The sequence below is a fragment of the Neofelis nebulosa genome, chromosome 10 (genome assembly GCF_028018385.1).
Source record: "Neofelis nebulosa isolate mNeoNeb1 chromosome 10, mNeoNeb1.pri, whole genome shotgun sequence".
In the NCBI taxonomy this organism is placed as follows: Eukaryota; Metazoa; Chordata; class Mammalia; order Carnivora; family Felidae; genus Neofelis; species Neofelis nebulosa.
In genome coordinates this window covers 105,501,082-105,638,791 of record NC_080791.1, presented here as the reverse complement: position 1 = coordinate 105,638,791, position 137,710 = coordinate 105,501,082, and the positions used below count along the sequence as shown (strand labels likewise).

At 57.9% G+C, this 137,710-nt stretch overlaps 3 protein-coding genes and 2 long non-coding RNA genes across 20 annotated transcripts; 2 read left to right on the top strand and 3 right to left on the bottom strand.

The window, feature by feature from the left end:
- Positions 1 to 26,093: 26,093 nt before the first annotated feature.
- Positions 26,094 to 30,310, top strand: LOC131487985 (uncharacterized). 2 transcript variants are annotated; one of them, XR_009250038.1, is made up of 2 exons: positions 26,094 to 26,451; positions 30,048 to 30,310. It is a non-coding gene; the product is annotated as an uncharacterized LOC131487985 (long non-coding RNA). The 2 variants fall into 2 exon arrangements; XR_009250039.1 differs by lacking the exon at positions 26,094 to 26,451 and adding an exon at positions 26,827 to 26,895.
- A 2,241-nt stretch (positions 30,311 to 32,551) lies between these two features.
- SYT7 (synaptotagmin 7) lies at positions 32,552 to 95,772 on the top strand. Of its 8 annotated transcripts, XM_058689239.1 has the most exons (13): positions 32,552 to 33,295; positions 58,193 to 58,296; positions 62,648 to 62,727; positions 66,748 to 66,879; positions 67,786 to 68,010; positions 71,362 to 71,733; positions 75,668 to 75,790; positions 80,658 to 80,793; positions 84,861 to 85,131; positions 88,510 to 88,679; positions 89,129 to 89,243; positions 89,775 to 89,974; positions 92,415 to 95,772. In XM_058689239.1, the coding sequence occupies exons 1-13, from the start codon at positions 33,265 to 33,267 to the stop codon at positions 92,517 to 92,519; spliced, it is 2,064 nt and encodes a 687-aa protein (XP_058545222.1). In that variant the 5' UTR covers positions 32,552 to 33,264; the 3' UTR covers positions 92,520 to 95,772. The 8 variants fall into 8 exon arrangements, with proteins under 8 accessions (XP_058545222.1, XP_058545224.1, XP_058545225.1 ...); XM_058689241.1 differs by lacking the exon at positions 66,748 to 66,879; XM_058689242.1 differs by lacking the exon at positions 67,786 to 68,010.
- On the bottom strand, positions 39,913 to 50,544 carry LOC131487984 (uncharacterized). The gene is made up of 3 exons (XR_009250037.1): positions 50,481 to 50,544; positions 41,276 to 41,503; positions 39,913 to 40,483 (listed from the first exon to the last, which is right to left on the bottom strand). It is a non-coding gene; the product is annotated as an uncharacterized LOC131487984 (long non-coding RNA).
- Positions 95,773 to 98,671: 2,899 nt separating the features above from the next.
- Positions 98,672 to 100,722, bottom strand: LRRC10B (leucine rich repeat containing 10B). 2 transcript variants are annotated; one of them, XM_058689237.1, is made up of 2 exons: positions 99,388 to 100,722; positions 98,672 to 99,139 (listed from the first exon to the last, which is right to left on the bottom strand). In XM_058689237.1, exon 1 carries the CDS (start codon positions 100,707 to 100,709, stop codon positions 99,831 to 99,833), a length of 879 nt encoding a protein of 292 aa, XP_058545220.1. In that variant the 5' UTR covers positions 100,710 to 100,722; the 3' UTR covers positions 98,672 to 99,139; positions 99,388 to 99,830. The 2 variants fall into 2 exon arrangements, with proteins under 2 accessions (XP_058545220.1, XP_058545221.1); XM_058689238.1 differs by having other exon boundaries at positions 99,670 to 100,722.
- Positions 100,723 to 114,478: 13,756 nt separating this feature from the next.
- SAXO4 (stabilizer of axonemal microtubules 4) lies at positions 114,479 to 122,806 on the bottom strand. Of its 7 annotated transcripts, none has more exons than XM_058689231.1 (14): positions 122,671 to 122,802; positions 122,021 to 122,160; positions 121,303 to 121,501; positions 120,942 to 121,095; positions 120,088 to 120,216; positions 119,375 to 119,438; positions 118,809 to 118,921; positions 118,143 to 118,202; positions 117,921 to 118,007; positions 117,251 to 117,364; positions 117,074 to 117,168; positions 115,301 to 115,465; positions 114,751 to 114,832; positions 114,479 to 114,606 (listed from the first exon to the last, which is right to left on the bottom strand). In XM_058689231.1, exons 2-13 carry the CDS (start codon positions 122,127 to 122,129, stop codon positions 114,763 to 114,765), a joined length of 1,359 nt encoding a protein of 452 aa, XP_058545214.1. In that variant the 5' UTR covers positions 122,130 to 122,160; positions 122,671 to 122,802; the 3' UTR covers positions 114,479 to 114,606; positions 114,751 to 114,762. The 7 variants fall into 7 exon arrangements, with proteins under 7 accessions (XP_058545214.1, XP_058545215.1, XP_058545212.1 ...); XM_058689232.1 differs by having other exon boundaries at positions 114,479 to 114,598; XM_058689229.1 differs by having other exon boundaries at positions 114,479 to 114,576; positions 122,671 to 122,801.
- Between the last annotated feature and the right edge of the window lie 14,904 nt (positions 122,807 to 137,710).

Sequence of the window (137,710 nt, the reverse complement as noted above, 5' to 3'; positions counted from 1 at the left end):
AATCACCCATTTGCAAGTATCAAAGCCAGACCTGAATCACCCAATTAAAAAGTGGGCAAGGATGTGAATAAGCATTTCCCCCAAAGAAGATATGCAAACGGCCAAGAAGCACAAGAAAGATGCTAGACATCATTAGTCATCAGGGAAATGCAAATCCCAGCCACCGTGAGATACCTCTTCACACCCACTAGGATGGTTATAATCAAAGGGACAGACAATAACAAGTGCTGACAAGGATGTGAAGAAACCAGAACCCTCGTGCATTGCCGGTGGGAATGCAAAACGGCGCAGCCGCTTTGGAAAACACCTTGACAGTTCCTAGAAAAGTGAAACACATAGTGACCACGTGGCCCGGCGACTCCACCCCTGGGTATGTGACCAGGAGAACTGAAAACATGTGTCCACAAAAACAAGTATAAGGGGTGGGGGGGCGCCTGGGTGGCTCAGTCGGTGGAGCGTCCAGCTTGAGCTCAGGTCATGGTCTCTCGGTTGGCGGGTGTGAGCCCCGTGTCCGGTGGACAGCTCAGAGCCTGGAGCCTGCTTCGGATTCTGCGTCTCCCGCTCTCTCTGTCCCTCCCCCGCTCGTGCTCTGTCGCTCTCTCTCAAAAATAAATAAGCATTAAAATTTTTTTTTAAATCATACACAAATGTTCCTAGCAGCACTCTTCCTAAGAGCCTTTTGTGCAAACAACCTAAACACCCATTGGCTGGTCTATCCATATGATGGAATATTACTCAGCTTTATTAAAGGATGAAATTCTGACACCTGCTACAACATGGATGAAACGTGAAGACGTCATGCTTAGTGAATCATGTGGCCAGACGCTAAAGGCCACATATTCATTTATATGAAGTATCCAGAATAGGCAAATTTATAGAAGCAGAAAGTAGACTAGTGATTTCCAGGGGCTCGGGAGAGGGGACGGTGGGAAGTGACAGCTAATGGGTGCGGGGTTTCATGGAGAGGGGGTGATGGGGATGTTCTGGAATTAGGTGGTCGTAGCGGATGTATAACTTTATAAATACACTGAAACCTGCTGAATTGTTCATTTTAAAAGGGGTGGGCTTGGGGCACCTGGGTGGCTCAGTCGGTTAAGCGGCCGACTTCGGCTCAGGTCATGATCTCGTGGTCCGTGAGTTCGAGCCCCGCGTCGGGCTCTGTGCTGATAGCTCGGAGCCTGGAGCCTGTTTCAGATACTGTGTTTCCCTCTCTCTGACCCTCCCCCGTTCATGCTCGGTCTCTCTCTGTCTCAAAAATAAATAAACGTTAAAAAAAAAATTTTAAAGGGGTGGGCTTTATGGTATATGAATTATATATCAATAAAGCTATTACTTAAAAAAAACAGATCTGCCTCTAATATTTGCAAGAGCACAAAAGGAGACCCACAGACCATATGCCTAAATGTTTAAAAATCAAGCAAACAAGCTGCGGAATAAAATATGTTCCCTTCTCTTACCTTGATAAATATACCTCCATAGTGGCAAAATTGAAAAGTAGGTATAAAGCTATGGTTTTTATATGCTCGAAAGCTGGTATGTTTGGGTGTTCTGTTGAGGGACCGGCTGTGTTTGGACAAGTAGTAAAATAAAGATATACATAATTCATAAATTATTATAGTTTTCTTCCACAAAAATGTTCATGCCTCCGTTTCACCAAAATTACTAACTGGTGTTTTGGTAACAGGCATAATCATAAAAGACTAAAGAAGTAAAATATCAGGGCGGCTGGGTGGTTCAGTAGGTTAAGTGTCCAACGCTTGATTTCAGCTCCACATCGTGAGCTCAAGGTTTGTGTTGACGAGTGGAGCCTGCTTGGGATTTTCTCTCTCTTTCTCTGTCCCTCCCCGGCTCGTGTGCTCGCTGTCTCTCAGAATAAATAAGTAAACATTAAAAAAAAGAAACGAAATATCATTTTCATCAAAAAGATAAATTACCGTAAATGTAAAATGTTTCAAATATTTTTCAAGGAGATATTTTTCTAAAACAGTCAAAATTATTGATTAAAATCAAGAGACAAAATACAGTTATAATCAGTGACATTTCAAATCAAGTCTGGATTTTTTTTTCTTTCGGAAATTTTAATCAAATGTTATTAAATATTTCGAAAATATTTTTCAAAAATAGCATTATTAGGAATTCTAGTCTTCAAAACCCACCTAGTTGGTAATGGGAAGGATCTCAGCATCCCACTCCCTGCACGTTATATCTAAATTTATATACACAAATCTAAAAGTAATATGAATTGTTTAAACATTGCAAGATAAACACTTCTCAGCCACCAGGGAATCACTGTGGGCATTGCATGAATTTCTAAGAGTTGCTGGAACCCAAAGTTAGTACCTGAAGGCAAAAAACGGACCCTTACCTGCCCCGTAGTCTGAGGACAGGACTGGGGGGAAAGGGCAGACCTCTCTTGGTCGCCCAGCCTTGGGGGGGGGGGGGCGGCTAATTCTCACAAACTTCCCTGCAGATGGCAGCCATTTTGCATAGCCCCCCTTTTTTTTTAATACATTTTCAAATGTTATCTATCTATCTATTTATTTATTTATTTATGTTTATTTATTTAATTTTGAGACAGAAAAAACCCCAAGCAGGCTCCACACTGTAAGCACAGAGCCCGACATGGGGCTTGAACCCACAAACCAGGAGATCATGACCGGAGGCTTAACTGACTGCACCGCCTGGGTGCCCCTTTGCACAGCCTCTTAAGCTGTGGCCTCAGGGACTCAGAACACTGCACCCGGGAGAGACCCTTGCTCCAAATGCGAATCCAATGCCTGTCCTCTTCTGGAGTGAGCCATGGGATCTGTGTGGCCGTGGCCCAGCCCTCCACAACCCCCACCCCTCCAGGAGGCTCTTCAAGCCCCAGGGACCCGCCCTCGCTCCCCTCCCAGCCTCCCCTCTCTTCCTCCCCCCCTCCTGTTCAGCTCTGCTGAACCCTCTCCCTGCCAAATGCCAAACCTTCGCCCTTGAGGGGTTCACTCCTTAGAACACTCTTCCCCTTTCTCCTGCTTTGGCTCTCACCTTTCCCTGGCCTTCTTCCTCTGGGGTCGGTGCCCTTCGGTTCACTCTCTCACCTCTCTGGGCTCACCTAGAATCTAAGCAGGCACCTGCCGCCTCTCTCCAGCTCCGTCCCCCTTCCAGAATAGGCTGCCGGAGCAAGGGGATGCCACCATGTAAGGGGTCAGGAGAGGGGGCTTGGCCCGGCTTCCTCTGCTGCCTTTTTCCTCGAGGAACAAGTGGAGTCCTCCCAGAAGAGTCTGAGGAACAGTTGGGGCCAGGGGTTGGCACCTCATGGTCCCCCCACGACCTGGATTGCCAAGACCTCAGGCCCCGGGGACAGACTCCTTGTTACCCTCTAAGTTCCAGCCCTCAGCTCCCCAAGCTCAGCAGAGTTGCACATGACAGCTGAGATTCAGGGAGCCCCGGGGCCACCCCATCCAGCAAGGCCACTCTCCCTCCCTCTTCCATTCTTTGGCCGAAAGACAAAATGATCAAGCTGGTTCTCTTGACCTGAGGGTGTGCAGTGGGGAGAACAGAAATTGTGTCCTGGGGCCCACATACCTGGCTCCAACTCTAGCCTCATGGCCCACCAGCTGCGTGACCCCTTCTGAGCGTCAGTTTTCCTCATCTGTAAAATGGGTGCCGCTCAGCTTCCACTTCTAGTGTTGCCATGGGGGTTAAATGAGATGATGCGTCATATAGAGGGTGTAGGACGTCCTCGATACATGGGGTGATAATACTAACAATAATACGAAGATAGTATTATTGCTATTGACTTATATATCCTTGATCCTTACTATTCAGTCAGCCAGTGGGTCACCAGATACGTAATCGTGTCACTGAGCAAGGTCCTCAATAACCTAAAGTGGCCTACAGTAATGGAGACATCCACAGACAGATACTAATCTGCATCTGGGAGGAATGCCTTTGGTCACAAGTCAAAGCAGACCTAACAACGGTGACTTAAACACTTTCGGGCTTCCTCTTCCCACATAACAAGGAATCTACATGTAAACTGCCTCGGCTGCTTTGCTGGCCTCATGATTTCTTCCACCGTCCTTAGATGTTGGCTTTCAACCTGACGGTACCACAACGGCTGCCACACCTCCAGGCATCACGTCTAGGTTCCTGGCAAGAACAAAAAAGGAAGCTGGAGTCAAAAGGAACACTACCAGCCCGGTGTGCTCCGTATTTGAAAAAATCAAAAACTCTCCTGAAACCCCACACGGTCAACCTCTATTTATGCCTCATCGGTCAGCATTAGACTCAGGGGAAGCTGGGAAATTGGGAAGCATGGTCAGCCAGGACTAGCCCTGATCCATCCATGGGAATGGGGGTCAAGGCAACCCCAAAGGTGGAGTGTGGTTAGCAAAGGGGGTGTGGGCAGTCAGCAGTGTTTGCTGCAATCACACGATGGAGGGGCTTGGGGTTCATTCTCTCTCATTTGTGTATGAGGGCATATTGTGTATCTTGTGTTGTATACCAGGTTTAGACAGGGGAATTGACTCGTCCAAGATCATACAGCAAAAAGGGGGAGGACTGGAACCCAGGCCTCCTGAGGCCACAGATGGAACTTTTTCCACTGCCTCTGCAACATGATATGATTTTTTTAATGTTTATTTTTGAGAGAGAGAGAGAGAGCACATGAACAGGGGAGGTACAGAGAGAGAGAGAGAGAGAGGGAGACACAGAATCCGAAGCAGGCTCCAGGCTCTGAGCTGTCAGCACAGAGCCTGACACGGGGCTCAAACTCACCAGACCACAAGATCATGACCTGAGCCGAAGTCAGAGGCTTAACTGACTGAGCCACCCAGGTGCCCCAACATGGTATGACTTCTTGATTGACTCAGGAGGTGGGGACTCCCCAGGCTCGGGCATCCAGAATTCTTCAGGAGGAAGGGAGACATTGGCCATAGTGGGAGGTGAAGGAGGCCTTCCCTACTGTCACTAACTCCCAGGAGCAGAGCTGACTCTCCTTGGAGTGGCTGGTTGGCAGGCAGCTAATTACCCTCGTCACCCACTCTCTTCTGGGAAAGACAGCCATATAATCTGCATGTCAACCAGGGAGAGGGGCGGCCCCTCTCCTCCACCCCCGGCTGAGGCTGACACTTGGCAGGGAGGATGGCAGGACAGTCGGTGAGGGAAGGGGGATGGGGGGACAGCTGGGAGGGCGAAGGGACAGGTGGGAATCCCAGGGGTCACAGCACCGTCGGGATGGGTAAACTGAGGCAAGACAAGACTGAGGCAAGACTGAGCTAAGGCGCGTAGGGCTTCTCTTGTTGATGGGTCCCCAGGCTCCCTGGGAGGCCCTGGTGGGGTGGGGGGACACCTGACTCCAGGTGGAGGGGGGAGGGCGGGGCAGGGGATGCTCCAAGTGGGAGGAAGAGGAGAAGGGAGAGAAAGGCCTCCCAAGCAGAGGAATAGGGAGCTGCCAGCTTGTCAGGGTCGGTTTTGCTACAATTTCCGGTGGGGAGCCGAGAGGGGCGGGGGGGGGGGGGACACAGGGGGCGGAGGGAGAACCGTCAGGCAAGGCCTGCCTCTACGCAGAAGCTTTGTGCTCTATTTCACGAGCCCGTCCAGCAACCGTGGGGCCCTCTTCCCATTCCCGCTTGACGGGAGAAGGGAGCGAGGCTCAGCAGTGCCCATGAGTGGCAGAGCCCGAGTCTCGCTCAGCTTAGCCTCCCGCCAGGCTGGCCCTGACCGGCTGCTCTGAGTCTCTGCTCCCTGCAGCTGGAAGGGTGCGGAGGCTGCACTTTGAACACAGGAGCCACTGAAGGTCTGACAAGAGGAGGGGGACTTGGTCCCATGTGTGTTTAAAGGGATCGTTAGTTCTCTTTCTAAATGGTCTCCCCCGCCTCCCCATCCCTTATTTTCCTGTCTGCTTCCCTCTTCGGGTCACTGGTTCGGCCTTTGGGATCCAGAGCCAGCCTGCCGGGCTCAGGTTCTCTCCCGGCCATATTCCTGCTGCGTGACCTCTGGCAGGTGATCCGACCTTTCTGATTCAGTTTCCTCATCGGTGAGACAGACGTCACGAGAGGGCCTACTTCATAGCCTTGGTGTGGGGATTAAAACAGCTATATAAAAAGTCTTGTCACCGTGCCAGGCAGGTAGCAAACACCTAATAAAGGGTCCGTTGCTATTTCCAGAGTGCCATGTCTTGTGACTACACATTTATTCGTGAACTTGCTTCACGGGTCTGGTCTCCCCTTGCTGCGCCGCGAGCTCCAGCAGCCCAGGACCGCGACGCTCGTTATCATTCCTTGTACTCATTTCTGCCATAACAACGTCCCACGAGCCAGATGCCCTACAACAAAAACGGATGGTCTCACAGCTCAGGAGGCCACGAGCCTGAAACCAAAGTGTCGGCGGGGCGCGCTCCCTCCGAAACCCGTTGGAGAGAATCCCCCCCCTTGCCTCTTCCAAAGCTTCTGGCACTTGCCGGCAATCTTGGTGTTCTTGGACTTGGAAATCCCTCTCTCCAGTCCCCCCCCACCCACCGCCTCTGTCATCACATGGCACTCTCTTCTCCCGTCTGTGTCTTCCCACGGTCATCTCCCCTCGTCCCATACTGGTCATGTCGGATTAAGGGCCACCCTACTCCAATATGACCGCATCTTCGCTTCATTACAAGTTAGTTACCTACAGTGACCTTATTTCCAAATCAGGTCATATTCTTTTTTTTTTTTTAATGTTTATTTATTTTGAGAGAGAGGGTGAGAGAGAAAGTGTGCGTGAGGGGGGGCAGAGAGAGAAAGGGAGAGAGAATTCCAAGCAGGCTCTGTGCTATTGGGGCAGAGCCCGATGCGGGGCTCAAACTCACGAACCTGGGGGATTATGACCTGAGCCGAAATCAAGAATCGGACACTTAACCGACTGAGCCACCCAGGCGCCCCAAGTCAGGTCATGTTTTTGAGGTACTGGGGGTTAAGACGTCAAAATACCCCCTGGGGGACACGGTTCAACCTGTAACATTCATTGAAGCATCCCTAGCCCAAGAGATACCTGTGGACCGGACAATAAAAATTAGCAAAAGACGTCTTCTGATCGTGAGACTCCAGGGGCATGACTCAGTGTCCCCGGCTCCGTGCTCCTGGGACCCAGGGCAGAGTCTGCTCTCCTGGCGAGTCTGCAGATGGGTTTGAATTTAGATGCATCTTAGGAAATTTGCCCAGCCAGCTGGCTGACCAAGCCACCCGTGACAAGAGTCCTCTGGGACCTGGAAGGGGTGGCGGCAGGCTGGGGAGGGGCTTCCACTCTTCCGAGGGGCACGCCTGACTGCTGAGCCCAGAAAAGCTGACAGCGTGCTCAGCATCCCTGTCAGTCCGCAGAGATGGGGCAATCCCTGGGGAGACGTCACAGACAGCTGGGGGCGACCGATATCTCAATGTCACTGCTCATCTGGGGGCTCAGGCTGCCCGTGAGTCAGACAATGACTCGCGGTGGGGTGGGGGGGGAGGAGATCCCAGCTAGAGGCAGGGGACAGCTGATGCTGAGTCAGGGGACAGTGGGCTCCCCCTGCCCCGGTGAAGAGGAGAGGACAACCTGGTCTCTGCAGGGCCCGCCACCAGAGCTCCCTCCCCAGAGGCCCTCTGGCGCAGACCCCCTCCCCCTCCTGCTGATCTACGAGGCTCCAGCATCTCATGGCCAGCCCGCCGAGCCTGGAGGGCTGGAAGGGGAAGAAGGACCAAGGCAGCAACTGTAAAGGTCAGCGGGCCCTGGGGCCAGGAATATCCATGATGCCAATTTACATGCCCAGAGTGGCCGCTGGCCGACCTGCCTGCCTGCCAGTCCGTATGCCAGCCAGCAGCCTGGGCAGCGCGGGCACAGCAGGTGTCCGGAGCCCTCCCCGGAAGGGATGGGTAACTCTGGGACTCCCCGCTGCTGAGGGCACCTCCCCAAGCAGGGCCCTGAGGTGTGATGGGGGAACGGGCCTCAGCGGAGACCGGGCGGCTTTGCTGTTTATCGGACTCCACCCAGGGCCGATTCCTTTTGATGAGATTTTATTGATCTTCCCGTGCACCTGGGGTGAGGGAAAGGCAGGGGGGAATCATGGAGCCCAGCTATGGGCCGGGGGCTCTCCTGTGAACCTCCGAACAACTGCTACTCTCATCCTGCTGTCCCAGAAGAAGAAACTGAGGTTCAGAGATCGTGTCCTGACCATGCACCCCTAGAATGGCAGAGCCGGGACTCGAACCCTTGTCTCCAGCATGCCCTCCATTGCAGGGAACAGGACTCGAATCTTCACGCAGCCTCGCTGTTCCTGGCCACCTTCCCTCCAATAGCTTAGCCTAGAGGACTTGAGAGATGTCCTCTGCGTCTTGCGCTGGGCACCGAGAGCGTGTGTGTGCGTGCGTGCGTGTGTGTGCACTCACTGTGCAGTACATGGGTAGGTGTGCTGGAGTCCTGCGCTCGGGACCCGATCTCCATCCGGCTTGCCATGCAACCTCGAGACCGTCCCCTAGCCTCTCTGGGCCCCCGACTTAACAGTGACCAAGGGTATGGGTCAGCCGGAGCCCCTCCTGTTCTTCTGTTGTGTCGGGAACCCCAGGACTGGTTCTTCCAGCTCTCACCTGCCCCCCCCCCCCCGGCAGCCAGTAGAGAGCGCGACACCCCATGGGAGCTTGACACAGCTCGTCCTTGTCTGAGTGACAAAGCTGCCATTTGGAGTCCCTGGGGACACCGTCCACAGCCTCCTTAGAAGGCTTCTCAGTGCTCAATCTTCATTTGCAAACTTATTCTCTCTCTCTCCCACATACCCACCCCCCACCAAACACACACACACACACACACACACACACACGCACGCACGCACACACATGCACGCATGCCCTGGCCCTGAGGAGCCCTTCCCCACCGCCCATCACATCACGTCACGTCATACACGGCTTCTGGAGTATCAGAGCCTTTAATCCTATTGACATTCAGTTAACGAGTTTCTGCCACTGTTGACAGAACGTCCCGCCCCACCCCAGCTGGACAGGCTGGGATCAGAGTTCACAGTGGTTGCTGGGCCCGTCTGGAGCCTGGGGGAGGGGAGCAGGGAAAGAAGGCCTCGGAAAAGCAGGCCTCGAAGTCCCCCGGAGAGTGGGATCGGGTGGTGGGGAGGACCTCCAGCCCCTCCTGGCAACTGGAGTGTCCTGAGCCTTCCCCTGGGACAGACGCCGGCCCCGGGAGAGCTGGGAGCACTGGACAGTGAAGGCTGCGGCACTGTGAGGCCCAGGGGAGGCAGAGACACTGGCCCGGGCCACACTGCAGCGAGGTGGACTCCTGAGTCTTGGCTCGGCACCTGCCTCGCCCCACCTGTGGGCCCGGCAGGGGAGAACCCAGAGACACTCACCAGTCGGTGACTGTTTGTGCCAGAGGGAGCCGGGGGCGTGGACTCGGAGAGCAGGGGAACCGGGCCTGAGGGGTCCAGCACCCGATGTCAACGGGCCGCTGGGGCTGTGGGTTACCTGGGGAAGGCAGGGGCTAGAGCTCCGGAAAGGGAGAGGCCTAGGGGCACAGCCTGCGGAAGCTGCTGCCAGGAGACACGTGGCCGAGAGTGTGAGGGCCTGGGTGGTGGCTCTGCCCCCTGGGGACACCGACCTGCCTGGTGCTTAGGACCATGGAGTCCACCTCCTGCTGGGCCTTGATTCTGGGAGGGCAGAGCTGAGGCTCTGAGAGTCCTTCTCAGGGCGGGCACCACCCCCAGCCGGGGCTGTGGGACCAAGCCTGCCCCGTCACCCTCCTGGGAAGCCAGAGCCTCGGGTGGGCCCAGGGCCCCGTTGGGTAGAGGAGGGGGTGGTCTCCCACGTGGGGAATCTTCGGCAGCCCTTCACTGGCAGGCAGCCTGGAATGAGGAAGGAGCACAGGCTCCATGCGGACAGTCGGGGTCCAAACCTCTGCCCTGTGGGACCTCAGGGAAGTAAGTACCTAAGTCCTCAGGGCCTCAGTTTTCTCCTGTATAAAATGGGGCAACTGTTATCGGTTTCCAATGGTTCCACGTGAGAAACGAGTATAATGTTACATGTAACGTGCCTGGCATGACGCCTCGCTGCTCAGTAAACGGCCACTAATATAACTGCCGTTTCAAAACTTCTCACCACACTGACATACCATTATTCAAATATCAGACGGGCAAAGCTTGCAAAGCTCGATAAAACACGGTGCTGGCGAAGCTACGAGAGGACAGGCAAACGCAGACATGGCTAGTGAGGGCGTAGCAACCTCGGCGAGGACCGTGTGACCCCCTCCGCCCCCTCCCAGCTGCACGTGGACACGAGGACACATCTAACCTCGCCGTTCTACTACATTCTACCGACGGGAACCTGTCCTCAGGTTTGCTAGCCTGCGCTTGAAGTAGCCTGCGTTCAAGGTTGTTGACTGCAACGTTTAACGTGATTGCCGAAGACCAGAAGCAAGGTAAATGTGCACCAATAGGAGATTGGTTAAGTAACTTGTGGCCCCTGCATACAACGAAGTAATACACAGCCATGAAATAAGAATGAGGAGCTGCTTTTCAACCGACATAAAACAATAACCGAGATGTATTTTTCAGGGAAGGCGGCCAGATAGAGCACAGCGTGTATATGCATTTTAAAAGGCTGGCGAACGAAAGCAGGAACGAAGGTGATGGTTTAGCCACTGGAATCTCTGGAAGACCGCACGAGGCCGTCACCAATGCTGTCTGGAGGGGGGAAGGGGGGTGGCCAGGCCTCAGTGCAGAAGTGACTTTTCATATTACGTCCTTTTTGAATTTAAAGCATTTTTAATGTTTATTTTGAGACAGAAAGAGAGAGAGAGAGAGAGAGAGAGTGCAGAGAGGGGCAGACAGAGAGGGAGAGAAGGAATCCTCAAGGGGCTCTGAGCTGCCAGCACAGAGCCTGACACGGGGCTCGAACTCAAACCATGAGTCATGACCTGAGCCAAAACCAAGAGTCGGACACGTTTAACCAGCTGAGCCACTCAAGCGCCCCTGTCCTTTTTGACTTTTACCCTCTGAATCATGTGAACGTGTTAGCCATTCAAAATAAAAATGTAAGTTTATTTTTAGAGTGTATATTTGTAAATTATTTTTCGTACGTCCATTTTTCCATTAGACTCTCCTGCGTGAGACTGAGCTTAGGATGAGCTCTTAGCTTTGTGTTTTCTGGTGGGGGGAGGGATGGTGACTTGGGAACCTCGGGAGCTGGGCCCGGCGGTCTGGGTGGCGAGGTGGGACCCCTGCGAGGAGCTGGGAGGGGTCAGGCCTGGGACCAAACCCAGGAGGAAAAGGTTGGGATTGAGAAGCGACCATGGTCCCGAAACTGGTGTGAAATCCCAGAGGGCAGGTCTGCTCTGCTTGTGTTTGCCCACGTTCAGCAGAGACTGGCACGGAGAGGGCAGCAGGGGGGGGGGTCTACAGGTGCAGGACAGTCCGGGGGTGGAGGTCATCCCTGCCCCTCTTGCGAGGAGGGATTGAACATTTATATCCTCCCAACAGCCACTGTCAAATGCCCAGCCGTCCCCTGGGGATTCTGGCCTTGCTGGTACCCGAAGTGTTTGGGCACCCGCGTGTACTCCTCTCTCACAATGGAACAGACCAGGGGCAGCCAGGACCATGGCCTCACCTGCCCAAACGCCCTGCTGGCACCTGCCTCCCGGCAAGAAGGCACCGGGGGCCGGCCGTCTCCAGCGTCCCCGGCTGGACCCCCTCCCTGCCCACTCCCAGGACCTAGTCAGCCCTGATGCTGGAGCGCCTGCGCCCCAGGGCGTGGCAGCATCACAAACACCCGTGCGGGGCGGGCAGTGGGAACTCCGCTGCCAGGAGACCGTCTCCCCGGATTCTGACTCTTCGAGGCGGCAGCAATGTGGAGGAGGGAGGGTGCCGCCCACCCCTTCCCAGAGTGGGAGATGGTTGGTGCTGGGCTCCCAGAGACCGGGGGGGGGGGGGTAGGGGGGGACGCTGGCGCTCTGCCAGGACTGGTCACTGGAGGCTGCCTGATGGACAGAAACTTCTTGCTGGCCCTGTTATTAGTGATGGCACCAAAGCAAAGAGGCACCGAGGGTAAGTGACTTCCTAGGGACAAGGGCCTCGGGCGAAGTCTTTCCCTGCATTGCCAACACCAGAGTCTCCGCTGGGCTTCACGGATGGAGCAGGGGTCTCCCCACGTCTGTCACAACAGGTGGTTATGGACCTTCACACACCTGATGGTTAAACTTCATGAGAAGCTAGGAGGAATATTCCTGTTGCAGAAACCGAGGCTCCGAGAGACGGTGGCTTGTCCTGAAGTCACATACCTGCCCCCAGAGCCCCTACTCTTTTCTGTGGCTGCCCCCGCTGCCCCCTCCCGCCATGCCGCTGAGGGTGTTGTGTGTCCCGCTCAGCTCGGGCACACAGGCCAGGTGGCATTGGAGCCAGGAGACCCCACAGGAACGAGCATTCCCGGAAGAGGGCACAGCCCCCACAAAAGCCCCAGGTGGGACCGTTCTGAAATGAGATGTGAGCTGAGGCTCCACCACGTGGGGGCCAAGGTGAGCATGCGGAATGGAGGGTTCCGGAAGGCTAAGTCAGGAAGGATGGGGTTCAAATACCATGGTGGAAGCCTATTGGGTGAGCACTGGGGCCCCATGGGAGGTTTCTCACCGGGGGACAGGCATGATGAGAAGCGTCTTCCCAGAGGATGACTCCTAAAGGAGACGAATGGAGTGGCAGTGGGGCACCAACCCAGGCAGAGAGGGCCCCGGGGAAGGGGCAGTGACAGGCAGAACTTGGTGGTTGGGAGGGCTCTGGAGTAAGGAGGTGGGACAGAAGCCCAGCTGCTCTGCTCACAAGCTGTGTGACCTTGAGCCCGTTACTTAATCCCCCTGGGCCTAAGTCATCTCATCTAGAAATGGGGATGACAATAGGGTACCTCACAGGGCTGTCATGAAACAAAGCGAATTAAGACATGTCTTGGGGCGCCTGGGTGGCTCAGTCGGTTGAGCGTCCGACTTCAGCTCAGGTCATGATCTCGTGGTCCGGGAGTTCGAGCCCCAAGTCGGGCTCTGTGCTGACAGCTCGGGGCCTGGAGCCTGCTTCAGATTCTGTGTCTCCATCTCTCTCTGCCCCTCCCGCACGCTCTCTCTCTCTCTCTCTCTCAAATAAATAAAACATAAAAAAAAAAAAAAGGCACATCCAGCACTCACCTGGGTGGCTCAGTCGGTTGAGTGTCCAGCTTTGCCTCTGGTCGTGATCTCGTGATTCATGAGTTCGAGCCCCACATCAGGCTCTCTGCTGTCAGCACAGAGCCCACTTCAGATCCTCTGTCCCCCTCTGTCCCCCCCTCTGCCTCTCCCCCTCTCGTTCTCTCTCTCTCTCTCTCTCTCTCTCTCTCTCCCTCTCAAAATCAATAAACTTTAAAAAACCAAACAAACCAAACATGGCCAGCACTTAGAGCAATGCCTGTTAACACATCTTAAGCACTAAGACTCAGTATCTTATTTGTTATTACTGTCACCCTGGTACTCAGTCCTAAGCTATGGGGCACACCAGTTCTGTGTTCCTGCTCTGGGAGGAAGCAGATGGGAAGGAAGAACGGACCTCACTGAAGACCAAGGTGCCCCTGGCCCAGAACTAGGTGGCCCTCACTGTTTTCAGACTCCTGCAGGTGGGTCCCTGCCCCACCCTGTCCTTGCCCCAGCTCCAGGTGGAGGCGCACAGTGGGGGGTTTATGCCAGTTTCCCTGGGCAAAAATGACTGTGCCCCCTTAACAGGTCTCCAGGTTCCGGCTCCAGGGCCCCCCCTGCAAAGCCCAAGAAAAGGGGGAGAGGGGTGATGTCTAGGGAGTGTGAGGCGGGCATGTCTAGGAGGCTCTAATGAGGCATGTGGAGGCTGCAGAAGCTGCCTGGGAGTTGAGGTTGGGGGGAGGGAGGGGACAGGTTGGGGCGACGGGGGCGGGCAAGGCGGGCCGGGGCAGCAATGTGTTGAGTAGCCCTTGCTGGGGCTGGCGGTTGCCCCGGGTGAACAAATGCGCTCCCAATCATTCGGCTATAATGACTCTAATCTGCTCATTACCACTCCCGGGCCGCTGGCCGGTGACTCAGACCTGAGCTGCCAAGGGTCGCTGCCTTTCTCACCCCGACGCCTCTGCCCCTACCCCCAGCTCGCATCTGTGCAGCAGCCGGGCTCCGGGACGACCGCTTCCCGGCAGGCCCGGCACCGTCTGCTCCCCCCGGGGGAGGCAGGCACCGCAGAGGGTGTGCCCAGGGTGGCTGGGGCCCCTGGAAGGGCAGGGTGGGGCTGAGATACACCTGGCCCAGTGTCAGGGTACTCTGAGCCTCACTGCTCCCCACAAATGAGGCAGGGGTCCAGGCCGGGGGTCTCTCCTCGGCCCCGATGGATGTTAACTGACTTGTTTCCCTGACACTTGAACCTCAGTGTTCCCATCTGCGTGCTGGAATGATTGGCTCTCTTCCTGCTTCTCTAGCCAACCAGACACAGAGCATTGAAGGTATTTTTCTCTCACGAGGCCTGTGTGTCTGTGTGTGTTGGGGTGGGGGCGGGGATCCATCAGAGGACAGTTAAACTGCTGACTTCTCGGGGGTGTAGACGGGGTACAGTGAGGAAAGATGAGGGACAGAGACCCTGCCTCCAGCACTCTTTACTTCTACCCAACCCCGGGCTTCCTGCCAATTTGGGGGTTCTTCATCCCCCTCTCCTCCCCTGGCCTGAATCGTGGGACTCTTTTCTCTGTGGCTGCCCCTTCCTAGAACTGGGATCCTCAGGGACGGTAATAACAGCCAGCAAGGCCTATGCAGCCCCCGCCATGCACCCTCGGAAGGCTCCGTGCCAGCTGGTCTCGCAGGTCGGGGGGTTCTCCCCGTCCCCGGTCCACGGATGAGGGACCCAAGGCACAAAAGGACCCGAGGCACAAAAGACCACGTGGCTGGCAAGGGTGAACCACGGTTTGGGTGACTGGGGAGCCTCCCCGCAGAGCCACGGAGCCACACGTGGCCCCAGCGCAGTCTCCGGAAATCAGGGGCTCCCCTTCTAAAGAGGGAACTCATCGAGGCTGGAAGATCCGGCGGTCTCGCCTGCCTTTATACCCAGCTGGCACAGAGTGGGCACTCAGCAGTCGTTCGGTGCATGAGGGACTCGTCAGGCCAACTGCTCAAAGCGGAACTTCTCCGGCTGAAGCAAGGGTGGGGGTCCTGTTGGGAAGCGGCCAACATGCTTCTCTTCCTGTCTCTCACTTTCGGAGGAAGGTTGAAGTCTAGAGAGAGAGAGAGAGAGAGAGAGAGAGAGAGAGAGAGAGAAGAGGCCAATCCAGGGTCACCCACCAAGTTCATGGCAGAGTCAAGACTAAACCCATGGGGCAGGACTGCCCCAGGGAGCGAGGAGCTGGCTCCAGGGGCTCTCTCCCCTCCCAGAGAGGGATGGCCACTCCCCCCCCCCCCATCCCTTTCCTTAGGCTGAGCCAGAGCCTAGGGAAGAGGGCTAGAGCCCCAGCCTGGACTGCATTCTCTGAGCACCTCTGTTAATGGGTATATTGATCTCCAGGGGCTCTGCCAGCCCATGACCGGCATGGTGCTCTAGGGGACCAGCTTGAGCGAAAGCCCACGTGTGTGCAGTTCAATGCCACCTCCTACCCCACTGTTAGCACGCCCGACTCCCTTATTCCATCAGCAAACACTGGGCCAGGAGAGACAGTCTCATTGGCTGGTAGTGTCCTCCTCCGGGTTCCCCTCCTTGCCTGAACAGACAGCTCTGTTTGTCCTGCCTGCCCAGCCACCAGGACCTCACTGTCACCCAGAGCCCTGCCCTGCCTGTAACTCTTTTTTTTTTTTTAACTATTATGCTTATTTATTTTGAGAGAGACAGAGTGTGAGTGGGGGAGAGGTGGAGAGCAAGGGAGACAGAATCCGAAGCAGGCTCCCAGGTTCTGAGCTGTCAGCGCAGAGCCAGATGCGGGACTCGAACTCATGAGTGCGAGATCATGACCTGAGCCGAAGTCGGATGCTCAACAGACTGAGCCACCCGGGCGCCCCGCCCTGTCCGTAACCCTTGCTCCCACAGAATCGCTGTCAGAGCTGGAGAGGCCCACGGAAAACTCACAGGGCAATCCCTAACCACGCACCCAAGCAACACCGCCTCCACTCTCACAGATGAAGCCGTCTGAGAAGGGTGGGCGAGGCCCGAGGTCCCGGAGCAGGAGGGCGGGGCCGGCATGCGACCTTTTCCCGCTGTTGGAGCACCGTCTAGGCAGGAACAGCACCGTGCTGTTCCCTTCGCCAGGAAAGCCCTTCCTCAGTAAAGTCTCAGCCCACTGAATGAATGACAACCTCAATCTGCCCCGCCCCCCACCGCCACGTCATCCCGTGGCTGTCTCCATCACCACCCATAATACCCACTGCCTTCTAGATCCACCTGGTAGCTGCTGAAGGTGGAGACCAGGGCTGATGTATCTCAGGTCTCTCAGCTCCCAGCCCAGGGCGCCCAGATGAGGCCTGGATAAAGGGTTGGCGGGGGTGAGCCGTAACAGATCTTCTCAAACCTGGCCCAGCCGTCTTTGGCCCCCGTGCCTGCTCCCCCGGGGGGCCAGGACGATTCTGGGCGGCCTTTCGGCCCTCCGTCCTCGTTCCAGGATCCCGGTGCGCTTTTCAGACCACCGTCTCCCTTGCCTCCCCATGCCTGGGCCCAGCCTGGGCAGAGCCTTCTCTGGGCTGTTGTGGGTGAGTCACGGGCAGAGTGTAAACAGCCGAGAGCACTGGCTGTACCACCAAGGCCCTGGCACTAGTCCTAGCCGCGCCGGGGGGGATCTAAAAGAAGAACATGGCTAGCTCCCACGCACCCACTATGGAAAGGAGAAGGTGGAAGAGAAACAGGGGAGGCTTCCAGATTTGCATATCAACACGTGCCTATCGGTCTGCAGCGCAGCCCCCAGGAGACACATGGGGGGTGGGGGGCAGGTATTAATCGGGAGGGGACCTGCAGCACGGTACCTGCTGGGAGCGTAAAGGCCACCGATATTTACTGAGCACCTACTATACCACAGGCACTACTCCGGCTGCCGGCAGACCTCACTCCCGGAACAAAACAAAGACCCCGAGCTGTGGAAAACAGGAAAAGCAGAGCAGAGCGGGGAGGCTGTGAAGCAACTGCCTTATTCATCATTTGTAAGATACTGTAGAACCATGGAATCTTGGAGAGCTTTCCAGCTCCTTGACAGATGGGGAAACTGAGGTCCAGGAGGGCTGAGGATCTGTCTGAGATAGAACAGGGAGATGATAGAGGTGGGCCCCCTGCATGTGGGCTCAGAGGTGAGGCTGGGCCCAAGGTGGCCCATGCGGGGCATCCTTTCCATGGTCATGGGGGGAGGGGGGTGCTGAAAGAGGGCAGGACCCCTCTCCTCTGCCCCTTGGGGGAGGGGCACCAGGGCACTCGGCAGCAGCAGAGGCTCACAGGTAAAAACCAGGCTCTGAAATCACTCAGCGGTGGGCTCCCGCAGCCAGCCTCCTCTGTCTCCCCATCTTTAACAGCCTCTCCAGGACCGAGAAAGATGCTTCACTTCCCTGGGTACAGCCAGCTGGGGCCACCAGGATGGCCTGGCATCTGAAAACTCCCCCACCTGCACCGCAGCCCGGGTAGAAAGCTCTAGGAACGCAGGATGACTCCGTTTCCCTCAGCTTCAAAAGCTCCGGCCACTGCAGGGTCAGACCGCGAGCGCTGACATTTCAGAGGCTCACGCTCTGCTAAGTGAACATTAGACGCAGATTACTTAGCCTCTGAAATCTGTGGCTGCCTCCTACATGCTGTTTGATAAGCTTTTATTGTGACCTCCCTCTGGCGCTGCGTCCCCGGGGCCTGGGGCGGGTTGTTTGTCCAGAGCCGGGAGGCTGCCAGGTGGGGGGAGTGGGGCAACGGATGGCACAGAGCCCTGGCGAGGAGCCGCCGCTTGGCTGTGTTACCTTGAGCACGATGCTTGCCCCTTCTGGTCTCACCCGGAAGTGGCTCTCCGTAACATCGTGACCTGGCTTCCCTGTCCAGTGGAAAAGCCAGGAGGGCTTCCTGGAGGAGGCCACGTCTGACCATGACTTGAAGGGTCAGTAGGATGTAGTCAGGTGGAGGAAAGAGTTCTAGGAAGCGGGAACAGCCCAGGCAGAGGTCTGGAGTGCAGAGGAAGCACAGTGAATTCTGGCAACTCTCAATAGTTGGGCTAGCCCCTTTGCTCTTCCTTATTGCCTCCTCTTTCCCATCCCTCTACTAAAAGGAGGGGAGATCATTTCCTTCCCATGGGTGAGCTTTCCAAACACTTACCCATGCCTGAAGAGGACAGAGGACTCCCAGGAGGCCTGACCCCATGCCCCCCTATCTGCCAGTCATTTCTCCATTTTGAGCCTCGGCTGCCTCATCTGTTGAATGGGGTGGGGCACTCAAGCCAACAAGGTTAATATTATGAGAGGCCTGAAGGAAAGGACTAGGGCCTGGGTCTGCAGGGGGGATGGGAGGTGCCCTGGGTGCTGGTGCCCCGCCCCGGTCTGAGCCTAGGTCATAGATCCCTGTGTCTCATCTCAGGAGTCTCTCCTCCAGGGGCCCCCCTCCCTCCCAGCCACTTTGGATGGGGATAAAAAAAGAAAAGAAATGGTCCTCCCACCACCTGGCAGGCGTGCCCACGATGAGACATGCCATTCTGCTGAGCGTGGTCTCTGTGGAGCCCTTGCTACCATCCAGCCCTACCTGTCGTGATCTTCTGGCCGCCCGCCTCGTGTCTTCTCCACCCCAGGACTAGCTGGGGGGAGGAGGTGGAGGAGACATCCCTCGTGGTGGGGCTGGGGACTCAGGGCCTAGGTGTGGGGACAAGGGGGACGGAGGGGTGACAGGGGAGCCCTAGGACCAGTTTGAGACAGGCCATTCTTCCCTTTCTGGTTTATGGGGAGAGCGTGGGGCAGGCATAGAGTTCACGGCCAGCAGACAGGCTGAGCCTGACTCCATTCCCAGAAAGGGCTGGGCCCCCATGAAGGGCTCGACAAGCTTTTAGAATCGGATGGGCAGAGTCAAGGGCACATCAGAAATGGTTTCCTCCAATAAACGTGGAAACTGAGGCCCAGAGAGGGGCTTGGGCTTCCCCAAGGGAACACAAGTTAGAAGAGGCAGAGTCAAGGCGATGGGGATGGAAAACAGGGTCACCTCGAGGACCGTGGCAAAGCCAAGGTCAGGGTCCAAGCCTGATCAAGGCTTGTATTTCTCCCTTATGCTGCAAAGGTTTGTTCATGGATGAGCTGGGCTCCTGTCCTACCAACCAGGGTGCGGCGATGGGGAGAAAAGGAATCCCTGCCTGGATCGTCTGGGTGGACAGACTGCTAGGTCTTTTGACATTTGAAAATTGCAGAAATACTGGAATGAACTTTCCGGATCACCTATGGATGAAGGAACTGAGGCCCAATGAAGGGAAAACTGTCCTAAAGCCCAGACCCCAGGGAGTGGCTAATGCCCACCTTCTGACTCCCGTCCAGTCTCTTCCTGGTTTAACAGGGTGAAGAGATGGGGCTGTGGATGGAGTCTGACATATCTGGGCTCGGATCGCTGCTCTGACACCATAGGACCTCACTTCACTCCCTCGTCTCTCTGAGCCTCAGTTTCTCCACCTGCAAATACTGACCACGTGGGGTGATAAAAGGATTGAATGCAGTACCACGAGCCCCACGAGGGTAGACTTGGCCTCATTGAGCACTGTGCTCCTAGCCCCCAGAACACCGCCTGACACATAGTAGGTGCTCACCAAAAGGAACTGTTTGTTGTCACCCTGTGCCATACTAGTTCTGGCTTGGTGTCCCTGGTAGGAGAAGAAAGGGGTGACTTCTTTAATTCCATAGTCCCCTGAGGGGCAGCCGGAGGGGGGGGGGGTGTCTAGCTGTTGTGGAGGGAGGCAGCTATTGTCCCAGAAAGAATGGCTGTGCATCCTTAGGCACGTCCCAAGCCCTTTCTGTTTGGTTTCTCCTGGCAGTACTGGGAGGGCATTGCTCAGTGGTGACCGAAGTCCCGCAGCTCCAGGAACTGCTCCCGGACCCTGCCTGGCAACACTGACCTTTTCCTTCCGGGGTAGCCGGAGGGAGGAGCTGAGGGGCAGGGCAGGTTATGAGGCACGGGAAGGGGGCAACAGCCAGCTTCTGTGAGGCTGCTGGAGCCAGGGCTCTCTCAGGCTGCCTGCTTGCAGGGCACAGGAGTGATCACGGCAGCCAGGCCTGAGAACCCAGCTGATGGCAGGTGCTGGCTAGCTCATTGAGGGGCTGAAGGGCAGGGTTAGGGCCTCGCTGAGCCCTTCGTCAGCCCCCACCCCCACTCCAGCCTGAATGCCACCTGGCACGTAACAGCTCCCTCCCCACTCCTTCTGCCAGGCATGTGGGTACCACAAGGAACATTGTAGATCTCGTAACAATCCACAGAGCCCACTCTGGCCATTAGCGCTCGCTCCTGGCAGGCCCCGTATAAGGGAGTCTTTATGGCTACCTCCAGGTTGCAGAGGGTGGGGGATGAGTGAGGTTCCAGGAACAAGAGGCCCCAGCTGGTCATGGCAGAGCTGGTGCCCATGCCAGGGCTGTGAGCCCCCTCCTAGGGATGCCAGCTCCCAGCCCACGGTCTTTCCATGGTGTGTTGCCAGCCCACTGGAGGAATACAAGGCAACATTTGCCCCCCATGGATCCTCCTACCCCTACACACACACACACACACACACACACACACACACACTGAATGTCCCCAGCAGAGCCCCTGGAGTCACAGCTTCAGGGAAGGGGCTAGCCAGCAGACTGCTTTCTAGGGGGTCCCAATGGCCCAGATCTGGAAGTTTGCGAGTGCAGAAAGCTCTGGGCTCCGGAAAGAGAAAGCAACATCCTGCCCTAATTCCTTGGAGGAAATGGCCTCCAGGGCCCAGGGAGGAAAACAGGAAGGGCCAGGCTGGGGAGGAAGTCCCGAGGGTGGGGCCGGGGTAAGAGATGCCAACTCCAGCCCTTCCCTCCCTTCCTCCCTGCACCAGGCCTGGCCCTGGGCTGAGTCAGGGACTGTCCTGGGCCGCACTGGTGGGTCTGTCCCCAGTTGGCCACCGCCCACCCGAGAGCTATGTCAGGGTCCCCAGCTACATGGTGGGAGCTGAGCACTGGCGCTGGGGAGACAGAGTCTTCCGTCAGCCAGGACGCAGATCTGATGTTAGCCCTCTTCACCCCACTCCTCAGTGTGCAGGGCCCAGGAGCAAACTCCCTTCCCTTCATCCTCGCCTTCATTCTTCACTTCCCGAGCCCTCATCCGTGCCAGGCAACAGGTGCAAGAGAGCAACAGCACGGAGGGCACGCTCCTACCATTGCCCCCATTTCGCAAATGTGGAAACGGAGGCACGGGGACGTTAAAACACTCACCCAAGGTTACCCAGCAGGTGAGTCGTGGAGAATTCAAACACTGGCTGCCTGCCTGGGAACTGAAATGCTGAGGGAAAGAAGAGGTCCTCTCTCGGGGCAAAAAGAGTGGTGGACACCTAGAACCCGGCGGAGTGGGGGAGCCCTGGGAGCGCAGAAGTTAGGCGGCTGACCCAGTCCTGGGCTGGGGCAGGAAGGCGTTCTGCTGGAGACCCCTTCACGCCCACCACCCTGCTGTCGTGGGTGACCATTTCTCACGATCTCGCCACACCCCCGCCTGCCCCACCCTCGCTCTCAGCGGTTGACCTTGTTTCCTACCCTCCGAACGCAATCCAGTCTCGCAGAAGCGCTTCTGGATCCGCGGGCACACCCACCCCCACCAGCATCTGCGCCCACACGCTCTGCCTCCCCGGCCCTAAGAGCCGTGCTCACCCACGCCGCCACCTCCACTGGACGCCGGGCACGGGCGCCCGAGCCCAGCCCTCTGCTCCGCTCAAGGACACCCCTCCAGCGGGTCTCCCCGAGCTCCCTCGGCCTCCACTGCTTCAGTTCTACCCTCCAGCCCAGCGTTCCCACCAGAGAACCAGCTCACCGCTCTCCCTCCCCGGTTCACTCAAACCTGTCGTGATCCCACCTCCCCAGCAGCTCCCACCCAGTCCCTGTCCTCCTCTGCAGGGACGCTCCTCAGAGCTGTCGCTGCTCCCCTCCTCCTGTTCCGCTGAAACCACTCCAATCCGGCTTTCACCCCCTCCTCCCACACTCCATCAAGATCTCCAGTGGCCTCCCCACCGCGTTTGACACAGTTTGGCACCCCCTCCCCCGTGAACGACTCTTTCCCCTTGGCTCCCAGGCCTCTGGCAGTGCTTACTTGCTTCTCTCCAACCTCTCCGCGCCTTCCTTCGTGGTCTCCTCTGCTGGCCCCTTCTCTTCTCCCAGCCCCCAGCCTGGTCCTCGTCTCTGTCTGTACTCACTACTGGCCATCTCTGGTCTCACTGCTTCAAGTAGAGGCTGTATGCCCATGACGGCCAAACCCATACCTGCAGCCTGGGCCTCGAACACCCAACCGTGGCTTCGACGCCTCCTCCTTGGAGCAGACAGCTCCAACCTGAGCTCCTCTCCTGCAGGCCGCTCGCTGGAACCACGCACCCTCTGCGGGGCCGCCATCGCCCCCGAGGGGGTGAAAATTAGTTCTCGGGGAACGAAAACGTTTCGATGCTGCAACGGTCTGTGACCCTCCAAAGGGCCAAAGCCCATAAACGCATATGCATTATGGCATCATGCTATCACTTGAATTCCGGTGTGAGAATTACATAGGCGATGACCGTTGGGAAAATGTCTAAAAAGGTTCTCTCTGGGTGGGCAATAACGAAAAGAAGACAGAAAGAGTGTTGTTCTAATGCCAGCTGCCCATTCCGGGTGATGGCAATCCTATCCTTCCATTGCTCGGGCCCAAACCTTGGGGGTGAGGTTGCCTCCTCCCTTTTTCTCATGACCCACATCCAATCCATCAGGAAATCCTGTCGGTCCTGCCTTCAAAATAGACCCAGAACCCACCCCCCCCCCCCCCACGGCATCTACCTTGGTCTGAGTTGCCATTGAGTCTCACGTGGATCATTGCGACAGCCTCCTGACTGGTCTCCCTGCGCCTGCTCCCTCAACACACAGCCGGCGTGATCCTTTGAGAGTAGAAGTCAGCTCATGTCCCTCCACCTCACAAGATATTCCAGAAGCTTCCCATCTTCCACAGTTCCTGCGGTGACCTGCTCTCCCCACTCCCCCTTTCTCTCCGGACCTCCTCTCCAATTCCTTACTGCCTCATTCACTCTGCTCCAGCCCCACAAGCCTCCTGGCTGTGCTTCAAGTCCTCTAAGCACAGCTGTACCCCAGGGCCTTTGCACTGACTATTTCCTATCCTATACTGCTTCCCGTGTAGCCACAAGACTAAATCTCTCATTTCCCTCAAGTCTTTGCCCACACGTCACCTCCTCAATCCATCCCCAGCATTCCTGATAACCCTCACTTCTCCCCACCCTCGGTTGGCCCTACCACACTATCTCCTAACGTCGTATGACATTTACTTACCATTGCCTCTCTCCCCCTGCTAGACACCAGCTCCCCGACGAGATCTTTGTTTTGGTCACTGCTGTAGGCCCAGCATGAGGGCAGCGCCTGGCGCACAGTAGGTGTGTCCGATGCCCCGGGAACACCCGCCCCAGTCAGGTTTCGGACTTCTCCCACACCGGGCATCATTACCTCTCCCACCTCTGCACCGGCCCATCCCTCTCTCTGAAATGTGTCCCCAACACCATCCTTTCCCTAGCTCTTTCTCACAGATCACTTCACCTCTCTGGGTAGGTCAAGATGGCCCTGCCTGCCAGACAGGAGAGGAACTTTTCCCCAAGAGCAGTGGGGACCCACTGCTTTGGGCTTCGAGCTGGGCAATGACATGGTCGTACCTGCTTGCACCTGTGCTTTGGTGCACAGGACAGTGGATGGGAGGGGAGCCAGCAGGAGGCAGAGGAGGGGACCCAGGGAGGAAGCTGGTGAGACACAAGAGGACGTGGGTGAGGGCAGGGGTGTTGAGGAGGACTGGAGACATAGCCGGGGAGGGGGAAGGCCAGGCCTGGTCACCAATTACGTGTGCCAGGTAAGGAGAAGAGGGGAGGCAGGGACACGGCCAGGGTGTCTGATTTATAGGAAGGCATAGTAGCCAAGCACGGTGAATGATCAGGAAGCACACAGGCAAGGGGGTAGAGGAGGTTTTTGGCAGATGTTTCTGTCTCCCCTACAACAGTCCCCATCCCTGTTCATGGGGGGCATTTTGTACCCCAACACTCTGGCCATAAAGGGAGAAGCCCGTGAGGCTCTGGAGGAGGCTCGGTCCTGCCCAGGGGAATCCAGACCCTGGACCTGGATGGAGGGGAGGGGCCCACACAGGGGGGCCCACACAGCATGCAGGCCCGCAGCCTCTACCCCAAGATCGACAGGGGGACATTCAGGGCAAAAAGTCCACACTTGTCTCATTTTCTGCATGCCCTTGTTTAACTCGCAAGACAAGACTGGGAGCGGCCTTTGTGACATCATACGGATTCCTGTGCTCAGCCCAGGGTGTGCTGGGCAGGGTAAGACAGAGGGCATCTCCTGGGCAGGCACAGCTGTCCCACAGAGCAACTCCCTGGAGGAGCCAGAGACATTCAGGACCACCTCGTTCCATGGGGAAACTGAGACCCAAAGAGAGAATCAAGCTGTCCTAGGGTACACCTGATTTTCCCAGGGGGATACAGGCTCCCTGGAAAGAATGACTTACTGGTCGGACAGGAATAGACTAATAATGTCAGTGATATATATATACATAGAGAGAGAGATCCTTTCTTCCCAAGAGTTCAGAACACTGCACACTCATGATCTCATTCATCCACAAGACATCCCTCTGGGGTGGGCGGCAAGGCCACTTTCTGCAAGTGTTGTGAAAATGCTCTGTCATTGCCCTTCCCTCCTTGTAACTTTCCTTGTCTTCTTCAGTCTCCGCTATAGCCCCTTCTCCCACCCAGTTAAATTCAGCAAAGATTTAAGAAGCTCCTACTTGGTGCAAGTACTAGGCATTCGAGAAACTTCTAGATTTCCCCAGGGCCAAAGTCACTATTCCGTCTCCTATGATTTCATAGCATTTTGGTCACAGCCATATTTGGACACATATCATATTGTTTCTATGGATCTACAATCCTGGAGGGCAGGGCTTGGTCTTACTCCTGCTTGCATTCCCCCATCGTACCCGGGGCCAGGGCCTGGCATTCAGGAGCCTGAGGAAATGCTTGCCCAGGGCACAGTTATCCCTGAATGTGCCCTGAGCATCCCCCCATCAGTGCCCTTGTCCCACTGTATGCCAGTCACCCAGAGGAGGAGCCCAGAGCAGAGAGATCCTGTACATGCAGTACCTAGCACGTAGTAGCTACTCAGTTCGCTAAATGGATCAGTTTTTCAAAAACGAATGAAGTTGAGAATAGTGATGGACCACCCTTACCTTTAAAGGAGCTCCCAGGCCATTGCATATGTGAGAGAGGTGGGCAGAGAGCAGGATTGGAGAGGTATACAAATACGACTAAAGTGGACAATTTCATCAAAGTAGTGCTGAGGCTGCAGAAAAGGAGAGTTCAAACTCACCTGGGAGAATCAGGGACAGCTCCTTGGAAGAAGTGGCCTTTGAGATAAAGCTCTGAAGGGTGGGACCACATGGCAGAAATTCAGGAATGGTTTTTAATTGAAGCAGGGCATCAGGAGGAGGCAGGGAAGGACAAGGAGGGCAAGGTCCTCATTTTGGGGAGGACTCTGCTTCAGGCAAAGTTTCCTGTACGAGACTCCACAGGCTGAGGGGAGCCATCAAAGGCCTTAGGGGGGAGGGAGGGCTGGCCTGCGGAGAGCTCAGGAGCAAGCAGCATGATGAGGGAGGGAGGTCACTGGGTTGGAATTGAGTGGTCCCAGGGAGGAGCTGCTCTAAGGCAGGTAATGAATTTACTCCATGGGGCAAGGCGTGGGGGGAGGGGAGGGGATGCATCAGGAAGGCAGATGCCAGCATGGGAGGGAGGTCAGGGCCCCAGACATAGAGCCGGGAGTTAGGCTGCAGCGATTAGAGTGGATGAGCTCACACAGGAGAGAGTGTGGGGTGAGAAAGAAGATGACAGCTGAGGACAAAGCCTTGGGGGACGTGCACAGTTGGGCGGGGGGGGGGGGGGCGCTAAAAGAGAGGATCCAGGAGGAAATGGAGCAGCCAGAGAATTGGGGGGGGGGGGTGGTCCCACTCTTTTCCAGTGCTGCCCCACCTCTGCTCCCGCCCTTATCTCCCATGAGCTGGGCCAAACTGGGCTGAAGGGCAGAAGCTGGGGCCTGCCCAGCCTCCAGAAAGCTCCAAGGTGAAAGAAAGTGAGCCTAGTGGTGGAAGGCTTAGACTCTAGAACTGGTCAGAGCCGCGTGGGACTCCCAGCTGCCCCCACCCCTCTGTTTTGTGACCTCAGGCAGGCCATACCCCCTCTGATTCTCAGCCTCTTCACCTTTGGGAGGGGATCACAACCAGACTTCGTCACGGGGCTGCTGTGACTACCAAATGGGGTAATGCTTATTATGCACTTGGCACTTGGGCCTGTCAAGCCCTCAGAGTTCAATAAATGGTGGCTGCCGCTATTATAATGATGACAAGGCCAGGATTGGATTCTGGTGCTTGGTCTGGCCGGCCCCAAAAGCCCGGCAGCCCAAGGGGCCTTTAAGAGGGAGGGAGCCAGGGGACCTGAACTCGCCCAGCTCTCTCCTGTTATCCTCCCAAGTGCAGAGCCAGGCATCCTGGAACAGGAGTGGTCACAGCTCTCTGGGTGCTGAGAAACAGGACCCCACCTCCACTGCAGTCTTCAACTCCAGCTGAGGCGCCGGGTTGGGGCCTCAGTCCAGTGTTGGGGCTCCTTCGGGGCGTGTCATGCCCCCCCCCCCCCCCCCCCCGACCTGGGAGCACCGGCGCCTCCTCCTCTGGGGCGGGGGCAGACGCGTCCTCTCCCGCACTCGGTAATTCACCAGCTCACGCGGGCTCCGCGGCGCCCCCTCCGCGCACGCGCATCTCCGCCCCGGCCCCCGCCCCGCGGGAGACTCCAGGCGCTATGGGTGGGTCCGTCCAAGTTGGCGAGAACAACCGCCGCCGCGCTGGGGGCGCCCGTCTTGGGGCAGTGGCGGCCCTGAACCCAATGCCTCGTCCCCGCCCCGCACGGAGGCTGCAGCTGGGGCCCACGTCAGGGCCTTCTGCTCGGCCCTGCAGGAGCGGGAGCGCGGGGGACAGTGTGACGCTGGCTGTGAAAGGGGGCTTGCAGAGCCGGCGAAGCTCTCGGGTCGGTGGGTGCCGGCTTGTAGGCCTGGACCCGGGACTTCTCAAAGCCTCAGTTTCCCCTTCTCAGCTTCAGGCTAAGGGATCACATTTACTGGACCCTGGAGACAGGTTAATCAATCCCGTGGGTCGCATGCCCTTCTGTGCAAACCAAGTTGGGCGGGAAGAAGAGGCGTGTTTCCCCAGGGTCTGGGAGACCCCTAACTCTGATCCTATCTTACCTGAACCGGGCGAGGGGCCCCTGGGAGGAGCGGGGCTTTACTGAAACGGCCCCTCTACCAGCTGGGCTCAGGTCTGGGGTCTCACAGTTACAGGCGGGAGCCGTCTAGCGCTGGGAGGCCCCTATTAACTAGGCCACCGCTGGGGGTGGGCGGTGGCGGCTGGAGCTGACCGGCTTGGGTCTCCGGGGGAGGTGGCCACAAGGCCCAGGGCTTTGAACAAACCACAGAAGGCTTCTGCAATATCAAAAGAGCTCTTAGTCACTAATATATGGAGGGAGGGGGGCCATTGGTGAGAGCCTCCGCTTGCTTGGTTCCCATCAGCGGAGGATCAAAAAGCATTTGGTCAAAGAACCTTTAAATACCTTGAAAGGCAGGTAGGTGAAGCCTGTTCGGTAGCCTCCAAGAGGTACTGAAAGGACGGTCTGAGCCACTGGCAAGCTGTTTCCAGCCACAGCAAGTGCTGGGGGAGGGGGCCAATGAGACAGGAGGGAGAAATGGTGGGGATAGACCACCAGCCCACCCCCACCGTGACCCAAGAATCACTGTGGGGAGAGGAGCAGGGCAGAGGCCTGGGCACACTGTTGGAATTGGAAGCAACCTTGTAGGCCTCTGAGCCAGAGATTGGAATCTGAAACCTGTAGGACCCCCTCCCGCCCAATTACGGGGGCAAAATGTGTCTATATTTGAATATGCATTTGTCTAGGGAGGAGAGGTCCCTGGAGTTTAGGAGATTCCCAAAGGAGTCCAAGGTGAAATCAAGACGAAAAACCAAACTGCTTGTAATACAGACCGGTAAACTGGGGCTCAGAAGGAGCCCCAGGACACTCAGGAGCCCTGAGTGGCTTGCCCCAGGGCACTCAGCTTGAAATTGGCAAGCCAAGGTGCTTCTACAATGCACCCTGATAAGGGCATCTCTCTGGCTCTCATGGCTCTCAGTCTATATCAAGGGCCCAGCGTTGCCCCAGACCAAGAGAGGTGGGGCGTATCTCAAAACAGAGGCCTAAGGCCAAGATTCTGACTGAGCCTGGGACTATCCCACGCAGCAGCTGGCAAGGAGAAGGGGCACCAGCTTTCATCTTTTGGAGTTTGAGGGGCTGAGCCAAGCACATGGGGGTGGGGGGGGGTGGCAGGGTGACAATGGAGAGAGAGAGAGAGACTTAGGGACAGAATCCAGATGGGGAGGAGGTTTCTGGGAGAAAGGATGTGGGTGGGGTTAGGAGCACAGAAGGGGTTTCTGGCAACATGACCCTGAGGATATGGAATGGGTACTCAGGGCTATGGAAGGTCAGCTTGGGGCAGAGTCCTCGGTGCCTGGGAGGTGTCCGGTGCCTTGCTGCAAGGGAGCCAAGAAAGACACCCAGCCCCTTGCCTTCCTATCTCCCCAGTATATCCTCCATATCCATGTGGTGCATTTATAGCCCCGTTTTATGGATGAGAAAATTGAGGCCCAGAGTGGTCGAGTCACTGGCCAGAGCCAAACACCCAGATGGTGGCAGAGGCAAGTCCAGAGTTGAAGTCTGGGATGCTTCCCTGGATGGTGGATGCCTCCATAGCAGAGGCCCGCAGAAGCGTGACACGTGGGACACAGCCTTGGCTAAGCGTCCGAGATTCCGTGGTTCCCCGGGTCTGGGGACAAGAGGCGACTGCTCAGCGGGCATCGATTCAGTCTCCATTGGGACGAGGTGGCCATAGAAATGGCCAGGGCTGCCTTCTAGGACTCTGTGGCCAGGTCCTTCCCGGGGAAGGCGATGTCTGTGCATTTCGCGCTTCTGCCTTCTCCAGACCCTTGCCCTCGGCGGAGGAGGGAGGGGGAGACACAGCAGGGACAGGGCCGAAGAGCTCGTCCTCGCTGCTGCTCTCTCACATCAGCGGGCTCTGCTTGCTGCCCTTCAAAGCTGCCCGCTGGCTCTGGTCTCAGCCCGTCCGTCCTGAATCAGGCAAATGCCCAGCCCGAGCCTCTCGCCACACGGCTGGTGGTAAGGAGAGAGGTGTGTTTGTTCTGTCATGGGAGCTGTACAAACAGCTTCCTCAGCATTTTTATTAATAATTCAGCCCGTGGCGCAGGGGGTAGGGTAGGGGGGACAGGAGCTGTGGGGAGACAGTGGCAGCGGAGACCGTGTCAGGTAGAGAGACCTGAGGGGAACCCAGGCGCCCTGCCTCCAGCCGCGGCCTAGCAACAAAGCCGGGCGGCCTCGGGGGGGGGGGGGGGGCCCTGTTGAGGAGGGTGTGGGCCTGGTCTCTGCTCCTGAGGGACAGAACGTCCCTCCCGGCTCGGCTCGCGCTGCTCCGGAAGCTGAAGCCGAGGTCGACCCGGGACATCTGGGCCCTAATGACCACACCAGATCGGAAATAGGCCTGAGGGGCCCACTGTACTCAGTGTGGCATTCCTTGGGGGAACCAGGGGCTGCAAGCATTTCCTGCCACGTCACGGAACCCGGGGACAAAGAAGCCGCACAGCACAGCGTCACAGAACGAGAGGCTGTCTCTGGGCCCCCCTCTACTGGGGGGAAGGGGTAGGGGAGAGGCAGAAAACCAGAGGCCCGGGCCCTCACCTTTGAGGGACCTGACCTGAGGGCAGAAGAGGGCTGATTCCCACCCTCTGATCTCTTTTCTCACAGGGCCCGCTCACGCCGCACACTTCATTTCCTGCCTGTGCCCAGTCCTCTGTGAGTGCTCAGGAAACAGGGACTCACAGTTGGCTTGGCTCTGATTCACGCTCCAGCAGGAGAGAGCAGCCTTCAAATGCAGCAGAACGGTTCGAGGTCAGACATCTGGAGGAACTTCCTTGACAGGCAAAACATGGCACTGAGGAGTGTGTTCAATATCTATCAAGAATAAGTTTCTATGTTCCGAGTATCATTTTAAGTGCCTTCCGGGTACCGTTTCATCTTTGTGACAATTGAAGGGTATAGGTGGTGTTTTTCTCTCCGCTGTGTGGATGAGGAAACTGAGGACCAATGAGTGGCGACAGGTAGTCTGCCTCCGGCCACACAGCTATGAATAGCAGGGCCACATAAGTCTGTATTCTTTCTCTTCCCCGTGATTCTGCATGCCCTAGACAGAGCGAATGAGGCCCAGAGAAAGGGTGTCTTCGGAGCTTTCCCTGTGTCAGTGATGCAGGCAGGAAATACAACCCCGCTGAGATTCCCAGTGTCCCAGAGCCTCGGTTTCCACCGCCGTATCTCATGGGATTTATCCAGTATGTCTGAGGGACTGTCCATCTCTGACGTTCTGGAACAGTGGCTGTCTAATACCTCCCGGGAGCGAATGAGATTGGGATTTTTATGTTTGAAAGGGACAGGCTGTAAGCTCTCAGATGGGAGCAAACACTAGGCCTGCTGGTGAATCTCATAGTGGTTGGCAAAAGGCTGGAGCCAGCACCAAGGGTCTCCTCTCGGTTTTCCTGCCAGCTCCCTGGGCTGCTAGCTCTGGGCCCTTGGCTGCCTGGCCAGTTCTTTCCCCCTACAGAGACTTCGTCTCCACCATCTGTCGCCCGAGTGGTGGCCTCTCAGAGGTTCCGTCCCCGCCAACTCTGAAAAGCTCCATGATTCTAAATGCTTACAAAGATCTGGGGAGTTGCAGTGATGAATTCTGCTGTCGCCATCTGGACTCTCAGGTCGATAGGTGGGCAGATTCCTGGGCAGGAACCTTGCTATGTGGTGCCCGTTGACGACGTGAGGTAGGGGTGGGAAGAAGTGGACTATTTGGTCTTTACCAGCTAGAGCGCTGAGAGGGGCACCTGTAGGAGGGGGGTGGGGGAGCAGGAACAAGTCAAGACTGGAGACCCCGGAGTCCCAGCCTGTTGGCTTGGCTTTCTGGGATTTGCCAAAAAGGAGTGTGTGGATATATCCCGGATTCTTGGCTGCATGTAGGTAAGGACGGCTGCAGTGTATATGAAACATAATGGCCCTTGAGCAGGGGACGAGGGCTGAGATTTCCGGCCAGGGACTAATTATGGGCTAAGATCTTCGGATGCCTTTTTTTTTTTTTCCCCTTCCATTTTTAATTAGAACATTCAATCCAAGGAAATCTGTTCTCCACCGGAACACTCCTCATGGAGGTTTGCTTGGGGGAATTTCCTTATCTGTTTCTCAACGGAAAAGCTGTGGGTGGAGGTGAGTGCATGTGTGTATAATAGGCTCCATACAAGTTCAAGGGTACGGGGTGTGTGTGTGTGTGTGTGTGTGTGTGTGTATGTGTGTGTGTTCGAGAGAGTACTGGGGGAGATGGAGACAGGTTTGGCCCTGTGGGTGCTGGCTGCCTACTTGTGCTCTGGGAAGGTGGAGGTGTGGCTAGTTGTGAGCTGTGCAGTATAAAGTCAGTTAAGTGCATTTGTCCGGGTGGGATGAGGAATCTTGATTTTAGCTCACCTTTGAATTTCATTCACAGTGGAAAGGAGGGCAGGATGCTGCAGCTGGGCCAGGGGGAAGGGGGGATGGTTTGCCCTCCTGCCTAACCCCTTCAGTTTAGGGTAGGGGCGGGCCCCTTACTGTGCAATGCTTCAATGTCTGTATCTCCTGTGTTTGTGTGCCTGTGCATGTGTGTGTAGGGGGGAGGCGGTGGTGTGGTTGATTAGGTGTGTATGCGTGTGCAGGAGGTCTCTGTACCTGAAACCACCCAGAGTTCAGTTCCAGGCTTTGAAACTTTGGGGGAGAAGGGCCCCTTCTCCTCTCTGCCCCGGAATCAAACACTTGCCATTCTAGAGTTCACCTGATTCCCACTGGGCTGAACTGACAGAGGAGCTGAGAGAGCCAAGAGAGCCCCCAGGGTTGGAAGGAGGGAATTCTTTCTTGCCTTGAAGTGCTGGGATCCAGGAAAGGGAAAGGGGACCAAGTGAAGGAGCAGCACAGGAGAGGGATGGATGGACGGCTGAAATGTCTGTTTTCTTCTTTTTTTGCGGCTGAGTGAAGAGGGTCACTAGGTCCAGTCTGCCAGTGGGGGTGGCGATTCTGGTCCTTCCTGCCCCAACTGTGTTCAAATTCAGGGGATGGCCAGCGTGGCGGACCCAGGCTCAGCTCTGGCAAGAAAAAAAAAAAAAAAAAATCCACTCCTGGTTTTCGCGCACACCAGCCCGGCTTCCCGGGACCGCCGAGGTGTCGAGTCCCGAGCTGACGCCCTCGAGCCGCCACCAAGCGGAAAACCCGGAGTGGGTTTCCACGCCTTTTGGAACGGAGTCAAAGGGCACCTCGGAGGAGGCGGCCGGGTCCCCCGCCCTGCCGGATTCGAAGCCGCTGCCTTCGGGGGCGCGCCGGCCGGGCTGGTCGCGCCAGTGTGGCGGGTCCCGCAAGCTCGCAGGACCCACCCGAGGGCTCCGCGCCCTCCCCGCGGGGGCCGCGGGCGGGGCGCGCGGGGCGGCCTTGGTGCCCTCGGGGCGGCTCCGGGCGGCGGCGGGCGCGGGCTGCAGTGCGGCGGCGCGGCCGGCAGCGGGCAGCAGCGGGCGCAGGCGGCAGCGGTGGCGGTGGCAGCGGCGCTCGGCAGCAGGCGGGCGGCGCCGGCGGTGCCCGGGGCGCGCTCACACACGCGCTCACACACACACACATACACACGGCCTCGTACACACTCACACACGCTCCGGCGCGCACACGCGGCGCGCGGGCCGGAGGGAGGAGGCTCGGCTCGGCGGCGGCGGCGGCGGCAGCGTGCTCGGCGGGCGGGCGGGAGGGCTGGCGGGCGGCCCCCGCTCCCCGGCTCCGCGGCTCGGTGCAGCCCGCGAGGCCCCCGCCCTCGGACCCGCCCCCGGGGGTCGCCCGGCCCCATGCCCTGCAGCGGCGGCGGAGCAGCGCGCGGCCGCGGGAGGCTCTGAGGAGCCCGGAGGGAGCCGGCGACGAGGGGACCATGTACCGGGACCCGGAGGCGGCCAGCCCAGGTAAGCGCGGCCCCGCGCGGGCTGGGGCGCCCCGCACCGGCAAGCAGGACGGCGGCAGCGCCGGGCGCCGTCTCGGAGCCCCGGCCCGGGAGCCGCACAGACTCCCTCCCCCCCACCCCCCTCCACGGGGTCATCCCAGCCCCGGGGGCGCGGGCTTGAGCTGCAGCGGCTCGGACCCCGGCCCCCGCAGTCCGGGCGCTGCCAGGCTTGATGCCCGGCGCCGGCTTCGCAGTGTCCCCACAAGGACCTCCCCCCCCCCCACCCCCCAGCAGCCCAAGGACAACGTGTGTGGCGGAGCGAGGAGCCACTGCCCCCGCGGGAACCGGGCAGTACCCTCAAGAGGCACCCCCGGGTCCCCAGCACCAGTGCCCCCCGGGTGCCGGGGCTGGGAGACCCCAGGAGGAGGATCCCAGGCAGCTTTGGGCCAAGGTTGTGGGCACCGAGGAGCAGACTGACATCGGCGGTGCCAACTGTGAATTGAGAGGGTGCCAGAGGGCAAGTGGGAATCTGGTGCAGCAACAGGGGAGGGGGGCTTCGGAGAGGGAGGGTGGGGAACCGCAGGAGCGTGGAGGAAGGAGATAGGAGTACCTGAAGGGAAAGAGAGCAGAGATTGGTGAGATTGGGGGTGCCAGGGGAATGTGCTCCAGAGCTTGGGGGGGGGGGGGTAAGCAAAGAACCCCAAACTCACTCCGGTCCTGTCGGGGGAGGGAGGGAGAGAGGCCGGCTCCTTTGCCTTTCTCCCGAGGGAGCCCGGGGAGTGGCCTGGGAGCCCACGTCTGCTTGGCATCCTCAAAGCCAAGCCGAGGAATCTTTCCTCCCTCCTGGGGAAATTGCTCTGCCGTTTCCTCCTTGGCTCCTGACGCCTCCTCACACGGTGCCCACCTGTAGGCAGGTCCCCTGCAGCTCCTGCCCAGGCTGTCTCAGCGCCCACCTGGGGTGCCTCACCCCAGACCCAGCACCCCACCAGTCTGCCAGCTCTGGCAGCGGGAGGCAGTGGCGGCGGCGGGGGGACGGGGTGGGGGGGGGGGGTCTCTGCTTCTGGGTTTCTCTGTGATGCTAAAAGCCAGACATCCGAGCCCGAGGACTTGCTCCCAAATGAGGAGCCTCCAGGCTTACTGTGCTGACCTCCCAGAGTTGGGGGTCCTGGGGGAAGGGACAGCTCTAAGGCCCTCTGCAGAAGGGGCCCAGAGCCCCAAGGCTTTTGAAGGCAGCCCAGTGGACACTAGCTTTGTCCACTCTTGTCCCAGCCCCACATTTGTTCTCCCTCTAGGGGCAGCCTCAGCCTGTCCCTGCCTCCTGAGGACTCAGGCTCTCACCACCATCAGATCACTGCAGCCCAGTGGGTCCTCTGAGCAGGACCTACTGGGTGCCAGGCATTGCACTCACTCAGCACTTGGGTGTAAGGGTGAGAGAGACTCAGTCTCCCTCTCTGGAACCTCATGCCCATCTATGAGTGTCCTCGAGGTGATGGCTGAAGGGACATGGCCTTTGGAGACCCTTCCCTTCATCTGTCTGAACCCAGGTCACCGACCCTGGCATCTTCCCCCAAGAGGCTGCCAGCTTCCAGCACTTGGACCAAGGGCAGAGGCATTCTCTTGCCTGGATCACCCTCGAAGGAACCAGTAGCTTAGTTCAGAGGCCAGCTCTAGAGTATGAGAATGGAAGGAGTGGGTACAGTGAAGACACTCCCTTCCCCCTCACTCTGCCATGCTGGCGGCCTCCCCTTTCCTGGAAGGAACCCAATGGCCTGGGTCTGTGCCCTCATCCCCTGTCCCTCCTCCCTCTTTCCACCCACGCCTGGGCACCATGACATCACCACTCCCCAAGTACCTCTATCCCCTCCATGGAGGCCAGCTTGACGTGCTTGGCATCTTCTGGGCGAAGGGCCTGGATCCCAGCGCTGCCCCTGGCACGCTGGCAGCCCCCAGGCCTCTCCCTCTTCCCCCTCCTCAAACAGGCCTCCCCCCCGGGGGGTGGAGACCTGTGGTGCCCAGATGCAGGTTCAGGACCCTCCAGTGCCTGGGGCGGGGATAGCACTGACTGGGAAACAGGCTGGGTTGAGGTTCACACCTCTCTGGTGTGGCTGCTGGTCTGATGGGGCCAGAAATGGGCTGGAGAGGGCAGAGTCTGCCTATGATCCTGGTCCCCTGGGGCTCTCTGAGGGGCCCGAGTCATCAGTCTAGCCTTTGTACCCCCTGGCATCCCTGCCCACCTCCTAGAATCCCTACACCTCCTGCCAGACTACATCTCCCCTCTACCCCCAGCTTCCCTCAGGCCCCTCCAGACTCTGCTCCCCCAGGGAGGGCTCTGGGTCCCCCATTTCTGTCCCCCACCTCCCCTTTGGCTGGCACCTGGTAGGAATGAGATATGCAAATTAATTCCTGTGTGACTCAGGCCCCTCCTTCTCGTGCCCCAGGGGCCAGTACCTTGTCTGTCCGATCCCCTCTTCCCACTCCCAGGAACACCTGTGGCCCAACCTTTTTACAATTTTCAGTCTCCTATGTTCTCCCACTTCCCAGGCGGGTTCCAGAGTGTCCCCGAGGTACCCCCTCCCTTAGCCAACTCACTCTGGTCTCCACAGGATTCACCCTGCCACTGAGACCCTTCCCGGAGTTCCCTACCTACTTGGGCCCAGGGCCCCAGGCACTTCTGGGATCTGTCTCTGCAGAAGCAAGGGACTGTGGGAAAAAGCCAGAGCCCAGTGAAGAACGAAGACCAGCCCCCTTCCCACACATCCCATGGGCTTCTGCTCCAAACTCTGTCCACCCTCCCCCAGCCGTGCCTGCAACCTCCTCTCTGTCCCCTCTCTGTGCCCTCCCCAAGGCATGCGGCCCTCTCCCTGCCCTCAACCATCATCCTGTGTTCATCCCGAAGCTGGCCTGGTCTGGCCTCCCTGTGTCCCTTGGACCCAGGCCCCAGGCCGGGCAGGGCCTCAGCAGGCCTGCAGGGGTCAGCGTTGCAGTGGGCAGGCCAGGCGGCTTCAGGGAGGGAGGAAGGGAGGGAGAGGTGACCTTGCAGTGAGTGAGCGCACAAGGCCAGAGAGGGAAAGTCTGGGCCAGTGCAGCAGGGCTGGGAGAGAAGTCCGATCCTGAGGCTGCCTGCCCTTCGAGCTTGTCCCTGGGGGTAGCAGTACTCCAAGTCTTGTCTGGCCCACCTGTTAGTAGGCCCTGGCCTCCACAGCAACTCTGCCACAAAGGTCATTCTTAGGGAGTGTAGGGGACACAATGCATGGGGCAGTGGGCCTTGGCATGGTGGGTATCCTCTCTCAAGGCAGAAGGATCCATGAGATTGTCCAGGCCAACCCTCCACCCACTGGGCACAAGTTAAGGGCAGAGGCCATTGGGTGATTCATGGGGCAGGAGTTAGGGTTATAGCTGAAAGGGCCACCAGGATTAGGGACCAGGGTTGGGGTGTGGGAAGGTCCGATGAGGCCTGACTCTGACCATTTTGCTGTCAAACTCTAGCCCCACCCCTATCTACCCCTCCACCCCTCCACACCACACCACCCTCCCCCCCCCCCCCCCACCAGCCCCATCTGCACAGGCCCAGACCGCCCTGGCTTGTGTGTCAAGCTTGGGCCCCAGGCTAGGACTAAAGAGCAAATGATCTCCCAAGAGGCCATGGCCGGGAGTGGGGGCCTGGGGCTGGGCAGATCTGAAACCCTGGGTGAGTGGGATGGCTTCTGTGGGCCTAGTGCCCCCAAAATGTGTGTTACTATGGAGACAGGACCCTCCTGGGCCTTGGGTCATGCTGTCTGATGGCCCTGTGGGAATAGCTTGACCAACGGGGCTGGGTACTCAAAAACTGGGGGCTGGTGGGGAGGGAGATAGTTACAAAGCCCCTCCCGGTTGGGGAAGAGAGGCTACAGCAGGCTGGATTGGGATGGGAACACACAGGCCAGCAGGTGACAGGTGAGGGACAGCTGGAAGGCAGGGGATCAGGTGGGTGTCAGGCCCTAGGAACCTGGGCCCTGCCCCTTGCCAACACCGAGCTTGGGCCCAAGGCGCACGGAAGGCAATATAGAGGACCAGGGAAGGGCTGTCCTCCTCCGCACCCCCTCCAGCCCAGCCCAGCCCAGCAGGAGGCCTTGAGGGAAAGGCAGGGGAGGAGTGGGCGGTTCCTTCCCTGTGGCACCCCTCCTTTTCTCCCACCCCCACTGCCCGCCCACTCTCTATTCTCTGAGGGACTTTGAATCCTTATTGAATCTGATGGACCGTTTTCAATAACTGCTTCCCCCAGGGGAGTGAGCAGGGAGAGGAGCAGTGAGGGGGGCCTCGTGGGGGGCAGGAGGCCCAGTCCTGAGCCAGGGACTCTTGGCTGGAAGGGAGTCTTTGGGACCGTCTCCTCAGAGGCACCAGTGCATCCCAGGTGGGGGTGGGCAGCTCTGCTCCATGGGCAGCACCCAGCAGGTGGCACATGAGGCCGGTGAGGTCAGCTCTCTCTGTCGTGGCGGTCACTGGTCTGGCCAGGTGCCGGAGCCAGCCCGTGCCAGGTCCGGCCCGGGTGCCCGCCTGCCTTGCAAGGGAACCCCAGCCGGTGGTGCCAGTTCCACGGACACGGAGGTGCCTGACCGTCCAGGCAGTAGGGGGCAGCCTTGCTGGGCCCCTGTCCAACTCATGTCTGGAGGGCATGGCTTTGGTCTCACCCAGCAGAATTCCCCAAGGGTTGGAACGGAGTTGGCAGACAGCTTGGGACCTGTGGAAGGGGCTGGATGGTGCCCAGAGCGTGCGCCTGGAATCCTGGACCCCGTTGGTTTGGGAGGTGGGCTGGCAGTCGTCGGGCCTGCTCTGGGGGGGCTCTGTAACAGCTCCCACCTGGAGGGCCCCCTAGGAAGGGGTGCGTCCCCTGTGGGGCTGGGCGGGGCGCTTGGATCAGGAGCCGGGATGTTTGGGGAATTGATGTATTCTTGTCATTGAACGTGTGGGGCCACAGCGCGGGTGGAAAGCGAGGGCGGGGCCAGCGGGGGAAAGCACTGTGCCGTGTGTACCTACGTGCGGGTGCGGGTGCCAGCTGGACTGGGTAATAGCTGCGCTCGCTCGTCTGAGTGCCGGGCGGGCTGTAAACAGCAGCTAATGAGTGTATTTGTAGTTAGGTGCCTTGAGGTGCACGGGGAGTTGTGACAGAGAGCGCTGGGGAGGGCGCCTCCCTTGGCCCTATATATACCCAGGCAGGCAGGGCCTGTGCCCTCCAGGGGCCCCGCCTGCCCCCTGCCACACCCTTCCACCTGCTGGCTCTGAGGCTTCCAACTCCTGGGAGCAGGGAGGGAGTCACCTGGCTGTGCGACGTGCATCGGTGTGGGGTGTTGGAGCTTTGGTGGGTACAGATACGAGCATTTTCACGACAGCATGCGGGTCTGTCCAAGGGCACGTGCGCGCACGCGCACCTGTGTGTACTACATCCGATTCTCTGCATGTGTACGCGCCCCTCCTTCTGAGCCCTGAGAGGAGGCTGCCCCCACCCCCATCTTGGTAGTGGTCCTGGCTCCTTTGATGCCCTTCTTGGAAGCCACAGGAAGCTGGCAGCTCTTGGGCAGGCTTGGGGGGACAGGGGGTGACCTGTTGTATCCATCAGAGGAAACAGGAGGGAGAGGTCTGAGCCCCAGCCCCAGGGGGCTCCCACAGTTGCTACTTGCATCAGAGAAAGGGGAGACCTTGGGGCTTACAGAGAGCCCAGCCAACTCTCTGGTTCCAGAACCCTCAGGAGCCCCAGGAATGAGAGAGCAGGTGTGCCGCCGGGCGGGGGCGGGGGCAGCGGCGGGGGGGGGGGGGGGGTCAGCCCTAGTAGGTAGGGGTCTCACAGTGCTGGTTGATGAAGTGTGAAGCCTGCCCCCAGCCAGGATGGGGTGGTGTGGGGTATGGGAGACCACAAGGGGTGCCTGCGTGAGGCCCCGCATGGGGGGGAGCAGAGAAGAGAGCTCTGTGGCTAATGTGTCCAATTAAATTACTTCAAACCCTGCCGCGGCAGCTGCTCCCGGCGGGGCCCTGGGTACAAATTGGATCCGTCTCATTACCACGGGTGGTGTCAGCGGGGCCAGAGAGCGGTGGCCAGCTCAGCCAGCACTCGGCAGGCCTTCTCCCCCTCGCTCCGCCTGGGCCCCCGACAGCCCCCTTGAGCCTTTGCTCAATCCAGTACCCCCTCGGGTTTCCCAGGTCGTGCACACCTCCTCGCCATCCTGACCCCCGTCCCTGGCAGCCCAAGGGCCCCTCTGAGCCCTCACTTTCTTTCTCCAGGTATGGGGTTTCATGCTTTATAGGGGGTCCAGCGTAAGGAAGCCCCTCTCAGGTCACCCAGCACGTCCTGCGCCCTCCCTTGATAATAACAATAGCACGATAATAACAGCAGGAGCGCCTAGTATTTGCTAGGCACTCTGCACGTGCAGCAGGGGGTGGCTTGCTTAAGCGAGGTCTCTGGGGTCAAACAGCTATCTCTGAATCCTGGCAGAGACACTTGCTGCGCTGTCCCTGGAGCCCGTTACTCCACTATTCTGGCTTCAGTTTCTTTCTCTGTTAAATGGGTATGATGATGATTCTTATTTCCCAGAGGGTTGGAGGGTGAGGCTAGGTAAGGCGGGAAACATCTTTCGCAGAGAGCTCAGCACATAGTAAACACTCAGCCAATGACAGCTGTTATCTTGTCATTATCCTGCACCAAGTGATTGATGTCTGGGATGGGGGTTCCGGAAGCTCCAGGGAGGACATGCCTGCTTCAGCCCTGGTGGAGGAGGAGTCGGGGGGCGGGGGTTCCACTGAAGCAGTGCCAGTCAGCTACCTTCAGAACAGCAAAGATGTGTTGAGTGATCACTACGGGCCAGGTGCCGTTCTAAGAACATGACCTGTGTTAGCTCTTCTATCCACAGATGACTCTGGAAAGGGGGAGCTTGCAGTGAGAAGTTGGCTTGGGGTTCCAGCAAACACCAGCAGACCCAAAGAGCATGAGCTTTAGTCCGGGGCCTTGGGTTTTGGAGAAAGGCTAAGAGCTTGCCACGTGAGCAGTAGGGGTGAGGTGTTCGGTGTGGCGGGGGACAGCACATGCAGTGGCCCGGAAGTGGGGTCTCGTTCAGTTGAAGCAGCACTGAGTGCTTGGACGTGGCCAGAAGGGAAGCTGTTAGGGGACACTAGCCGGAGTTGAGGCTTGGGAAAGGTAGGTTGGGCCAGATTGTGAAGGTCCTGGCATTCTGAAATAGGAAAACTGGATTTTTTTTTTTTTTTTTTTTTTAATTAGGGCAATGGAGAGCCATGGACGACTTTCAAGCAGATCTCTATTAAAGAACTTTTAACTCTGCAGCAGTGTGGAGGGTAGGAGGCCTGGAGCCAGGCAGGTGTATGGAGCCAGAGTCGCAGGTTAACATATCTGTTCCCACCTTTGCCCGGCCCCTCCTGGGTCCCTCCCCTGCACAGGGCTGAGTCTGAGGCACCACACCAGGAGGTCTGCAGCGTTCAGCTGGCCTGGGACCCTACCCTTGGAAAGCTTGTGGCAGGTAATGGGCCGTCAAGGGAGACACCAGGTGACAACAGATGCAGATGGACACTGCCAGGGGACTTCCCTAGGGATCTGGGGCATCAGAAAAAGCTTTCCAGAGAGGGACATAGAGCCAAGGTGGGCCAGTCCAGGGTCCAGGGGACATGGCAAGTGCTCCTGGCGGTTGGATGTGAGCCTCTGGGCCGGGCCCTGGGAGAGCCGCACAGCTCACGCTGCCAGGCCTGAGCTCCAGAGCCCCACCAGAGCCAACCTATCTCCACGGCAACTAGGCAGGCACCTCCCTCTCCGTGCCCACGGCCCCTGGCACAGGGGCCCATTCACAGCAGGACTTGGGTACGCCTTCCCACTTCCCTGGGGCCTCGTCCCAGGGCAAACGCCCTCACAGCCAGCACTGAGTGGCACACGCGTGTTGGTATTTGGGTCCATGTGCACACAAGATGTGTAACGTGCCCCCTACAGCAGGAAGCAGGGAGGCGGGGATGGTCTACACTGCCTACCCACCTTAGCTGGGGACTTGTTCCCTGGGGGTGAGGGTCAGATGGGCACCGAAGAGCATGATGCCAGGATGATCCCTCAGGGGCCACGGCGAGGAAGGCAGCCCAGAGGAGTGGTTGGGCGGGGCTGCAGGTCGGGGAAGGTGGTGAGACAGAATCTCCCAGCAGGGCCTGGCGGGTCCACAGACCCCCTCGTTCTCCACGTTCAGCCTTGCATTTCTTCTTCACAGCAGTCCTGCGAGGGAGACAGCATTGCCACTGTTGTCCAGATGAGGACGCTGAGGCCCAGAGAGGTCCCACCGGGGACCTGAAGTGTCCCACAAGGTCACTCAGTAGAGCAGGGGTGTCAGCTTCACGCCAAAGGCTGGGTCTTGACCACCAGGCTGCACTGCCCGGTGCCCCCCTAATCCCACTAGGATCCAAGCCAGCCCGTCTCTCGACCCATCACTTGGAAGGGAGTGCTGGGAACTGGTGTTGGGACACAGAGGGGTCCCCAGTGCCTCCTTCAGTGCTTGTGGCATCCCCTAAAGCCTTTGTTCTCAGGTCCCTGGAGTGGGGCGCAGCTCCCTTCCCACCCTGTCTCCTCTCCCTCTCGGCAGGCTCAGTGGAAGGTTCCTCTCAGTCAAGGGGAGGCTCTGAGGAGAAAGGGAGGAACCCCTCACTCGCTGCTTGGCACCTGCCAACCCTGGAGGAGCCTGATGAATCGGCTGTGTGTGGCCCCCCCCCCCCCGCCGGCCCCATTCCTCCCTCTCCAGCCCCCGCCTGGTTGGGGAGGTGCGAAGGAAGCGATTTCACAGCCTGTCAGCTGAGACCTAAAAATACCCAGAACTCCGAGATGCTTGGGCAGGGGGAGGAGAGAGCAGGGACCAGGCTGGGGTGCTGGGGGGGTGCAACAATGCTAACTTGGCCAGAGCAGCCCTCACGGCTCGAGAGCCCTAGTCAGACGTGATGGGCAGGGATGCCCTACATCCCCCACCTGACCCCATTTCTGGGTCTTGAGAGCTCCGGCCCTCAGACCCAAGGGAGGGCTTAGTCTCAGACAGGAACCGTGGCACCCAGGCCCTTCAGAGCCTCTGGTCGATGGCTCTTTCTCCCTCTCCACCCCTGAGTTGGCTGGCATCTTTAGGCCGTGGGAGCCAGGCTGGGCCTGTGCCTGCTTCCTTCCTGGAGAAGGTGCCTGCTTCTGTTAGGGGAGAGGCGTGAGGAGGGCAGCGTGGATGGGGGTGCTGGCAGGCGTGCAGTGTGATGTGCGAGCCACCCAGGCACTGGAGGGGGGCAGAGGAGAAGGGGTGTGGCGGCCCGCGTCACTGCCACGTGGCTGTGTGCGAAAGCCTGGCACAGGCCCCCCCTCCCCCACCGCCACGAGGCAGCCAGTGCCCGGAAAGGGGGGCACGTGTGTGTGCACGCGTGGGGGCCCGCTGGAGCTGGCCTGATCTAGGTCCCAAAAAGCTCATGGACACGTATGACCGGGCGGATGTAGCGAGTCCAGACAGAAACTGGGCGAAAGCTCAGGTGCAGGTGGAGAAGCATCAGCAAACACGTGTTGCATCCGGCAGACACATGAGGGTGTGTGTGCTTCCCGTGTGGAAACATGATGGCATGTATGCCCGGGCACAGGAACATGGGAAGACCTCTCTGGGGCCCTAGGCAGGAGCTGGGAGACTCATCAGGGAAATAATGGGGTCCATGGGGTGCCTGTGTGGCTCGATAGAGCACGCAGCTCTTGATCTTGGGGTCGTGAGTTCAAGCCCCACGTTGGGAGGTTGGAGGTTATGAATAATGCATACATTAATTAATTAAAAGAAATTGTAAGTAATGGGGTTCAAATCCCAGTTCTGCCATGTACTGGTTGGCTGTGTGACCTTGGGCAAGTCACTTAACCTTTCAGTGCTTCATTTCTCCGTCTGTAGAGTGGAGGTGATAACAGCACCTACTTCAGAGGGCTGTTGGGAGGATATGATGAGTTGATGTATATAAACTGGCTGGAACTGTGCCTGTCACCGAGTCAGCACCATGAACATACTAGCTCTTATTATCGGGTTCTCCCCTTCAGTGACACAGGTGGGAGCGCCAAGTCCAGAGAGGGCAAGTGACCTGCCCAAAGTCACACAGTAAGTGAGTGGCAGAGCCAGGGTTAGAACCCAGACTCCAGTGCCTTAGGACGGGGCTTGTTCAAATTTAACTTCATGAGACCGCCCCCGCTTTGGACCGCAAGAAGTCCCTACAACACAGAACTGTAACCACATTGGCATCTGGGGCCTAGATTCTGCCAGAGCTGGGCTGGATCATGGGAACTTGGGGATCTGAGCATCTTCAGATAATGCCAGGGTGGATGGGTCCTCAGGGCAGTGGTTAGACGCCTGATTTAGAAACATGCCTCTGATTAGCCTGTGGACTTGGCCAATTACTCAGCCTTCCCGAGTCTCAGTTTCTTCCCTATAATGGAATAACAGTAATACATACTTTATGGGGTTATTGTGGGAAGAAAATGAGATCCTGCATGCAATGCTTTAAGTGACTGGAACATTGTGCCTAACAAATGCTCGGTAATGTTAGCTGCAATTATAACCCATGCAGAATGCTCCCACCCAGTGCTCCATAGATGGTGACTTCCTGGGACGCCCGGCTGGCTCCGTCGGTTAAGTGGCTGACTCTTGATTTCGGCCCAGGTCATAATCTCATGGTTTAAGCCCAGTTCGGGCTTCACGCTGACAGCACAGAGCCTGCTTGGGATTCTCTCTTTCCCTCTCTGCCCCCGCCCCGCTTGTGTTCGCTTGCTCACTTGCTCAGTCTCTCAAAATAAATAAACTCCTAAAAAATGGTGGAAAATTGCTTCTCTCTCAGCCTCTGACTACCCTTACTCCCTTCCATACTTCACAGGGCTTAGACTGCTCAGGGGCAGTTTGCAAGCAGCCAAGACCCGTCTCTGCCTCCCGTTACTGGTTTTGCCCAGAAAGGAACAGGACCCACCACTGACACTTAGCCCCTGAGCCCTCTACATCTGGCCTCATCACCCACTTGGTATATGAACTTGGATAAGCACCATTTCCTCTCGGGTCCTGGCTTTTTCCTTCTGTAAATTAGAAAGCCTGGACCCCATAGTCCCAGATCCTCCTGGTCATGTTGCTGTGTGACCCAGGAGAGTCCCTGGCTCAGCTCACTGGAGGGGGTGGCAGGTTGACAGGAAGAGAGGTCGGCTGGCTTCCCTGAGTGAGCGGAGCATCTGGGGCCTGAGCCGACTGGTGGCCTGCCATCATGCCAGCCCGCACCTGTGGCTGCGTAGGAGGGCATGTGGGCCCGACTGGCTGGGCACTGACATTGGGAAGGCTCAAGGACGATGACTAGAGAGAGCCCTTCTTGGGGCCCTGGGAGCTGCCACTCCAGCCGTCCTCCCCCGCTCTCCTCCCTGTCTCCCCCGGGCTTTCCTTCAGCAATTCCTCCTTCCTCCCTGTCCTTCCTCTCTCCTTCTCCTTCCTGGAGTCTCCCAGTATCTCCTTCTCTCTTTCCTCCTCCAATTTAGTAATTTTGACCATTTTCCAGGGTGCCTCCTTCCTCCCTCTCCCTCTGCAGAGGGGAGATCTCTCCCCCTCCTCTGTCTCTCAGTTTCCTGAGATTCCTCCTTTTTCCTTCCTACAACATGGAAGAAATGTCCCTGTTTCTCTCGATCTTCCTGGCTGCCCCTGCTGCTCCTGAGCCTAGGTCTCTCTCTTACTCTGCAGGGGCATGTCTAGGCCCCTTCATTTCTTGTCCCCTGGCTCTCTCCCACTTCACAGTCCCTCCTTCCCCAGTGTCCCCACCTCTGCCTCCATTCTTCCAGTTCCTTGGTGCTCCTTACTCCTCCACCATCTCCCCTGCCCTCAAAAGTTTCCCAGCCTCCTTCAGATGATGGGGCTGATGGGGCTGAGCCAGGCAGTTTCTGTGGCTGGTGCTGCTATTCAGTACCTCAATAACCCCCCACCCCTGTGAGTTCAGAAAGGGGGTCAGCCCAGGGCCCAGGGACTGGCAGCCTTGCCTCCTAATTAGTAGGAAGTAATTGCCTGGAAAAAAAAAATTTCATTTAGAATGAGACTCTGAGATTCCAATGTAAAGCAGAGCCAACTGATGGCCCCTGGGGACCAGGAGGAGAGAAGCAGCCGAGGTCAGGGTCTCGGGAAGCCCCCGGATCCCTTCCCTGGCTTGCCCCCAGGACCCCAGCCTTGCAGAAATAGGGAGAGAGCCCTGGGCTGGGAGTACCACCATTGTCATCTGAGTTTGGTTCCACTACTCCTTGTGTGACTGAGGGCAAGTCACTTATTTCTTTGTGCCTTAGTTTTCTGTCCTGTAAAATCAGAAAAACGCCTCGGTATCATGAGGGTTGATTCGGACAATGGCTATGAAAGCACTTCACGGGCTGTAAAGTGCTGTGGGAGTGTGAGGCGTTACTGTGTTCCTCCAGTCTGCCCTCATAGGAGATGTGAGGATGTGGAGGGGTGGAGCAGTGAGGCTTCCAGAACATGGAAGGATGGCGAGGTGGATCCTGTGGAGCTGAAAGATTAAGGGCAGACAATGGGGTGTTCTATGGCAGTCTCAACACACGCCAGCTGCACCACCCTGAGTGGTCACCTCACCTCTCTGGACCCCACTTTCCTCATCTGTAGTATGCTGATCATCATGCTTCCTCCCGGGGAGGGGTTGTAGTTTTAAAGGAGATGAAGTCTGCAGAGCTCTTAGCAGTTCTTGGCCTATAGTAAGTGCTCAATAAATTATATTATCTGTATCTACTGTAACTGAAGACTGTTATCTTTACTCCCTACCTGGACCCAGAGAAGCTGTGATTTGGGGTATTGTCTTAGGGTGGTTTTATTTGTTTTGCTGTTTGTTTTTGGAAAGAGGGGAATTTCTACACCCAGTGGGGCTAAAATAAAGCAGTCCCTAGAAACACCAAGCAGATCTGCTTATCAAAGAGGCCCAACCTGTGGCGTAGGGAACAGGAGTGGGGTGAAGCTGTGGCCTTCTTCCCTGACTCCCACTTTCTCCTAGAGAAGGGCTTTAGGCAAGTTTCTCATCTGGGTGGGTGTGAGGTAGGGAGCCTTTGCCCTCAGGAAAGCCTATTACAACCCTTTGTGTTCCTTTTGGTAGGTTTGGCTCTACTGCAGGGAGGAAAAGTGTTTGTTTAAACTGATCTACCCCACCTTTCTGGAAGAGGGAGCAGGAAGTTTAGCTTGGTCCAGGTTGACCACTGGGTTGAGTCTTTGCTATGAACCAGGCAGTATGGTGCCCCAAGGCGGCCAAAACGCGGTCGGACTGCCTGGAACGTGCAGGTTATTAGGCAGCGCTGCAAGCACAGAGCGCCATATTTTCCCGGAATGGCTGAGGGGACGGCGACGGGGACTGTCTGCCACTCCTTCACCCGCCCAGTGCCACCGCGGGGGACATTCTGTTTCTGCTCTAAGCGCAGTACCCGCACCAGCCGCCAGGAGGCAGTTTGGCGGGCCCCACTTGAGGGAATGGGGTATGGCATTTACCTTACCGGGGAGGCTTTTTTTTTTTTTTTTTTTGGTCATGAGTCGGACTGCTAGCTGGGTTCTCAGTATCTGAGGACCTCACTGGGGAAAGGGAGCTCTTGAAGTCGCCTGGTCGCTTCCGTGGCTTCAGCTCATGGCTGATCGGGAGCGATTGGCAGAGGAAAGTGGAATCACTATGCTGCAGTCCTGGAAACAGCTCCGGTTCTTTGGATCCTGCTCGTTAGGGGCAATGCAAAGGGCAGCCTGGAGGAGGGAGCAGTCAAAGGACCGAGACGGGTTTCAGCACCAAGGACAGGAGTGCTGCGACCCGCCCCTGCTTCAGCACCGTGGACAGATCCCAGGGCGGCGCACCCAGTGGCTCCTTCCTAATATTTGTGGTGCAAATGATAGCCCAGAATATGGCAGAATGGCACCTCCCAGAGGGAATCTCAGTCACCCTATGTTCTAACGAGAAGACTTAGGACCAGAGAGTTGAGTTAGTTGCCTAAGGCCACACACCCACATCGACACAGTGGGTGGCAGAACTGGATCCAGAGCCCCAGTGGTCTCTCTCCAACCATTTCTCCCCACCTGGATTTCCACTAGATCTCTCCCTCCTTCCTAAACATCCCCGGGAGCAGCTTCACATTCGGTTCTATCCTTAAGAACCCTTGAGCTGGCAACTATTAAGTGTGCCCTTTCCCCCACCAAAACCCCAATCAAGAATCTGAATCCCAGGATGGAAGATTCCTAGCCCCTGAGGTTTTCATGGCTCCCAGCATCAGGTGGAAGGGTGTCAGGGCAGGACAGGTGCCCTGGCCTGTAAGGAAGGCTGAGACTTGGAGAGCTGGAGTTGAGTCATCAGCGAGAGGAACTCTTAAGTGCTCTGAGATCCTCAAATAAAATAGAGCGCACCATTCCAACCTCAGCTTCTTTGCAGCCGTGTATTATTAATAACAATAAGATGCTGACTTAGGCCAAGGCACAACAATGCATTATTCATAGGAGTAACTAGTGGTCAGGGCCTGCACTTAATCATCACACGTCCCTGATCCTGCCCCTGCTCCACACTCCTGGTGGAGAAGCCCTCCACCTGAGCTCCTCCTTTGTTGGGCTTCTGCTACACTGATGGACATGATCATTTTCACGGCTGCCCAGGTGGCTCTTCGGCTTTGGGATCAGGGTGGGTGGGGAGGGTGACTGATTCTAGGCTAACTCAGAGCTGGCACCTGGTCATGTTCATCCTGAATGGCTTTGACCCTGATGACTTCCAGACTCAGCAGCTCTCTGGAGTCTGCAGATGGTCTTTCTCCCCCTCCCCATCTTTTGAGGCTGAAGACTGAAGCCAGATACACCAGGCTTCCATAAGCCAGGAATTGTGGGAGGTGGGGGTGACTGAGGGGAGGGGTCACCAGGCAGAGGATACCCCATCACCACTAAATATGGCAAGAGATGTGACCCCCTAGGTAAACTCTGGAGCACTTTGTAAACTCTTCTGCACTGAAGAAATGGGAGACATTATTACCAAAGCCATGTTCTCTGCTGGAAGAGAGAACCAAGGTAGAGAAGGCATAGAGAATGCATGGATGAGGCCTTTGTAGCTCACCAGGCCCTGCTCCCTTGATGAGGAGTCAAAGTGCTTGTGGATCCTGACATGTCCCCGTCCAATTTCTTGCTGGAATGGCTCCTGGCCCATCCGGACAATCCTTCATTCGCTGTTTACTCACTTGGCATCTCCTCTGAATTCTAAACCGTCTGCATCCAGCCGGCCTCTGCGGCCCCTGCCAGCGCTCTCTCCCTAGCTCACTCACGCATTATCTGTTTTTATTACAGTCAAGGTTGAGGAGGCTTGCTCGTGCTAAGCCCCTATTTTCAGCTACTTGTAACTTTCCAAAACAATTCCCCTTGGGCCTCCTCTTTCACCAGCCTTGCTCTGGCCCCAGGTGAAGCCTGAGGGGTTGTGGGCGTCTCCTTGGATTTCTGAAGGACACTCAGGGAGACTGTCCGGAGGGCATGGGGGTAGGGTGGAGGACAAGCTTTCCTGGGAAATGAATGCCAGACTCTCTTTCTCCTCCTTTTTCTTTCTTCCTTTTACCTACCCATCTTGTTTTCTTTTTCCCAAGGTGGGTAGCCTGGAGGGGGAGCTTTAGAGTAGAGAGAGGGCAGAAAATTTGGCATGACAGGCAGCCCGGAGCCTGGCAGTTTAAGGTTCAGAATTTTGCTCACTGGTTTTCTGTTGCTTTCTGCCTAACTCTGCCTTCTTCTGACTGTGTGTGTGTGTGTGTGTGTGTGTGTGTGTGTGTGTGTGTTGGGTCGGGAGGAGGAAAGGAAGGTGGGAAAGGTACTGAAAATGTCCCCCCTTCCCGTGCCCAAATGTCCCTAGGGATGGCAGGCTCTGCACTTGTAAATGCCCCCCCCTCCTCACCTTCCCCCATCTCTATGTGCTCAGTAGGCACGTGGAAGGGTGCTTCCTTTGAAAACCTGTGACTCCAGTTTTCACTGCTTTCCACCTCTAACGTCATCACGCAGCCACCAAAGGATAGGAGGGAGGCGCCGGGGCATGGTGTGTCGGAAGTAGTGCAGAATCAGGTGGGAGGAGGCAGGATTAGGATAGGAAGGCGCAGGCAGATGTAGCCCCAACCACCCCCAACATCACTCGGCTTTATCTCGGGAATAGTGGTTGCGCCCTAGGCAGTATCAGAGACCCGGCTGGGCACGTCCTGGGCTACCCCACCCTTCTCTGTTTCCTGCCCACCTGTGTCTAACCCCAGGGGCCCACCCCCCAGACTGTTTGGGGACGTTTAGGGGGACTGAACCTCTCTCTAATGAGGGTGCTTTACTAAGGCTGCGGGCTGGGCCAATGGAGGGAAAAAGGGTCCCCGGGAAGGGTGTGTGTGAAGTGAGTCTCTGAAGCACCAGGAGGAGTAACTCAGGCAGGGCTCTCTTTGGTAAAACTCTGGGGGGAAATTCCTCTCCCTGACGGCTTTTTTATTTTGTGTTCACTCAATTTCTTTCTTCTCTTGGCTCTGTCCTCAGAGTGGCTAGATTCAAGGCTCAGCTCCCCTCGGGTGGAACAAGAGAGAGAACGAGCTGTAGGGTTTGAGGTTTACAGACTCTAGGTGCATCCCTGGCTTTACCTCTCTGCTGCTCTGTGCCCTTGGGCAAGTATTTAACCCTCTGAGCCTCAGTTTCTCTCTTTGTGAGGCGAGCATGAGAGTATTTACCTCCAGAGGGGTGCTAAAGACTGTAAACATGATTCAGTGTTGAGCACACATCGGTGCTGTGATGAAAGGTATTTGGTCAGGAGAGCAAGGGCCTGGGATCTGGGGATCCCCAAAGAGGGAAGCAGTCTAGGTTGGGAGGGTGTGGGGACAATGCCGGAAGGCCTGGATATGGAGAGTGTGCGTGTCACCAGCCAAGAATGCAAGAGCAAGCAAAGTGTGGGGGAAAGAGTCTGTGTGCACAGATTTCAGCATGTCCAGCAGCTTCCCTGTGTCATATCCTGCCTGGGCCGAGGGCTGTGGGAGACCCCAAGCGATGGGGAGACACGATCTTACCCCATTGGCTCCAACCCCCAAGGAAAGAGCATTGGACAGAAGATCAGTTAATTCAAGCTTGGAAAATGACGAGACTGCTGTGAATCCCTGGCCATAAGGAAGGGCTTCCCGGAAGAGGCTGGCTTACCTGGGACCTTGAATAACTTCATGCATTTGTTTGTCACTTACTTACCCAGCCTCTCCCAGGTACCAAACCTCAGGCTACAGAGATGAGTGGTGGGGGTGGGGGTGGGGGGGTCTCAGCCCTCCAGGTGTTCCCAGTTGGGGGTGGGGGTGGGGTGGAGACCAAGTGCTAATTATTAACCCACAATGACGAATTGTCATGGTTATAGGGGAGGCAGAAAGGCATGTGGGAGGGAACGAAGACCATCTTGGTCTAGGGATATTAATGGTAGAAGATGGAAGGAAGGTATTCTAGGCAGAGCAAAGAGCTCGTGCCACAAAGCCTCAAGAGTGAAAGAGGTTAGCCTTCTTGAAGGAAGCAGAAAAGTTAGGTGTGGCTAGGTCACGCTGTAGCCCCTTGTGGGAGGCTGTCACACCCTTGCGCTCAGAGGGCAGTCTCTGCAGCTGCGGTAAAGAGCAGGCTCACATTGCCTTAGTTCTCCATACCTGTTTCTTCCTCTGTGACATGGGGCCAACAATGGTACCAGGTTGTGGAGATGACGTGGGATGGCATGTGTGGCATGTGTGGCAAGCTTCCTGTCTGCCACAAAAGGTGCATGCCCAATTCACGTGAGCTGTTATTTTATGTCGACAGGACCCCAGCATGAGAAGGCAGGTACTGTTCTCATCGCTTGAAGGTGAACCTCTGAGGTCCCAAAATGGGCTTTACCTGAGGTCCCAAAAATGGCTCTGAGCTCAGGGGCAAAGGTGTGACTTGAATCCAGGTCATCTGCCTCCAGGTCTATTCCCTGTCCTGCTGCTCTGCCTCAGGACAGACGCGGGGGGATGGCTCCGTCAGTGAAGCCTCCAACTTCAGCTCAGGTCACGATCTCATGGTCCATGAACTGGAGCCCTGTGTCGGGCTCTGTGCTGCCAGCTTGGAGCCTGGAGCCTGCTTCGGATTCTGTGTCTCTCCCTCTCTCTGCCCCTCCCCTGCTCACGCTCTGTCTCTCTCTCTCTCTCTCTCAAAAATAAACATTAAAAAAAATTTTTTTTAAAACAAAAGGACAGACGGAATTTGAGTAGACGAATAATGGGCAGGGGAGAGAATCGCAGGCCAGAGGAAGTGCATGAACACCTAGGCCACATGATGGCAGAGTGGGCTGGACATCTGCTTGTGGCCAGGCCATTGGTGTGTGTGAGCGTGAGCACAGGTGTCCATGCAAGGGGTGAGTCTCACAGCTAGTGCATGTGTGTGTATTTGTGTGTACATGGGTATCCGTGCACAGGTGTGTATTTTTGCACGTGTGTGAATGAGCACGGGTATCTGTGCAAGGGGTGAGCCTCTGTGGCTTCTGTGTGTGTGCACACGTGCGCAACTGCATGCACATGTGTGAGGTGTGGGCTGCACGGCTGTCTGTGTCAAGAGTGTCTCTGAGGCGTGTGCATGTGTGTGTACGAGCTGTGGGTGTCCATGTCTGTGACCTGTGTGGGTGTGTACCTCCTCCCCCTCTGGGTCCCCTCCTGTTCTCCCCACCCCCCCGGGCAGCTGGGGAGCATGCCCTCAGAAGTCCATTCCCTCTCCGGCAGCTCCCCAGGGCATCCCAGCAGCCAGCAGTCCTGTTTGATTCTGTTCATCCATAAATTATGGCTTACTGAGGAGATGAGAAGGAGTTGGGAGTGGGGGCAGAGCTCTGGCAAGAGACGGGCTCAGGTCTGCAGTTCATACCTGAAACCCAGCCTGGCTCCCAGCTGTTGCCCCACCCCCCCACCCCCCACTGGCCTCCGCCCTCCCCCTTCCTGCCATAGGGATTCACTGATGCTCTTGGTCGTGGTCGAGCCCTGGGGCAGGGATTGGGGTGCCCAGAATTGAGTAAGACGTGACCCCTGGCCTCTGCTGTCCTGTGGGGAAAAACTAGATGTGTATCTAGTTCAGTATTTTATTCAACACTCGTTGAGCGCCAGCTCCGTGGCCCAGACGTCTCGAATACAGGGCCGACGTGGTAATGCTATGGTAATAGCTAGCATTTATTGCCTACTTATTTTGTGTCCGGCACTGTGCTAAGCGCATCATATGTGCTAATTCCTTTAAACCTCACAATTGTCCTATGAGGCCCGTACTGTTATTAGCCCCCATTTACAGATGGGGACACAAAGGCACGCGAAGTTTAGGTCACACGTCGCGGAAGAATAAGAGCCAGGAGTTGAACCCAGAGAGTCTGGCTCCAGAGCGCTGGTGCTTAATCGCTGCACCCGAAAAGAAGGGCGCAGGCGCAGGATGATGGGAGCTCAGAGGCAGGAGAAATTAATTCCCACTGGGGATATTATGGAAGGCTTCCTGGAAGAGGTGCTTTACATCTGGGTATAGAAAAAGCACGAACTGTCAGGCAAAGGTGGCATGGAGGAAGAATGAAGGAGGTCCTGGTGTGTGTGTGTGCGTGTGTGTGTGTGTGTGTGTGTGTGTGTGTGTAAAAGAGAGAGGCTCAAACTCTGTCCTGCAGTCTCTCCCATCTCTTCCTTCCCATCTTGTGTGGGTGACAAGCGGGATACCATGCAAGCACTGAACATTTAACAATATTTACTGAGTACTTCCCATATGTTAGCCTGTCACAGAATATCCGGAATGAGCAGAGCAGATACAGCCCTTGCCTTTGTGGACCCTGTAGTCCAGGACAGAGTGGGTGCTTAATAAATGGTAGCCTCTGTAATTATTATTCTTAGAGGCCTGAGGTTCTTACTCACCCATTCTTTGAACAAGCATTTGCCAAGCACCTGCTGTAGGCCCGGCTCCCTCCTTGGTTCTGGGAAGACAGTAGCGAACAGAGAGCAAGCCCTACCCTCAAGGAGCTGACATTCTAGAGGGAAGACCGCGCATGAGCGTCTCGTCCACGCTCAGAGGCGGGCTGCCTTCTCGAGCACACAGGCTTTACCCTGAGAGCTCCTTGGCTGGTGGCATGGCCAGGAACACAGGCCCCATCCACAGGACCCCGCCGGATCATCTTTAGTTCTGAGCTCTAGTCAGCTGACGTGCCCGCCACAGGCCTGGGCAGAGAGGCAGCAACAAACCTGAGCTTACACCTCACTCCCAAGACACCTCGGGGATCGGACCCGGGAAGCCTGGCTCACCCTGCCGCCCGGGCTTCCTGATGTCATCTGTCTGCCCTTGTCTGTGTCTCAGCCCCGGGACCCAGGATGTCTCCTCTGTCCAAGGGTAGGTTGTGGAACTCGGCCCTGTCAAAGGCTGACGAGGGCTGCAATATTTTCTTTCCCCAAATGTTAATATGCTGACGCTAAGGGGACTTGAAACCATGTATGTCATCGGAGGAAGGGTTAGAAGGGCCAGAGCGGCTTTGCCTGGAGAAGACCGGAAGGGGACATGAGAGCTGTCGGCAAGGATTTGGAGGCCTGTCATGTGGCAGAGGGAGCCGGCTGGTTCCCAGCAGCTCCGGAGGGCAAGCTGGGGAGCGAGGGGGGCCTGGTGGGGAGTTCTGGGGAGACAGATTCTGCTCAGCATGAGACACAGCAACCCTCCCTAATGATGCCTGTTGGTGGAGGGCCTGCCTCCTTCCTGTCACCCACAGGGCTGCCCAGAGGGTTTGCGCATTGCGGGGGGCCAGACTCCACAGAGGCCCCTTCCAGCCCCCAACAGAGTGGCTCCATGCTGTGGGAATGGGTTCGCTCCGGCTGGCAGGCAAGAACCCACGCCAGCACCCCTTGATGGCAATGTCACTTGCTGGCTGAGGACACCATGTCACTTTCGGTCACAGCATCAATGCAATTTGCAGTGACATGCATTTGTTCCACCCTGACTCCAAGGGCTCTCTGGGGGAAGCTGGGGGCCTGGGCGGGGGAGGGGTCAGACTCGTTGCCTGTAAGATGACAGCATCCACCCTGTGCTGTCGAGGATCCTAGGCTCCCCGATCTAGGGGGGTCAACTTTTCCTTAGCAACCCATCTCTTTCTTCAAATGGAACTTTCTACAAAAACCCAAGATGTGAACCAGGGAGATGGTGCTGCCTTGTTGAAGAGAGCTTGAGAGACCATGGCCTCATCGGCTCAGCATCCGCCTCCGTAGCCCCAGAGAACCCTAAGGAACCCTGAGAAATTCCTGAGAACCTAAGAGTTCCAAGGGGCACCCAAAGCAAAGAGAGTAGCCTTTGAACTGGGCTGCCTGGGTTTGAATCCTGGGTCCCCGACCTGCTATCAGAATGACCTCGGACAAGGTTCTTGACCCTCTTGTGTCTCAGTTTCCCCATCTGCAAAATGGGGACAACCGTAATGTTTACTAAAGTTGTTTGAAGGGCTGAGCTGTTACCCCGCGGGGAGCACCTAGGACACCTGGCTCATCATCAGAGGAAGGGGCAGCTCTTTCACAGATGAAGGCATTGACATCCGAGAGGTTGATGGCCTTGCTCATGGCCACATCTGGTTAGTGGCCAGAACGGCCTCAGGCTCGTTTTCCTAGACTCCAAGCCCAGTGCTCATTCTGCATGCCCCCAGAATGCTAATTGTTTAAGACAGGCCCTCCCTGGGTCTCTGGGGACTGTTCCAAGTGTGTGCCCCCTGGCTTCTGGGATTGATAGGCTTTGTCCTCAGGGGCCCTCTTCCTACAGCAGGGGTTGAGAAACAGTTTTGAGACAGCCCTTTTTTGGCAGAGAGAGGAGGTAGGCGCCTTTGAGAATCGCCCCATGGCCAAGATGTATGGAGGGGGGGCGGGGTGCATGAAGAGCGTGTTAGAGCAGAGGAACCCAGCTGGAACGGGCCTCCTACCACAGCACCACAGCTGCCAGAGCAAGAGCTTGCTAACACCCCCTCTGATCCTGCTCAAAAACCTTCCATGGCTCCCATGGCCTGCGAAACACAGCAGGCCCCTCAGCCTGACAGACAAGCCCCTTCCCCATCAGGCCCCACTGACCTAGTCCAGTTCCTCATACAACGTGCTCGACTCCTCTTTATCCCTTCTCCCCTTGGCTCTTGCTGCCTCCTATGCCTGGAATATCCTACCTCACCTCACAGCCATCCGCCAGACCACACCAAATACCCCTTCTCGCAGAAGCCTCCCCGGACAGCTCCCTAGTCCAGCGGTCACCTCCTCATTTGTGCTCCCAGAGCCCTCTGTTTACACCGGAGAGAAAACAAACACCATCAACCTTAATAATAATACCTATCTGTTGAGTGCTAACAATAACCCCACGGGTGGGCACCATTTTATCTTTACTTGAAGACACTGAGTGCTTAAGACCCTCGTCCAAGGCCGCTCAGCTATTAAGAGGCAGAAGCTTCACTCACACTTGGGTCTTTTCTTGGGTACTTTGGAGTCTGGAGCCCCAGGCTGTCTGTTCTGCCACTCACTGGTTCTGGGGCACCTGACATGCTAAGAAATAATTAGCTGAATTCTTTTTTTTTTTTTTAAGTTTATTTATTTTGAGAGGGGTGGGGAAGGGCAGAGAGAGAGAGAGAGAGAGAGAGGGAGAAACCCAAGCAGGCTCTGCACTGTCAGCACAGAGCCCGATTCAGGGCTGGAACTCATGATCTGTGAGATCATGACCTGAGCCAAAACCAAGAGTCTGATGCTCAACTGATTGAGCCACCCAGGCGCCCCGCCCCTCATGATAGATTCTTAATGGATAGTGGCTGAAGAAAGCTCAGTCCAAGAATGGAATTTATCTTATTTAAAAGCGAGTTCAGGGGCACCTGGGTGGCTCAGTCAGTTGAGCGTCCGACTCCGGCTCAGGTCATGATCTCGCAGTTCGTGAGTTCGAGCCCCGCGTCGGGCTCTGTGCTGACAGCTCGGAGCCTGGAGCCTGCTTTGGGTCTCCCTCTCTCTGCCCCTTCCCCGCTCATGCTCTGTCTCTCTCTGTCTCTCAAAGATGAATAAACGTTAAAAAATTTTTTTTTCAAGAAAAATAAAAGCAAGTTCAGCAGAGGAAGGTATAAGGTCACCTGCTTTCCCAGACCCTTCCAGCAGGGCAGGGGAAGTTCCTATGGAGCTGGGGAAAGTGCAGGCCCCTTTCCTGGGACTTCGGTGGCAAGACCTATGGTTACTATGGCTACCACTGTCCCCACTTGTCTTGCCCCCCTTCCCTCAGAAGCCTGGAGGTTAAAGACGGAGGCCTGCCATTTGGCCTGAGAACTTTGGCAGATGTGACCCCTCCAGTCTGGCAGAGCTGTGTTCCTCCACCCCGGGCTGGGAAGGGCAGGACCAGTTCCTTGGTGCCTGCTGGTTGTCCAGGTCAGAGCTCCTGGGTACTGTGTGCCCTGAGGTTGACAGTGAACTGGATGCAGGGACTTCCTGGGGGCCGAGCCTGTGGACCCCCGGACAGGAGGAAGCTTAGTTGGCCTGGCAGGTGGACAGGTGGGGACGAGATCAAGGTGGCCTTTTCCCACAGCTGGGAGGCTCAGGAAGTTGAGAAGGGAGAGGCAGGACCCAAGCAGGATTCTAGGGAGACCAAGTGCTAAACTGGCTGCCTAGAGCACTAGAGTGGTGGCAGGAGGGAGCCCCGAGGCCCCTGAGAGCCAGGGGAACCGCTGGGCCCTTCTCCACGAGGCCCCACAGCCAAGCAAGAGAGACTGGGAGCCCAGAAGTTAAAACCGCAGGAAGCAGGACCAGACAGATACCGTCAACTCTTAATTACCACCATCGCTGGCACCGAAAAGCCCACGCAGGCTCCTCTGTAAATAAACAGTGTCTACTTGTCTTTAGGACGCATCCTAGTGCACACATATTTACAGTGCACGTGTGATCTATGCTGCTCTCTTTCGACTCACTCCCCCACATGAGAATTTCTGGTGAAATTTTGCTTTCCTTGCATTTGGTTTGGGCTCGTGTTTGCAACCACCTGGGAGAAGGCAGGGAGGAGGTTTAATCCACATTTCCACAGGAGAAAACTCAGTGGTTATGCGACTCGTCCAAAGCCACAGCTAGCAAGTGGTGGGATTTGCACAGAAACCTGGGATCTTCCTCCCAGGGCAGGTGTATCACCGTTGCCACTCCTGAAGTATGAGACCCCTGAGCTCTTGGAATGGAAGCTGCCGGGTGGCCCCTGTGAGCATTTAAGACAGGAGCCTGTCTTAGGTGGGACTGGAACCTACAGGGTAGGACCTGGGGCTGAGGCTTGGTCAGGGTGTACAGAGGCCACTTGGGTGGGCTTCCAGCCCAAGGAAAGCTGAGCTAAAGGGAGTGAGGGCTGGTCTGAGAATTCCAGAAATTCCCTCTTTGACTACACATGTCGCTGTTGAGTTTGGGCCAGATACTTCTGAGGGTCTGTTAGTGCCCGTGGGGCAGGTGGCCTGAGAGAGACTGTAGGAACTAGTCATCGTCCTTTGGGCAAAGTCGGCTGGCATTGTGGCTCAGTGTTGGAGGGGATGGAAGAGTGCTGGGCAGGAAGGTTGTGCAGAGGCAGTGGCTTTTTTAGGGGGGTTGGAAGTGTCCACTGAGGCCTGGCTGGGTTGGGGGGCACACTTGGCCTCTCCCTTTGAGATGTCAAGTTTGGGGGATGGTGTGGATCCTCTGGACTCAGCAGAGCCCATGCAGGGAGGGCCTGGGAGGAACGTCAACGTGCACAATTCCCCCATTTTACAGATGAGGAAACTGAGGCACAGAGAAAAGAAGGAACTTCCTAAGGTCAGTCAGCAAGGTCTCGCTGGGAATAGAACTTGAGACTCAGAACTCCCAGTGGGGGGACAAATGGAAGGACCGGGTGATTGTTCTGGGGGGCTCTGAGCCAAGGGAGGGTGGCTGGCCCTGGCCAATGAGGGTCTGACCTGTGTGTGTCCTCCCCAGGGGCGCCCACCCGCGATGTCCTGCTGGTCTCTGCCATCATCACCGTCAGCCTTAGCGTCACTGTCGTCCTCTGCGGCCTCTGCCACTGGTGTCAGCGCAAACTGGTGAGGCTCTTGAGGGCCCGGGGCTTGGGGCCTGGCCCTGCACCCCACCCCCTACAACTACTGGCTCGTGAACCCGCCCAAGGGCGCGCGCAGATGATCCACTTGCCCACGTCGTCAGGCACGTTTCCGCAGAATTTCACACGCATGCACGCACTGCGTTTGCCTGGATGTTGGCCCCATCTGTCTGGGTGTACACCCAGAACCACACACCTAGGGACACGTTTGTGGACAGACGTGGGTCTCAGGCGTTCCACACGCTCGCAACTACACGCACACACGCCCCACCTGCGGCATAAAGAACCTTACGCTTCCGCGCAGACGGAGAATCTAGGCCCCCTCCAACCCCAGCGCCTCCCGCCCCACTCCCTGCCGCCCACTGCCCCACCTCCCCAGGGCTGGGCGTGGCCAAGCCCTGTCTCCTGGCCAATGAGGAGGCGCTTCCCGCCCCGCCCCACCCCCAGCTCCCGCACATCCATCCTGGTTCTTGGGGTTTGTACAAGCACAAACGGCTTCTTTTCATTTTTAACGAGGGCTGGGGAATTAACGAGCAGGATTAGGCCATCAATAAGTAACGAGACCATCAGGAGGGACATTCATCACCCGAAGGCCCCGGGAGGGGGAGCCGGGCTGAGCCGTCTACCCGCCTGCAGCCACCAGTTCCCCAGAAGTGGCTGCAAGGCTAGACGCCCCCCTCACCACCACCCTGCTTCCCCTCCTCCTCCCCTACCCCAGTCCTGCTGTCCCAACCCAGAAGTGCAGTGGGGACTTTGGGGGGGGGGGGGTGCGGTGGGGCACTCCTAAAGGTGGACCCGGAGGTGTCCCAGATGTGGGGACTTTCCTGGGCTTAGGTGAGGAAGGGTCCCTGGCAGGTACCTCCATTTCCTAGATTGTGCACGGTGGGAGTGGGGGCTAGGTGTCACTGCCTGGTCACAGAGGGGCCTTAAGGACGAGGCGAGGAGGGCTGTGGCCATGGGCACTGTGTAGGTAGGGGCTTCAAGCCCCAATCCTATGGAAGGAAAGGGGGCAGATACCTCTGGGAAGGACCCGAGAGGCCCATAACCCAGCAGGTCTCCTTCAGGAAAGGCACAATCAGGAACTGGGAACAAGGCTCTCCATCCTGGGATATTCAGCTTCAGGTGGCTCCTTCCTCTGGGGAGGAGCCCTGGAGAAGGCCCCCTTGTGCCCCAAGTATGAGCATATGCGTAACCTGGGCCCACTCTGGGTGTGGGAGCGCAGGTATGTGGAGACAGGCTGGCTGCCTGCATTGTCCCTGGATCTTCTGTGTCTGCATCTGGGGAGGTGGAGGAGGGGGCTTGGCCACGTGCCTACATATGCGAGTGTCCTCAGAGGCCGTGGGAGTGGCTGAGCACGCACACACTGCAGCCCTGTGCGTTTTGTTGCGGGGCCTGTCGGCCTGTTGGGCTGTCCATCTGTCTGTATGTGTTTGAAGGCAGAGGAAAGTGTATGAGCAGGCCCTGCGGGTGACCTTGAGTGGGGGGCTTTGTGCTGAGTGCATCGACTTTGAGGGTATTGGTGCAGTGTGTGTGTGTGTGTGTGTGTGTTCACCTCTGCATGATGGGATGTGCTTCTCATCAGATCCCCACCGGAGTGAGCTGAAGCTTGCTTCGTCCCCACTGTCCCGGCCTCTTGTGGTAAGTGCTGCAGTGTGTGTGTGTGTGTGTGTGTGTGTGTGTGTGTGTGCGCGCGCGCGCTGTGGTAAGAGCCTCACCCCCACCCCACTCACCTGGGGACCAGCATCTGAAGATGACAGCTTTTTGTAGCAGATGGGGGGCTGTTAGTGCGGGAAGCCCCTCAGGCATCTTACAGCCCCAGCCCCTCCTCCCAGCCTCCAGCCAGGAACTTCTCCAGGGGTCCAAGCCACAGTCTGTCTGTCCCTTTTGACTTTCTCCCCCAAGCTGCCCAGCCCCCAACCCTGCCACAACCCCTCCCATGGCCCCCCACATCAGAGGGACCTGGGGGCTTTCTGCCTGGACTGTCTCTGTGCTTTATGGAAGGGGCTTTAAAACACTCCCTGCACAGTTACTGGGCTCTCCTTGCCCGCCTGTCCCCCCAGCAGCAGTGATGTGATACCCTGACAGCCCAGATCCCATTTCCAAACATTAATAACTTCCTTAATCTCCAGCTGGCTTTTTCCAGATCAGCCTGGCCAACCCCCTCCCTGAGAAGCAGGCTGATGGTATTGGGTTCCTCTGGAGCCACCCAGTGTCTCCTGGACGCTGCCTGGGTTTCCTATCGTTGCCCCATTAACATCCCCCTGCCCCCCAAGTCAAGTCCTGCCCACGTTCCTGTCCCCCATAGTCCCACGGCTCCTGCTGCAGAGTGATCATTGCAGCCAGAGGGGAAAGTTCTCTGAGCTGTGGGAGAAAGAGGGGCAGGCCCTGGATGAACTGGGGACAGCCCACCCCAGCCAGGCCTGGCCTGGGGGAGGGGCAGCTGGCCAGCCTTAGAAGCAGGTGCTGACTGAGGCAGGTTCTCCAGCCGAGGCCAGGGAGAGGCAGGAGAGGGAGTGAGGGGTGGGGTTGGAGGGTCCTCCCTGGGCCACACTGCCTGAAGTGTGGGGGAATGCTGGGGATGGGGCTCTTCCCTGTGTCCTGCCCAGAGAAGGGCCCTTGGCCAGCATGGAACAACCCCAGGCCCTGATCTTCCCAGTCCAGACTGGGCATTGTTCGGGATTTGAACTTCTGGGTAATGATGGGACAGAGCAGAGCTGGAGCTGAGAGAGGGCAGCTTTTGTAGACTCAGAGGATCCAATACCTCTGGTTTTTTTAACTCTTAAAGTTTTGGCTCAGAGGCAACAGCTGGGGCTGAGTCCCCAGGGCAGGTGGGGCACTGCAGGGGTTGGGGGGGGCGCTCCCATGTGATCATTTTTTTTGAGAACTGCTGGGTACCAGCTTCGATACCGAGTACTAGAGACCAAACAGTCCCTGCCATTTGGGGCTGTGTTCCCCCGGGGTGGGAGCTAAAGTAAAGCCAGGAGAGAAGTAGTAATTTCTGCGATGAGAACCTGGAAGGATGAGGGACCCGGGGCTCATCTGGAGACAGCACACCTTTTCAGAAAGGAGGAAAAGGAGGTTAGAGAGGGCAAGGAGCTTCAACCGGGGTGACTTGGGGAAGGTGTGGCATTGCTGGGACCAGGACCGAGTCGCCCCTGAGACCTGGGGGCGCTGGAGATGGAATGAGGACCCACCCCCTTCCCCACACCATTCTGGGGGGTTCTGCTACCTCTGCCCAGCTCCCCAAATGGGCGGCTCCCGTGCCCTGGCAGGGGCTGCGGCTGGCAGGAGTGTCGGGGGAGCACGGGGAGCACCGTGGTGTGGCTTTCATTTTGCTTTAGGGCGGGCGGAGTCATCGAGTGTTGTGGCTGTGGTGTCGGTGCACATGTGGGATGTTGGGGAAACGTGTGTGCACGTGTCAGTGTGTGTGTGTGTGTGTGTGTGTGTGTGTGTGCTGCCACCCCACTGCCCGCATCAGCCCTGGGCCCGCCCCAGGCCCATGGCCCATTGGTGCACGTGAGGACGCTTGGTGACAGTCAGGAATGTTAATGGTGCTGGACGCTGCATGAGCTAAATTTAGAAACCCAAACCGAGAAGGTGAATGGCACTCACCTTCCCGGCAGCAGGCCCAGTCCCCAGCTCAGCCATGGCCCTTCCTGGAGCCAGGGGACCCAGAGCGCCTGGACGGCAGGCCATGCCCTTCCCCCCCCACCTCTGCTCAGGCAGGCGTGAGGAACTCTGGGGTGCTGGTCGGCTGCCCCAGCCTCAGAGCTGGGGGGCAGCCTTTCTTCCCAAAGCTGCCTTCCTATAAAGGAGAGCGCTCCAGCCCCACTCTGCCTTACTGCCTGAGGCAGGAGGACCCCAGGGAGCCCCCAGACAGTGCTGGGCACTGTCCTGGGCACGACTGGGCACGAGGCCCTCTCCCCGCCCCCGCCGTTCACGTCACTGGCCACTGCCAACCTTGCCCTGCAGGATGCCACCCCCACCATCTGGGAGCGGTGACGTGGCCAGGCGCCTGAGAGCCGTCTGTCCGTGGCAGAGGGAGATGTGTTTCTGGGAGCCGGGCCAGAGCCCCAGGAGACAGGCAGACAGGAGGGGCCCCATCCCTGGGGGTCAGGGATGGGGTGCCAGTCAAGGAGCGGAGTCGGTCCTAGAGCCTTATGGGGCCAAGGAGTTACCAACCAGGGAACAGGTACCGTGGTGACGCCTTCACACCTTGGCCTCAGATCTTGTTGCCGAGGCCGGGCCCAGCCCACTCCCCTCCCCAGGCCCGTTCTGGGGAGGCAGGGAGGGTGCAGTCCTGTCTCCCAGGAGTGACCCTGGTGCTGTCTCCACAGGGCAAACGCTACAAGAACTCCTTGGAGACCGTGGGCACGCCAGACTCAGGGCGTGGGCGCAGTGAGAAGAAGGCCATCAAGTAGGTGCCAGGCTTCGAGTTTGGGGTGGGAGCACCCAGGCAGCCCAAGTGGGAGGAGCCTCCCCCCTCCCCAGAGCTGGCCACATGCATTCAGTTTCCCCCTCACGCCTTGGGGCCATTCTCTTTCCCTGCCCCCCCCCCCCGCCGGCCCCCACACACTTCCAGCACCTCAGGGGTGGCCCCAGGGCTCCACCCTTTCTGCCTGTGTCCCTCAGACCCTCACAGCGTTCCAAGGACCCCAGCCCCATCTTCCGGCTGCTCTCACTCCCAGCACTGTCTGCCTCTTCCCTCAACCCTGGTTGCTGGTTCCTCCACATCACACACCATCCCCACCCCCCTCCTAGCTCCCCTGCATATCCGAGCTCCTCCCGCAGCCCCTGGGCTGGGATCCCCTCTCCTGGGGTGCTCAGGCTCTCATTGAAGACCTCAGCAGTACCCTGAGGGTGACTTGGAAGGTGGGCAGACCTCAGTGCCGGGCCACTTGGGGAAGTGGAGCAATGGGGACTCTTCCCTTCTCTGTCACTCCTGGCCCCCAAGGCCTGTCTTGCTGCCTCTGAAGCACCCAGACTTCCCGCTCTGAGATCCCTCTTCAAGTAGGCAGGCTTGCCTTCCCCGGACCGCCTTGGCCACGGTTGCTGGGATGCAAAAAGGGAAGCCCCCCGCCAACCTCCCCACCTGGCCAGAGGCTCGGAGCGGGAGGGTTCTCTCGAGAGCCTTCTCTGCTGAACGCAGGCCTTCACTGGGGGGGGGGGGGGGGGGTGCTGTCAGGCTGAGGGAGGGCTGGGTGCCCCTCCATTCTAGCCTGGCGAGGGCCGAGCCTGCCAGCAAGGGGCTTGGCCTGAAGGAGAGCCGCCCCACCCTGCCTCCCTTTAACTCAGAGCCCCCACCAGCCCTGCCCCACACCTTCTCTCCTGCCCCCTTCCCACTGCCTAGTCTGTCCCCCTTCCTGTCCATCCTTCTCCCTTCTTCTCTTCCCACTCCCTTCTCCCTCTCCCCTGCTCCTGAGGGCTCCCTCCCTGTTCCTCCTCTGTTTTCATCTCTAGCTCTGACCCTGTTTGGGGCCTTCACAGAAGCTTCCGGTGGGTGTGTGTCTGTGGCGGTTGGGGGGGCGGGGGAGGTGGGCAAGTGGCGGGGTGGGTCTGCCGAGGTTGGGGGTGGGAGGAGGCTCGGGAGGAGGCCTCGGGGAGCCTTTGAAGCTGGGTCTGGTTGCGCACTCTCCAGTCTTCAAAGCCAAGAGCTGGCAGGTCTCAAGGGCTGTGGCAGAGCCCAGGCCCCAGGCTTCCCGAAGGCAGAGAGGGACCACGTGGGGCCAGCCCAGCACCTCCGCCGCCTCCAGACCAGGCCCCTAACCCAGTTTGCAGCTGGGCCAGGGGGTCTGTCTCTGCCAGGTGACCGTAACCTGGGGTTGTATGTGTTCTGGATAGTCGTGGAAAGGGCCTGTGAGAGGAGACGGGATGCCCAGCAAGGAGGAGGGCAGGCAGCAGGCTCCGCAGGCTGGGACAGCATCCATGAGTGCTCTAAGACCAAGCGGGGGCAGCAGTGGGTCCCCCACTTCTCTGTAGCCCTGCAGCCCCTGCCCCCTCCCACCCTGCTGAGCTGTCACAGCCTCTGCCTCAGAACCACCACTGGTTCATGTCTATATGCCCTTAGGTTCCTACGCCTTTACCTCTTGCCAGGGCCCAAAGCCAGTACAGTGGCAGGAAGTGAGGCTCACCCACTGCACGATCTCCTCCTGGGCTTAGGACCTCTTCCGAAGGGATCTTTGGTCAAGGATCCCGGGAAGTTGCATTCTTCAGCAGTGCTTCCCAAACTGTGTTCCTCAAAGCACTCCGTCAATGATTAATAGTCACTCTATGAATCATTGAGGTTTCATGGGTTCCATGACCAACTAAGTTTGGGAAACACTGCACACTGTATCTCCCTCTTGGAGATACTGGTATTCATTGACACATTAAAGGCTCTGAGAAGTCCTGCAGTAGAGGAACCTGTGTTTCCCAAACTTTTAAAATTAAAGATCCTCTTTTCCAGTATCGCAACAGACAACATGAGGGACCCTGAAGCTCCTTGGAACAGAGGGTGGGAGACCAGCCTTGCAGTGATGACCCTGGTGGCTCTTTCTCTCCAGGACCTAGGATTGGATGGCCCTCGATTTTGGAGATCTGGAGGGGGCAGGGGGAGGGAGGCCTTCCAACTGTTCCATCTCTGTTATGCTGGAGGAGGGGGACCAAAGGATGTCTCTGGCAGGGAAAGGGTCTTCTGCTGAGGGATCCTCCCCAGGGAGGGGCCTCCCAGTGCTGAGGTCTGTCCTGCCTCTCCCACCCTAGCCTCCACTGCCCTACTCACAAACTGGCTCAGGACTTTGGCTTTGAACCCTGTGTAGGCAGTCCTTGTGAGACATTTCCAGGGTGCACTCTGGACAGACATGTGCTGTCCACACCCCCCTTGGGCCGGGACCACCATCTCCTCTGGGCCTGTGGTGGCAGCTCAGCTTCTCTCCTTTGTTCCCAAGTCTAAGGCTGAGAACCAAGGTCAAGGTCAAGGTGAAGCTCCAGCGGTTGGGGGGGGAGAAGCAGGCCCCCCCAAGAACAAGTTTGCTCCATCTCCAGGGGGTGTGCCTCCCCTGCAGTGCCCTCCCCCGCTCCCAGCAGGGCCCTTGCCTTGGACTTGAGCAATGGCACAGCCCCAACACAAGCCGGGCCCATGCCCCACAGCCCTCCCTGGGGCCCCTTCCCCTAGACGCACTTCTGAGGTCTCAGGCATGGCTCCCTTCTGGAATGTTCCTCTGGCCTGTTTCTTCTGCCTTTCCTCTCCCTGTGCTCCCAGGCCTGCTCCTCGGGGCCCCAGGAGCCTGACAGACAAGCTGATGGAGCCCCTTGTCCTTGGCTCCTGGGATCTCCAGGCTGTGCCTTCTGACGGCTGAGGTTTCTGCAGCCCGCCCCCAACGGAAGTCCCCACATTCTCTGTGCTTCCAGCATATCTGCTTCGTTGGTATGACTTGTCTCGGAGCAGGAGGGGGTGGGAAGACTGGGGCCGAGGGTCCCTTCCAGACTCCACCTTGGAAAGGGACAGGGGCACAGGGAGAGGCTGCCGTGGCTGGCAGGTCAGGTACGTGTCAAGGGCCCGAGGTCGAGCGTGCCCATCAGCCCCCACAGAGAAGGGCAGGCTCCCCGCCACCACGGGCCCCAAAACATTGGACCTGAAGGGCTCCTGGTGACTTTGGTCACACCCTCAGCAAGGTCAGGGGCCTGGAGGTGCTTCTCGTTTCTGGGGGCGGAGGGGGCGACCCAACCACCACGTCTGCAGTGAGTGCAAAGTGCAGCTCCACCGAGACCCCACCAATGTCACGGAAAGGCCGTCTCCTAGGACGGGAGAGAGCAGAGGAGGCTGGGGGACCTCAGGCCAATGGGAGGAGGAGAAAGACGGGGCCGGGCGCCCGGCCTGCCCCAGGAGCGGCTCAGTGGAGGTGGATGGAAGAGGGGAGAACCTCAGGTCTCCCCTGGGAGAGCTGACAGCCCAGCGGTTACAGCCAGCCTTCTGGGTTTGGCAGGCAGGGAGGCCGAGGCCAGGCGGGGGGCAGGGAGGGGGGCCACCCAGCCAGTTGGCGGCAGGGTCTGATCTACCTTTCCGCTCTTTCCAGCCAGAAACCGGTACCCTCTCCTTCTCCCGCTGCCCTCGCCATCCCGCCCCAGGCCTGTCCCCCGCCCGCTCTCCTCCCCTCCTCTCTCAACATCTTTCTCTCTCCCACCAGCTTCCCGGGTGCGAGGCTCCAGTGGTGCCTGCCTGCAGCTCGCCTCCTTTCCGCGCGGCTTCTCCCGGCCCTCGAGTGTGTGCGCGTGTGCGGGCGCGTGCGTGTGTGTGCCGGCCGCCTCTCTTCCTCCCGCAGGAGCAGACCCTGGCCCCCTCCGCTCTGTGTGCGCCCGGCCCCCGGGGCCCCGGTCCCCCCTCTGCCCCCGCAGGACTTGCAGCTCTTGTTTCTTCTTGTATCTCCCTGTTTTCTCCCCTCTCTCTCTGCCCCTCCAGCGATCTAGACAGAGACTTTTGGAATAACAATGAGAGCACAGTGCAGCAGAAATGGAGCTCCTATCCTCCCAAGGAGTTTATTCTAAACATTTCACCCTACGCCCCTTATGGCGACCCACGACTGTCCCTCAAGTGAGTGACTTTACCTGGTTTGATCATATGTACCGAGTATCCGCGCACGCCCTCCTCCCCCTCCCGGCCCTCACCGCCCCTCCTGCTCCTCTCCCCAGACTTCCCCACCCACGCACCCATGGGCAGGCTGACCATGGAGACGAGCAACCCCTCCTGCCTCCCCTCGCCCGCCTGCCCCTCTCCCGTCCCCTCCCCCAGGGCCAGCCACGCAGGAGAGCCCCTCCGCAGCACCCCCCCCGGGGCCCCCCACCCCACCCCTCTGTGCAGTCAGGATGGGGTTGCCCGTTCGGTCCCTCCCTCTCGGTGTGGCTCGCTTTCTCCTCCCCGCTGTGTGCTGCTGCCCTGGCTGCTCGGTGGTCGGTGGTCGGTGGTCGGTGGTCGGTGGTCGTGGTCGTGGTGGCGGTGGCGGTGATGGCGGTGACGGTGGTGGTGGTGATGAACTCTGACTAACACGGCTTTCTCTTTCTCCCTGCCTTGGGGCCTCCTGGCCTGGACAGCCCGCTCTTCCTCCGTCGTTAACCCTTCGTTGTCCTGTGGGATAGACTTGGAGGTGGCTGCCCTCCCCCCACCCCCGCCGCCCCTGCCCCAGGCGGTGGGGAGGGGCCCCCCCTCCGTTGTCGTGGTGCGTTGTTCTCCGACCCCCCGCCCGCCCGGTCCCCTCTCTCCTCTCTGCAGGCTCTGCTGTTAACCCATTTGCAGTGCTGATGTCTCTCTCTCTCTCTCTGTCTGTCTCTTGTCCGTCTGTCTCTCTCTCCTCCTCTCTCGCTGTCTCTCTCTTCCTTTTATCTGTCGTTGTTTTTCTTCCTCTTCCACCCCACCCCCCCACCCCCACGTGTGGCCTGCCCTCTCTCCCCCACCGCCACCCCCGGTGCCCCTCTGGCCCGGCTGCCTCCTGCGTGCCTCCAGTGGCACCCTCCTGTCGGGCGCCAAAGTGGCCGCTGCGGCGGGGCTGGCGGTGGAGCGGGAAGGCCGGCTGGGGGAGAAGCCGGCACCGGCGCCGCCACCCGGAGAGGACGCCTTGAGAAGCGGCGGGGCCGCCCCCAGCGAGCCGGGCAGCGGCGGCAAGGCGGGGAGAGGCCGCTGGCGGACGGTGCAGAGCCACCTGGCCGCAGGGAAGCTCAACTTGTCCAAGTGAGTGATGGCCCCATGGCCGCCGGAGCCGTGAGCTCGGGCCTGCCCCCGTCCAGGGTGGACAGCGGGACCCCCTGGCACGCCCGCTGCTGCCCCCAGAGGTGCCGTCCTCGGCCCCTGGCTCATTCCATCCCTTCATGAGACTCCCGTCATCCTTGCCATCGGGCGCAACTAACAGCCACACCGTGTCGCATCTCGGCCTCCGGCTGCTGCCGCCCTCATTGGTCTCTTTCCTTGCCAGTGACCAAGTCATTCCATTTCCTGCCCCCACGGCAGCTTCATTTCAATCCTGGGGTCATCCCATCCTCTTTGACCGGCCGCCCCATCTCAGCCGTCAGTTCATCCCTCTGCGGGCCACCGCGGTTGCTCAGCCATCGGACCATCCCATCCCCCGGGGAGCTGGCCCACTCTCAGCCTGTGTATGCCGCTCATCTGCCACCGCGCCTTCCCTCTTGCAGCCAGCAGATGGCTCTAGACCCAGCGGCTGAGCCATTCCATTTTTGACCGTCCGGCGCCTCCATCGGCTTGCCCCACTCTTGCTTGCACCATGACACCATCCGTCCTGCGAGGCCACCACGAGCAGCGGGGCCATCGCTATCGGTTCATCCTCACCTCGGCCATCCCCACTGGCTGTCCCAGTCTTGGGCAGCGAGCCGTCCCACTGTCAGCGGTTGGGTTGTGTGTTCCTGGCGGTTGGGTTGCTGAGCCCCAGCGAGCTTCTCTTTTCTGACGAGGGCGGTCTGGACGTCGGACAGAGGGCCGTTTCCTTTTGAAGAGCTCTCTGAGCTTGCCGAGCGAGACAGTGCCTCTCGTGGGCCATGGACGTAGGGCTGCCCACCCCCCCCCCCCAAGTTCTCAGCAGAGGGTGGTCTCTCCTCCTCCACCATGGGGCAGCCTTATTCTCATCTGGGCTTGTAGAACCTTCCATTTCCCCAGAGCTGAGCCCTTTCAGGCTCTAAATCCTTTGAACTGTGACCCTTCTCATCCACTGGGACTCAGGTTCCCTTTTCGGCTGTTACAATTGCCTCCTTCCCAGCTAAAGGGAGCAGCCTCTCACTTAGAAGACCAGCAGCCCTGACCCTTCCGTAGCTGTGGGCTGTCCTGTTCCCTCCAATCAGGCTCCTCCTGGTTCTCTTCAGCAGGCCTGTGATTCCCGCCTTTGGGACCACTGACAGCCCCCGTGTTGAGACCATATTTTCTTGTCGGCCTGAGGGGACACAGGTGGATTTCTGCCCTGACGTGGAGCCTCGGGAAGGTCTCCGAGGGAGGCCCCCCCCCCCCAGAGATCCAGGCCCAGCGCCCCGCCCTCCCCAGCCTGCTCCGGCCACAGACTCCAGGCCGGCTGAAGCCTTCGTGCCATCCGCTGGCTCCGGGCCTGGAGGCACCAAGTTTAGTTTCCTGTGACTGAGAGGTTGTAAATTGGACTAATTTTGGATGTGATAGGAAATCAAAATGAGGCCAGCAAGGAGGAGGAGGAGGCCGTCCAAGGATCGTCCTCCCCTGCCTCAGCCTGACCCCAGGGAGCTGCGGGCCTACCTGGCCGGCCAGGCCTGGGCCTGTCCCTGGTGGTGGCCCCCACTCCAGACCTGAGCCAGGCAAGACTGCTGCCCTCTCCAGGACCCCAGCCAAAGCTATGTTTTGCCTCTCTCTCTCTCTCTCTCTCTCTCTCTCTCTCTTTCCCTTTCTCTCTCGTTCTCTCTCTCAGCCCATAGGGGCAGCCTAACTATTGTGCTTTGGTTCCCAGGATAGGCTCGGGATGAGCAAAGCTGAGGTCTGGCTGCAGTGGTGAAAGTGGTTCCAAGGCCCTGGGGCCCCTCCCTCAGGCAGCACCCCCCCCCCCGCCTCCCCCAAGGGGACACAGCTGCCCTGTGGTCCTAGACCAGGAGTCGGCAAGCTTTCTCTGTAAAGGGCCAGATAGGAAATACTTAGGCTTTGCAAGTCACATAGTGCCTTTTAGGACTACTCAAGCCTGTCACAGCCATAGACAGGATGTGAATTAATGACAACGCGTTCCAGTAAAACTTTATTTACAAAGACAGGTGGTGGACCGGATGCGGCCCCCAGGCTATAGTTTGCCAACCCCTGCCCTAGACCACTGGTTTGGGAAATGGAGGGAGAAGACAGAGAAGGAGGTTGGGACCTCTGAGCTCTGGCCCTGCCGGTCGGAGGTGCTGAAATCTCTGGCCTGGGGACCAAGGAGACAGGTTGCCTGGGGAGGCTGGTGGCGGTGTGTGTCTCTAACCCTTCTTACCCCCATCTCCTGCGATGTTTGCGGGTGCCACTGGCACGGGGAGCATTAGCTAATACGCATGTCCGTGGGCCAGACCTCGTCAGGTCCTCGTGGCAACCCTGGGGCAGAGGCAGCTCAAGGATTACTTTTCACCTGGGTTTTATGAAGAAACTGAGAGGTGGGCTCACTTTTCCAAAGTCCCACGGTCAGGAAGCAGCAGAGATGGGGCTTGAACCCGGGTCACTCTGACCTCATACTACCTCTAATCAGCCGGGTCCTGTTCCCTGTCTGTCCTCGCCCCCTTACTGGCACTTTTCAGGGATGCCGGTGGGCCCGTTAGGAGGGTGGCCTCTTGCAAATGCACGGTCACCCAGTTTTCCATCAGAACAGTGGCCGGAGAAGTGGTTCCTGGGGCTCCCGGCTCATCTGCTCCTTTCCTGGGTCCCCTCCTCTGCCTGGGAGGCATTCCCAAGATATCAGGAAAGGATGCTGAACCTAGAAACGAGGAGGTCTGGAAGGAGGGCAAAGAACTGCACCGATGGCCCTGGCCGTAACGCGGAGGTCTGGGAGTCCGGGGACAGTCCCCAGCCTCCATGGACCAAACATACAAATTGCTGGCTCTCCCAGACTCACCCCACTTTACTAGGCCAGCCCTGTGCCGGCCTGGATTTCCTCATGCCTCCAAAGGCCAGCCGTGCTTAGATCACAGAGGCAGACTTTCCTGGGGTCCCCCAGCGAGACCGCAGCAGCTCCCTCCTACACGGCAGGCACAGGGCCCTGGGGCCGCCTTCACCACGCGGCCTCCAGCCTCCACAGCTCCCGCGGCCACTCAGACAAGGAGGTGTTCGGGGCGCCAGCCGAGCCGAGGCCAGAGGGTGGGCTGGGCCGGGCGACCTGGGCACCTCAGGGCGGGCTCGGGGTTTGGTGCCCCCCCCCCCCAACCCCGGGTGAGGCGGCGGCGGCAACGGCAGCGGCGACCACCGTGACGGAGGCCTGGCGAGGCCTGGCAGCGCGCGCGCCCCGCACCGGGGCCTCCTAGTCCTGACCCTCGGCTTCTCTCTCCTCCACTGTGATCCCTTCACCTGCTTCTCCTTTCTCTCCTCTCCTCCGCCCGCCCCAAGTTTCGAGGACTCCACCCTGTCCACGGCCACTACCCTTGAGTCTATCCCCAGCTCCACGGGAGAGCCGAAATGCCAGCGACCCCGCACCCTGATGCGGCAGCAGAGCCTACAGCAGCCGCTAAGCCAGCACCAGCGGGGCCGGCAGCCCAGCCAGCCCAGCACCAGCCAGAGCCTGGGCCAGCTGCAGGCCCACACGGGCTCGGCGCCGGGCCCCAACCCCCGGGCCTACGGCAGGGGCCAGGCCCGGCAGGGCGCCTCGGCCGGCTCCAAGTACCGGGCGGCCGGCGGCGGCCGCAGCCGCTCCAACCCGGGCAGCTGGGACCACGTGGTGGGGCAGATTCGAAACCGAGGCTTGGACATGAAATCCTTCCTGTAAGTGCCCCCCCTGAGCGGGCCGGCCCCCACCTCCCGACCCAGCCTCTTTCCCCTCGTCTCCTTGGGAGCGGCTGGTCCCTCGCGACTCTGGCCCTCCACGGCCAGGGTTGCGGGAGCAGACTCGGCTGACCCCTCCCCAGCCTCTTGTGGCTGGAGGCTCCTGCCCGAACCACCCCCACCCCACCCCCGGCCCCCCACCGCCCCCCATCCCCGTGGAAGGATTCTTATCTGAGCCACCCCTCTGGAGGCCGCAGCTCCCCCCACGACTTCGTTCCCTTCCCGGGGCTTGGAGAAGGTCCCCCCACCCCCACTAAAAGTCAGTGGGGACACTAGACAATGCCACCAGGTCGGCCTCCTCTTCCCGCTAGTCCCAGGCTGCTCCTGGCCTCCCTGCCAGCCTCCTCCCCTCCCCCCAAACCTGGGCACCGGCCCTGCCTCCAACCCTCCAGATCACCTCCTCCCTGTAACCCGACTCCGCTCACCTTCCCGCCCCACACTTCCTCCCTCCCTCTCACTTCCTCTGTCCCTGCCATCAGCCCTGTCCTCTGCCTCTCTGACCTTCTACAGCCACCTGTCCTCCAGCTCCCAGAGTGACCCATCCCCTGAGGACAAACCTCAGATGTTCCCCCCAAAGCTTTGGAAACCATACTTTCTCAATCAGAGCCTTTCAAGTGTACGGGTCTGGGAAGTAACCACACACCGTGGGTATCTTAGCCATCCCTCATTCCCGCCAACCACGCGCTGCCCCGAAACCCCCTCACAGGTAGGGCCCCCACCCAGGGCACCCTCTCTCTGCCACCACTCTGGGCATCTGGACTCTCAGAGCCCGGGGCAGACCTGGGCTTCTGTCCCTGGTATCAGTCGCCTCCTCCGGCCTAACATGACCTTCCTTCCAGGCTCTGGGGATTATTCCCATCACCCAGGCCTTCCTGGGAGCACTTTTCATGGAGCAAGAGGCCAGCACTAAGCCTGGGAGAGGAGAAAGGGAGGAGGAAAGGGAAGGCCAAGGTCAAAGCCCAGCTCATTGGCAAGATGTGGGGATTCTGAAGACAAGCAGGGCAGGTCCCTCCAAGCATCCTGCCTCTCCAGCTGAGACTCCAGGCCTCCAGGGCAGACAGGAGTGCTGGCCGTGGCAGAGGCACCCCGATGGAAGAGGCCCTGCCTCGCCAGCTTCCCATATCCGTGCAAGTGGCCTGTGGCCCTGGCCCGGGAGCACGTGCTGCCTGTGACTCTACTCGGCAAATCCAGGCAGTGCCTCTGCTGGGGCTCTCCCCTGTCCAAGGACCCTTGGGGATCCAGCTGGTGCCTGCAGGCGACAAGATGCCCAGCAGAGCCTCCTGGCTTCCAGGTGGTGGTTTGTTTCTGGACGGATGCGGTGGCACTGGTGTGAATTAGGAGAGTGGAGGGAATTGGTTCCGCTGTGGCTTGAACAGAACCGGGAGCCCGCGGGCCCCGCACCCCTCGGCTCCTCCTGAGCTCAGACTGCTCTTTGCACAGCCATTACCCTGCCTCCTGTTCTAGCAGCCATCACACCGGAGCAGGGGCCGTCCCCAGGCCCTGGGAAGAAAGGACCCGGCTGCAGGAAAGCCTCTGTGTACCAACTCTTCCCTGCCCTCTGAGCCCCCCGCCAACTGGGATTTGATGAGCCGGAGCTCAGACACCAGCATCCTTTGTCCACACTCCTCTGCCCGCCTCTGGCTTTATGGGCCCCTCTCCTGCCACCTCTGGAGCTCACCCAGCTCCCCACCTCTGCCTCTTGTCATTCCTCACAGCAGGGGTCGGCAAATTTTTTTCTGTAAAGGGCCAGAGTATAAATATTTTAGGCTTTGTGGGACACGTGGTCTCGATCACATTTTTTAAAGCAACACTTTAAACACGCACAAGCCATTCTTAGCTTGTGGGCTGTAGGAAGACAGGCCACCAGCTGTCCTTTGCCCACCTCTGACCCCTGCCTTCCAGTTTCGCTGGTGTGCTTCTGAGGCCCTTTTCTTGCCCCAAATGCTGCCATCCAGGTAGAGAGTCAGGGCGGGAGGGCTGGCCAGGCCTCCCAGGACCCCACCCCCTCTCGCAGGGAGGGTGGCCATTCCTCCTGCTTAATGGGTGTGCACTCCCCTCCCCAGTAACACCACCTTCTCCCCAGACCCTCCTCTTGTCCCTCGTTCTCACCCTTGCAGCCTGTGTTGCTGGAGAGAATGACAAATTGGGAATTTATGCAGAGGAGCCGTTTTGTTTTTAAGAAGAGCGAAAAGGAGTATCTGAAAAATGCATTAACCGGGGAAAAACATGTTGTTTTTGCTGGGTTCTCCTTCCCCCAGCTCCACCAGCTCCCGAGCAGCCAAATGGAATTTTACCAACTCTGAAACAGTACCGGTGGGCAGAGAAGAAAAGGAGGATTTGTCCTGAGGGAAGTGGAGTTGTTCCCCGAAAGTTAGATGCCGGCACGAGGGTCAGCCTTGGAGTGACAGGCCCAGGACAAAGATGCCTGATGTGGAAGGACAGTGCAACCACGTAGCTCCCCTCCCTCCCTCGGCCCTCACAGCCATCTCCCACCCACCCCCCCACCCCGAAGGGCCACCCCTCTCCTACTCCAGTTCCCTTTCTGACCACCCTCTGGGAAATAACCACAGCTGGCCCTTCTTATCTAAACCTTGCCCTCTCCGACTGTGGTTGAAGGGGCAGACTTCCTGACCCAGGATCCCCCTCCCCCTTCCAGACCATTCCATCAGGCTTACCAGCTTCCCCTTGGCCCTTCCTGAGACATGCTTTCCTGCCTGCCCCATCCGAGATTCCCCTCTTTCTTTGTTTGGATGAGAGACCCAGCGCTGGATGAACTACAGAACATGCCCGTGAACTCCGATGGCTTTGAGGGGCAACAGGTCATTTTTTTGGCCCTGGAAATTGCAGGGTGACCCCACAGTTACCCAGGGGTTCTCTGAGAGTGCCCCATACAAAACTTGTCACATCTTGACCACTGGCCCCATGCTGCTGTCCACATAGCAGCTCCTTGTCTGCCTGGACTGAGCCTCCCTCAAAGCAGGATGGTCACAGCCTCTTCCAGACCTTCCTCCCGATACACACGAGTCTGCAGGACTTCTCCAGACCTTGCCAGGTTCCTGCACGTTCCCTCTCTCCACCTTTGTTTTTTGGTGACTTCTGGACTGCTTCTCCAGGGAAAGGCCCCAGAACTGGACCCAAAAGACTTGGTGGTTATTCCCCGCATCTCCAGGAAGGGGGGTACTCAAGAGAAGGCCCGTGATGGCCAGCGCACCATATGCCAGAAGGGACCTCCATTCTCCTCTGATGGGCCGTGTGTCCAGGGACCCTTCCCAGTATCAAGGACATCTGGCTGACCATGACCCAGAGATGTCTTTATGAGGGGCTTCCCTAAGTACAGGGTGCAGTGCCCATTGGATTTCCAAGCTTTCTAAGAACCTCTCACCTGGGAGCCTAAACCTGCCTGCACAGTCTCAAAGCAAGATGGAAATGGAGCCCCTCCCTCTTCTCCCAGGGGCCCAGATGGTCAGAGCAAGTAGCCTCTGACCTTTGTTCCACTGGTGATGAATTAACCTTGGCTGTCTGCGTGCCCCCAGGGCCTGTGCTCTCCTCCCCTAGCCTTCCAGCAGGCCTCTGCCCGGCCCCTTCCCCGATTCTCTCCAGAGAACCTTGCTACGCTCCCAAGGCAGGCTGGGTCTGGGGGCTGCGGACACCTCCCCTCATCCCCTCCCTCCCTCCCTGACTCCCCCCGACTCTGCTCTACAACTGTTGACAGTGCTAAAGTGTGGTTTCTCTCCTGCAGGGCCAGTTTCTTACGCTTTTTTCTTCTCTCTCTTTGTCTCTGTCTCTGTCTCTGTCTCTCTCTTTCCCCCTCCCCGCCCCCACCCACGGGGCCTCCTCGTTTCCTCCCGGCCGGTGGGCTGCCCACCTCGGGCAGGGAAGGCAGGATGGTGGTGCTATCCTTGGTCTTAGGGCTTTCGGAACAGGATGACTTTGCCAATATCCCTGACCTGCAAAACCCAGGAACCCAGCAGAACCAGAACGCTCAGGGGGACAAGAGGTACGAGCACAGGCAAGGGCCTGCGGCGGCAGCGGCAAAGATGGAGGCGTGGAGAGGCCACCTGCCTCCACCAGCCCTGGCCCGGCTGCTGGACGAGGCGGTGGCACCCTCAGCGATCCTGGAGCGGGAGGACTGCCCTCTCCCCAGCTGGTGCCCTCACACGCACCCCCCCCCCCCCCACCGGGTGTCCCTTGGGTCCAAGGCCAGTGTGGCTGTCCTGGGACCATTCTGGATCAAGCCTGCTCCCTGGGCACGCTTGCCCTCGCCCGGAGCAAGCCAGCCTTTCTGCCCCATCTCCCTGCTTGCCTCCCCTCATCCTTCATCTCTGCCCTACCCCCTACCCCGAAATCCCCGTTTCTCTGGTGGTTGGGGGGCGGGGGGGATGCAGGGAAGGGGCACCAGCCTGTTCTCCCTCATCCCCGCCACCCCAACCCCCCTCTTGCCTGGAGATCCCGCTGGGGTGTCGGTAGCACCCCACCCCCCGCCTTGCCGCAGGGGTGCTACAGAGGTGTGGCCGAGCTGCTTGGCTGAATGAAGAGAAGCCCCTGGTGGGGAGGGTCTGGGGCATGGGAGAGGCCTGGTGACCAGAAAGAACTGGAAAGGCAGCCCTGAACCTGAGGGAGCAGGAGGAGGGAATGGGCTGAGGGGCCGAGAGCAGCCAGCAGGCGCCGGTCAGGCTCCGTGTTACCAGGTACCCAGCCGCTGGTCCCCAGGAGTTGCCCGTATGGCCACCGCACAGGCCGAGCAGAGGGCTGAGCCTCTAGCCGTCCACAGTCTTGGCCATCAGGAGCTCAGGGAAGCATCTCGTGGTGCCTGCTGTCTCACGGGGCACTCGTGGGGAAGGAGACGGGGTTCAGAGGTCCCGGGGCTCGGGCAGCGTCACAACGGCGGGGTGATCCTGCACCTGGTCTGGCTGCCTCCTATCACCTGGCCTTGGGCTGGGCCAGCCCCACACCTGCAGTCGTGAAGGGAGGGCTCATCACCTTGGTCAGGTCCGCTTCTCGTCAGACCAAAGGCCTGCAGGACAGTGTGCGGGCTGACCGCCAGCATGCCGGCCCTTCTGGCTCTGGTGGTGCCAGAGCCTTGCTCTGCAAACTTGGGCAAGTCGCTGCCCCTGTCTGAGCCTCTGCTTCCTCGTCTGTTGAATAAAGGAGCGGATAGGGTGACCCCTTCCAGCTTGGACATGCTAAGCTTCTAACAAGGGAACAGACCTTCGGATTGGGGGTGGGGGGAGGGCACCCGTCTGATCCTGTCAACCAGACAGGGATCCTGACGGTCCTGGAGGCCCTTAGGGCAGGAAAGACCTATCCCCGGCTCCCACCAGGGGGCCTGTGGGTTACAGAAGGGTAGGCCAAGTGTTAGACAGCTGACTGCCTGTCCCTCCGGTGACTTCTGGAGACCAGCCCTCTCATTTCATTTTTTCCTGTTGCATGTCTATGGTGGACACAGCCAGAAACCCCCAGAGAGTGGGAGGGGAGAGCGGGACCGGTTCTTTCCCTCGGTGGCACAGATGGTGTCAACCCTCGAGCCCATGTCCTGGGGAGCGGGAGGAACAGAGCCTGCCACCTGGCGCCACAGAAGTCCTGGGCTGGGCCGCGGGCAGGCCAGAGTGCCAAGGGGAGAGGGCCAGGGGGCACGGATGAGAGGCCGCAGGAGGGGGGCTGGAAGCCTGCGGCGAACCGAGCTCCTTGCTGGGGAAAGGTGTGAAGCGTGAGGGAGCAGACGCAGGCTGGAAACGAGATTTCACATCACCCATGCGTTCATTAGCTGCCTCCATTTCCACCCACAGCCTATTTTTACCTCTTTGCCATGTAGGTCTAACACGCCCATCCCTTCTGATCATTGTATCAGCTGTCCCTGCCTTCCTGGGAAAGGTGCGTGTAGAGGTGGAGGCCCTGGGCCCTCGCCCCCACCCTGCCTGACTTTCCGGGTGGACACGGGCCATTCCCACCTGGTCACACCCACCCCTTCCATCTCACGGCCTCCGGGGGGGGGGGGGCGTTTCCCGGGTGATTGGGCCCCGCCAGGGTATCCAGAACGGAGCGCTACCTTCCCGGCACTCTCCCCGTCCCCAAGCTTGGCATTGGCATTGGCACCACCCATGGGCCACCCAGCGCCTTAGGGCTCCACTCGTCTGGATTCCCGGCCCTTTGGACCTTGGAATGGGAGGCTCAGGTCAGCTGCCTCTTCCTCTTCAGCTTCTGCCTCCAGACCCAGAGTCTGCCCCTCTGCCCCCGACCCTTCCCTTCCCCACTCAGCTGACCCCTTGGCTGGATGTCTGGGGTGAAGGGTGGGTCTGTCAGCAGTGGGTTCCTGGGAGGCAGAGGGGCCCCGGCAGGAGGCGCAGCCATTCCAAGTCCCTTGAAGCAAGGTAGGGGCGCATCTAGCAAGCGACACGGAGATGGGAAGGTTGGTCACTACCTCCCTCCCAGGATCCTTGGTGGCCTGGAAGCCCCCCATTCAGGATCTCCCAGTCTCCGGGCCTCAGCACCGTGGGTCCCAAGAACAGAATGCTCTTGGCAGCCCGGAGGGAGGGAAGGAAGGAGGCCAGGACCACCCCAGGCTCCCATGCCCTGCCGCCTTCACCCATCCTTCCCTGCATCCATCCCATCATGCTCTCTGCCACCCCTTCCACTGCTCCTCGGGATCCAAATGGTTTCCACCGTGGCCCCACCCCCACCTGAGTGGGGCGCGGGGCTGGGCGGGGACTCGGCCACCCCCATTGCTCTCCTCGCCCCCAAACCACCATGTTTCCTCTGTCCCGGTGTGTGTCCCCCGCCTCCTCTCTGCCTCTCCTCTCGGCCGCCTCGCTCGTCCCCTCGTCCACCCTGCAGCCTTCTTCACTAGTCTCCGACTAACCTTTCTTGGCCTCTCTGTCTCTCTGTCTCTCTCTCTCTCTCTCTCTCTCTCCTCTCCTTCCTCCCATCTGCTCCTCACAGGGATGTCCCTGGGCCGGTGACGGGCCCCTCCGCCTCTCCCTCTGCCTCTCTGTGCACTTGTCTGTCTCTCTCTGTCCTGTGACCTCCGAGAGCTTCCGTGGCGCTGACCATCTACCCAGGCTGCTTTGCAGCTGTGCTGATGCTGTGGTGTGGCCAGAATAACTCCGACTTTCTCATACCTTCAGCAGTCAATCTGGCGCTCTCCTCCTGTCCCACTCTATTTTTAACCTGACTTTACCTCTCCAGCTATTTCAGTGTCCTCTTCCTCCCCGCGCCTGTCTGCGTGCGCACGTGTCCGCGAGTGTGTGTCCCTGTGTGCACGCGCGCACGTGCGTGGCTACGGCCGCACCTCTGGGAGGGACCCCGGGGTGCGGCCCCGGGCGTGGCGGGGGTGTTTCATGCCGTCGAGGCGAGGCCGGGTTCTCCCAGCTGGTGCGTGTGCGCCTGATCCTCGGGGTGTCTATCCCCGAAACGGCTCCCTGCTTTTTCTGTTTCAGTTTGTCCCAATTCACACGCACACCTTGGCATGCCTTGGTCTCCCCGAATGTTTCCTCTCGGGATCTAAGTGTGCACATTGCTGCTGTGTGTGGCATCTCATGGCTCTGGTTGACCTGCCTTGTTGCTGTGCCATTCTCTCCCTGGTCCCCTGGGTGTCCGTGGGGCTTGTGTGCGCTCATGTGTGTGTATATGTGTGCGTGTGTGTGTGTGTGTGTGTGTGTGCACGCACGTGCACACCTTGCTGTTGGGTCCGGGTATCTTCCCTCCGGGGCCTGGCATATTCTGTGCATGTCTGTCTGCCCGTCGTGGCCAACTATGTGCTGACAGCTGGTTCATACCAAGGGTGTGCGTGTCTAGCCCGTGTGTCTGTGGCTCTGGGACTCTCCGAGCTGTTCTATCGTAGCCTGTCCTGAGCCCTACGCCGCCAGTCTTTCCGTCTTTCCCTCGCTGCCTGCCCCACCTCTCCTCCTCATGAGGTGTTCCAGCCTGGTCCCTGGGCAGGCTTTTAGTGTCCCCTTTCTGAGCCCCAGCTGGATGGGGCCTGGGCTCACTACCCAGCTTTCCGGGATCAGCATGGAGTCGGGGTTGCACACAGGGCCTCCCGCAGAGTGGTACGATCCGGGGCTTCCTGGTGGTGCCCCGTCTCTCTCTGACCCTGGGTGAGAGCCTTCTCCCCTGCACAGTCCTCAGAGCGAGAGAGGAGTGGGGACTGGGGAGCAAGGGGGTGTAGACTCGCCCTATCCACCAGGTGGCTGTTTAAATCTAAATTAGTTTGAGCCGAACAAAGCTGAACATTCTGTTCGCAGTCGCACTGGCCACTTCCAATGCTCGGTAGCCACATATGGACAGTGCAGAAATAGAACACTGCTGTCATCGTAGAAGGTTCTGCTGGCCAGAGCTGTGTGGACAGTGGGCTTGACCTCACCTGGTCAGTCTGAAGGGCACCTGTGTTCTCAGCCCGAACAAACACAGGTGGGGCCTCTGGGAGCCAGCACTCTGGGCGTGTTTGCAGAGGGTAGTGACGCAGAGGGGTAACATGGATGTGCCACCAGGGGAGCCTCCCCTGCTGGGTTGGAGCCAGCAGGGACGACAGGGGCCTCTGGGGAGGGGCGCACGCTCAGATACCACCATGCAAGCAGTGCCCGGATGGGGGGGGGGATTTTCGGGGGGAGCGGGAAGAGTGGGAATACCCACCAAAACAGCACCCACAGGGCCAGCCACGCCGAATTACGCTGAGGCGAGGGGAATGGGCCCTGAGCGCTGGTTTAGGGGGAAACCAGGGCTCCCCATGGACAAGAGCCTAACTCTTGCTGACCCACAGGAGTGGCAGCTGCTTGGGTCTCAGAGAAGGTCCCGCCGCCACCCAGGCCAAGGTGCCCAGCCCAGCCCACCTCCCGACCCGTGCTCATTCGGATTCCCCCCACCCCCAGGTTGCCTGCAGGAGGGAAGGCGGTGAACACAGCCCCAGTGCCCGGCCAGACACCCCACGATGAGTCTGACCGCCGGACCGAGCCACGCTCCTCCGTCTCGGACCTCGTCAACTCCCTCACCAGTGAGATGCTCATGGTGAGAAGGGCAGGAGGCCTGGGCCCCAGGCAGGAGCTGGATTGGGGGGGGGGGGGGCGGGGCAGGGGAGGGGACGCGTGTGGCAATTGGTGACGGCATGGGAGTTGTCCACTCAGGAAGGGAAACCGGCGTGGTGACTGAGTGAGTGAGGCTTGGGTTCTTTTCTGAGCTCTTTCATCAAAACAGACTCTCTGTGCCTCAGTTTACTCATTGGTCAAATGAGAATAAGAACGCCCGTCTTTCTCCGGTCTCTTTCTGAGTTGAGTGGGGGCCTAAGAAAACCTACTCATGTGAGATATTTTTATGATCGTCCGAGGAAAGGCTTGGGGCAGAATGCGTCCCCTCTCTTGGACTGGCGCCCCACTGAGTGGAGGTGTGAGGCAGAGCTTCCAATGGGGTGGGTCTCATACGCCCATTCTTGGGACCCTCCCCCCCCCCGCCCTCATTGCTGGGGGCCAGCTGAGGCCCCAAGATAACAGGAGAGTAGGAGCCCCCCTGATCATGATTCCTACGAAGGAACAACTGTGGTGAGGGCCTTCTGTGCACACCCCACTCCACCGGGATCCCAGCCCTGTGGTTCCGGGGCATTTTCACCAAGACGGAGGTTGCAGCTCCACGTTGCGCCCCCTGGTGGCGGCAGCAGCAAGGCACAGCCATCTGCCCCACTTGTGCTCCCCAAAGCGCCCAGGAGGGCCGCCACAGGGCCGGGACACTATGACACGGCAGCCAGAGGTTTGCAGGTGGCAGTCGAAGTTTGGCAGCTCCGAAATCCCAAGGAGGCTTAGGGCATCAAGTTGGGAAGCCGGTGCCTGCTGTGTTCCTACTGGACCTGACCTGGGACAAGTCATTCCCGTTCCCCAGACCTGAGTCCCCTCCCCGATCCCTCCTGTAGAGAGAGAGAAGCGGGTGTGCAGGCTCTCAAGCCCTTGCCAGTGCTGACACCATCCAGTTCAGAGTTCCCTTGCCCGTGGCCTGGTGCCACAGCTGCCACCTGCCTGAGGCCCCAGAGCCCCAGGCCCCACCCTTCGCCCCCATAGCACTCCAGCCAGCTCTAACCATCCACCCCCAGTGCCCCTTTCTAGCCCGGGAGCTTCTCACTTTGTAACATGCACACGAATCGCTGGGAGATCTTGCGAAAATGCGGATTCCCGCAGGTGCGCCTCACTGGCTCAGGCAGAAGAGCGTGCGACTCTTGATCTCAGGGTCATGAGTTCGAGCCCCATGTTGGGTGTAGAGATTACTTCGATAAACAAAACTTAAAAAAATACTGACTCCCGGTCAGCAGGCCTGAGGTGGAGCCTAGAGTCTGCGTTTCTCTTGGATCTAGATTAGGGCATCAGATTTTCTCTGCTCCAGATTTGGTCTCCCTTGGGCCTCGACACCTAGGCCCCTGCACGCCTGGCCCTCCTCTGCTCTCTTGTCCGTCTTCCCCACCCAAATGGATGGGCCCAGCCATACTGACCCCTGGGTGGGCCCTGCCCCGGCCCATCCTGCCTCCCTGCACAGCCCCCTAATGGGTTACAGCTTCCTGGCAGTCAGGATCCCAGAAGGGACTGGCCGGTTCCCAGCCAGCTCGCTGCCTGCTGCTTGCTGCCCCCAGGGAGGAGCTGACAGCATCAGGCCGAGGAAGACAGTGCAGGCCCGAGGGCCCTCTCACGGGGCAGGCTCTAGCCTAGCCCAAAGCAGGGTCATGGTCATTAATGATGAAGATAAGCAGGCCCCTGGCTGGCAGAAGCTTGGGGTCAGGAGTTAGGCCCCCACTGCTGGCCCAAGGAAGGGACTGAGGGAAAAGGGTTAGAGGGCACGCCAGGCCACACCCCTGTCTGAGTCACCCCGGCTCTGGCATGCTTTTTGATGCTTGTTTCTACTGGGGCAGGGGCTCAGGCAACATCTCCCCTAGGGCCACAGCAGGGGTGGCCAGTCTGGTTGCCGTGGAAACAGCTCCTCGGGCTGCCCCGGCTGGTTAATTAGGGCTTAGGACTGTAGTTTTGAAAAGCCGGCAGTGGGCATGGAGTGAGGCCCAGCCTGGGCCTCCCACCCCCTATTTGGGAACCAAGAGCCAAGTGACCAGAGGGACCTCAGTTGGGGCTGGGGCCACCTGGGCTCCGGTCACCAGGGACTCCACCCAAACTACAGAAGGAACAGGAGGGGCAAGAGGTCTTTGCTGGCCCTGCCTACTCACGTGAGGCCCTGGGCGAGGCTGGCAGCGGCCAGGGCCAGACCGCAGAGTAGGACGGGAACCCACCCAACCCTCCCAGGAGCCCCGCGGGATACATGCTATGGTCCCATTCTGCAGATGCAGAATCTAAGGTTCACGGGCAGTGAGGCTGGTACCGGCACAGGGAGGGAGTGCAGGGGCACACCGGACCTGGGGAGGGAAGCCACGTTCTCAGTGGGCCTGCGGGGGCCCTGGATCCGGCCAACGGGTAGGAGCTGGAGGGACCCTCTTCCACGGCGAGGAGGAGCAGGGGAGGCCGCTCAGCCCGCCTTCCAGCTCCAGACGGGACCAGGGTGCGGCCGATGAGGCCCCGGATTCTGGATCTGAGTGTCAGAGTGAGGGGAGCCAGGACACCCGTGATGGCTGGGTGCTGACCTGGCTTTGGGTTTCAACTCCCTGTTGACTCAGGGGTGACTTGAGGCACGCTGATCACCTCTCTGCGCCCCAAACCGACCTGGTACATGCTAGTGCCTGCCTCACTCAGAGGTCGCAGGGAGTAAATGAGTACAGGGCAGAGAGCACAGGGCGAGTTACTGTTCTTCGTGTGATTCAAATCTTCTCACCTGGGGCGGGTGAGTCCTCATGGGCTTGAAGGGGGAGGGGTGGTTCTCGAAATTGCCCTGGGACGTGAGGCTGCCTTGGTGGAAAGAGTGGGCTTTGAGGTCAGAGAGGGTCCATACTGCTGTGCAATCTTGGCCGTGTGACTTAACCTCTCTGAGCCGGTCTCCTCAGCTAGAGAGTGGTGATAAGTGCCTCGCCCGACTGTTGGCAGGATTCAGTAAGAAGGTGATGTAAGAGTCTTCTGCCATGGTAGGTACACACTATATATATTCTTATTATCTGTATTATTTGGTATCTCAGAGCCTGGAGGAAGGACAGGGCACACGGAAGACTTCTGCAGGGGAAGTGGGGAGTGCAAATGGGCCAGCAGTTTTGGCCTAAAATGTGGTACCATGAGCACCGACTCTGGCTCTCCTCCAGTCACCGGAAGAGCTTTCAGAGAGAGGGATGCCTGGGCCCCTTGGACCCCTGGGTCTGGAGTGAGACCCGGGGAGCTGGGAAACCTCCCCACGTATTCCCAGTGAGCAGCCACAGCCGAGAAGACTTGGCTGGGAGACCCTCCCCCAAATTACTTCCTAGGTTTTCAACATCAGCATGGGAAGGGGACACCCACGCCACCCTCCACGTGTATGTCTGTTGCGGGCCCCACCCCCAGAGTGGGACCGAATGCAGGTGGAGCCCTTCCTTCCAGTGGCCCTCAGCCCCGGGGTGCGGTACAGACAGCTGAGGAGCTTTTAAAACAATTCTGCCGCCCGGGCCCTCGCCAGCCCCATCAAATCGGGCTCTCTGGGGACGGGGCCTGGGAACCTGTATTTTTAGCATCTCTATGTGAATTTATGCCTTACACAGATTAGACGTGGCTCCTGAAAACTCGCCTGTCTCGTTGCGTAAATCACGTCACTCTCAGAACCCCAGAGAGTCACCTTCCAAAGAAATAGCTTGGCCAACTCTTTTGAGATGGGAGCGGCCTCCCTGATCTGTTCTGTGGGCCCCGCAGAGCTGTGGAAGGGCAGAAGGCGGGAAGGGGACGCTCGGGGGACCCAGGGCTTCCAGGGGAGGCCAGGGGGTGGGGTGCGCACTGCTCTGGGGTTCCGGGGGACGGGGGCTGTCCCGGCTCTGCGCCCCCCCCCCTTGCGGGACCGGAGCATCCTGGCCCAGATGTGAACGTGAGATAGATCACCACCAGCCCCACATTGTGCCCAGAGGGAGAGCCAGCTCTCGGCAGCGGGGACGTGGCCTCAGGCACAGGGAGACTTCCTAACCCCGCCGCCCTCTCCCCCACCCCCAGCTGTCCCCAGGCTCCGAGGAGGACGAGGCCCACGAGGGCTGCAGCCGGGAGAACCTGGGCCGGATCCAGTTCAGTGTCGGCTACAACTTCCAGGAGTCCACACTCACTGTGAAGATCATGAAGGCCCAGGAACTGCCAGCCAAGGACTTCAGCGGCACCAGCGACCCCTTTGTCAAGATCTACCTGCTGCCGGACAAGAAGCACAAGCTGGAGACCAAGGTGAAGCGGAAGAACCTGAACCCCCACTGGAATGAGACCTTCCTCTTTGAAGGTGAGGCTGGGGCCGCACCCCACCCCCACCCAGAGTCCCCTCTTCCCCGCCACCACGGCCCCGCTCAGCTGCACGGGTACAGACGGGCGCACCCACGCGCTCATCCACACCTGCGTGCACCCGCCCACGCAGGCACGTGTTTGAGCCCAGTGAACCTGCCGCATTTCGCGTCTAGCTGGGATCAGGTTACCGGGGCCGTGGGAGCCGCACCACGGCCAGAGGCCCGGAACCGAACTAGACCACCTCCTGGGCTTTCAGCTCAGACACAGGGCTCACCCTGAGTGAGGAGGGCAGGCAGGCAGGGAGGCGTCCACAGGACCCAGGGGCGGAGCACCGGGAGCAGTCATAGGTTAGCGGTTGAGAGCACGAGTTCCTGCACCCCCCCCCCGCCCCCCCCCCCCCCCCCCCCCCGCCGGCTGTCTGTTCGAAACCCAGCTCGGCCACTTCCTAGCCGTGTGACCGGGGGCACGTTCCTGAACGTCTCTGTGTCGTGGTTTCTTCGTCTCTAAGACAAAGATAATCCCAGTGAGGGTTGGAGACAAATCCGTGAATTGCGAAGGCAGGCACGATATCCAGAGAACCCATGAGCGCAGTTTGTTAAATACACTCTGTCCGCTCCCCTTCTCTGAGCCCTTCCCCTGTACTTCCTCCCGCCCCCACCGCATCCAGATACACGGGAACAACAGCTCTGAACCATGTCCCTGGCTCCTAGAGAGCACTGAGACAAATGTCTCTCCTGCAGACTCTCTCTGAAGGCCGCCTTTATCTCTTATCTCTGAGGATGCAAGGTAACCAGGAAGCTGGGTGCGAGATCAGGGAGTGATTTCCGTCCCAGCCCTTTTTTGGTGCCTGGGCTCCACTTAGAGAAGCCATTGCCCTTTCCTGACACGGCTCAACCAGTGAGAATAGATCCCTACAACTGCCAGGTGCCTTGGCGCTCTGGAATTTTCAGTGTGTGTCCCGAGGAATCTTCCCTGCCTGGTGTCCCAGCCATTTGACACCCCACCCATTCCGCAAGGTGGCAGCCAGCTCGCCTCAGATAAATCGTCGAGGGTGAGCTAGTGGGTGCTTGTGTGTTTCCGGACCCTTCTCCTCCCCAGTGCGGTGTGGGGGCCGGGGAGAGGCTCCGCTCTGCAGGTGCGTGTAGCCAGCTGACGGGGCGAGGTTTATGAGCATATCTTCGATCCACTGGTCTCTTCTGCAACATTTATCTAGACTCAGCGATGGGCTGGGCGCTGTTCTCGGCACTGGGGGGTGCAGAAAAGGGCAAGGCACCATTGGCCCTCAAGGCGTTCCTGATCTAATGGAAGACACAGACGTGTAGATAATGAAGGCATACGCTGCAGGGCAGATGCTGTAGGAACCCACTACGAGCTCCCCTTGGTAGTGTTGGAAGACATTCCCCAGAGTGGGAGCCATTCAGGATGGGTTTTGATGGATGAATAGGAGTTTGCCCAATAAGAGTCTTCCTCCTCTGCTGTTGAAGAGGCTGACTCCGGTGCGGCGACCTCCTGGAGCCGCCACCGTTTCTAGAACACTTATCCTCATGCGTTTCACCTGGATAGATGCCAAAGGTCCCCTGAGCAGGTCCCTGGCGGGGGGGAGTGCGGAGGGGGGACTCCCAGATGAGCAAGACAGAGCCCCCTTCGGTCTGAGGAGGAAGCCCTGAAGAAATTCAGAGGCTGGGGATTTGGGGAACATAGGATTTCCCCTTCCAGCACACCGCTCCTCTCAGTGGCATTTCTGCTTCTAGCGTCTGGCCGAACGTGCCAGAATCCTCCAGAGCTCTTTCTTTCCCTTCATCTTCTCCACCAGTTGGGCTGAGGTGTTAAGTGTCCTCTCTCCTTCCTGCTCACACCCCAGTTCAGGCCCTCACCATCTCAGGCCTCCAGGCTGACCTAGACCCCCTGCGCCTCCCAGGCCGGCCCCTCCTCTGACCAAGCCTCCCCGGTCCAATGACTCCGGCTTCAGCCCTTCCCCAAGGCCTCCTACCATCCATTTCCATCCCACTCAGGCTCCCTCCCCTGGCTCTCCCTCTGGTCTTATCTCCCGCTGCACCCCGGCACACTCCAGCAGCTCGGTCAGGCCATTTCGCTGGCATTCATTCATTCTTCCAATTATTGATCCACTTAAACAAATACTTATCGAGTGCCTACTATGTGCCAGAAACAGCGTTAGATGCTGGGATCCGGTGGTTGAGGGCAGCGATGCCTTCCTGGAAATCCTCGCCTAGTGGGAGTCAGACTCAAGGAAACAGATACATCTCTGTGACAGCCCCGGGGTGTGTGACGTGAAAAGAAATCGTTGGAACGTAGAGCAGGGGATCCGACCCCGTCTGGGATGTCAGGAAGGAAAGCGGTGACCTGTTCAGGAAGAGGAAAGGCCAGGGTGGGTCATGGAGGCGCCACCAGGCAGGAGAAGCCGGGTGCCGAAAAGCCGGGAAGGAGGCTGGTGCGGTGAGAGCCCATCGCCGGCCAAGAGTGCTCACAAGAGGGGCAGAGAGAGGTCAGCGGGCCAGGCTGTACAGAAGGACTTGAAGCCAAGGCAGGGCACGCAGCTTTTACTCTAAGTGCCCTGGGAGCCACTGAAAGGCTTTAAGCGAGGGAGTGTCATGATGTGATTTCTATTTTTAAGGGATCGCTCTGCTGTGTTGACAATGGACGGTAGGAGAAGGCGTGCAAGTAGGGAGGGCGGTTTGGAAACTCTCGCGGCTCTCTAGGCAAAATGTGCCAGCGGCGGGGATGAGGGAGGAGAAGGGGACGGCCGCAGGATCTGTTGAGGAACAGTGAAGGACAGGCCGATGCCCTGGAAGGAAGCAGGGGGGAAGCGCGAGTCCTAGGACAAGCATCCACTCCTGTCTCTCTGTGTCTTTGCCGCTTCCTCCACCTCGAGTCCTCCTGGGGCTTGGCTTCTGGTGGCCGTGGCCACCTCCGACAGGGCCACCTCCCCAGGCTTGTCTCGGGATGATCGGCAGTGGCAGGGCTTCCCAGAGAGAAAGGGGCCGCTGCCCGGCCACCAAGACAGCCATGTGACAAACGAGTGGGTCAGTGGTCCCCGTTCTGCTCTCTATCAGCTGGGAGACTTGGGGCAAGTAATTTAAGCCATCCGCGGCTCAGTCTCCTCTTCTGTGAAACGTACGAGATGCCATCCACCTTGGAGAACTGTCAAGAGAGACAGATGTGACGGGGACAGTTCTTGCTAATGCTGCGGGAAGGTCTGAATTCGGCTGCTGCCTGCTGTGCCTCAGTGGGGCGGCAGCGGGACCGCACGGGGGCCGGCCCTCTTCCTCCCGGGGCCTCCCTGCCCTGGAGCATCACCCTGCCCAGGCCCTGTGTGGCCCCTCTGTCTCACTCTTCACCCAGGCTGTCTGTCCCCCAGGTTTTCCCTACGAGAAGGTGGTGCAGAGGGTCCTCTACCTCCAGGTCCTGGACTATGACCGCTTTAGCCGCAATGACCCCATTGGAGAGGTGTCCATCCCTCTCAACAAGGTGGACCTGACCCAGATGCAGACCTTCTGGAAGGATCTGAAGCCATGCAGCGATGGGAGTGTAAGGCCCCACTTGTGGGTCCCTGGCTTGGGGGCTGGCAGGTCAGGGCTGGCAGATCTGGTCCTGGTCCCCTGGCGTGTCAGGAGGGTGGGGGGGGGAGGTGCAGCCAGTGCACAGGGCAGCGGAGTTCCCGCCCTGGGTCTCAGAGCTGGTGCACCGCGCTGGGGAGAATTGCCTGAGCTGTGACAAGGAACCTGGACTCTGCTCAGGGAGTGGGGGCTCATGGGGGGTGGGGGTGGCGCCCAGAACTGCCAGATGAGGGGACACCAGGTGTGACAGAGGTGACAGATGGGGCCGGGTAAGCACCCCAGCCAGCCAGAGTTCTCTAACTGTCCCCTCTCCCCTAGTCCCCAAGCCCTCCTGTTCTCCCTCCCAGAGGAGCTGAGGCAAGGCTGGGGGACAACCCTCTCCAAAGCCCAGGCTCACCCCGCCTACCTTATCCCTCCCAGGGGAGCCGAGGGGAGCTGCTCTTGTCTCTCTGCTACAACCCCTCTGCCAACTCCATCATCGTGAACATCATCAAAGCCCGGAACCTCAAAGCCATGGACATCGGGGGCACATCAGGTGCTGGGGCCTGTCATCACAGAGGGTGGATGGACTGGGGAGTTGTGGGGACGTGAGGGTCATGCTGGATGTGGAAAGCAGGGTCTGAGCTGTGGCACTCACCCCTGACCGTCCTACCCCACCTCTGGTCTCAACTCCTCTACCCTAGAGCCCTAGGTGGCCCCCTCTGGAGCACCCCTGGGGTCAGCATCATCTTGGACTCTCCCCTTACCAGAATCAGAGAGAAGGGGAGCACTGTGGTGGGAGACCTGGGCTCCAGCCTCAGCTCGGACACTACTGTGGGGCTCGGCCTCTGTGGGGTTGGGTTTCCTCCTTTCTGTTCACAATAGGGCCCTGGGTGATGGCTGAAGTCCCTTCCAGTTCACCCATCCACTGGTCCCCAGATCCCTCTCCTTGTTGCTTAGGGCTTTCCTCACCTTCTGGGGAAAGCTTACAGTCCCTCCTGGCCCAGTTTCCACACTTGGAGAAGGAGGGGGATCCTGGGGAGCCCCCCACACTGCCCATCTGACCCTTCTCCTACCCATCTGCCAGACCCCTACGTGAAGGTGTGGCTGATGTACAAGGACAAGCGGGTAGAGAAGAAGAAGACAGTGACGATGAAGAGGAACCTAAACCCCATCTTCAATGAGTCTTTTGCCTTTGATATCCCCACTGAGAAACTGAGGGAGACAACCATCATCATCACTGTCATGGACAAGGACAAGCTTAGCCGCAATGACGTTATTGGCAAGGTAGGGGCCTCGTGGGAGGGGTAACGCACCTGTCCTCACAAGAAGGAGCAGGGGTAGTAGGTGAGCTCAGGGCTGAGCAGCAGGAGAGACAAGGGCCAGTCTTTTCCCCTCTCTGGGCCTCCATTTCATCTGAAAATGAGAGGCTAGGACAAAATCTCCCTTAAGTGTCCTCCTGTGGGATCAGCAGCTCAGGACAGACCACTGGGAGGGCAGGGAAAGGAGGAAGTGGGAGAAAGAAGCGCCCTGGATCCCCAAAAGAGGATTTGCTGGACAGGACCCTCGGGCAAGGTAAGGACCTCCGAGCAATGTCACCCAGGTCCCATCTTCAGAGGGCAAGCTATGCGGGCCAATGTCAAGAGCTGCAGCGAGACTCCAAATACCTGGCTTCAGTTGCCACCTCATCTGCTACTAAAAGCTGTGTGACCTTGGGCAAGTCACTTGTCTCTCTTTACCTGCGGTGTCCTCATTTTTTAAAAAAAGTGTATTGATTTATTTGGAGAGAGACAGAGACAGTGCAAGTGGGGGAGAAGCAGACAGAGACGGAGAGAGAGAGAGGGAGAGGACTCCGGGCTGCCAGAGCAGTGCCCGATGTGGGGCTCGAACTCAAAAAAACATGAGATCATGACCTGAGCTAAAACCAAGAGTCAGACGCTCAACAGGACTGAGCCACCCAGGCGCCCGAAGTGTCCTCATTTGTAAAACGGACCTAATAGTACCAACCCTATAGCACTTCACCCAATGGTGTGAGAATTGCCTGAGATATGTGGGTATCCTCCTTGTAGAAAGTGGCCTCTTCTCATCATCTACTAACCAAAAAATCCATGCCAGGCCTTCGGTTTTTCCAGGATGTGATTCTGTGACACAAACCCTTCTGTTTCTCTACTTTGAAATGTCTGTCCCTGTGTTCATTTATGGTTTTAGTGTTGAGAGGTTGGGCTTGGGAATCAGACCTCCTGGGCCCAGCCCCCCTCTCGACAGCCATGACCTTTCTGCGCCCCATCTCGTCCTCTCACGATGAGAGTAAGACAGTCCTAACCTCACAGGCGACACCCCTAGTACAGTGCTTAGAAGGTATGTGTTAGCTGCCATTATAATAAAAGTTATTTTTGAAACATTCCTACTAAGGGCATGTTTGTGCATCTGGGCGCGGAGCTTTGACCAGGAGCAGTGCAGGAAGCCAGTGATCAGGGCAGGCCAGGTGAAGGACAGATGCCAGACGCCCGTGAGGAGAGACTATGGATCACCTGGTCTTACCCCTGGCGCGACCCAGGGGTAAATGGGGGTAAATGGGAAAGGATGGCCTGGGCCCCCGCAGGGAAGGGGGCCAAGGTGGAGGCAAGCCTCAGACAGATGGGGTTGAAGAACTTAGCTCCTGGGGCTAAAGGAAGCAGGGGGCCTCAAAGAGGATACCTGAGTCCTGCCCCCCACCTGGTATGGCCCAGGGAGCATGACTGGCCAGCCTGTGGTCACAGGTGGGACAGTTTCTCAGGGTGGCGTCACCCATACCCCAGCAGGACCATGTGTTCCGAGCAGGCCTGAGGCCTGCTAAGCCCCCTCCTTGACCAGCTGGGGCCAAGGGCCACATAGCCACATCTACTTCTAAGCTTTTCTGAAGCTTAGCCTTTTCGAGTTGGGTGTCCTTTAGATACAAATTATAGCTGCTTTTGAAACCATCCTATCTTCTGTTGACCGAACCAAGGTGAAGGAGGATTGGTTCTCACTTTGGCCTGGGTAGCTCAGGGAGCCCTATGCTTCTAACCGGCCACCGGTCACAAGGCTGGGGTCAGCTGGAGGACCACGTGCACGGCGCCACGAGGCCGCCCCTAACGCAGAAGGCTGCAGGATTAGGCTGATAGTGCAGAGCCAGAAGGACCTAGATTTAAATTCCTCCGCACCACTTACAAATTCCGTGACTGTGGGTGAGTTTCTTCACTCTCCACGCCTTTGTTTCTCCATCTGTAAAATGGGGATCCTATACCTGCCGCACAGGTAAGGATAGGATGATCTGTGTGTAGAAAGCCCCGAACCCGGGGCTCAGTGTGCAGTAAGTGGTGAGGAGGTAGGAGGACTCGTAAGGCAGGAGAGATTGACAGCAGCCAACAGGTAGGGCAGGGAAGGGCGTGGGAACAGACCGTCTCCACCCCCACCTTCGACCCCCATCCCCCACTGCAAAGCAGGTCAGGAGTCTTAACTGGGAAGGGCCAGGCATGCCCAGGCTCCCGGAGGGAAGTGCCACTAGGAAAGTAGGTCATTGCTGGCAGGGAGGAGGCCGGAGGGAGCCTCTGAGGGGAGGTTGTCTCTGTGGGCGGAGGTCCCTTGGTCCCCAAGATCTTGATCTCGGGGTGTCATTGAGGAGATGGAGTGTCACCCCCGGCGGGGGCAGGGGCCGATGCCTCCTCCGAGAGTGTCACTGAGACCGTGCTCTTCCCTTTCTCCCCAGATCTACCTGTCCTGGAAGAGCGGGCCCGGGGAGGTGAAGCACTGGAAGGACATGATTGCCCGTCCCCGGCAGCCGGTGGCCCAGTGGCACCAGCTGAAGGCCTAAGTGGGGCCAAGGGAGGCCCAGGGGGCCGAGGGCCCGGGTCCCCATCATGCCCTCACCACTTTATGCACAATGCCCGGCCTGGCCCCCCGCCGTAGGTGAGGGGAGGACCCTGAGGGCTTGGCCATGGAGGGGTCCCAGGAGTCAGTTGGGCCCCGTTTCTAGGAAGTTCCAGCCTCATCCTCCACTTGTCCAGCTCTGGGGGAGGGGCTCTGGGAGCCATTTTCCTGCTTTGCCCCTTTCCTTCCTGACTTGCTGATACTAAAGAAGTGAGGGAGAGTGTGAAGGCCAGACAGGCAGACGGGCAGATCCCTCCAGAGGCCCGCCAGGTGGGCACGGTCCCCCGTTTTCTTTAAGGCAGTGCCTGGAGTGGAGAGAAGCTGCCTCCTCCCCAGCTCCCGATGCGGGCCCAGGAGAGGGGAGGCCGGGGCGTTTGGCCCCGGCCTGGCCAGGAAAGGCCCACTCCCCGGGCAGTTTCAGGTGCCGACTGGGCCCTGAATGCCAAGGATAGTATATAGCCCGCTCCGGGGTCCTGGAGCTGCAGCCTGTGTCCTTGCGTCGTGTCCACTGTGTGCGCGCACGTGTGTGTGTGTGTGTGTGTGTGTGTGTGTACGGGGGTGGGGGCACTCTTACCCTGTCCCCACCCCCGGGGCCGGCAGTGCAGAGAGGGCAGGGTTTCATAAAGTGAGGCAGGGCAGGAGGCTGAGAGAGGTCTACGCACAGAGCCAGGGGGTGGGCTAGGAGAGGCAGGTGAAGGGGGGACTGGGGAAAGGTGGGGGGGGGGAGAGGGGCAGACAGTGGAGCCGGGCTGAGAACGTGGCTGCCTCCTGCCGCCTCCACCCCGAGCCCCTCTCTGCTCAGTGTTCTCCAGTAGCTCCCTGCCTATCGATTTCATCTCTTGCACATCATTTCACACCTTTTAGGCACCTACTGTATGCATCACATTCCACCAGGACTCACCTCCCTTCCTTCTCAGGGCCCAAGCCCCCCCCCCCACTAGCTCTCTTCTCCGGCACCATCCTGCAGACACCCTCAGCCTTCCGGGATCTCATATCCCAGCCAAGCTGGCAATATTCTCCATGCTTCCCAGTTTCCTTCTCCTTCCCTATCTCTACCCCGGTGCCCACCCCCCCAACGCTGTTGGAACCTCTGCATCCTCCCCCTCTCCCTTGTTCACAGACCCTCCCTTCCATTCGCAGTCAGGAGTCTCTGGCCCCACCTTCTTTCCCCAGCAGCCGCTTCTGCCCCTCAGGTCAGGCAGGAAACCAGGAAAAGTCCAGGATGCTGCAGGTTCTGAGGTTGCCCCACACAAGCTGTGGTTTCTCTGCCTCAGCGGCTGCAGAGACTAAAACTGGCTTCCCCTTGGAGACAGCAGATTCCGAGATGATCCCTGCTTAAGCCTGCTCATCCCCACCAGGGTCCTGATACTGATACAAGGCAGCTGGCGACTGTCTCAAGTCCAGGGGTCCGCGAGCCTGGGCCTGACATTTCTGACACACGCCACCAGGTGGCGCCCGGACACCACATCTGTGGCTGCTATCTGGGACCACAGTTCTACACCCCATCTCCCCTGCCCCCCCCCGCCTCCCCTGAGCTGGGCCTGACCCCAGGGGAGACTCTGGAGAAGGTTAGGGTCCCCACCTGCGGAGCACGGCAAAAGCATGGGAATTGGGGAACCATTTTCCTTCAATAGGCTTCCCCTTGAGCTGCCCACATGTATTACACTGAATCTCACACCCTGGCCCCATTCCCCTCCCACTAGGATCTGGAGGAATATCACACAGAGTAAGTGAATCATTTTGTAGATTGAGGAGTACTTATGTGAAGCAAATAGTCACCCACATTTCTTGTAAATCCCAATTTTTCTGTGTTGTAGCTTTGCTTAGAATGAGGGCCGGCCCCAACTGCAGGGTTCTTTTTGGGCGGGCTGGGGACCAGCCCCCACGCTGGGAGGGCAGCAACTCCGAGGGCTGTGTGGACGTGACCCGAGGGTGCTGTGGAAAGCCTTGAGAGGCGAGGGGTCTGTCATCCTCCACCCCTCCCTCAGATCCCGTGCCCCTCCACCTCTCGGTGCCAGCCCCCGCCCCCATGTCCCCTGGCCTGTTGGAGCCTTCAGGGATTGAACCAACCTGCAATGAGTGGGCGGGGCAACTGCATCCCTTTTTTCCCCAGCCCCACCCATGGAGCTATTAACCAATCACATGCAGAGAGCATCTTTGGGCGGAGTCTGTTCCCAATCGGACCCACCTGGGTTTCCCCTACCCCCAAACACGCAGCCCAGAGGCGGGGGCGGGGTGGCAAGTGGTGGGCCCAGGGGCCGGTGGGCTGACACAGGAGGAGGCGGGTGGTATGGGATGAGGAGGGGGTGGGCTAGGCCTATAGGAGAACAGGGAATAGGGGAACTTGAGGATGGGTGGAGGGCACTGGAGCCCTGCCACCATCCCAGGACCTTGGGCAGATCACCCACACTCCCGGGGCCTCAGTTTCCCCATCTGTAAAATGATGGTCATAATACTTCACCTACCTCATAGGGGAGGTTGTGAGGCCGCCGTCACCTGACCTGGGGGTTGAGGCAGGAGGACTGTGAAGGTGCTACCAGAGAGCAAAGTATTATTACTGTAGCCTGAGAGCGAGGCCCCCCTGCCCCTCCCCCTGCAGAGTCTCCAGGGATAGCTGAGGCTGGCCTGGGCCCATCTATCTCTTCTCCACTGTGTCCCAGGTCCCTTTATGAACGTCATCTGCCGTCTTTGTGGGCACCCTAGATTTGGTTGTTATCTTGTTCAGGTATCCTTTCTTGTGACCATCTCCCTACGTAACTGCTGTACAAATTCCACCTGCCACAGGACCCCGCACCTGCCCACTGGCGCCAGACGCCAGGGAAGGGACAAGGAAAACAGCCACAATAAAAGCCAAGGGGGGGGGGGCCAGAGCCCCCAGCCCGGCTGGGACCCCAGGGGTGGGGTTGGTGGCCGCTGTTTGTATTGTGTTTGAGTCCTTGAGTGCAAGTGTTTTATTTAAAAAAAAAAAAAAAAAAAAAGACAAAACCCACTATCACAAAAAAAAAAAATTGCAGTGAAGAGAAAATGAAGAAAAACTGAAGAAAAAAAAGGAAAAAAGAACCATACAAAAAATTTTCCACCACACGCACCCTCTAAGCCAGCAAGATTTCCTCTTTACAAAATCATATTTTTGTGGGAATGGGCCCTGCTTTTTGTGGCAGGGCCCGTTCTGATTAATAAAGGATCGTGACAAAGTAGGGCCTCGGCTCTTTCCTCCGTGGGTCCCAGCCCTACCTCACCTCCCAGGGGAAGAGGCAGCGGGGTGAGGGGGATGGGGAGCCTGGGACTGAGTCTCCCCTTATCACCTTCGGGATTTGGCTTCACTGGTGATGAGATCCTCCCTGAGCTTCCAGCTCGTCCTCGGATCTAGAATCTGAACCCACCAGCTGCCCAGCAAGCAGGAGAGCAGCCATATTTCCCAATCAGGCCTGAAGCAAGGCTTGTCGGGAGTAGAGTCTCCCTGAGGTCCTCTAAAGCACACGGCCTCCCTCAGTCCCCAGGGGACCATCACCCCCCTCCAAGGCAGGTCAGACAATCTGAAGCGGGGCCCTCCACCTGCCCTACTGTCCCCTGATGCCAGCTGGGCCATTGTGGTTTCAGACCAGTGTCTCCTTCCCGGTCCTCGCTGGGACAAGGAAAGGGATCCAGGTCTGTGTTGGCTGGATCTTTGTCTTCTCGCCATCCTTTTCTGGTTTAATCCTTTAGGATTAGAAAAGTCTCTCCCACTCAAAAGAGGCCATGGCCAGTCCCGGTCTGAGGACACTGGGCCCCAGTGTCTTCTTTCTCTAGTCACTGTGGTCCCAGGCAAGTTATTTCCTTCCCCAAGGCCAGGGTCTTTAGTTCACAAAAAAAGCAATAACCATCCCCACCCCTTCCCTCCCCTCCCCACACACAGCCTGGGGGAAGCTGAGGCCTGGCAGCTCTCAGGGTACTTTAGAAGGAAGGTGCTACATGTGTCGCAGACACAAAAGGGGCAAGTGCACCTGTTACCATGTGTCCACCTGCTGGCCGTCGTGCCCCTGCTCCCCAGCACCTGGGGTGGGCAGCTAGCTGCTTCCTTTCGTGGCACTGAGTACCCCCACCTGAAGCTGCCCACCTTCTCCCCTTCCGCCCCGTCGATTTCTTACAACCCGGCTTAAGTGTCCCATTAAAAGGTGGATTTTTTTTTTCCTTTTGGCTTCTGATCTCTGTCCCAGAGATTAGAGGGAGCCCTAGGGTCAGGTAAGTAGCCTCAAGAGCACCCCTTGCCAGAACTTCTGCTCAGGATCTCTCTGGAACAATGGCTCTGGAAAGCTGGGCCGGGAAGCAGGGACAGCTCAGCCTGGCAGACGGGACAGCCCCTCGCCCTGGGATCAGGGGCTCCTCCTGGACTTTTTGCCTTCTCCTGCCTTCACTCTGTTGGCTCTCTCTTCATCCATGCCTTCACCAAGAAATTTGCCCCTCCCTCCCTGGGCCTGGGACCACTGTCCTCTGGTGTTCTCTTCCTCATGCAAGTCCCTCCTGGATGCTACTGCTTTCTGGAAGGCCATCCCGGGCCACGTCCTGCTCTCCTCTCCCTCCCCCACCAAAGACAACGGAAGGACAACGCTTGAACATGCTGTATGCCCCAGCCTGTGGCTCCCCCTGACCATTCGTGTCCCTTGAAGATGCCCCGGTCCCTGTGTCTGTGTCCCGCGTGTGTGTGTGTATGTGTGTGTGTTGTGTTTTGTTTAGATTGTAAGCCCCCCCACCCCGGGCAGAGATCCCTGTCTGAATACATGTTCTGTGTGGTGCACCCAGGTGTGCTAATAAATGTCCATCCTCAGAACAAGAGTGCCGGGTGTCTTAAGGAAACTTTGGGACAGGTGGCTGAACAAGCTAATGTGGTGGCATTGGAAGCAGGGAGGGGCTCCTGGGCAGGGTTCCCTGTTCCCAAACACCGTGTTCTGCTTTCCTGAGCCCCTGAGGATGGGTGGGAAGCAGGGCATGACTGTAGCAAAGTTAAGAAAAGGGTCCACATGCACACATACCCCACCCTTTGCTGCTCTGCCGACCAGGTCTGGCCGTGGGGAGGCTCTGGGAGAGAGCAAGAGCACGTCCCACCCATTCCACACCGAGACCTTGACCATCAGCCGAGGACAGAGGGGATCTCCCGTGGTGTGGATTGAGCCCTGGGGTAGGAGGCCTGAAACTCACGGATGAACAAGTCCCTTCCCTGGCTGGGCCTGTTCCTAGCCCTGCCACTGCCTCTGCTCCTTTGTCGTTACTGTCCCCACTGCCTGCCTTCTTGCTCTTATCCCCGTCTCCCTGATACACAGACAGCTCCTGCACAGCTTCCCTGCCATGCTCCCCCAAGGCCCACCCGCCGCTGACCGCCTCGGACCACGTGGGGCACTGTAGACATGGCCCACCCCCCACCCCCGGCCTTTCAAGGCCCTTCTCTTTCACCCCAAGCCTCCTCCTAACCCGGGCCCAGTCCAGTGACCAACAGAGCTGCTGGGCCAGACCTGACCTTTGGGCCTTGTATGACATCAGCCCCGTTGCCATGGTGATGGTGACCTGGCTTCTCACGGGAGATGAGCCTCTAGGCTTGAGGTTTTAGGATCTTTTTTTCTCTAAATCTTCTTTTTCCCCGTGAACAATGAGGGGAGAAAGAAATACCGTGACTGAGAAAAAAAAAAAAAAAAGATACAGAGGGGGAGACTGAGAAAAAGGAAAATGGAGCGAGGGAGAGAGAAGAATAGAACCACAGCGGGGCGGGGCGGGGGTTAGTACCAGCGGGAGATGAAAGGTCAGCCCAGCTTGAGGGAGATTCAAATTATATTGAGAGTCAGGAACCTAAGAATTAAGCCGGAGAGGGCAGAGAACGGTGCCTGGCAGGCAGAGTAAGTTAGAGCGAGACAAGAGACCAGCCTTGAGCAGCCAGAGCTATTTGTAACCGAGGACAAGCACTTGTTCCCCAGACAGGACACAACTGTTGGCCAGAGCCAATCTGACGCAGAGCTGGGGCACATGGACAAGAGGGCAGTGCCGGAGGGAGCCCAGGTTCCCCACAGCGATGGGACCCGGTGCTCCCTCCCAGGGCTTATAAATAAACAGGCATGTGGGAAACGCACATTCTTTCTCCAAGAAATATAATTTATGTTTACAGCCAGGTTTTTTTTTTCTTCCTAAAGAAAGCACTACCACATGGGGCCACTGCCCCTGACAGTGTCCCTGAGTGTCCCTGACCCTGGCCCCCTCCTCCCATTATTGCTTGGATGGGAAAGATCCGGCCCTGGGAATTGCAGAGCGATACCCCACTCCTCACCCCGAGGCTGTCCCTGGTGACGGAGCGGAGCCACACAGTGCTTGTCCCTTGCCCCACACCGTGCCAGCTACCCTGTCTGTGCCCATTTAAGGGAATGGAGAGTACAGGCAGTCGGAGAGGTTCTGGAGCAGCCTCCCAGGGCAGAGGACCTCTCTCTTCCGCGCAGGAGGCCCTAGAGGCACAGTGGCTTCTTTTCAAACTCGACAGCTGGAAGGCTCAGGCTGTGGGGAAAGGAGAGAGAGCTCTCTTCTCCCAGCAAGATTCCGGGCCCATGCCTAGAGAACAGAACAGAATCAAAGGTGGGGGTGGAGACCCTGCCCTCTAAGCGCCCCCCTTCCCCCATGCAAATTTAAGAGGGCTTGGGGAGGGAGGGATGTGCAGAAGACCCCCAGCGGAGGGGTAAGGGCAGCTCCGGTGTTAGGGCCCCCATCCCAGTTTCCAGGACTTCTGTCCTGGGCCCCGGCCCCAATCCCAAGCCCCCGCCCGTGGCCCAGGCCCTTCTCCCAGGGCAGTTGTGTCTCACACAGGCGTGTGGTCCACCCCAGAGGTAGCGGCTCCTGCACCAGAAAGGGTAGGGTCTAGGAGATCCAAACTCCAGGAGGAGGGGGGTTGGAGCGGCAGCCTGGGCATCCAGACTCAGCCAGCAGCGAGCGGTGACCCTGGTTCCAGGAGGAAGCCAGCATCTCTACTGTGCGGTCAGTGACTCTGATGTCAGAGACCCGACAGAGCCATAGGGAACTTGACTGAGTCCGGACTTCTCGGTCCGAGGACTGCCCAGAGATCAGCCAGGCGGCAGTCTCCTTACCAAACAGGAATACTTGAAGATGGCCCCCAGGCGTGCCCGTCCCCTACAGATTGCCCAAAGCGGTCCCTCCGCTGCCCCAAGGTAGGGGACCACCGTTCCCACAGTCCTTCCCGGAGCCCCTCCTCCCAGAACGGCCGAAGTCCATCACCCAGAGCACAGGCTCAGGTGCCCAGTCCTGGGGCGGCTTCCAGGGCGGGGAGGCTGCCCCCGGGGGGCCCCAGAGCCCGGGAGCTCCCGCCCCCTATGAGTAGGTCTTCTTCCTCCTCATCCTCAAAAGCCCGAGCTGGGCGCCGGGGCGGCGGCCGGGGCGTGGGCTCGTCACGCTCGGCCATGCGCTCGACCGCGCCCTCGCCCACGAGGAAGACGGTGTCGGCGACGCGCGGGGGCCCAGTGACCGGGTTGTGGTCGTAGGAGAAGACGCGCAGGGCGCGCAGCGGGTGCAGGTCGGGGAAGCCGCCCAGGCGGTTGCGGTCCAGGTCGAGGATGTGCAGGCGGCCCATGCGCAGCAGCGCGGGCGGGAACTCCTCGAAGCGGTTGCCGTAGAGCCAGAGGCCGCGCAGGCCCGTCATGCGCGGCAGCTCGGCGGGCAGCGCGCGCAGCCGGTTGTCGCCCATCTGCAGCGACTGCAGCGCCACCAGGCGCAGCAGCGGCCGCGGGAAGCGCCGCAGGAAGTTGCCCTCGATCCAGAGGCAGCGCAGGCTCTGCAGCTGCGCGAAGTCGGCGGGCAGCGCCAGCAGCCGGTTGCCGCCCAGGTAGAGGCGCGTGAGGCGCGGCAGGCGACACAGGCCGTCGGGCAAGCGCTCGAGTTTGTTGAAGTCGAGCGCCAGGATGCGCAGCTCGCGCAGCTCCTCGATCTCCTCGGGCAGCTCGCGCAGCCCCGTGCCGCTCACGTACAGCTTCTGCAGGCGGCTCAGCGCGCACACGGCGCCGGGCAGCCGCCGCAGCCGCCTCCCGCTCAGCTCCAGCTGCTGCTCGCCGCTGCGCAGCTGCTCCTCAGCGTCCGACGGCAGCTCGTCCGGCGTGGACTCGGCGATGCCCATGGTCACGGGCCCCGGCTGGGGCCGCCTCCGCCGCCGCCGCCGCCTCCTCCCGGCATCGCCCCCTCCCCGGCCGCTCCCGGGCCTCCCCGACGGGGCCGAGGCCGGCGCGGGCTCCGGGGGGGCCCCCCGCCCCGGCCTGCCTCTGCGCCGGGAGGGGGGGCCGGGCCGGGCCGGGAGGAGGCGCCCGCTCGGGGCCCCCGCCGCCGCGCGCCGCGCCCCGCCGCCCGCCCTCGGGCCTCCCCCGCTCCCTCCGCCGGAGGCCGACTGGCTCGCGTTCGCGCTTCCTCGCGGCTCCGCGACCCGTCGCCCTGGCAACCCCCGACGCGTGTGCGGCTGCCAATGAGGCGGCGAGGGGGCGGGGCCGGGCGGGGCCAAGGTGCCGCCTAAGTAGGGTCCGGGCGCCCGGGCCCGCCCCCCGCGCCGGCCCTGGAGACCCGCCCGGAATCCGGCGCACGCCCAGGGAACCCGAGGTCCGTGCAGCGAAAGCCTGGCGCTGTGCTAACACAGACCCGACGTCCGACGCTGTCTACACCTTCGGCCCGGCGAGCCTTTGGGCGTGCGGTGGTGTGGAACCCAGAGCGGCAAGTAAGAAGGAACCGAGGACCTAGGAAACGCGGCCCGCGACCAGGACTCTGGCCAAGTGGCTCTCGGGGAGGGACTGAGGGGCCCGGTCATGCCGGCTTGCTCCCATTCTCCCCGCTGGGGTCACTTTAGGATAGTAACTCGCAACAGTGTCACTTTCTGGCCCTTTTCGGGGTGGGTCACAGCTGAGGATTTGTGGGGACTTGGCTCCGCCCCCATTCCCCGCCCTCGTTGCCCAACAGGTTCCTTGTTCGCGTACTCGTGTACTCACTCCAGTCTCCTGCCGCATCCCTCCAGCTGTGTTCAAGGTCTGTGCGTGGCTGCGGTGGGCAGAGGACTGGAACACGTGAGCCCCTCCGAGCGCCACCAAGGATGACCACTCCTTCTGTAACTCTCTTGCGCATGCTCCCACCAACAGCGGTGTGCCCCTGCCTTCTTCCCTTCGGTTCAGATCTTGGCAGAAACACCGGCTCCCATTTACTGCGAGCCTGCCATGTGCCCTGCGCTGTACTGAGGGCATTGTACTGAATCCTTGCAACACGTCTGAGGTGGTAGGTACCCTCAATACCCCAGTTGCAAAGGAGAGAAACTGAGGCTCTGAGAATTTGACTTGAGCTGGGGAACTTGCCCAAGGTCACCCCGCTCCTGAGTGGCTGGGATTTGTGCTCTTAATCATATATCACACCAATAAATAGAAAAGAATGACGGGGCGCCTGAGTGGCTCAGTCGGTTGAGTGTCCGACTTCCACTCAGGTCATGATTTCACGGTCTGTGAGTTCGAACCCTGCCTTGGGCTCCGTGCTCACAGCTTTGAGCCTGGAGCCTGCATCAGATTCTGTGCCTCCCTTTCTCTCTGCCCCTCCCCTGCTCATGCTCCGTCTCTCTCTCACAAATAAATAAACATGAAAAAAAAAAAACCCCAGAAACAATGATGATCCCCACCTCTGGCAATGAGTTTTCTCACAAGGGAGCCTCTAACTCTTCCCTTGAACCTGGCTGGTGGGACTATGTAAGTGACTATGTCCAGGCAGCAACCTCTCCTTCGACCCACCGGGGTTTCCATCCCCACTGCAAGCAGTGGGGGAGGCCAGCCCAGGGCCAGAGAGCAGTGGCCAAGGCAAGGCAAGGATAAGAACCACTTGTAAGCTGCAATGTAAGCTTCCCCGGTGGCAGACAAGTGCACAGGTGCCTGGCACACAGTAAGTATTCAATGAAAACTTTTAACTTTTTAAAAACGTTTATTTATTTATTTTTGAGAGAGAGCGAGAGAGGGAGACAGAGAGTCCCAAGCAGGCTCCGTGCTTTCAGCACAGAGCCCGACACAGGGCTTGAACTCATGAACCGTGAGATCATGACCTGAGCCGAAATCTAGCATCAGACGGTTAACGGACTGAGCCACCCAGTTGCCCCAAACTTTGTAACATTTTTTTTTTAGTGGAGACAAAATTTACGGAGAGTGAAATGCATTGATGGTGAGTGTCCAGTTTGATGAGTTTTGACAAATGTAAACACCCATGTAATATTCCCATCACTCCGAGTTTCCCTGTGCCTCTCTCAGTCAATCCCCCCCCACCCAAGGACCACCATGAGTCCGACCTTTATCACCAACTCTCTCTCTTCTCCTTTGGGAGAACTCTGTGGAAGAGGTGATACCTCAGAGGCTAGAAAGCTGAGGAAAAAGAACCCAGCCAAGATGCAGGGGAAGAGGCTGAGCACCTCCCCCCTCCCCCACCCCCCAAGCAGTCCCCCTCCCCCAACCCAGGAACATTCGATGTGGAGGAGGAAGCCCAGCCAGCCCCCACCCCTCCGCACGTGGCTCAGAGCTGGCACTCCAGCACCAGGCAGCCCTCGTGGGCTGTGCCGGCATGGGCAGGAGTCACAGGAGCTCCCGCACCCCAGCCCCAGCCTGGCAGAGCTTCCTGGGGTCAAGGGCACAGGGGACCAGCCCTCTTTTTGCTCCGAGTCTTTTTCTTGCTCTGAGTAGATCATGTACCTTCACCTCCCACCGGGCCCTTCTCAGTGGGTAAAGGTAAAATGTGCTGGCGTTCCAGGCCCACGCAGGCTGGCAGCGGGGCAATCATGTTGATGAATCACGCTGGCACTGCAGGCGCCCAGTCCTTGTCGAGAGCGTCACTAATGAATTAGCTTCACCCCCAGCACGGGGCCTCTCAGCCTGTCCCTGCTCCCCAGGAAGGCAGGAAACTGAGACCTGGGAAGGGGGAGCAGGGAGGGCGGGAGAGAGGGCTCAGACCCTGGCTGTCCCCTCTGCATGCGCGGGGGCGCGCGCGCGCGCGCGCGCGCGCGCACACACACACACACCACACACACACACACACACACACACACACACACGGCCTCTCTATGCCTAATCACAAGCTATAACTGCCCTGCCCACCTCCAAATCTGTGGGGTTTTTTAAAATAAATTTTTGAAACGCAGAAAAAGTACAAAGCTCTCTGTGATAAACACGCCTGTGCCCAGTATCCAGCATTGACAATTGTTCACATTTTGTCACACTTGGTATACATCTATTTTCTTTCATATAAAGAGAAGAAAAGCAGTATATGTAACCCAGAAGTCTCCCTCCCGTGCTCCCACCCACGGGCACCCCTTCCCCACCAGGCTGACCTTGCCAAGGCCCCCTCTTTGGGGCCAGAACCCCTGTGGCTGCTGAGACTAGAATGAGATCATGGAGTGTAGGTATCGTGGGTTCTTAGAAAGCAAGGATTTGAGCCTATTGAATCCAAACCATGAAACAGTGGAGCAGGGACGGTGCTTAGCTCTGTTAAATGTCTGCAGGAAGTTAGTGATCCTTACCCTAGAAAAATGTGTGGAGGCAGGAACTCACCATTGATGTGCACAATTCCCACGGGCTCATGGTCTCCTGGGCTCTGGTCCAACTCCCTCATTTGGAGAAAAAGGAAATTGACGACGTCCTTCATGCCAGGCTCACTCCTCTGGTCTGCAGCCCTCCCCAACTTGAGTCCTTGCCTCCACTCAGGTATTCATTCAACAAACATGAAGCCCCTATGTGTATGTCTAGGCACTGGGGATGTCTGTGAATGTGAACATTATAGACAAAAACCCCTGACTTTGGGGGCACCTGGGTGGCTCAGTCAGTTAACATGTCCAACTTCGACTCAAGTCATGATCTCACAGTTGGTGGGTTAGAGCCCTGCATCGGGCTGTAAGCTGACAGACCCTCTGTCTCCCTCCCCTGCTCGCTCCCTCTCTCTCTGAAAAATAAACATTTTTTTAAAAATTAAAAAAAAAACCAACACAACCCTGACGTCGTAGAACTTATATCCCTGTAAGTGGAGATAGTCAACAAGCTGCATTCAGGCCACGGTCAGGCCGTGGAGGAGATAAAGCCAGAAAGAGACGGAAGGAGGATCGAGGGCCCCATTTTAAGTAGAGTGGTCAGGGAGACCTCATTGACCGGATGGTCTTGGAGAAAAGATGGGAAGGAGAGGAAGTAGACCACGCAGACAGATGTCAAGGGGAAATGCATCCTGGGCAGAGGGCGTGGCTGTGCCAAGACCCTGGGGCAGGAGTGCGCTGGGGCATTCTGGAGCAGCAGGGAGCCCGGGGACGGGGAACAAGGGGGAACGTGGTTACAGATGAGTTCAGAGACAGCTAGTGAGGAGGGGGCGGACCTCACTGGGTCCGTAGCCTTTGTGAAGGCTTTGACTCTGAATGGGAGGTCACTGGGGGGTTTCTTTGAGCAGAGAAGTGCCCTCGTCAATCTGACACATATTTTAACAGGATCCCTTTGGCTGCAGCTGCAAGGAAGGTGTGGGGAGGGGGGGAGGGAAGGAGTTTGTGCAACTGATGCACCTCTCACCTGGGTTCTCTTCCACAAGAGAATGATGGTTATCACTTACTGGCACCTGTAGGCTATCTCATTGATCTTTCACTGCAATTTTGCCAGGCAAGCACCCCTTCTTTGACTGCTGAGGAAATGCATTCAGCGAAGTAACTTGATCAAGGTTATGCAGCCGGGAAGGGGCAAAGCCAGTCCATCCTATTGCAAAGTCTGGACATCTCCTGCTGTGTCTCATGGTCTCCCTTGGTTGGGGGAAATTAGAGAAACCACCCAGCGTTGCCCAAATGACTGCTCCCATCCTCCAAACAGCAAAACGGCTGCCGGGACTGCCCTACTTGGAGACTTTGATCCATGGCCCCAGGGTTCCGTGTGTTTGAGCAGCTAGGGGCACCCTGGAAGCCACAGGACAAACCTAGGAACCTCAACCAATTTCAAGAGGGCAGAGCAAAGAAGTCCTCAAGTGCAGGGGTGGTGATCTGGGCTCAGGATTTGCCTATTAGCAAATTCCAGGTAGTCTCTGACCCATTATTAGACCAGAGCCCTTCCCTGGGTAGCCAAACACATGAGGCTAACTCAGCCTGCTCCCCAGACCTTCTAGAAACTAGAGGCTAGACATGATCTGAGGATCACATTCCCCTGGAACTTGAGCTCTGAGAGTGAGCTGCCTGGTCTGTTGAAAGGCGAGAGTTCTCTCCTTTCCCTTCTAGGGACGCCAGAGCTGGAGCAAAAGAGGCCAAGAGAGTGAAGGCCACACCTCCATGCCATGGACGGGAACCTGACCATCCTAAGGGGTTCTGGGCATGACAGCTTCTTCTCCAGGAAGAGGCCACAGTGGTCATGGCTAGCAGCTGCCCTTGCATTAATACATTCCTATGGGACGCCTGGATGACTCAGTCAGTTAAGCTTCCAACTTCGGCTCAAGTCATGATCTCACAGTTTGTGAGTTCGAGCCCCGCATCGGGCCCTGTGCTAACAAGTGCGGAGCCTGCTGGGGATTCTCTCTCTCCCTCTCTCTCTCTCTCTCTCTCTCTGCCTCTCCACCCCCTCAAAAAAATAAATATTTAAAAAAATGCATTTCTGGATCCGTGATCAAGGGCAAGCTGGGTCTTCTGCTCTAAGACTATAGATGACAGTCTCGAGCATGACCACCAAATACTTGCCCGGCCTGGCCCCCTTCCCTGTGGCAGAGGCTGCTGAGGGTCACGACTTCTGTTTTCCTCCTCTTCTCGCTGGGCGGCTAGCCCGCTACTTCTCCCAGGCCGATGGGGTGGGGCCCTGGATGGAGCACCGGGCCCGTGGAAATGGGCAGAAGTGATACATACCACATCCAGACACAACCCTCTATTCTTTGGGTTTCTGCAGTATTAAAGGTGGAAAGACCTGGATCCCCAACCCGCCACTTGGAGATGAGTGACCCATGTTAAACTGTGAGGCAAATGAGAAATACGGTTTCTTTAAGTTTATTTACTTAGAGAGAGAAAGAGACGGGGCATGCACACGAGTAGGGGAGGGGCAAGAGAGAGGGAGACAGAGAATCCCAAGCAGGCTCAGCGCTGTCAGCACCGACTCCAACACGGGGCTCGAACCCACGAACCGTGAGATCATGACCTGAGCCGCAATCCGGAGTCAGACGCTTAGCCAACTGAGCCAGCCAGGCGCCCTGAGAAACGCATTTTTAATATGTGTAGCCATTTGGACTTAGGGGCTGTTTGTTACAGAATCAGCCCGAACTGACTTGCATACTCCCTCTCAGTGTCCCACACACGCCAGCTTCTTTCCACCCCAGGATCTCTACACATGCTGGCTTCTCTTCTTCCTTCTCTATTTGGCTCACGTTCCTCATCTTTAAGGTTTCAGCTCCAACTTTCCTTGCTTGGAGAGTACTTCCAGGACCCTCCAGAGCCCGTCAAGCCTCCATCCTGTAGATTCTTGAGCTCCTACGTGTCTCCTTCAAAGTACTTGTCCCGATTGTAATTAAATAATCAGCTGCGGGTTACTTGATTGGAAAGTGTTTCCCCTGTTACCAGATACAAACTCTGTGAGGACAGGGACCTTATCCACTGATACGCCACACACTCAGCCCGGTGCCTGCGGCATTGTGCCTGCACGGCCAGCACGTGTGAGGCCCTCTCTTCCGCCTGAGCCACTCACCACCTCTGAACCTCGATGTTCACATCTGGAGGAGGAAGCCCAGGGCTAGGGCGAGGTGAGCAAGGCACAAAATTGAAGGGGGTGCCAAAGAAAACCTCAGTAATCCACATAAATAATAGTTCAATGCGATGGTTCTTGGTCCGAAATTAATGCAGAGAATCTACAATGAACAAAACCTTACAGTTTCAAATGAAGATAGGATCAGTATCATTGCCGTGATGAACCCCATTGGAGCCTTTGGCAAGAGGAAAAATCCATAGGTCTTGACCTGTCTTAAAGTGTTGGTATTTTGTTCACTGTGATTTTTTTTGCATTCACTTTTATTTTTTCAGCGACTGCACTACACTATTATTTATCTGGATTGCAGAGGTTTTTTTTGTTTGTTTGTTTGTTTTGACACTTTTCTAAATTCTGTGCCTGGGAGGACGTCTCCCTCACCTCACCCTACTCCCGGCCTTGGAATGGGCGCAGTCACCCCCTCTTGAAGAATTATCATGAAGCATCGGTGAGTAATATGAGACCTGGGGTTCGTCATTCTGAGATATTAACCAATGCTCCCCTGTAGACAATTTGCACACACCCATTCCCATCTGTCAGATACTAAATTGGCTTCCTATATTCCCTGCTCTCGCGCGCTCTCGGAGGGAAACTCAGAACAAAGAATCAAATCCTTGCCTTTGAGTTGCAAAAGACGCTTTGAAACCCGAGTTCAGACTATAGCCTTACGGGAGCTGGGTTTTCAGACAGAAATCTTTTGTGTAGGTCCAAAAGCTTGGCTTTGAACTTGGAGAGCGGGGAGTTGATGCCAGAAGCCCTGGAGTGGGCCAGCATGTGTCATCACAGGGGCCAAGATCCCACCCAAAAAGAGAGAAGGGCTCAACCAGTATGTGGGAGAGAAGGGGCAGAGTTGCCCCCCTACAGATGGATGGGTACATCGCGCAAAAGTGCTCAGGCTTCACTTGCTCTGGGCTAAGGCAGAGGGTGGCATGAAAACCATTCCAGGAACACTTAGGGGACACCAGGGCAGGGGGAATCCACAATTTCCTTACCAAGTGTGGCCTAAGAATGTATCAGGCTTCCCACAAGTGCCCCTGTCTGGATGGAGAAGGCTCAGGAGAGTCAAAATTGAGGTGAGCTCGCCCCTCCCCTGAACCCTCTACCCTTGAACTGCTGTCTCGTGAGAGAGAGCATCTAGAAGTTTCTGCACCTCTGAGATAGACTTGGCGTGCTGACAGCAGCTGATAGACCTCGAGGGGCTGCATGTGCGGCCCCGCTGGAGGCTGGTTCACAGAACCCTGGCAACCAGAGCTCAGAAGGTCCCAGCTGCTTCGGGGCAGGTGCGGGGGGGACACGTGTGGATTGACCAAAACCCACAAAGATCACAGTGGAGGGTCCACATCTCCGGGAGAGTCCACGTAGGTGGCTGCCTGCCCCCCAAGAGCAAGCTCCACACGCTGCTAAAGAGGACAGGAAAGGGAGGAGGGGCAGATTGGATTTGAGTCCCGAATGGACAGAGTTTAAATTCAGAGGGGTTGAGGAAGCTGGCCTGGAGGCCACCGATGGACGTCTTCGCTAAGTTCAGTTACAGACACACCACGGTGCGTTTCCGAGCTCCTGACTAGGTGTCTGTGAGGTCCACACCCGCCGTGCAGATGGAGCCACGTACAGTGGAACCCCGGCCCAGGGGGCGCCTTTGCATCAGCGACCTCGCAGGTTGGTAGACCAGTAGGGAAGTTGAGGGAGGGGATCTGTCTGTTCCCCATGTCTCCCAGAGTGTCCTTGAAGGCAAGCAGCATCCCTGCGCAGTGCCTAAGGCATTGCACAAACGCTCGCTTCCTTCTCGTTGGTAACCCGGATGTGAAGGATATTTGAAATCCCCGGACCCCTCAGCATTCTTCTTCGTCGGACGATCCCAACTGACTCAGGAAACAGAACCCGTTGCCTCCTGTGGAAGGTGAAAATGCCGGAAACGAACTCACTGTCCCAGCTTCCTTGGCAAGCTGGGTGCAGGCATGGGACCTCGGAGCCACCCAGCAGAAACGCGCCCACCCTTGATCTGGAATCGGAAATCTGAGCTGCGGAGCAGAATCCCTTCTGAGGCTCGGCGGGGGCATCGGCAATGGGGGAGGCAGGCTGTCGCCGGGCGCCCGGGCTCCGGGGACGATTTTGACCCCCGTTCTTGGCTGGGTAGCGTCCACGCTTTGTTCTCCAGTCTACCTAAAGATTCCGGGAGCTCGGAAATCCTTGTAGTAAGCTCGTCTTCTGCTTCCATTAGCTGAAGTCGGTTTCTGTTACTTGCAGTGTGGAGCACTAAGGGGACCACACGGTCACAGTGGAGGGTCCGCTGTCCCACACTCCAGGGTTTTCACTGCGGTACCCAGGAGTGGCCACACTGCCAGATGCCTTGGATACGCTCAGGAGTCCGTTTGCCCGTGTTCTTTAAAGCCTCCTGCCCCTGGTGCCAGAGCCCTCCAGGACAACGTGTTTCTGCGGCAAGGGTCTTGCCACAGGGACCACCCCTTGTCACTGGGGCCACAGTAGGCATGCTGGGGCCCAGAGTCCCATAAAGTCTTGCCTGGACACAGCTCCTTCAGCACCACCCAGTGTCTCTCTGAGGATAGCTGGGCTAGGCCGATGTCCTTCTGACCTGTCCCTTTAACCTGGGGACCTCTGAGGACATACGCACGCTAACACACACTCCTACTCACACGTTCCCCCTTCAGCCAAAGAAAACCAAGCCCCACGCCTTGCTGGCTGCCAAGGAGATGCCCGGTTCTCCTAGGAAGCTTCCAGGCCCCGACTTCAGCCCACTTAAGGGCCCCAGGTCAGTGATACCATGGGGAAGGCCTTGTGTTCAGAGCGCAGAGACCCGAGTGTGTGCTCACCAAGCTGCGTGGCTTGGGAGGCTGTCTCGTCTGTCTGGCCCAGGTTAACTGTTATGACAAAGGTCTTTCCAGGAGTGAAGCTTTACGATTCCAAGAACGTTCTTGGCAGAGCAGCCTCGTGAGAAGCAAGGAGTGTCCAAAGGCCTGAAAGACCGGCAGGCTCTCCTCTGACCTTGAACGGAAGCCCCCAGGTGGGGGAAGGGGGGTGGGATCCTGGGTCCCGCTCCTCCTCTGCCCTTGTGTATTTGACAGTTGGGAAAATTTCCTCGAGAATGGGTGGCCCTCCAGATGGTCCGAGAGGAAAGTGGGGATCGGATTCTGAGTTTCAGGCCCTCCATCTGTCTGGGTTTAGCAAACCCACGGTCCTTCCCACGCAGGCTTCCTCCTAACCCCCTCCCCCACCCCCCCGGGGGCCTCTAGTTCCCACAGACAGGTGCCTTTTCCCAGCTGGCCAGCTGTCAAGCTTGTGAGCTGGTGGCTCTTCCTGTCACCACGTGACCCGGCCAGATGGTACCTGTCAACATCAGCTGCCACAGTGCCATGATGGGCAGCGGCCTCACACACGTCCCCGTGCGTCAGGAGTGGGGCCCGATGGCGTGACATCCAGCGTTCCTCCCAATCCTGCCGTCCCATCAGCCCTCGGGCCTCCACACCCCCACACCGCGGCTGTCAGCACAGCACCCACCTGCACCCCCAAACTACCCCCCCCCGAGGGAGGCCCCTCCGTGTTCTTGCTGAGAAAATGAAGGCCCACGGAATATTCCCAGCACCCAGCAGGCTGTGGGGGCTTAATAAAGTTAATCATCATCATTGTACACCTCAGAACGGCTTCTAGAATATCCGCGGGGAGGGGAAGGAAGCTTCTGGTAGCAGCTACAATCAGCACCCACTAAGAGTGACTCACCTCAACACCCAAGCCCTGGTTTCCAGGTGAGGGAAGAGGCAGGCCGCTTGCCAGAGAGCCTGGCAGGAGTTGGCCTTGGGGACACGACAGGAGCGGCCTAGGCCTCCTGGCTGTGCAGGTGGATTATGCACCCAAGAGGGGGCTGCTCCTGGACAAGGGTCCTGAGGGCGCCTGTCCCGGGCCACGCGGGACGAGACGACGGCCAGACCCCGTGAGTGTCCCAAGTCCCCACTCCTATGTGGGCCTCTGGTTCCTCTGCTCCAGCATCAAGCCAGCTACTGTTCGCCAGCCAAGCACTCGATACCTGTCATTTGTTTAGCCTACGACGTGGGTAATGCTATTAACTGCAGCTGAGAATGGTCAAGTGGCCTCCCCGGCGGGTGGCAGGCTGTGGAGAGCTGGGTACGAACCCAGGCCGTCTCCAGAGCTCATGTCAGGACAGCTTTGCTCCGCTGCCTGCCTGGGCCCAGGGAGAAGAAAGGGCTCTGGGCTGAGGCCGGCTGCGGCTGGGCCAAAGACTCACGTCTCGGAGGGCAAGGGGACGGGGCCTCCCCAAACGAAGCCACGTTATCCGCGCCCGCACTCACCTGAGAGCACGGAGCAGGTGTGCTGTGGCAAAGGCCAGCACTTCAGTGGGGTTTCAGTAACCTGAGTGGCCACGGCGGGGAAAGTATCTACTCCTCCTCCCCTGGGGACACAGAGAGGTTTGCACCGACCGGATCCTGGTCTTGGGGCCAGTGGCGGGGGGGCACGGGGGGGGGGGTCAAGATTAGAATGTGAGGCCCTCAGGACAGGACAGGGGAGTTTGGTTGGGGTTGGTCAGAGGGTGGGCACGGTTGAGGGGAGGGCAAGGGGGCACATACAAAGAGAAGAGGCAGCCCGGAGCCTTAAAACTCAGAGGTCCTGCAAGGTCACAGCTGTGGCATCTGTGCAAGGGGTGGGGGGTAGGCACAGCAGGGTCTCAGCTGCTGGCCTGTACATACGCAGGAAGCCTGGATGACTGACATCCTGGGACTAGGGCAAGTGACACCCAGAAGCTCAAATCTGGTGCTCCGCTGACAGGCAGTGTTCATTCACTCGGTCGTTCATTCATTCATTCATTCTCTAATACTTCCTGAACACCTGCAAATGTGCCAGGCACTGTCCTGGGCTTTGGAGTCTCCACTGTGAACAAGACAGACGTCCTCTGTGGCTTTGTTGAGCCCCATCATTGAGGAGGAGGTCAAAGAAGGGCTCCCTAGCCTTGAGCTGGCCCCTGCACTGTGCCCTTGCCCACGGCCTTGCCCCTTACAGCGCCCACAACTGGCCGTGCTGCCCGTTTAATTCACGGTCCGGCTCACACACCCTCCCCCACGGGGCCTGCTCTGAGAAACCTAGCGGGGTGGGCAGAGGCCAGGAAGGCGGGTGTGATTCGGAGGCGACTCACACCCCCACCAGGCTGCTGCCACTCCGGGCTCCGCCCTCCCGCACTTACCAGCAGGCCCCCACCCACAGATCTTGCTGCTGCGCGACCCGTGGCCGATGGCGCCGCCTCTGTGTCTGTCTCCTCATCTAGAAGATGGGGACATCCGTGCCCTGTACCAGGCAGGACTTCTGGAAACATCTAGGCTAGGCGTTGGGTCCTCTTGCACCCGCTTTCTGCCACCGCATGCCCTGGGTCACCCCGCCCTCACACAGCCTCTTGGGTTGGGGTCCAGGATCCAAACGGAGAGGTCAGGATGGGGCTCCTGGAGAGAAGCCACAGGGGGCGAAGGCAGGAGCTAAGGGGAGCAGAGGGGCGCTGCTCAGCCCCCTCTCTGGGGTGGAGTCCTTAGCTCCCAGCTCAGGAAACAGCGTGGGGTGGCCCCAGCTCACCCGGCCTGGAAACTGGGTGCCGGACAATGGGAGGGGGAGGCCGTGGAGAGAGCGCGTCATCAGTCTCCAATGTCCCTGACACCATATCCCTTACTGAGTCAGACAGAGGAGGGGTGAGCAGGAAACCTGAGCTGTAAAAGGACACTGGAGGGGAAGAAAGAAATGGAGATGTGAAGCGGGGTGTGTGTGTGTGTGTGTGTGTGTGTGTGTGTGAGACCGTGGGCTGGAGGGGCTGGTTGATCTCTTTCCCACCCCCGACCTCACCGTGGCCAGGCCACAACGGACACCCAGCCCAGTTGGCCAACCCCTGATTTGGTAACTTGCCCCCAGTACCGGAGGCCATGGACCCGCAGGACGCACCCACAGTCTGGGCGGCTGTCACTGGGTCCTGAGTCTGGCTGGGTTTGTAGCTGAGAGACTCTCTGTCCCCAGTCCCCTCCTCCAGTGCTGGAGCCAGCTGGAGCCACCCACATCCCACATGGAGCCCCAGCCAGGCCGAGTGAGGACAGCCCCCCGGGGCCTACCACTCAAGACTGCTGGTACACCCAGGCCTGGGGGGGCCAGCAGTGCGGCTCACAGATACCCACTGAGGGGTGGGGGAGGGGGCAGCCGCTAGACCACTGAGTCTGCCCCTCTGCACGCAGGCCAGCCTGAAAGGTGCAGGGGACAGCCAAGCCTGGGGCTGCTGCTGCCTCTCTACCCTGGGGACCTCAAGCCACTCGTGCACTCTTTCTGGGGCCAGAGTCCCCTTAATATAAGGAGGAGATGGTGCTGGTGGGGCCACAGCATACAGTTGTATAGTTGTGCACTGTGCAAATGCACCTGGCGGAGGGGACAGGCACTGAGAGGCAGCACAGGTTCTGCCTTGCCGGCCCCGGTGTTAGGCTACAGCTTCTGGAGGAAGGAAGGCGTTTACTTCCCAAGAGAAGTTCCCTCTTGAGGAGCGGTGGGCGGAGCGGGGGGTGGGGGACACTCGTTTTAATTCTCACAAAAGGGCTGCCCTGAGGCACCAGGTTTTTCAACCAGCCTCCACTCCTTCCTGTGTCACTGTCCAGGTGTCCATCCAGTTGCAGACCTCTCTCCATCCGTCTCTGGGGAGAGATCTCTATGACTGCCTTCCCCTCGGTCCTCCCTTCTCTTTTAAACCAACCAGTGTGGGACTCAGAAGGACCCTGGAAGTCCTGCTCAGATTCCCCTGCCCCATTTTATAAACATATTCTTCCTAGACCTGTCTCTGTCCCCACTCTGCCTCCCCCTACTCTGTCCCACCTGCTCCCTCCTGAGGCTTCCTCCCCCCCCCCCCCCCCCCCCCCCCGCCAACACTGACTGAGCCCTCAGCACAGGCTATAGGAGACCCCTTGACCGAAGAGGAAACTGTGTCTGGGTCCATAGCATCACAGTGAGTCCAACACGACCTCCCTGACTCCTCCCTGACTCCAGAGTTGGCCCTGCCGCCCGCCCCCCCTCTCCCCCCCACCACCACCGCCCCGGCCACCCAACTGCAGCACTCTGGCCGCGCCCTCCCCAATCCTTCCCCAGCTCCCCTGGCAGGGACTAGACGTGCTGACCCGCTTCAAGGCTCTTTATTTCATTAGGAAAGTAGCCAGGGGAGTCCCAGCAGGGGAAGGGATGGGAATCCGCTCCTGTCCAGCTGGGTTGGCAAACCTGTGGGGAGCGGAGATGCCCCCTGAGGGGCTGCAGGGTGGCTCTGGGCACTCCTCCACCCTGAGAGGTCCCCAGTCTCCCACCCCCCCCCCAACTCTGGGACAGGGTCTCCATCAGGGCTTGCTTGTCCCAGGGCAGGGGAAGTGGGGCCGGCCCCGCAGGGGAGCCCCTTACCCAGACTCAGGCTCAGCTGGATGTGGCAAAGTGGCTGCTGGGAGGCACAGCTCGGTAGAAGGGGTCCTCCGAGATCAGGGTTCTGCAGGGGAGGGGGGAGCGGTGCTGGGTGGGACCTTCTGCTCTGCCTGCCCCTCCCCTGGGGCAGCCTTCAGCCCGGTTGGCCAAGCCACAAACGCTCTTTGCCCGCCAACTCTGGGCCACTGTCTTACAAATGTAATTTGGGGGAAACTGAACTGAGCCGAAAGGAGTCAGAGTGAGGCTGAACCACAGTCCATTCAGCTTTGTCCCCACCCCCCACGCAGCCAGGCAGGGAGCAGGTGCTGGCCTCCAGGATGGGGATAGGAACAAGGAGGGTGGAGGGCAGCCCCCACAGAGGGAGGGGTCACTGGGGAGAGGGGGGTAGCAGGAAAAGCAGTGAACAAACCTGAGAGAGGAAAGGGGCCTCTCAGACAGACAGACGGATGGAGGGAGGGAGTGAGGGAGGGCAGAAGCTGGGGAAAGGCCTGGATTCAGCAAAGGGCAAAGCGGGGGAGAGAGGGCCAGCTACCTTCCCACGTGGGGGTGCAGGCGCCGTAGGCTCTCCGTGGGGGTGGGGGTGGCCTCCATGCGGGTGACCAGCTGGTTGAGGGCGTAGCCTCCAGGCTTCTGGGGCTGGATGCCACCTCGGGTCCAGCCTTCCCGGTCCAGACCCTTAGGGATGTTCTCAAAGTACCTGCAGCACAGGGAGGGGGTTCTTGGCTATAAGTCGGCCTCTGCCCACCTCTGCGGCCTCTCTGCCCTTCCGGGATGGGAATCTTGAATCCAGCAGGGCAGACTGCCTCCGATCCCTCCAGCTTCTTTACCTTTGCCCACGCTGTGCCCTCTGCCGGGCACTCCCTGAGCCCCTGCCGTGAGCTGGATGGCCCTCCTTTGTGCAGCCCCCCATGCCAAGCCAGCACTTGGGAACATAAAGGACCCTTTAAGTGCGCCTCCCTCCCCGGCCTGTGAACACCTCAGGGGTGGGGAGTGGAGACCCCCTCCTTCGTTCCTCTCCAGGGGATCCACTTGGCTTCCGTTTTGCTACTATTCACTGAGCACTGGGCCAGGCTCTGAAAGTGCCCGGAGTATGATGTGGGCCCCGCCCTGGGGCTTACAAAGTAGGGGTGCAGACAGGTAAGTGGGAAAATCAGTGGTTACCACCCCTGGGGAAGGGCAGCGTGCCTGACAACGGGCAGGAGCTCAGGAAAGCCGAGGCGGGGGGGGGGGGGGGGGGGGGCGGTGGGAGAAGGACCCCACAGAGCTGGCTGGGGCAGAGGTTCTGCCAGAGCAGCCACAGGACGAGGGCATTTGCAGGGACACTGTTGTCCCCCAAAACCCAGAGTGAGTCTCAGCCCCTCCCCCTCGCCCTCCGTGGGACCTGGAGCAGATCACGGCTCTGCCGTGTGGCTTCGGCGTCACTTCCCCCCTCTGAGCTTCAAAGTCCACATCCCAAAGAGGGGAGTTAGCCCGAGGATGGGAGGCATCTTGGGAGACCAAGGAATTGGGGGGCAGTGTGCACACAGGCGGACACACAGAGGGCAGATGTTGTGCTAGGAGGCTTTTGTCCAGAAAATTACACCTCCTTGATCCCACCCCTGTAATGCCCTCCCCATCCAGTCCTGGCCCCAGGAGCCCTTCCCAACGGCTCTGGGGCCACTTCCTCCTGGAAGCCCTCCCTGATGCTCGGCACAGAGCTTACTTTCTGGGGAGCACAGAGCCCGCCTGCCATGGACTGGATGTAGGATCTTAGCAGATGGGATATTGTCCCACCCAGGCTCCCTTGAGCCCCCTTGTTCTCCCCCCGCCCACCAGCCTGGGCATCGATGGCCTGCATTGCATCAGAGAGCAGTGCAGAGGAAGGCGTCCCAGAGGCTGCTACAGCTCCCTTTGCCTGAGCAAGGAGGTACCGGGGATTCTTAGTATGGTCCCTGGGGACAGCCCTTAACTAACGACCGATAGGTGTGGAGGTATCAGCCCCCTAGCTCTCTCCCCGCTTGGCTGGGATGATCCCGGGTTGTGTGTCTGCACCGTTTTCTGGAGTCTTCCCGCGGGATATCTGGCTGATACCACACTCGCTCGGGGCTGCCTTCCTCTCCCCATACCACTTTCCCACTCCCCCACACTCCCCAGTAAGAGGCTGGCACTCAAATCCTTGGCTGCGGGGCTGCTTCTGGGGGAACCCACATTGATTCAGTGTTGGTCTACCTCACAGACTTGTGAGCTCGTGACTTGTCTCAGTGTCTGTCTACAAACTGCACGTCAGCGTCACGGCCGTCGATTTGCACAGGGAAGGGGGGCTTACCCTTGGTTGTAGGTGGTCAGGTACTGATTATCCATGTCTGGGTCATAGGGGCTCCGGATGTAGCTGGGGTTGTTAAGGCTGAACCCTGTGGGCTCCTGCACAAGAGGTATAGAGGGGACGTGTCAGGCCGGGGATGGGGTGGAGATTCGGGAGTGGGGCTGGGCACCCCGGCCTCACCTTGTTTCCCACAGTCTCCCTGCCAAGCAGGGCAACGTTGGTCTGTTGCACCCGCTGGGGGGGCTGGAATTGCCCGTGGCTCACGCTGCTAGGCCGTGGGCCGGGTGGGGGCACCTGCAGAGGACAGAGCCACAAGAAAGGTGGCCGGGTGGCCAGGGCGAGGCAGCAAGGATAGAGGGAGCGTAGGCAGATGTGGCCCTGGGGCCTCGCCCTTCCCCCTCCTGACAAACCAAATTCCTGGTTTGAAAGACACCCCTCGGGATGCCTGGGTGGCTCAGTCGGTTGAACGTCCGACTCTTGGTTCCGGCTCACGAGCCATGAGTTCGAGCCTTGCGTCGGGCTCTGCACTGGTAGTGCGGAGCGTACTTGGGACTCTCTCTCTCTCTGTCTCTGCTTCTCCCCTGCTCATGCTCTCCCTCTCTCCCCCTCTCTGTTCCTCTCTCTCTCTCTCTCTCTCTCTTTCAAAATAAACAAAAACAAAAACAAAGACACGCCTCACTTTCCAGCTTCCTAGGCCTTTACTCCTCCACCAGGACGTCCAAAACATTCTTCCCATTCTTTAGTGCCCAAATGCCACTGCACCCAAGAGACCTCCCTGTCTCCTCCCGTAGAGTGCTCCTGCTCTGAGGGAGCACCACCACCCCCACCCCCCCCGCAGAAGGCCACTCACTCTGGGGTTCAGCAACCTCTCATTCACTCGGCTGTAGCCTGTTTCCCGCTCGGAGCCTCTGGCCAGCACAGGCAGGAACTCATCCCCCTGTGGCAGGAATGCAGCCACTGGTACATGGCGTGCCTGCTCCCCCCACACCCTTCCAGGTAGTGTCCTAATGGCCCCACAGAAGGACCCCAGGCTGTGGGTCAGACAGCCCTCACCCCCACCAGCTCAGCTTACACGAATGTGGGTCATGGGGAGAAAGTCGGACCTGGTGACGCTCCGGCCAGGGTGGAGGACCTGGAAAGAGGCCCCCAGAGGAACATAAGCAGCGGCCCCTTGTCCTGCGTGCAGGGGAGGGCTCACAAGTGGGTATCATTGGGGCAACTGAGAAAAGGGAAGAGTTTGGGGAGAACAATGCTGAACGGGAATCAGCAGGCCAGGGCTCTGGTCTGAACTCGTGTCCAAACATTGGCTCTCTGCCCCTTCTCCTCTTTGGACCTCAGTCTCCTCATCCATAAAATGGGGCTGTGGGGGAGGGGGCTGGACCAAAGCGGTGGTTTTTACCCACACTCGTTCGTCTTGTGTTTGAACAAAGGGTTCCGCAGCTCACACTTTTATTTTTTTTAATTTAAAAAAATTTTTTTTTAACATTTATTTATCTTTGAGACAGAGCATGAACGGGGGAGGGGCAGAGAGAGAGGGAGACACAGAATCAGAAGCAGGCTCCAGGCTCCGAGCTGTCAGCACAGAGCCCGACGCGGGGCTTGAACTCACGGACCGTGAGATCGTGACCTGAGCTGAAGTCGGACGCTTAACCGACTGAGCCACCCAGGCGCCCCAACTCACACTTTTAAAGAAGCTAGAAGTCACCCTGAGGTCCTAGTGGGCAGCAGCCTGACTTACCGGGTCCCCAGGGACGGTCTGGGAGGGTGGCTGGAAGCCAATGGGGTTATTGGTAGACTCTTCGGTGAAGCCAGTCTCCTCTTTGGAGCCAATTGATATCTTCTGCAAGAGATCTGCAAAAGACATCCCCCCTGTGCTGTCCCCAGCCCCACTCCAGCCACCTGGCCCTGCCCACATGGCCTCCAGAGGCTCAGTGTCCCAGCCAGTGGGCACAGAGCTGGCTCCAAGGGTCTGGAGGCCCAAGCTACAGGATCGTGGGCATCTGGAAGACTTCAGAGTCCAAGATAGACAGCGAGAGGGGAGAGGAGAAGAGGAGAAGGAAGGGCAGGGCTGATGGGCCAGGAGGCGTCTATGGTCAGGTTCAACAGCCCTCCTAAGCGTGTGAGGTGTCCTTGGGGGATTGGCACTAAGGCACGTCTCCCCCTAGCTGCCTGTGTGTCCTTTTTTCTCCCGCTGGTGCCTTCTTTGTCCTGTGCCAGCTCATCCGGGTCCCCTGGCGTCTCTCCTAGGGCTCAGGTGTAGGGTAATATAGTGGGAGAGAGGCGTGAGCTCAGACGTGTGCCTACCTGGCTGGTTTGAAGTCTCCTTGAGATACTTGGAATTGTACTCAGAAGTCATGAAGCGCGGGCCCTGGAACACAGAAGGTGAGCCGGGGGGGGGGGGGGGGGGGCGTAAGAGAGAACAGGGCCCACGAGGCGGCTGGTGGCAGTGGTGGCTCTTCAGTTATCTGTGCTCTGAGTAGACCTGTGTGGCCTGTTCTGAGCAGGGAGGGCCAGCACAGCGCTCCTGACCCAAATCTGTCTCTTATGGGGCATCCGAGCCCCATATATTCCACCATGAGAACACGGTTCCCCTGTGGCAGTGCCAACTGTGACATCCCACACTGGACTCCCAGGAATGAACAGGGGGCCCAGAGCCCTGGGACCCAGACTAGGAGGGGGCCCAAAGCAAGGAGAGAGGCTGAGGGAAGAAAAATGGGTGCTTACTTCACAATTCACCGCCCAAGGCTGAACAGGTCTGCATGGGAGAGGGGAGGGAAGGGGCCCCTGGGGTTAAATCCCAAGACACGAGTAAGGAAGCCTGGGAGGACCGCTCTGATGCAGTCTTGGAAATAACAAATGACCTTGGCTCTCCCCACTGTTTCTAGGTATGCTGAGTCCACCTTTATTTAGCTGGCTTTCAGGGTGAGTCAGAGCGGGTACGGGTCTCCGGGAGGGGAAGGGGGTGGGTCTGGCCCCTCTGCCCAGGGCACAGCCCTTACTGGGGGCTGCCCACTCACATGCCGGGAGTTCTCCCACTCCAGCGAGCCCTTGCCCTGCTGCTGGTGAAGCAGGGGCATGTCCCTGGGTTCCAGCCCTATGATGGCCTGCGGCCCATAGTCCTGGGTGTCGAAATGGACCTTCCTAACCTGGGAGGGAGAAGCGGCCAGTCACTCTCCAGGTGAGGCGATGGCAGTCACTTCTCGACTCTGATTCTGCCCTTGACCCCTATGGAGTATCTGTAGCCCGAGAGGCCCCTTCATAATGAAGTTGGGTCACGTCCCTCCTTTGCTCAGAGCCCTGCAATCTTCCCACTGCACTGGGAATAGAATCCCATGGCCTGACAGCCACCCGCGAGGACCTCGGCTCCTCACTTGGCTGCAGCCATCTGCCTCCCTGCTGTTCTTTGTCACATCACACACTCGCACCGCAGGGCCTTTGCACGTGCTGTCTGCGCTGCCTGGAACTCTCTCTCTCTCACAGCGCTGCATTTAGAGGCACACTAACCTCCCTTGACTCTTTGACTCACGTCCCCATAGCAAGCTCTTTTCCGACCCTCCTGCTTTGCCGTTGCAACCCCTTCACTTCTGCTGCACCCCCTGCCTTCCCCCCCCCCCCAGCACTTGCACCTTCATATATAGAAGAGACGTTCAGAACAATCTGGTTGAATGAATGAAGGTGGTAAAGGTGATTCGACTCCCAGCCCCCACGTGGCTCCCCTGTGCCCAGTCATCTCAGCCTTGACCAACCCTTGGTGGTGCAGTTCGCCCTGCCGGAGGGATCTTCACCCTTTCTTCCCTTCGGCTCTTCCTCTACCCCAGCCTTGGGCTCCCCCTCTCCCCCCACCGGGGGTTGCCCCTAGCCCAGCACTGACCTCTTTAGTGGGGGTCGCCTCGCTGGGCTTCTCCCGAGAATAGCCAGAGATGGTCTGGTGTATGTTCCAGGGCAGTGGGTATGTGCCATCAGGCACCTCCAGGGGGCGGTAACTCTGACTGGTCACTGACTGGAAATTGGGGCGGACTTGTTCCCTGAGGGTGGGGCAGGTAATCGGGAGGGATTACCACCAGGGCCACGTGGAAGCTGCTGTGCTTATCTCTAGAAGCTTCCCACTCCCCTCGAACCTCCCGCAGGAGTCCACCTGCCTTTGGGCCCCAGGCTGGGCGCTGCGCCCCGAGTGCCCCAGGGTCCCAGACCTAGGCCGGGCAAGGGTCAGGGCGTCTGTGCACGGAGCTTACAGTGGGTCTGATGAGCTTCGATGGCCCTGAGAGCTAAGGCTCAGCGGAGCAGGGGGTGAGAAGGGATTGTACGGACCGTGCCCCATGGCCGGGTTGTCCAGGGCATCAAGATTGGCCTGGTATGAGACCACAGGACGGTAATTTGATTTGTAGCCTGTGCCTTCATGACTGCCCATGCGGGGCCTGAACTCCTCCTGACCTGTCAGAGGGGGAGCGAGAAGACAGGACCAAGGGTCATCGGAGTGGAAAAGCAGTGAGCAGGGCCTCCCAGCAACCCTCCCCCCTCCACACACACACACACACACACACACACACACACAGGGGCCCAGGCCCCTTGGGATGGAGAAGGCATAGAGCCAGGGGCTGGAACAAGTGTGACAGGAGCCATGAAAGCTTGGCCCTTCGAGACCGTGGCAGCAGGAAATAGAAACGACGAGGTGGGGACAAGGTCAGTGTGGCAGAATCACAGGATGGAATGGGGGGGGAGGGGGACGGGGACAGCAGGGCAAAGCCAGCCCAACAGTACAGGTGTGGACACAGTCCTTGGGAGGCTCACGGTCCTTGGGAGGTTCCTTGGGGGACCTCGGCGTGCTGGAGTCGCTCCGAGTGGTGACAGTCTGGACAGGCTGCTCCTCTCCCAGTGGGAGGGCCTCCTCCCATCCTGCCTCGGGTCCGGGAAGGGGGGGTGGGGGGGGCTCCTGCCCAAAGGGGTCCTCACCATAGGCTGTGCAGTAGGTGGTGGCGTGGAATTTCAGGGGATCCGTGCAGCCTCCTGAACTCATCTTTACGTAAGGGGACACAACCCCCAAGGGGAGTTTCCCCATCATGATGCTGTGGGGCAGGGCCCCGAGGGGGGGGGCACCTAGGAAGGACACACAAGGAGCCCCATCAGGTCAGCAGCGCAAAGGGCCCGAGCCTGGCTCAGGCCCGGACTGCGGAGACCATGGAGGTGAAGCTCGAGCCCCACCCAGCCAGTGCCTTCCCCTTCGGCCTGTCCCTCTCCACCGACACCCGACACCCGCACCCCAAAGAAAAGAGTCCTCGTTGTCAACCCTTCACTCGTATGCACTCGTTTCGCCTTCCCCACACCTTGTTGTCGTCTCCCCAGGGTATAGCCGGGAAACCGAGCTTCCAGAAGATGAAGAATTCGCTCATAATAGGTGGCCGACTGCCAGCTCCTGATCTCAATCCCCTCATGGCCTCCTCTGCGGACTGAATGGACAGACACCCTCCCACCTGGGGATTCCTGGCCCCCCGGGCTCCAGAGCTCACTCCCAGCCCCGGGCTCGTCTCTCCCCCAGCTCCTGGGCCTTGCTGGAGGAAGTTGGCTCAGCCCTCCTGGGGCCCAACCACAGCTGGCCCCACCCTCACCTGCCCTCTGCTGTGGCTCTGAGGTCTGGCGAGAGAGGCTTCGGGAGGCAGGAGCTGCTCCAGAGAAGCCCAGGCCCTCTGGGAGGTGGCCAGGCCAGGAGAAACAGTGTGTTGCCTAGCAACCGGTGCCTAGCAACAGCGTCCCCACGCCTCGGAAGCCCTTCTAGAGCCCCGGGCCCACTGAGAGGCTGACCTGGCCAGGATGGGGGGTGGGGGGCGCTGCCCAGGCAAGGTCCTGCCTCCTTTGGTCCCCACCCCCCACCACCGGCTTCCCTGGGCAGAGCTGGGCAGAGTTGCTGTCTGAGTGACAAGAAATTAAAGATAATCTCAAACAACCACTCACGCTTATTGGGTATGCACTCCTCGGCAGATGCTTTACATCCTTTATCTCCAGTGCTCTGAGTGGCTCTTCAAGGTAGCTATTATTATCCCTCTTTTCACATGGGGAATATGAGGCCGAGACAGCAGTGCCTGGACTGGCCAGAGATCTCGGGAACCCAAGAATTGAGACTCGAACGTGGGCGGGTCCAGATCCCACCCGTAAGCCTCTCGGTGAATTACTTGAGCCAGATCAGTGCCAAGCTCTTTTACACACGTCACCTCAGATAATCCCCCCCCCCCCAAACCACCCTGTGAACTGGGCACCACGATCACAGGGCCAATAGGCCACAGCCCCTGAGAGTGGAGCTCAAACCGGACGTGTCAGCTTTAGTGAGGTGCCCATCCTCTTAATGTATTCAGCTCCCGGAAGACAGTTGATGCTCAATTTTTCAAAGCTGCTATTCTCAGCCTATTTTTAAAGGTTTCTTTTTTGAGAGACACAGAGAAAGAGAGAGAATGAGCGGAGGAGAGGGAGGGAGACACAGAATCCAAAGCGGGCTCCAGGCTCTGAGCCATCAGCACAGAGCCCAACGCGGGGCTCGAAATCACAAACTGTGAGATCATGACCTGAGCTGAAGTTGGACGCTTAACCGACTGAGCCACCCAGGCCCCCCTCAGCCTATTTTGCAGATGGGAAAGGTGAGGCCCAGGGACATTGGCCAGGCCTCAGAGTTGGCGAAGGATTAAGACGGGCGTCAGCCAACTCCGAAGTCCCTGCTCCCTCTGGGCCGGCCCATCTGCCCCACAGGTGCTTTCAGGCTTGCAAATGTTTAACAACTTGATTTCTGGGGGTGTGCTGGGGGGTGGGGAGCCCTGATGTGTAGCATTTGCCCATTTCTGCTTTCAAACTGCCAGGACCATGTCACTAAGCAGGGAAATGGGAAGTCATACTCAACCCCCTACACAGCCCCCACTATACAGACCTTGCACATCCAGAGCCAGTAGACCGAAGTAGCCTCCAGACCATGAATGGCAGACAAATGTAGGAACGTAATAAGGAGGGGATGACGTCGAATATGTATTGCTTCGTTTTTAATGTAATTGATTCGATTGTAAGTTTCTATCATTGGATTTTTAACAGTGGCCGAGTTCGGCAATCAGCTCACAAATTTCCTAAAGGTTTTTGCCTTCTGCTCTCTCACGAGTTGGGGTGCGTTGGCTCTAGAACACCCCGACAGCTAGGGGAAAGCGAGGTGTGAATGAAGACAATGCCGAGGGAAAGGGGGCCGCCCCACCCGGGAGGTGCCCTGGCTGCCCTCAGCCTCAAGTGACTGGACCTGCCAGCTTGTGACCACACCTGACCCCCACAGAGAGGCCCTGGACCCAGAGGTGCCCCGGGACCAAGGGGAGACCCACCAGAGGAACAACTCTGTTCAGGGATCAGAAGCTGCGAGGCCAGAAGCGAAAGCGCACAGCCCTGCTCTCCCAGTCTGATGACGGAGGCTGGGGTGAGCTCCACCCATGAACCACAAAGGAGAGTAAGACCGCCATGCGTCGTCAGGATGGAGGGATGCAGTGGCCCTCCCCAAAGTGTGCATAGAAAAGTGGTTACAAGGAAGAGCTCGGACCCTGAAGCCTGATGGCATAAGCCCTTGGCTCTATCACATAATAACTAAGATTCCATGCGTGTTACTTGTGCCTCAGTTTCCCCTTCTGGAAAATGGTACCTGCCTGTGGGGTTGTGGTACATTGTAAAGCACTTGAGATACTCTAGGCGCAGTGTCTAGCAGGCGGTAGGTGGAGAGGAGGGAGGGCTCGCCACCCGGATGGCCCTGCGAGAGCGAGGGTGGGTAGCACTGGCATGCTCAGAGCCGCGATGGGTCCCCGGTGGCCGGAGCACTGTGTGGGGAGGAAGCACTCGGCCGGGAGAGGCTGTGCCAGGTTTTCCTTTTAGCAGCTGGCGGGGGCAGAGGAGGTGGCGAGAGGTTTGAAATAGTGGGGAGCGCTGCGAGGGAAACTCTAGAGCTGCCGGAGACAGCCCGAGCTGGAGCCCACAGAGGATGCGGAGGAATTCAGGGAGGTGTCTGCTCCCAGACCCAACTCCCCTTAGGTCTGGGCGCCCGCGACCTGTTTTTTTGTTTTTGTTTTTGTTTCTTTGCTGTGTGGCGACACCCAGCGGCTGCCAGAGGGAACTGCAAGATGTGCAGCAGGTGCCGCCTTCATAGGGCTGGGGGGCTCCTGGAGCGCCCTGAGGAGGGTGCAGGGCCCCCATCGCCCCGGCCACACACCACCCTGCCTCCCCTGCCCTCCAGAACAGACGGGGCCGACCTGGCAAGGAGCGCTCGGGGAGGGCAAGGGCCGGAGCCTAGAAGGAGCAGGAACCTCCGGGCAGTTTACCAGGTGCCGCTCCCCAGTGGTAACCGAATTGCTGTGTGACTTTCGGACCTCTCAGCGGGCGTCCTCCGTATTTCTTTTCTTTTCTTTTTTAAGTTTCTTTATTTATTTTGAGAGACAGAGAGAGAGTATGCGCAGGGGAGGGGCAGAGAGAGAAAGAGAGAGAGAGAGCGCGTCCCAAGGAGGCTCCCCCCTTTCAGCGCAGAGCCCCACGCAGGGCTCGATCCCACCAACCACGAGATCACGACCACAGCCGAAATCAAGTGTTCACCGCTTTAAGAAACTGAGGCACTCAGGCACCCCACGCCTTCATCTTTCTATCTGTAAGAGGAAGCAACGGACTAAAGGATCCTTCCAGATTTAAAGTGGGAAAAATCCAGGGCCTGCCTCAGCCCATCTTCCCAATGCTGTTCCCATTTATCGAGCATTTTCTGTGCAGGTGGAGAGCTGGGTTGTCTCTTCACTCTTCAGTCCGGCCCCAGAAGACAGGAACTGTTATTATTATCCCCACTTTATAGGCAGGAAGGCGTAGAGCCAGCTTTGATCCCAGAATCCGCACCAAGCCGGCTGGAATGTGCTGGAAATTCTCTGTCAGGTGCTGGGACTATAGCAGTGGGCTCTCACACCATTTGGCTGAGCTCTGTGATCTCCCAAAGGGACAGACCGCCCCGGCCAGATGGGCCACCTCTTTCTCCTTTCTAGGCCTGCCTGGTCCTGAGCAGCAAGATTCAGCCCTGTTTCCCTCCTTCAAGGAGGCAGAGCTACAGACACACTGGGGCTGGCCCTGGACACCAGCAGCTGCCTCCCCTCTGAAGCCTGGAAGGTTGAGGCTCAGGAACCAGTTAGAGGACATTTTGGGGCCCTGGCACACGGAACTCCTTAGCTGGGACCAATGAGGGGAAGGCCCTGAATGGGGACAGACATCTGCACACTGCGCTCTGGGCTGCGTGGGCTTTGGGTCCCCAAAGGAAGATCAACTCAGGCGAACGAGGCAGCACAGCACCAAGCAGGTGTCATTTGTCTTTGATTGACATGTGTCTTTTTTTTTTTAAGTTTATTTATTTTGAGAGACAGAGAGAGAGAGCACTCGAGAAGGGGGAGGGACAGAGAGAGGGAGAGAGAGAAGCCCAAGCGGGGTCCGCACTGTCAGCACAGAGCCCGACGCGGGTCTCGATCTCATGAACCGTGAGATCATGACCTGAGCAGAAATCAAGAGTTGGGCGCTTAACTGACTGAGCCACCCAGGCGCCCCGGATTGACGTGTGTCTTTTTTTTTTTTTTAATTTTTTTTTTCAACGTTTTTTATTTATTTTTGGGACAGAGAGAGACAGAGCATGAACGGGGAAGGGGCAGAGAGAGAGGGAGACACAGAATCGGAAACAGGCTCCAGGCTCCGAGCCATCAACCCAGAGCCTGACGCGGGGCTCGAACTCACGGACCGCGAGATCGTGACCTGGTTGAAGTCGGACGCTTAACCGACTGCGCCACCCAGGCGCCCCTGACGTGTGTCTTTATGACAGGTCTCAGAGGGCAGGACCAGGGCTTTTATCAGGAGGAGAAGTTCAAGGAGGGAAAAACTTCCTGACACACCCAACCTTCTAATGGGGGAACAGGTAGTCCTGGTGGGGAGTGAGTTCTCCATCCCAGAAGGCATTCAAGTTTGAATTCACCTGAATCTGGATGACAATAATAGCAAACTCTCTTTCAGGCTTTATTTGGTACCAGGCAGTGTTCTAAGTGCTTCGCATGTATGAACACATTCGAACCCCGCCACGCTGAGATGTGCTCCTGGGTGGGAGTCATAGCATCAGCACCTGCATTTTATAAATGAAGAAACTGAGGCCCAGAGAGCCTGTGTGACTTGTCCGGGGTCCCACAGCTAATGGGGGGAAGAGTTACTGTTTGAATCCAGACAGCCTGGCTCTGAGGGGCATGCTGGCGGCTGCTTTGCTCTTGCCTCATGGGTTGAACTGGAAGGTTCTCCAAGCTGTTGTCAAAATCTGAAAATGGGTTTTCAGGTTTGATGATGGTTTTTCTCCTCTGAGGCGCGTGCCTCCCCTGCCCTCTCTCTCATTCAGCTCCTTGGCCTGTGCTAGATGCCTCGGGGTGAAAATCTGCAGAAGAAAGGCTTAAAATCATCCAAATTGGCCACGGTGACCGAGAAGTGGGAAGCAGGGCTCCGGGGTGCAGCGGAGCAGGGGGCTGGGGGTGGCAGGGAGAGGGGACTTTGTTCTCCTTTTGAAAAAACTGTGCTAAGGGGCGCCTGGGTGGCTCAGTCGGTTAAGCCTCCGACTTTTGATTTCGGCTCAGGTCCATGATCTCACAGTCCGTGAGTTCGAGCCTTTGGGTTTTGCACCGACAGGGCGAAGATAAAAAGGTTCTGAAGATGGGTGGTGGGGAGAGTTGTGCGATATTATGATGTATTTAAATGCCATTTCTTTACATGTTTATTTCATTTACTTTTTGAGAGAGAGAGATTGACAGAGTGTGAGCGGGGGAGGGGCAGAGAGAGAGAGAGAGGGAGGCACAGAATCCGAAGCGGGCTCCAGGCTCCGAGCTGTCGGCACAGAGCCCGACGCGGGGCTCGACCCCACGCACCGCGAGATCACGACCTGGGCTGAACTCGGGCGCTCAACCGACTGAGCCACCCAGGCGCCCCTAAACTGTGCACTTTAAAATGGTTGTGATGGGAAATTTTATGTTATGTATATTTTACCACAATTTTTAAATGTTTTAGCTTTTGAATTTTTTTTTTTTTTTTTTTTTTTTTTTTGAGAGAGAGAGAGACAGAGAGAGAGCATGCGTGCATGCATTCAAGCAGGCAAGGGGCAGAGACAGAAGGAGAGAGAATCCCAAGCCTGACGTGGGCTCCACCCCAGGAACTGTGACATCATGACCGGCTCTCAAAGTCCCTGTGCTAGAGGCTGGGGTGGCCCCAAAGGGATTGTTGCCTGGCCTCGGGCTGGCACTAAAACCAGGGGGTGGTGGGGGAGGAGGGATCGGATCAGTGTTGCCCCCAGGGAAGGCCTGGGCTGAGCCCTTCAGGTGGGAGAGGACGGGGCAGGAAGGCTGATGTCTTGGGTGAGACCAGGTCGCATCCCTGCTCCTTTCTGAGCCTCTTCCAGAACTTGGGTTTGATGCCCAGCTGTGGCACAAATAGTGCTGTGTGACTTTCCTTAGTTCATCACCCTCTCTGGTCTTGCCGCCTGTGAATCGAAGGGCGCTGGGCCAGAACAGATTTGCTTGTTTAAGTTTGAGATGTGTTGTTTCTTTGGCTTCAGGGCCTCAGAACTCGTTCTTCAAACAGACGTGGAAATGACAGCTACCTCCGCACCTCCTCCTCCAGGCCCTCCCCTGTGTGATAGCAGCACCCCAGCCCATTCTCTTTCAAGGTCCTTCTGCTTGTTCCAGGGGAGGGCGGTGGGGGCTCCGCCTCGGCTCCGCCCACACTCCCGCTTTGGGACCAGCTGGACCCCCTACTGGCCATGTCTCCTGGCCCAGACCCTGAGATGTGGCCACAGAGGCCACGGGGTCTGTGGCACCGAGCTCCCCAAAGCCCTCATTCTGCCGACAGGAACACTGCTTCTGAATCAGGATGCTTCTGAGCCCACCTGACACACCCCACCCAGGCCAGGTGCCTCCCACTGTGGGATCACTGGGATCTCAGTGACCTGGGGTAGAGTAATTTGAAGCTGGAGACACGGCATAAAGAGGATCATGGCAGGAAGGGCTGATGGGGGCAATGGCCAAGCCCACAGGGCCCGCTTGTCCACAGGATGGGGGTAGCAGGGTGGCTGGTGGGGGCCGTCCCGCTCAAGGGCTCCGCAGCCCCGAGGATGGCCCAGGCTGGGGATCAGAGGCTACTAGGTCTGACTTAGGGGCCTCACCCACCTGCACTCAGATCTTAGCTCAGTCAAGGTCAGTGTCCTTGGGCCTCACTTTCCTCTCTATGACAGCAGGATGCTAGCTGTTCCCTGGGCCATTTTGAGAATGACCCGAGGGCGGTAAGAAGGGGGCACAGCGTGGCACCCACACAGTGGGCACAGCGAGAGATGGGGCTGTGATGATCGTGGGTACAAAGACTGGGTTCAGGCAGAGAGCCAGCGGGCAGGCCAGGGGGCCCCAGCTTCCACTATTTGCCTGTTTCCAGCTTCTCTGCGCTGTGACTGGGGCCTCTAGGAAGGAGAACTGCCCTGGGGACACGGGAGGGCTGCCGGGGACAGGGTCCTGAAACCCTCCCCTTTAAGAAGTGCTCTAGAGTATTCTGCTCACTACGCAGTCACCACCAGGAACTGAAATGGCCCGAGTCTGATGGCCTAAGTCTGCTCGCGCTCTCTCTCTCTCTCTCTCTCTCTCTTTCCTAAAAGGCAACAATTCCCTTGGCGACCTGAGCATTCTCTCTCCAGCTCGTGCTCATTTGATGGCTGTTCTGGTTCTGCCTGTTCTGTTCTTTTACTGTCTCCTCTGGGTGCACTGGTTGATCTTGCACAAAATTTAAAAATTCATGACTCCCGGGAAAGATGAAATGAGACGGAGCAGAAAATAAGAACCCAGTCCCAGTCGTCCAATGAGATGAAGATATTCTCGGCAGCGATCAGCAAGAGACTCGGGGCAGGGGTCGAGAGCAGGCGGTCTGGATACACGGAGATCCGGCTTCAAATCTGCAGCCCTGTCTTTACGAGGGCTGTGCTGTCAGATGCCCTTAACTTCTCGAAGGGCAGAAGTTTCCTTAGCTGGAGTGATGAGGTCACAGTGGTGAGGTCACACAGCAGAAGTCATACAGCGAGGCTGAGGGTTCAGAAAAGACCACAGTTGGGGCGCCTGGGTGGCTCAGTCCATTAAGCGTCTGACTTCGGCTCAGGTCATGATCTCGTGTTCATGAGTTCGAGCCCCACGAGGGGCTCTGTGCTGACAGCTCGGAGCCTGGAGCCTGCTTCGGATTCTGTGTCTCCCTCTCTCTCTCTGCCCCCCCCCCCCACTCACGTGCTGTCTCTCTCTGTCTCTCAAAAGTAAATAAATGTTTAAAAAATTAAAACAATAAAAAGGGTCCAATACTTGGTTTTGGCTCAGGTCGTGATCTCCTGGTTCGTGAGATAGAGCCCCACGTCCCTGCTTGGGATTCTCTCTCTCTCTCTCTCTCTCTCTCTCTGCTCCTCCCCCACTCTCTCTCTCTCAAAATAAATATATATATATATTTTTTAAAATCTGCCTTCCTCCTTTCCAGGCCTCATCACTAACCCCAGCAATGTGTGGAGACCACAGGGCAGGGCCTGGATCACCCAGTCACCCCCTGCAGACACTGCCCCATTCACGCTGGACTTGGCCCAAGTGAGAAATAAACCTCGCTTTGTTAAAGCTGCTGCGATTTGGAGGTTTATTTATTATCATAGTCTAACCGCCCAGGTGCCCCGTGCTTCCAGCCTCAAACAAGAGCCGTTTCCAGACTCTCCAAACATGCCCCGCCCTCTGCCAGCTCCTTCCTTCGCCCATGCAGTTCCCTCTGCCTGGAATGCTTTTCCCTGCCACAGTGCTCTACCTAAAGCACAGATCTGAACAGGGCTGTCCGCCTGGCGGCAGAGAGACCGGGGTGCTGTGGCCGCTGCGCCCCCCACAGTGGCTTCCGGGAGGTGCTTAGCAAGATCCAGGCGGCGGGCACCCAAGGGACAGTGTAGAGTTCCCAAAGGGGACACTCCCCGATGGTGCACACAGGTTTTTAACAATTTATAAACCGAAATTACCGAGGGACAGGAACGGCCAGTACAGGCAGCACGCCAAGCCCTGTTCTTACGAGAAGGCAAAACCGCAGAGGGGTGAGGAGGTCCGGCGTGGAACCGGGCTGCCCGGCTTTACGCGCCACATCTCCCGGTCCCCGGCGGAGCCGCCCTGGCCAAGCGGCTCGGCTTTTCTGCACCTCTGATCCCCAGGTAGAGCGGGATGGCCCGAGAGCCTCCACCTCTCTCTAGAAGTGAGCTGCCCCAGAGGCGCGCCTCACACGGTTACATCTCGCTGTCGTTAGTCTCAGGAGAAAGCTACAAGATGTGTGGTCTTGGCTGTCCCCCTGACACTGGCCGGGACACCGACCACGCGGCCACGTGCCCCTCCTGCCACGTGGTCAACGGGCCTCGTAGGCGATGGCGATCGCCGGTGTGGGCTTTCCGGCGCTGGATTTACACACGTGTCACCACAGCAAACGCTCCTGGACGTGGACAGCCATTTTTTATGCGACAAACCAAGAAACAAGTGCATCACAAAAGACAGTTAAAAGCTTCTGCTCTCTCCACCTACATACATATGGGCTGTTGGCATTCTCGAAGCTGGTTAACATCACGGTTTAAAAGGAGAATTACAGGGGCGCCTGGGTGGCGCAGTCGGTTGGGCGTCCGACTTCAGCCAGGTCGCGATCTCGCGGTCCGTGAGTTCGAGCCCCGCGTCGGGCTCTGGGCTGATGGCTCGGAGCCTGGAGCCTGTTTCCGGTTCTGTGTCTCCCTCTCTCTCTGCCCCTCCCCCGTTCATGCTATGTCTCTCCCTGTCCCAAAAATAAAAAAAAAAAAAAAAAAAAAAAAAAAAAAAAAAAAAAAAAAAAAATAAAAGGAGAATTACTGAGGCGCCTGGGTGGCTCGGTCGGTTAAGCGTCCAACTTTGGCTCAGGTCACAATCTCGCGGTCCGTGAGTTCGAGCCCCGTGTCGGGCTCTGGGCTGATGGCTCAGAGCCTGGAGCCTGCTTCCGATTCTGTGTCTCCCTCTCTCTCTGACCTTCCCCCGTTCATGCTCTGTCTCTCTCTGTCTCAAAAATAAATAAACGTTAAAAAAAAAAAATTAAAAAAAAAAAAAGTGTGTATATTCAGGGGCACCTGGGTGGTTCAGCTGGTTAAGCGTCCAACTTCGGCTCAGGTCATGATCTCACGGTCTATGAGTTCGAGCCCCGCGTCGGGCTCTGTGCTGACAGCTCAGAGCCTGGACCCTGCTTCGAATTCTGTTTCTCTCTCTCTCTCTGCCCCTCCCCCCTTGCATTCTGTCTCTCTCTCAAAAGTAAATAAACATTAAAAAAAATTTTTTTTAAGTGTGTACATTCAATAATGTACAGGGGCGCCTGGGTGGCTCAATCGGTTAAGCGTCCGACTTTAGCTCAGGTCACGATCTCGCGCTCCGTGAGTTCGAGCCCCGCGTCGGGCTCTGTGCTGACAGTTCAGATCCTGGAACCTGCTTTGGATTCTGTGTCTCCTCTCTCTCTGACCCTCCCCTGCTCGTGTTCTGTCTCTCTCTGTCTCAAAAATAAATAAAAAAAATTTTTTTTAAATAATGTACAAATAATTTTGTTTGTTTTCACAGTTACAGATGTGGTTTTTGACAAAGATACGACAGCAAGCCTTTTAAAAAGGCTTAAAAAGGCTGAAAAAAGAAGCCTTTTTAATAAATGATGTTGGAATAACTAGGTATCAATATGTAAAAAAGAAGGACCTCAAACCTTACCTCACACCACATGTAAAAATTCATTCAAGATACACAGATACACCTTCATGGCTCGGGGATAAGCAAGCTTCTGAAACAGGTCACAAAAAGCAATAACCATGAAAGGAGAAGCTGACAAATTGGACTCCATCACAACTTAAAACTTTCGTTCTTCAAAAGACACTTAAGGAAATGAACAGGCAACTCACAGACTGGGTAAAAAATATTTGCGAACATATATCGACAAAGGACTGGTGAGCAGGTATCACGAATACCTACAACCCGATAACAAATTGACAACAGCCAAATTTAAATGTGGGCGAAAGACTTGAACTGGCCCCCCACAAAAGAAGATATATGGAGGGCCAAGGAGCACGTGAAAAAAAAATTCAACACCATTAATCATCAGGGAAATGCAAATTAAAACCCCACAGTTTATAAAACCAAAAAAATGCATCCGGCTCTGTGCTGACAGCTCAGAGCCTAGAGCCTACTTCAGATTCTGTGTCCCCCTCTCTCTCTGCCTTTCCCCAGTGTTTGCCCTCCCAGGAAGAAACAAAAATAAATATTTTTAAAATAACAATAATAATAATAAAACCCCACAGTGAGGCACCAGTACTTAGCCAGAAGAATGGCTAAATCTTAGGGAGCCTGGGTGGCTCGGTCGGTTAAGCATCCGACTTCGGCTCAGGTCACGATCTCGCGGTCCGTGAGTTCGAGCCCCGCATCGGGCTCTGTGCTGACAGCTCAGAGCCTGGAGCCTGTTTCAGATTCTGTGTCTCCCTCTCTCTCTGCCCCTCCCCTGTTCATGCTCTGTCTCTCTCTGTCTCAAAAATAAATAAATGTTAAAAAAATTAAAAAAAAAAAAAAAAAAGAATGGCTAAATCTTGAAGGACTGACACCAAATCCTGGCAAGTTACACCGGGCAGCTGGATCTCTCGTACGTTGTTCGTGAGAGTATAGAATGGCACCTCTGCTCTGGAGAACGTTCTGGCACTTGCTTTTCAGCTAGACATTCGCCCACCTGTGGCCCAGCAATTCTACCTCTAGATATTCACCAAGCGAAATAAAAGCATTTGTTGACAAAAGGAATTGTCTGTAGCCCAATCCTGGAAAGAACTCAACGGACAGATTGAGTGCGGTCGAGTTGTTCCATGGGACACATTCGGCTCAACAATAAAAAAAAACCCAGATATGGTGGCCTAAGGGGTGGGCATTCCGTTGGATGCAAATTCTACAACAAAAGGAAACAACTTTAAGTAAATATATGTCTAGCTCATGACGTGCGTCCTGCAGTATTTAGGGGAAGCGTTCTGATAGCTGTGATTTTCTTTGAAATGAATCAGAAAGTAGATGGATTAACGGACAGAGACGGATGGGAAAATGGGCAGATAGGCAATGAACCGAGTACGTAAAAAGTTAATGGTAGGATCTAAGTGGCGGATATACAGGCGTTCGCTGTAAAACTCTCTCGACATCGCGGGGCACCTGGGTGGCTCAGTTGGCTAAGCGTCCGACTTTGGCTCGGGTCATGATCTCACTTTCATGAGTTCGAGCCCCGCATCGGCTGTCGGCGCAGAACCTGCTTGGGATCCTCTGTCTCCCTCTCCCTGTGCCTTTCTCTGTGCCACCCCCCCCCCCACCACACTGCCTCAAAAATAAACATTTAAAAAAAAAAACTTGTTTCAACATTGCTGTGTATATGAAAGTTTTTAGAATAAAATGTTAGAAAAAATCCATAACTTTTATGCATTTTTTATAGGTACCTTGTTCGTTTTGGCCAGTGACGCCCTTGATACGGTTTTTCCCCATTCACGGTTATGATGTAAAGTTTCCTTTTAAAAGTTCATTTTTTTTTAATTTTTTTAACGTTTAGTTTTAGAGGTGGGGGGAGGGGCAGAGAGAGACGGAGACACAGAATCGGAAGCAGGCTCCAGGCTCCGAGCTGTCAGCACAGAGCCTGACGCAGGGTTTGAACCCACGAACCGTGAGATCACGTCCTGAGCCGAAGTCAGACGCTTAACCGACTGAGCCACCCAGGCGCTCCTGAAAATTAATTTGTTTAAATAAAGAAGGTATTCGACTTAAGGAAGACCGTAAGTATTAGTGTAGATGGTGCATGGGTTTGGCAAGGCTCGTGAAGGCAAGGAGTGAACAGGGCAAGTCCGGGACAAGTTCCCACCAAGATCTAGGGAAACCTGGCTTTAACTCTTGTCTTGCTGCTTCCCAGCTGAGTGACCTCCCTGCTTCCGAGAAAGGCAAAGAACAGCGCCATCTGGCAAAAGTATCGGGAATAACGCCCACACCTCAGCGGGTGGTGGACGGACCCCCCCCCCCCCGCAACACACACACACACACACACACTGCGCCCCAGGTTTCAGCACCCCTCCGTGCAGCATCTGCTTCCTGAAGCACATCTGGGTCTGGGAGTGTGCTTCCTTCCAGAGACCTGGGCAGAGAACCAAGAACTTTCTGCTTTCCACCGTGAGACAGACCCATCTAACTCATGGAAACCCTTCTCCTCAGTCCAAGGGCATCCAGCCACCTAGGAAGCTGGGGACCAATCCTTCAAGCACACAAAACCACTGGAACTAGAGAGAGGAAAAAATACGTCATCACTGCAGTGCACCCAAGAGGGCTGCGATCCCTGCGGAACCCCAGCTCTCCCTGCTGGGAAGGTTTGCTTTGAGCTCTGCAATGTGATTGACGCATAGATTTTTTTTTTTTTTTTTTGATTTCTTAAATAATTAGAAACATCTTGGGGCACCCGGGTGGCTCCGTTGGTTAAGCATCCAACTTCGGCTCCGGTCATGATCTCACAGTTCGGGAGCTTGAGCCCCGCGTCCAGTTCTGTGCCGACAGCTCAGAGCCCGGAGCCTGCTTCGAATTCTGTGTCTCCCCCTCTCTCTGCCCCTCCCCTACTCGCGGTCTGTCTCTCTCAAAAATAAATAAACAAACATTAAAAAAAATAATTAGAAACATCTTGTATGTGCCAAGCGATATGCCAGGCGCTAGGGATAAGAAGATGAGCACAAGTAGATCTAATCCTTGTCCTCATGGAACTTACAATCTGGTGAGGAGACAGTCCTTGATCAGAGAAATCACCAGACAGATTTAAAATGGAGAGGCTAGGGAAGCTTCTCTAAGAAAGTGGCACCTGAGCTGAGATCTGAAAGAGGATGGGGGTGAAGAAGGAAACGGAGGCAAGAGCATTCTAGGCAGAAGGAACTACATGTGCAAAGGCCCTGTGGTGGGAGGGGTTGTCGTAGAGGACCCTGTTAAGGGTCTCCCTTTTTTTGAAGAGCAGTGGGCAGCCATGGAAGAGTTTTAAGGAGGTGGAAGTCATGATCAGAACAGTGTATCGGAATACAGGGCCGCAGGTGGAGAACAGATTCAAGGGGGTGTCCAGCAGCCATACTAGTCGTCCAGCTGCAGGGTGTGAGCAGCTTTGACCCTGGTGATGGCTCTGGAGACAGAAAGAAGTGGATGGATTCAAGAGCTATTTCGGAAGTAAGTCAATAGGCCTTGATGATGTCATGGGGGGTGGGGGGGGCATTGGGACAATTTCTAGCTCGAGCAACTGGATGGATGCTGACTCCATTCACTGAGAGACTACAGAGGAAAGCTAGGGAGGTTGGCAGGGGGGTGGACCAGGGATGGGGAATAGCCTGGTTCCCTTTTGGACGTGCTGCGTTTGAAGGACCTTTGAGACTCACTGGAGGAGTCAAGCTGGCAGTCAGATATTCAGGCTGGAGCTCAAAGGAAAGCACAGGTGTGAGACACAGATTTGCCAACTGCCCGCACGCAGTTGGTACCGGACAGCCCAGCGTGGGTGAGATCACTAGAGGACATATCAAGAGAAAAGAGGAGTGCTCCCAGGACAACACGATGAGGACCTTCCAATCTGATGACCGGAGAGAGGGTAAATGTGCCTCTACGGAGGCAGGGGTGTGGCTAGAGAGGCGCAAGGAAACGTTGAGTCATGAAAACGGGACAAAGAGGTTTCCCTTGTTGGGCACAGGTGCATAATGTCCACTGCAGCATGGAGGTCCTAGGGGACCCCGGTGAGAGACGCTCTCATAGCACAGCAAAGTGGAGAGCTAGTCGGGTGAAGATAAGGAACGGAATGGAGACGAGTGCAATCAACCCTTCGGGGAAGGTGGGCCGTCAAAGGGGGGAAAGGGAAAGGATCCGGCTTGCAAGCTGGATGCAGCTGAGAGAGATACATGAGCGTACAAGGGCTGCTGCTGGATGAGATGGAACACGGTTGGGATGGGCTCTGAACCTGCACGTGAGAGGAGGGACAGCTCTTGTGTTATAACAGGAGAACAGCGTGTGCAGCTATGGGAAGGTATGGGGGTACCCGTCTGATGGTTCCAGTTTTCCCTGAAGGAAGTCAGTGAGGTTGTCTCCTGAAAACGGAGGGACGTGAAAGGTCGCAGGTTTGAGGATGGGTAGGTTTGACGCAGTCATTGTGGAGAGTGAGACGGCCGATTGGCCAAACGTACATAGCATGTGCAAAGGCCCTGTGGTGGGAGGGACTGTGGAGAGCACAGGCTGAAGGAGCATCTTAAAGCCTGGAGCACCAAAACAGAGAGGGCCTGGCCAAGATGAGGTCTGATATACAAGAAATGGCAGTGATATACAGTGGATCCTTGAACAGCACAGGTTTGAACCACGTGGGTCTACTTATACGTGGGTTTTTCCCCCATAAATACAGTGCAGTACTGTAAATGTATTATCTCTTCCTTATGGTATTCTTTTTTAAAAAATAACTTCTATACCCAACGTGGCGCTCAAACTCACGACCCTGAGATTAAGAGTCACATGCTCCTGGGGCACATGGGTGGCTCAGTCAATTAAGCATCCGACT

What these genes read in the sequence shown, in the direction of transcription:
- SYT7 (XM_058689239.1), top strand. Translation starts at nt 33,265, where the DNA reads ATGTACCGGGACCCGGAGGCGGCCAGCCCAG. An exon ending in GACCCACGACTGTCCCTCAA is followed by an intron (nt 66,880 to 67,785) that starts GTGAGTGACTTT and finishes GCGTGCCTCCAG; the next exon opens with TGGCACCCTCCTGTCGGGCG. An exon ending in GGACATCGGGGGCACATCAG is followed by an intron (nt 89,244 to 89,774) that starts GTGCTGGGGCCT and finishes CCCATCTGCCAG; the next exon opens with ACCCCTACGTGAAGGTGTGG.
- LRRC10B (XM_058689237.1), bottom strand. Translation starts at nt 100,709, where the DNA reads ATGGGCATCGCCGAGTCCACGCCGGACGAGCTGCCGTCGGACGCTGAG.
- SAXO4 (XM_058689231.1), bottom strand. Translation starts at nt 122,129, where the DNA reads ATGATGGGGAAACTCCCCTTGGGGGTTGTGTCCCCTTACGTAAAGATG. An exon ending in CACCTACTGCACAGCCTATG is followed by an intron (nt 121,502 to 122,020) that starts GTGAGGACCCCT and finishes CCCCTCTGACAG; the next exon opens with GTCAGGAGGAGTTCAGGCCC. An exon ending in GGAGACTTCAAACCAGCCAG is followed by an intron (nt 118,922 to 119,374) that starts GTAGGCACACGT and finishes TGTCTTTTGCAG; the next exon opens with ATCTCTTGCAGAAGATATCA.